The 144,179-nt window shown below is 40.4% G+C and overlaps 3 protein-coding genes across 7 annotated transcripts; all 3 read left to right on the top strand.

The window, feature by feature from the left end:
- Nucleotides 1–17,277: 17,277 nt before the first annotated feature.
- Nucleotides 17,278–17,473, top strand: LOC116889291 (60S ribosomal protein L39-like). The gene has a single exon (XM_032890422.1). The coding sequence runs from the start codon at nucleotides 17,308–17,310 to the stop codon at nucleotides 17,461–17,463; it is 156 nt and encodes a 51-aa protein (XP_032746313.1). The 5' UTR covers nucleotides 17,278–17,307; the 3' UTR covers nucleotides 17,464–17,473.
- Nucleotides 17,474–50,595: 33,122 nt separating this feature from the next.
- On the top strand, nucleotides 50,596–114,058 carry Acsl4 (acyl-CoA synthetase long chain family member 4). 5 transcript variants are annotated; one of them, XM_032890440.1, is made up of 17 exons: nucleotides 50,596–50,760; nucleotides 51,936–52,009; nucleotides 75,746–75,789; nucleotides 84,754–84,993; nucleotides 85,221–85,398; nucleotides 86,769–86,878; nucleotides 90,126–90,264; nucleotides 92,068–92,218; nucleotides 92,331–92,454; nucleotides 93,900–93,971; nucleotides 95,016–95,155; nucleotides 96,008–96,180; nucleotides 100,786–100,860; nucleotides 102,096–102,287; nucleotides 105,205–105,319; nucleotides 105,985–106,142; nucleotides 111,219–114,058. In XM_032890440.1, exons 4-17 carry the CDS (start codon nucleotides 84,766–84,768, stop codon nucleotides 111,374–111,376), a joined length of 2,013 nt encoding a protein of 670 aa, XP_032746331.1. In that variant the 5' UTR covers nucleotides 50,596–50,760; nucleotides 51,936–52,009; nucleotides 75,746–75,789; nucleotides 84,754–84,765; the 3' UTR covers nucleotides 111,377–114,058. The 5 variants fall into 5 exon arrangements, with proteins under 5 accessions (XP_032746331.1, XP_032746328.1, XP_032746330.1 ...); XM_032890437.1 differs by having other exon boundaries at nucleotides 84,464–84,993; XM_032890439.1 differs by lacking the exon at nucleotides 51,936–52,009.
- Nucleotides 114,059–125,377: 11,319 nt separating this feature from the next.
- Kcne5 (potassium voltage-gated channel subfamily E regulatory subunit 5) lies at nucleotides 125,378–126,823 on the top strand. Its single transcript, XM_032889757.1, has one exon. It carries the CDS (start codon nucleotides 125,555–125,557, stop codon nucleotides 125,984–125,986), a length of 432 nt encoding a protein of 143 aa, XP_032745648.1. The 5' UTR covers nucleotides 125,378–125,554; the 3' UTR covers nucleotides 125,987–126,823.
- Nucleotides 126,824–144,179: the final 17,356 nt, after the last annotated feature.

Raw genomic sequence — 144,179 nt, 5'->3', positions numbered from 1 at the left:
TGCCAGAGAAGGTTTGTAGCTAACAACTGACCAACAGTTCTACCAGCTACTAGGATAATCAGAAAAATAAAAGAAAACAAAACAAACAACAGCAAAAAATCCTGGACTCTGCCAGGCATTTTAGCTTTGTTTTGTATCATTTAAACTGATATGGCCATGACTTGCCTACTGTTCAAGATTTTCCACAGCAAACGCTCTCATGCGTGAATACTATCTTTATCAGTCAGAGTTCTATGATGATGATGATGACGGTGATGATGTACCTAAGAAAATCAAAGGCATCAGTCCATTGTCATTGGGTCCAGTTGTTTCTAGGACATCCTGTAAAGAGTATGTGACATAGCAGTGCTGTCCACTTAATGGTTGCCAGTGGGAAGCAGGAACGAAATATCCCTTTTAAGGGTATGTCCTGAATGACACACTTCTTCCAAACTGGCCTACCTACTAAAGTTTCTACAAGGTCCCAATATCCCTTTAAACTACAAATCCATTGATAATTAGAGCCTCCATGATCCAGTATCTCCTGAAAACCCCAACCCCGAACTCAGTGCACTGGCTTCATAATGCAAGATGAGTTATCTCTTGAAGATGAGCACAAGAAGTCTATGTAAAGATGAACATTGAGATTGGAGTCCTGCCAATGCAAGCCAACAAATGCCTAGGGCTACCTGAAGCCAGAAGGTGACAGAACAGACCTTTCCTTAAAAGAAAAGTGTGATGATATTGAAAGTTTCACCTCCAGCACCGTTCACTAAAGCCCTCTTGCCATGTGAGTCCTTGCTGTTGACAACTTTCAGCACTTAACAGTCAACATCTAAGCTCTCTGCCTATACTAATACTTCTGCTGAGTATTGACGGTCCATCACACAAGACATAAGGAAAACTAAGCAAAAAACAGGTGAATGTTCACAGTAGCTCAGTGGAATTTACCTTGATCCTTGATCCTAAGTTGTCAATGTTTGCTTTGGGAAAAGTCACAGCTTGCTTGGTAATTGGTACTTCAGGGCTGGAGAGATGACTCAGCATTTAAGAGCACTGACTGTTCTCAATCGAACCTGGGCTTAATTCCCATCACTCACATGGCAACTCACAACTGTCTGTAACTCCCGTTTCAGAGGATTCGACATCCTCACACAGACTTGTATGCAGTCAAATCACCAATGTACATAAAGTAAAAAATAAATTATAAAAAAATACCTTTAAAAAATAGTGATAATTCATTGTGATTAATGTGGAAAAATCAACGCCCCAGGGCTAAGATAGTGTACTGGCAGATAAGATACTGCTCCAGGTTTCATAAAATTAATGCCTTTAAAAATACACATCTGATCCAGAGAGGGCCTCAAAATACCTATATTCAGAAGAAAATGAAAGAGACAAGCAACACACATTTGGCAACTGTGAGAAGGTTGAAGTAAGACAGGAAGCAAGCAAAGAGAAAGCAGACAGCAGCTAGAAAGAGGAAACCAAAGGATTTGAGAGAATAGTCGTCTTGTTCTTGAAATCTTTGTGTAATTCCCCAAAAGAACAAATTCAGTGTTTGAAATAAGATAGAGCATAGAAAGCATATGGATATAAATAGGGAAAATAGATGAATACTTTTTTATTCTGGTTCATAATACCGGTTAATAATTATAATTATTTAGTTTTTATGAGACATAACCTGCCATGGTCTCTGAATATCCCTCCATACTTTTAATGAGTTTAGCAAGAGTACAAAGCCCTTACTTATCTTGAGCTGAGCCTTTTCTCCGAGATTCGTTACTTCAGGACTGGAGAGATGGCTCCGTAACTATCACTTGCTCCTTTTGCAAAGGACTTGGGTTTGCCTCTGTCCTAGTTGGGGTTTCTATTGCTATGACCAAAATGCAAGTTGGAGAGGAAAGAGTTTATGGAGCTTACACTTCCACATGACCAAAAGAAACCAAGACTGGAACTCACTATGTAGAGCAGGCTGGGCTTAAACCCACAAAGATCCATGTGTTCTGTCTTCTGAGTGCTGAAATTAAAAGTGTGTACCACAAGGCCCACAAACTTCTACTAAGAAGCTAAATGGATTTCCAAAGGTCACATACTCTCAAGGTGACCATTACTATCATGACTGTCTCAGTCACCTTTTGATTGCTGAGAAAAAAAACACTATAACCATAGCAACCCTTATAAGAGAAAGTGTTTAATTATGGGCTTGCTTACAGTTTTAGAGGCTTAGTCTATTATCACCATGGCAGGGAGCATGGCTGCATGGCCATGGTGCTAGAGAAGTACTTGAGAGCTTCATCCTGATCTGTAGAAAGGGAGGGAGGGAGGGAGGGGGAGCAAGGGGTTTTGAAACAAAGCACATCCAGTGATATACCTCCTACCTTCTAATGCTATCATAAAGTTCCATTCCCTGGCAAGTAAGCATTCAAATATCTTAGCATTCCACCTCCAGCTTCCATAAGCTAGTAGCCACATCATAATGCAAAAATGCCTTCAGTACCACCTCGAAAGTGCCCATAGTCAGTCTATCACTGTCACGAATACTGTTTAAAAGTCCAAGTCCAAAGTCTCTTCTGAGACTGTGGTAATCTCTTAATCTCAAGCCCCCAGAAAATATAAAAAAGCAGATGACATATTTCTAACATACAACAGCAGAAAATATACCATTTCGAAAAGATGGTAAGAGAATATAGTGAAGAAATATTGGACCAAAACAAAACCAAAATTCTGCAGGTGAAACTCCAAAATCCAGCAGGGCATCTCCATGTCTGATATCAAAGTGCTCTTCAGATCTCTAATTCCTTTAAGCTTTATTGACTGCTCTCTCTCTCTCTCTCTCTCTCTCTCTCTCTCTCTCTCTCTCTCTCTCTCTCTCTCTCTCTCTCTCTCTCTTAGGCTGGTTCTAGACCTAATGTGCATCTTTCCAAAGTATGTACCTATGATATCTCCAAAGTCTTGAAGTTTCCAAGGCAATTCATACTTCACCTTCACAGCTTCACAGAATGGGCTCTCTAGGTCTCTCTTTTTTTTTTTGGTTCTTTTTTTCGGAGCTGGGGACCAAACCCAGGCCTTGCACTTCCTAGGCAAGCGCCTACCACTGAGCTAAATCCCCAACCTCTCTGGGTCTCTTTGCAGGGACACCCTGGCACATGCCTGTCCTCGGTGGCTTTCTTTAGTCACCACAGAGAGATTCCACAGCCCCTTCCTTCTATTCTTGACTCTAAAGCCAGAACCACACGGCTGAAATTGCCAAGTTTTACTCCTTGATGTGGCTGGAGCTCAGTCTCGTCGTTCAGTTACATTTACATCAGCTTTCCGTTCTTGATGGTTTCCTTCATTGCCAAAGCTTTTTTTTTTTAATTCTTTTTTTCACAAGTTGGAAGCTTAGTTGGTAGGGTCTTGCCCTGAGGTCACCACTCTTTTTACTTCATTCAACTTCAGGTTTTCTTTAAACATTTTATCTCCTTGAGCACTGGCCTTGGTTCCATTACACTTCCTGATGTTCCTTTTCTCCTCAAACTGAACACTTCCTATTTTTCCTTGGTCAGCATAAGAGAGCATAAAAGTGAATACTAATAACCCTATGGCAGCATCAATTCTAGGCCACCTTGAAATCTCTTCTTCTAAAGCAATTAAGCCAAAATATAGCTTTAGGCATACTTTTTGGACAAGGGCAGAAAGCATCCACCTTCTTTGCCAAAATATCACAAGAATGGTTTGCAAGAGCCATTTATGTATCTATCTGTCTGTCTGTCTGTCTACCTATCTTTTTCTTAGGCTAGTTACTGATATTCTTTCCTCTGAAACTTCTTGAGATGGGCCTCTGCAGTTCAAATCACCCTCAGTACTTTCTTCCATGCTTCTACTAGAATGGGCCAGTAAGCATTGCTTAAAGTATCCAACTTCTTTTCTACGCCAAAGTTCTAAAGTCTTGCATATTCTTCCAACAAACAGCATTACCAGGCCTGTCATGACATTATCCCAGTCCCTGATACCAACTTCTGTCTTAGTCAGTGTTCTGTTGCTGTAAAGAGACACATGATCACAGCTACTCTTCTAAGAGAAAGCATTTATTTGGGGGCTGGCTTACAGTTTCCAAGGTTTTGTCCATTATCATCAGGGCAGGGAGCATGGCACCAGCATGGTGATGGAGAAGAGTCGAGAGCTACATCCTGATCCACAGGCAAAAAGACAGAGACAAGGCCTAGAATGGGCTCTTGAAACTTCAAAGACCTAACCCAGTGACATGCCTCCTTCAACAAGGCTGCACCTCCAAAGCCTTTGCGAATAGTGCCATTCCCTGAGGACTAAGCATTCAAATGTGTGGGCCTAGCGGGCCATCTTACTCCAACCACCACAATTGCTATTCCTTCTTCCTTGAGAAATCCTCCATTATGCTTTACTTATACCTTCTTAATGTCATTCCTCATTCTTACCATAAAAGGAGCACCATTTTAAAGATGTAAAACAAAAAGAAAAGGAAAACTGTAAAACTTACCTAATGCTCACATCTCATTTTTCCTTCCAGCATAAGTAGGTAATAGCCCATACTCTAGGGCCAGCCTCCACTCACTAGCTGAGTAACCTAAGGAAAAATTATCTAATCTCTCCTTGCCTCAATTTATATTTTTGTACAATCAGTTTTGATAACACTGGGCACCTCCTATGGTTGTTATGAGGCTCAAGTGGGTGAATAAAATACACAGAATTTACAACAGTGCCAAGCGCACAGCAAAAGTCCAATAAGAATTAGTTATTAATCTCATGTTTCTGAAAGCAGACTAATCCAGAAATTAGACTTTCTGTCATCTAATTTTCCATTTGATGATGATTGTGCTGACCATCCTCAATCTTATTATCATCATTGATTAAATACAGATCATTCAAAAAGCAGATATTGTGCTTTTAACAGAAGAATATTCCATTTCACTTCAAGAATCTATCCTATCAGAGTCCTATCATTGGTAGGTGTCACAAGGAGTCCAAAGAAAGTTTAACCAGTGAAAACATTACCATTGGAATACATTAATTAATGAATTGACTAATTAATTAATAAAAACATTACAGATGGAATTAAATAAAGCATTTAATAACTTCTTTATTTTTTCCAACCAACTTTTAATAACTTGGAAAGAAGATCTCATGAGACTACATGCTGAACTAACCACAAGGGAGGCTTATTATCAACCAACAACTCCAGCTAGGACTGGACAAACTTAACTGGCAAACCAAGCTCATTGAAATCTCTTCCCCTTCCACACCATGTGCTCCTGAGTAGATACCAATGTCGACGTGAATTAAATGTACATCTTGATGTGATAGACTCTACTTTAGGATTGCAGCTACTTTTGCCTGTGAAACACAGTTTGGCAAGTATATCTCCTTTTTCGCCACACTTTCGCATCAATGTTTTACTTAGGAAACCCTGTTCCTCTTTTTTGTAGTTTTCATCTCAGCAAAAATTGTCTGTTTATTCCCAACATCGCTTTAAAATAACTAAACTGTACTAATGCTCACAGGCTGAGGGTAAGGAAATGGAGGTCTCTATAGGTCACAAGTCCTTATCAGTGTATTGTCAGTTCAGAGAGGGGTGAGAGTAGTGGGACTATAGAAGCAAACATTTATATAGTAGAAGGAAGAATCAGGTCTTAAAGCATAAGCAACATTTTTTTAGGAAGAGGAGGAAAGATTGAAAACTATAGTTGCTTAACATCTCCTACTTTCTACAATTCTTTTCCATAGACTCGTTCTGTTTTGTGGCAAGCCTTTGAGCCAGAGAAAACAGAATTCTTATTATCTAATCCCATAGGTGGATCCTAATCGAGTGGTTCTAGAGCAGAAGCCATTAACTACTCCAATCCCGCTAAAAAAAAATCTCTTCCTGAAAGAAGCTTATACATGGTAATCATAACTTACGTGCAAGCATATTAAAAATGAGCAGGTGTTTAAATTTACTTTTAGGGGCTAAGAATATATTGGTGGGTGATAGAGAACTTACCTCACATGTGTGAGACTCTGAATTCAATGACCAGCAATGCAACAAGAAAGAATATATTTAATTCTCTATTAATGAAAGAACCAGTAAGATGCCATGGTCACTTCATATGAGTAGTAACAATGCTTATGTGTATATGGAGCAAAGGAAGTTTAAAGTGAATGTATAAATGGGAAAGTGTCTTTCTCCATGGGAGAGGAGAGGAAAGTCCCAGAAGACCATGTTCTTTGAACTTCAAGAGTGGTAAAGTTGCTCAAGTGAAACGAAAGACTAGAATTAGATAGCTAGGAAGTGTCTACTTTGATCAGCTCCTGTTTATTCTTTCTCAGTCTCTTTCTCCATATTATGCCCTTCACCATGTTATGATGCTGCAAGGACCACCCCCTCCCACCCTGGTGTGGCCCTTTGATCTTCAGCTTCCCATTCTCCACAGACATTAGTTCAAATAAATGCTAACTTACCCAGAATGCTTGCCTGAGGCATTTTGTAACAGTATAACAATATAAATGAAAAGAGTTCTGAGTGAAGCTATGGACATAATCATACAAAGTGACACAGCAAATGATACAGAGCCATAGCATTGATGGCTGGGTTAGACATAGCTGGCAGCATCTTTTGCATTCCCATACTACTCCTGAGCTCCTCAAGATCAGTTGCATGTAAGAAAGTCATTCAGAGCCATCCAATTAGACAAGATGGATGAAGCAAAGAAGTGCAGGCCAACAGGAGTCGGATGTAGATCTGTCCTGAGAGACACAGCCAGAATACAGCAAATACAGAGGCGAATGCCAGCAGCAAACCACTGAACTGAGAATAGGACCCCTGTTGAAGGAATCAGAGAAAGGACTGGAAGAGCTTGAAGGGGCCCAGATCCCATATGTACAACAATGCCAAGCAACCAGAGCTTCCAGGGACTAAGCCACTACCTAAAGACTATATGATGGACTGACCCTGGACTCCTGACCTCATAGGTAGCAATGAATATCCTAGTAAGAGCACCAGTGGAAGGGGAAGCCCTGGGTCCTGCTAAGACTGAACCCCAGTGAACTAGACTGTTGGGGGGGGGGAGGGGAACACCCATAAGGAAGGGAGGAGGAAGGATGTTTGCCCGGAAACCGGGAAAGGGAATAACACTTTGAAATGTATATAAGAAATACCAAGTTAATAAAAAAAAAAAAAGTCATTCAGGCAGGGTCATTCTAAGCCAGGGTAATTTTGAGTTTAAGAGGGATCAAATGTTGGGGTTTGGAAGTTGTTAAGTATTAGATGGTGGTAAGTACATTTCAGTCTGAGCAATTTCATGAGCCACAAAGATTTCAATCATTGTTCGTCTACACGTATACCTAACAGAGGTAAACTAAACAGGAAATAGTAATTCACAGTTCTGAGATCCACACGAATACTTTTTTCTTAGTCCCAGAAACTAGGGGTCCTGTGTGAGCAGACATGACATTTTATTGAGCTCCTGATGGAGGGTTTGTGCAGTCATGCATTTATGAGTGCCACATGTACGTCCAAATACATAAATATGCAGCTTGACCTTTAAACTATAATTAGTTACATGATGTGATACACACAATAATACATAAAATAGCCCCCTCACGGATGTAGCCACCTACACGGTGTGGTCTGAGAAGAGATCTAAAGCCTTCCTGCTTCCTGGCATGTTCTATTCTTTGTGACACCCCCATCATTAATACTGCTGCTCTTGGGAAAGAGCTGCAGAATATTCTCAAAATGCAGCAGACTCTTTGAAAGAGGACTAACAGGAACAGGATATAATGTCTAGAATGCAGAGATAAAAGACTCAAGAAGGATGCCCTGTAGGCAGTTCTGAAGAGTCCTGGAAATGCCATGGGAGGAAAAGCCACTGGAAAGGATGATTAGAAACAAGCAGGAAGGACGTTTAGAAGCACGAGGAGAAAAAGTTGACTACTGCCCAAATGCGTGCTGACTTCATGACAGTATGCAATGATACAAATACATTAAGAATTACCCAGAACAGATGGCTGTGCCACACACCCGTAGTCCATGTTACTTGGAAGGCTGAGGCAGGAGGATAACTTGAGCCTGGAACTTAAAGGCAAGTCTGGGCATAAGAGCAAGAGACTGTGTCAGGAAAACAAAAAAAAAAAAAAAAAAAACCCCAAAAAACAAAGAAAAAACATACATACTCTGTAGAAGAACTGAGGCTCAAAACGACAAGTCGCCTATTGCATAATCTCGGTATCTGGTGGAAGAGAATATGGTTGAGAATTGATACTCTGCAACCAGAGATACAAATCAGATGTCAGCTGTGGAAGAACTGGTTTATCATCCAAGATTGAATAACGCAAATGCAAATAACTAAGAGAGCCATCATAATGCCACTTGAGTCTTCATTGTTGGGATCAAGGTAGTCATTAAGTACCTCTTGGTGCACTGGGCTGGGGCAAATGAGTAGGCTTTGTCCACATACACTGTGTAATCTCAAGGTGGAAGGAGAGAAGGCAAAGGCAGAACTAGAAAAATGGACAACTTATGTTAATTCAGTAAGTTCCTTTTTTTTCATTGAGTGCATTTACCAGAGTTGAGGGAAGACCCTAGTGTGTGTAGTCATTCCCTTTTCAGGCCATATCTGGGGGTGGGGGGTGGGGGGTGACAGGCATTGTACAACTATGTAAGTGATAGGGAGGAGTTGATAGAATCAACTTTTAGCATAATATTCACAGGTAGGATTTAAGTGAAGGGAAAGGTGATTCGTCTTAGGCAAAGCTAAATAAATTCCAACTATACCACCAGATTCAGAAATTCTGATCATGTGTTAGTTAAGCATAATTAGCATATCTAGCATAACTTTTAAAAAAGAACCAGAAAGTCATAATTAATTTTTATGAGATCAACATGTATACCACATTCCTTCCTGGTAGAAACTGGAGCCACTCGAAGAGCAGATGAAATATTTTATTAAAGTCTTAATGAAGGGTTTGCACTGACATGCACTTCTGAAAGGTCCACTAATATTCCAATGTGCGAATATGCGGCTCATCCTTTAAAATGTAATTATATATGTATGGGACGGGATACAAATACTAATGCATAGACCTGGCCTTCCATGTAAGCAGCCTCCCACACACTGTCCCTCGCATTTCCTTGAAGAAGCCTATCCTGAAGCAGATACTAAAGATACACTGTATCTCTGTTGTCTTGCCCCTCTTCACAGCCTAATCAAGGAAAGAGAGACATCTGAATAATGGATTTGAGAGGAAGAGAAGGCTCTGCTCTGCCCTGCAGTTTGCAGCTGCTGTTGTTCCTAAGTCTTTATTGTGGTCGGCTCTTTGCTTGTTAGACAGGCTTCTGCTTGTTCCTTAGGTGGGTGGGACTTCTTAATTTGAGGGTGAGGCAAGGTATCAAAAACAAACTTGAGGTCATACTTCTCAGCGATGTCCTCCAGTCCTGATCTATTAACCGATGGTCTCCACTGCCTTATGGGACTGTGGAGTCTACATCTCAGGTGCTCTCATGTTAGAAAGAGGAAAAGACCACGTTACCGATTGTGTCCTTAAAACCCAGTCAATGAGAATTGATGGAGAGTAATGAGAAGGCTTTATCAGAAGTGGAGAGAGCTGAGAATAGGGATAGGCAGAAAATTCCCACAACCCTCCTGTAGAAGCTCCAACCTCATTGTTTCATTTTTGCTTGCTATACTGTTGATACCACTAGGATATGCTGCTTTGCCCACGGCTTCTCAAACTATGTGAAGGAACACCTTTTCACTTATTAAAAATTGAAGCTACTGAGAAGTGATGCTTTGTAAATTGGTATGTATAAATGTATTTATAAGTGGACCCATTACTGGGGTTCACTCCGACATTTCAAAGATAGCCACATTGTAGTCAGGTCGTATTCATCCTCCCTTTGACCTCTCTGTATCATCCTGGCTCTCCCTCTTCCTCCCGTATCTTTCCTCTTCCCTAGTACTTCCCCTATTAATTTCATGTAACTCTTTGGTTTTCATTCTACTTCCCACACATGAGAGAAAACATGGAGTACCCTTTCTATCTCTGGTTTGTTTTGTTTAACACACCTTTCCATCCATTTTCCTGCAAAACACACAAACAAGACAAAACAAATCAAAGCAATGATGTCCTCATTTTGTTCGTAGATACCACATTATTGGTCCAGGGGTTGGGTTTGGCCATTGTAAACAGTGCAGCAATAAACTTAAATAAAATGATCAGCCTTGATTGTCAACTGGTACGATTTACAGAGACTATGCTGTGTGTCTCTGAGGGCATTCTCAGAGAAATATTTTTGCCTATATTTGATTTCATTTTTTCATTAATTTATTTATTCACTCCAATCTCAATATCAGCTACCCCACCACCCCACTCTCCCCATCCTTCCTCTCTCCCCCCCTCCCCCCCACTCCTCTGAGAAGGGGGACCCTCCCCCCACTCTGGCATATCAAATCACTGCAGGACCAGGTGCACCCTCCCGCAGAGACCTTTAACTGAGGCGGGAAGGCTGATCCTGAATGTCAATAGTACTATTCCATGGATTAGGGGTCAGGACTTAATTAAAAGGAATACATGAAAGTGAGAGTGAAGCACCAGCATACATCTCCCTGCGCTCTCTGAGGACAAGTGCAATGTGACAAGACATCTTTCCCAACTGCTAAGTCTTCCAAGACATGATGGGATTACAGTTTCTCAGTCACTGAGTCAGGGAATCTTTCCTTCTGTAACTTGCGTTTTGGTCAGATATTTTAGCACAACAAAAGCAAAAACAATTACTACAGAGAAATTGGTGGCAGTGAGTGGGAATGTTGGTATGACTAACAGAACCTATTGTTTGTAGTCTTCGGAACTGATTTGTAAAAAGGATTGGCAGTTGTTTAGATGGGAAGCTCTAGAGCGCCATATGCAAAGCCTCCTGGTTCATTTGGGTGCTATTGTGGAACACCAGGATGCTGACAGAAAGTCAGACACTAAAGATTGTGCTTACAGGGTTCCCAGGAGAACAGGGACTCTAGTGGGAATTGAACTAGAGGCTTTAAAAAAAATAAAACATTTCAACTGCTTCCTGATTACATCCTGATAATTTGAGTGAGGTTGAATTCAAAAGTAAAGCATCAAGTAGTTGGTTGAAAGAAATTGCAAAACAGCACAGCATTCAGGCTTTGGTTGTGTTTTTTTTTTATTCTGTTGTATTCTGATAAGACACCACCAATGACTATTTTTGCTTTTATCGAGTCTTCATTTATGGATTAAAATAAGATCGCTTTTGGAAACTATTCCATATGCTGATGAAAATTATGCATTCTGCATCCTTTTGCCATTGGATAGGGTATTCTTTAGCTGTTGGGTCTATAGTCTTTGGTCTATGGTATAATTTCACTATAATACATCTTCATTATTTTTAACTTGGATTATCTCCTTTGTGTGTGTTTTCATGATCTACTCAGAATGGGATGTACACACCCATGCACACATGTCTAAAGGCCAGAGGTTGACACTGGATGTCTGCCTCTATTGCATTGTGCCTTTTGTTTGTTTTTTCAAGTCAGGGTCTCATTGTGTAGCCTAGGCTGTCCTGGAACTCTATGTAGAGGAGGGTGGCCTCAAATTTACAGAAATCTATCTGTCTCCCAATTCTGGGATTACAGAATTCCAGGACTACATCTGACTCCACCTTGTTTTTTTTTTTGAGACAAGGTCTCTACTAAACCTTGACTTCTTGATTTGCTGTATTACCTGGCTAGATTCGCCCCGGGATCCTTCTGCCACTGCTTCCCAGTGCTCAGAATTGCAGCTATAAACCACTGTGCTTTGCTTTTTATGTGGATAATGGGGGTCCACTTTCAGATCTGCATGGTTACGTGGTGAGGATACTAAACTCACCAAGCTCTTTCAGCTCTTCTTTAATTTAATTTTTTTTTTTCAGAGCTGGGGCCCGAACCCAGGGCCTTGCGCTTGCTAGGCAAGCGCTCTACCGCTGAGCTAAATCTCCAACCCCTCTTTCAGCTCTTCTGATCTACCCCTTGATGACTCAAGTTTTGAATGTCTATCCATAATATCACCCAATATTATCATATTAGTATCTATATGTTTCTTTAGTTCATGTTTATTTTATAAAATTAGACTAAAATATTCAGAGCACATTTTATACCTCTTTTATTGTCTCTTTCACCCTAATTATTATATCTTCTTGTTTTTTTTTCCTTTACCAATAAGTAAATAACTTCTCTTCTGCTGGTTGGTTTTTTTTTTTGGCTAAAAATCTGTTTTGTAACATCTCTGTTTAGTTACTCCAGATCGTTTTTGGATTTTGGATATCGTTTTCCACACTTTCACTTTCAATCTGGGATTGTCTCTGTGGTTGAGGTGGCTTTTTTTTTGCGTGCAGTAAATTGTTGAGTGTTATTTTTTATCTGATTATTCAGTCATCATTTTTGACATTTTAAAAATATTTATTTCAAGATTCCAAATAAAAGCAATGCCAAGTTTAGCAATAGTATAAGTCTAGTAGTGTTTTAGGAACCAAGTAATGTGTTTTTAGTGTTGCTTTGACTTTTTCTTCCCTCAATTTTTAGTATCAAATATTCTCAATCTGATCGGTAATTTGAATAAGTCAGACTTATCTTCTAGTAATTGGAATAATTGGGTATTCATGTTTTCTCTCATTTAGAGGCTGAAAAAAATCTATAGAAATAACAAAGGGCCTTGAAAACTTTGAACCTCCGGGTATCTTTGAGTCATCCTTGATAAACAGATCTGACTCTCCCAGTAAATTGTAGGGCGCACATGAGCTAAATAACCTTATCCAAAGGTCTAACCTCCGTTAATTAATGGGTAGTTCTCTGAGAACATCTGCAATGTTCCTTCATAAGGGAAGTCTTAGAATTCATTCAAAGTCCTAGATTAACTTGGAATTAAGGAGGTGGGGGGAAAAGTAGGAGATGCCCTGGGGCTAAGAGTGTACCTAAGACTGGGAAGTAAAGCATGCCAGATGGTCTTGCAACAGGGTTAAGCTAAGATTTCTAATTGTCAGGGAAATAGCTAACTGTTCCAGATTCTGCTCCTCTTGGCATTTCTTATTCTGTAATGTTCTGCTTCCAGCTAAATCCACGTCGTTTACTCATAAAAAGAAAAGGTCATATTAAAATGATTGAATGGTTCCTGAATGGCGTAGAACTTTAACTAATTGTTCCCCAGTGTTTAGTAAATCTGCAACGTTAATGAAAATGTTGCTCTCTCTTTTCTGGGCTGCTTTGTTTTTAAGATCAAAATGGAGGCAGTTTGGATCACAGGGGCAATTTACCCTTTGCCTCTGGCCTCACTGGGGCACCAGATTTCCATTCTGTTGTGAAGTGAACTGACATTATTTATTCCAGCTTGGTCTGTTAAAACTCCAAGACTCACATTCCATATTTACTCGAAGATACTACCAAGTTAGTGTTATTTATCAAGGGAAAACTATCTCTGGACATGGAGGAACCAAAATGCCTCAGATATGAAACTGGTTTCATTTCTCTTAAACATTTAAGATAATTTTTTTGAAATTGCAATTCCTCCCTTTAACTGTTCCCTACTCTCTCTCTATCACATGACCTTTATTTTCTAATCCTTGTTTATGTATATAAATATATAGTATATTTATCTAAATATATACATATAACCTGTTCAGTTTGTTTAGCATTAGTTGTATGTATTGTTTCAGAGCTGACCACTGGTATTGGATCAATAATTAAGGGATTTCCTGGGGGAAGACTATGTCTCTTGCTTTCAGTATTCCTTAATTACCTATAATTTTATGTTGGTTTTGATTGGGGGGTGTCTTTAATTTTCAGACAGGATCTCACTTTGTATACCAGGCTGGCCAACAAACTACACAGATTCCCCTGCCTCTGTCTCCCTAGTGCTGTGATTAACAGCATGCCACCATACCTGACTAAAATTAGTTTTATTAGGAGTGGGCTTGGTGACATTTAGGGGAAGAGGGAGGTGTCAATAATAGTCTATTTTGTTCACTTGTGATTTTAATAATTGTGAGATCCCAAGACTTTTCATCGATGGTGGATGGACGGGAGGGGAAGGGGGGACATAAGGAATAAGAAGAGGAGGAGATTTATTATATTGTTATAGCTGAGTGATGAATAAGGTATTTTCCACCCAAACTAAGGCCATCTGGCAGGTCTTTGGCAGAACTGAGCATGTAACAAAGAATATTAAGTATAAAGCTCTCCTTCTAAATTAAAAATCATTTTTGTTCTTCAATGATGAGGAAAACTCGTAGCTATTTTGCTATTATCAGCCGACTGTCCTTGAGTGTGCTGAAATGAGTAGAGAGGGTTTTTATTTTAACAATTGGAATAAAACAATTTTCTTGCTACTGTCAGCCTCTTGCTGTGTGCCTTATTGTGCATTTGCATTCAAATGATCCACTTCCTAGTAGGGAGCCTCACCTGGAAAATCTGGCTTTCCCTAGCCACATATTCAAATCGAATCCCAGAGATGGGAAATGTTAGAATAGTCAGTCATTCAAGGGTTTCCATCTGGAGGCATCATGTTGTCTTGTTTAGTTTCTAAAATGTAGAGCCTTAATTCTGCTTCAGCAGAGCCCTTCTACAGCTTTGGTCACAAGAAGAATGTGGGTAAAATACCTTTGAGACTTAGAGCCACCATGCATACTGTAGGAGCAGCTGAGGTTCTCTTGGCATTTATTCCCTACCTACATCCCTAATACTATATGCTACAGATGAATCATTTGACTTTCTTTTTTTTTTTTTTTCATTTGACTTTCTTATTTGAGCCTTTTCCCCCTTGGTATTGAATGTGTGTAAAGAGTTTGGTCACATATGCTTTCTACCAAGTGCGGTGTACTGGTTACTCAGCATGTCATTGTGACCAAATACCTAACACAAACAGCTTAAGGGACAAAAGATTTATTGTGTCCAGGGTTCCAGAGTTTTCATTCTGTTGTGAAGAGAAGTTTCGGTAGAGTGAAGAGGGAAGATGATGGTGCAATATTTAGCCTTGAAGGACTTGCCCTCACTGACTTATTAATTCCAATTACCACCCCCACATCTTACTGTTTAGCACCTCCCAATAATGCCATCATTTTTGGAAGCCATAAAGTTCAGAGCCCTCATGATCAAATCAGTTCTGGAAAGTTCTTCACAACCATAACCAGAGATTTGCTTTTCTAATAGTCCAGCCAAATTTGCCATTGCAGAACATTTGGTTGTGTGGGAGTCCTTTTTGCTTAATATGAGGTAGCTGCCTGAAATCTTGCTAACTTTTGCTTTCAGCTGAGTGAAATATCTAGTCTAGGAGAAGTCTGTGACTTAAAAAAAATCAATCAAAATTCTCTCTCTCTCTCTCTCTCTCTTCTTCTTCTTCTTCTTCTTCTTCTTCTTCTCCTTCTTCTTCTTCTTCTTCTTCTTCTTCTTCTTCTTCTTCTTCTTCTTCTTCTTCTTCTTCTCCTTCTCCTTCTCCTTCTCCTTCTCCTCCTCCTTCTTCTCCTTCTCCTCCTCTTCCTCCTCCTCCTTCTCCTCTTTCTTCTCCTTCTCCTTCTTCTCCTTCTCCTTTCCTTTCTCCTCTTCCTCCTCCTCTTTTTTTTTCTTCTTACTCTTCCTCTTCTTTCCTTCCTCCACATCTCTTTCACCTGTTTCAACTTGGACATTCTGAGTTTCTCTAAGTCTAATTCCACACATCCAAACACATTTTCTGAATAGTCACTGCTTTCCTGCATCCTCAAGATTGGCTCTATTGAAGGGTGAATCCTCTAGATAGAAAAGTCACTGTAGAAAGGCTCCCTAAACTTTGTCAGATTTCCAGAGGAAATTCAAAGTTGTCTTAAGTCATTTTTGTGTTCAACGATTTAGGATGCGAGCATTTAATTCTAAGCAATAGAGGTGATCTAGCTTGTTATTTGGGTATATAAAGAAAATATTGATTATATTCAATACTTTGTAATATATAATACCTTGTGTGTTGCAATGCATGATTTTCAAAATTTTTATTAGCATATATCGATGATACCTAGTGATGGATTTCGTTATGACATTTTAATACACGAACATGTACTTTGACTGCATTTCCCACACCCTTTACCCCCTGGTGCTCCTCTTGCTCCTGCCGATTACCTTCCTCTCCTCCACTAGTTCCATTCCTGCTTTGCTGTGTGTGTGTGTGTCTATGTGTGTGAATGTGTGTGTGTGTGTGTGTGTTTTGTGCATAAGTGTGAGTGTATGTGATTATATGTGTTTGAGCATATGTATGATTGTGTTTGTGTGTGTGTGTGTGTGTGTGTGTGTGTGCGTGTGCGTGATTGACTTTAATTAGGGTTGCTTGTATGAGCATGGGTGAAGGATTATTTATAGAAGTGTACATAAATCACCAGTAGTCATATCACTGAAGAAAATGTCTTTCCCTCACCCAGTAACCACTAAATGCCTTAGAGCCTCAGGGAGTGGTGTCCATTTGTAGCTAAGTATTTAGGTCTCTTAGTTTTGGCATTTTGACCAGTTAGGAGTCTCCCACCAACGCCTTCTACAAAAAGAAACTTCGTTGACTATAGGCATCCGTGCGTTTTAACTTGTCTTATTAAATCTTTCTAACCTGGGAGGTAAGGAAGTTATTAATATTAGCACAAGGAAACAAAAATCAAAAGAATAAACAATTTTCTTAGCTTAGTGTCCTAATCTTTTCCAACTGGAAAGGTAACTTTAGCACAAAGTAGATTTTATTGTTCATGTAACTGAGTGCTTCCTGGCAGAACTGAAAGAATTTCCAGGTAGTACAGCTTTAGAGGCTAGAATACAGACTAAATGCTGCCAGGATTTTCTTTATACGCAGTTATTTTTATTCCTTCTTGCCGTTTCTCAAATTCCTTCAGTATACAGGCTCTCTCTGGAATGGAGAATGTTCCCACTCTTATGTCGTTACAGTTCATGATCAAAGTGAGGGCTGTCTTTGCTTAAGATACTTTTGGTAAGAGCTCCAAGTTGCTTAGCTTTAAGCCAGGTGTGACATTCTCTGGGCTGATCGGCTTTTCTCAGAAAACGCAACATTTTGTTTGGAGCATAGGATCCTGTGCTCTCACCTTTGTAACCAGTCAGAACGATACAAACTAATTCTCAGCTTACTAAGAAAGCAATAAAAAGCAGTGATAGCCTTAAGAAAAGAACACTTGGAATATGGTAGGGGTATAGGAAAAAAAAATGCTCATTACATGTTACCAAACAAAAGTTGTGAAAATTCCAGTTTGTTATTTCAAAACATCGTGCTAGCTTTCTCTTCTCCTTTCTTCTGCCATCGTGCGCTCTGTGCCTGATTCAGATCCTCGCCATGTCTTCTCACATGACTTTCAGAATCAAGCTATTCCTGGCAAAGAAACAAAAGCAAAATCGTCCTATTCCTCAATGGATTCGGATGAAAACTGGTAACAAAATCAGCTTCAACTCTAAGAGAAGACACTGGAGGAGTACGAAGCTGGGTCTGTAAGGAGTCACACAATGGCAAGAACGAAGGTTTATACTGAAGTGCGACGGTTGATCAGTCGGGCCAGATGGATTTCAACATTTTTAACCTGGAGACTTGCTTGTGTCTGAATTAGAGTGTTTGTCAGTAATAAAATTTAGAACCTTAAAAAAAATCATACTAAGAGAACATGAGAAGAAACAAACTGGTTGATCATACAAAAGTATTTAAGTTCTTTTTTTTTAAGATTTATGAATTTTATTTGTATTTGTGTTTTACCTACATGTACTTCCTGGTACTCATGGATACTAGAAAAGGATAGCAGATTCCCTGGAACTAGAGTTATAGACAGTTTCACACAACAGCAGCAAATTCTCTTTAAATGCTGAGCCATCTCTCCAGCCCCTATTTTAAGGAACTTCAGAAGTATTTAGAAGAATTTAAAAATTCTTAGCTATTTTAGAAGCCACAAAAACATAGAGAACTGGAAAAATTTTAAAAATTACATATAATGCATGATTTTAAAATGTAAAATTGCTGGAGAGATGGCTCAGCAGTTAAGAGCACTGAGTGCTCTTCCAGAGGTCCTGAGTTCAATCACCGGCAACCACATGGTGACTCACAACCATCTATAATGGGATCTGATGCCTCTTCTGGTGTGTCTGAAGACAGCTACAGTGTAATCATATACATGAAATAATAAATAAATGAATAAATAAATAAATAAATGTATAATTTTTTGTTAAGAGTGATATTTAAGACCCTAAGAGAGCAGCATTTCTCTACCACTGTGTTCTGATGAATATTTTACACCCCTACAAATTATTTCCCTATGTGAGTTATAGAAAGTCATGAAGATAAGTGTTAACACTAAGATGCAAACATTTAGTGGTTTACTTAAAGATAAAAATAAGCCAGTGGGTGTTTAAATAACACTTTTGTGGAGGGGTAGATGTATGTGTACATATGTGTTGCATACATGCATGTGTAATCCAGAGATGGATGCTGGGTATCTTCTCTCACCCAAATCTCTCAATAGCGTGTATGTATGTATGTGTATATATGTACACACACACACACACACACACACACACACACACACACACACACACCCCTCCATCTTGCTTTGGTGATATCCACCCTTCCTACCACCATTTCTCAATCGTTCTTTTTCTACCTGGACCTCTTTCTCCTAATGCCCTTACCCTTCTGTAGTTATACATTTTATGTTCCTAAGCCCACATTTTTTTTGTTTCCACATGAGAGAAAGTGAAGAAAGAGATGCAATGTTTGTGTTTCCCAGTTGGGTTATTTGGTTTAGTATGATGACCTTCAGTTCTATTCAAATGATATAAATTTACCTTTTACATCACCAAATAAAACTCCATCTTGTGTGCATGTGTGTTTGTGTATGTGACACTTTATTTTTCATTTATTTGTTGATGGGCATATAGGCTAGTTCTATATTTTATCTATTGGGAATATTTGTGGTATGCTGACTTAGAACAAAATCAGCCCTGGGTTTCAATTGACATTTTTAGAGAAGCCACTTGTAGGAATTTGCATAAGAATAGATTTACGTTTGTTGCGTGATTATTTGACCAATGTTTGTTTCTATCCTTACCTGATGGGATTATAAATTAGATGAGGGGAACTAGATCTGTTTTCAGTAGACATTACAGATCACAGCCCAGCACCTGATCATAACTGTGGTATAATTATGTATTAAATGAGGAAGAAGCTAAAGGGTCCTCTTACAATATTCTCTCTTGTCATTGCAAGGATAAGACCCACTTATCCTCACATTTCTTTTTTAAAAAGTTTTACTGGAAGAAACTCTTCTTAGAAAATTGTTTGCTAATCCCTGCTTTCCACAAACAAACATATTTGTTGGGACAGCATTTTGTGTATTGCATGCCTGTCTTGAACTCACTAGGCAGCCAAGGATGACCTGGAACTATTGTTCCTCCATCCTCTACTTCTCAAGGGCTGGCTTTGTGACACAAGTCCTATCAGAAATTCATTTTTAAAGCCCCAGATCTATGTTCATCTTCCCACATATCCCTGGCCTTTCTAGTTACTTAAATAAATGAAATGGTCCTTGTGTCTGAAAGCTTGACACAAGAGTTAGGCAACTGACAATCTTTCCATGCCATCTTCACAAAAGGGTCTCTTTGGTTCGTAGTCAGACCCGACCCATACACAGCTGACTTTTTTTTTAACTCCTTTGCACAATAACAACTAACTGAATTTTTTTGTTGTTTTATGCTTTGTTTCTTTTTGTTCTCTCTCTTTCAGTCTGTCTTCTCTCTCCTTTCTCTTCCTTTCCTTTCACTTTTTTCTTTTCTTCCCTCACTTTTTTTTAACAGTTCTCGAATGTACTTCTTCCTCATACATGGTAGGTGTGGTGGGCATTCAGTCACTGAGCTATGACATCTACTCAACATTTCTTAGCACCTGCACAGATTACATCATTTATCCCTCATAACTCTGTATTGTGCAGAACATTATTATATTTTTTTTGCTTAAACAGATTAAGATAGAAAGACACAAAGGTTATGATATATACTGTTGTCACCTTGATTATGCAAGTTCTTGGGAAGGAATTTTAACTGAGATCTTGCTCAAGACAAAACCCTATGCTCTTAACCACTGTGCACTCTAATCTATTTGAGGCTTTTTCTCTAAAAGAGTCAGTCATCTTATTTATGATTTCTAAGTCAAAGGATACTTTACCATGGTATAGTTGTAAAACAGGACCACTCAATTTGAGGTTAAATATGGATGGGTTTTTCAAATCTAATGTTCTGTAGAGCATCCTACTCATACTATTCAATTAATGAATGTCTTTATTATTGTTGGAAATAAAAAGAAAGTGTGGGGGGAAGAGGAAGAAGACAAAGAAATCTTTACCAAGAGTGCAATTTCATCCCAGGCCATTGTCAGAGAAAGAAAATGCTTCTGGGTATTGGTTTCACAATCTGGGGATCTGTTTACCTCTTTTCAATTAAGCAAATGTATAAATATATTGAAACTTTGATCACTGCTAATTTAAAAGAGAATGGAAGCAAGCAGTATTGAATTAATGCTAAAAATAGGTCAATAAGCCATTTTTATAGCTAAAACCAAAGAAAACACATTTCATTGAATGAAGCATGACTACAGCATCCAACCTGTTTCATTCAATTTTCTGATAGGATTTAAGAGGTCTCTTCAGAGTAGTTCTATCACAACTTCAATTGAAACTAACAGTTGGCTTCTTTCTCCATTTTAATCACAGTAACTATGGGCTCTAGATAGTTCAATGGTATATTCTGACAGACCCTCTCTTCTTCCCATAAACTCTTTTTTTTTTTTTTTGGAGCTGAGGACCGAACCCAGGGCCTTGCGCTTGCTAGGCAAGCGCTCTACCACTGAGCTAAATCCCCAACCCCCCCCCATAAACTATTCTTATGATCTGAAGATACGGGAGTAGAAGCAAAAACGACCGAATTATCTAAATAACAAAAGCAAGATCTCTTCTCCTAACAGCTAAACCATCTTGTTTTATGGTCACACACAGTTCCCATTCGATTTTTTGTGTGTGTGTGTGTGATAATAACTGTACCATTTGGAGTCAATACTGACACCACTAAGTCCCCATGTTCTTTGTGCTCTGTGTTGTGTTGTAATGGACACACGTTGTTTTTATACTTGTAGCTTATTATGAGACTTGGTTCTTGGAAAATATACTCTAATGATAATAGCAGCTATCACCAAATACTTGATTCAGTGAGGTTCTTGGTTTAAGGAACGTGCAGATGATTTGTCCAATTCTCATCGACAGCCACATATTGTTTTAATGACAGAGAAACTTTTAAAACGACATCTGCTTTCAACACAGCTGCATTAACTCAAGAGTCCCATTGCTCTTTTGTCTTGATGGCATGAAGTGATTTTGCTATAAAAATGTATAAAAACTTCATTGTTGCTCTCTAGATTTTTTGCAAATTATTACGCATAGAAACATACCTTATTTAGTGACCATTCCATGACTTGCTTATTTAATTTATTGTCTATGTGTACTTTATGGGATCCTTTGTTTCCTTTTACAATATTGATCTTGGATATCAAATTCAGGTCAGCCTTGGGGGTAAGGTGCCTTTATGTACTGACCATTGTTAACTCCCTCAATGGCCTATTTAAAGTATTTTAGATTCCCGGTAGTCAGGTATTTTACAAAGGGTGACTTTTTTTCCAGGCAATGAAACAGTAGAAATAAGATTTATTCATTCAACAATTATTTATTGCATGTCTACTGTGTGCTGGCCTGTAGTCTACGTGCTAAGTTTACTGCAGGGGAAAAATTCAATGGGGGAAACCGCTCCTGTGGCATTTACTTTCTTTCCTTCTTTTTCTTCAATAGCTTTAAAAAAAAAAAAAGTTCACTTTACATCAAGATTGAAGTCCCCACCCCCAAGCCCCCAGTCCTGTCCTTATAAATCCCTTCCCAGGAGCTACCATTCTTGTTAGGGAGACTACAGAAAAATAAAGACAGGGACTGGGTCATGCTCAGTTGTAGAACGTTTGCCTAGGAGACACAGGCTACACACACACACACACACACATCTCTATATTTAGCATTGCAAAACAACAACAACCACAAAATGTTAGGTGGTACTAAGTACCAAGGATGGTATCTAGGGAAAGCCTCACAATAGTATGTAGAGTATAGCATTTGCTGAGATCTTAATGGAGAGAGAGATGTCAGGAACTTGAATTCGAAGTGAACAGCAGTAGTCACAACAGAGGTTTCGAAGGAAAAGCACAGAAGCTGAAAGGGGTGAAGCACACTGAAGGAAGAGGGAAGTGAGATGAGTCTACGACACAGCTGGCATCTAGAGACGCTGTGTCAATTTTTTTTTTTTTTGAGTTTAGAACATGATAAAAACTATTCTCGGTTTTATACTTTTTTGTTTTAGAGTTTCCGTTTGTGAACTGAATGATTAATTAGGAATGTTTTATTTAGATATCTTGATATTTAATTGTGGTCTTTGAAACAGCTTGCATGTATCTGAATTAGCTCAGAAGTCTTCACTTTCACAGAAAACATGATTCAGAAGTAAAAAATGAACCGGAATTGATGCATGGATGTACATCAGTTTTCATTGCAACAGGCTAGCTCTTAGAAGATGGCTTGGGTTTTGCATAATAATGACTGACATTTAAAAAAATGCTTTCAGATTCTGTCTCATCAGACTCTCATAACAAACCCCCCAGGAAGAACAGGTTTGCATGCTGATATATAAAATGGAAGGAATTTAGAAGTTTGTCCCACAATGTTTGCCCATGGTCATCCAAGGCTCAGACTCCTGACTCTAAACACACTCACCGCCCCCTCTCCAAATCATTGAGTAACTTTTTGATTCAGAGGGCAACATTGTGAATCAACCAGATCATTGACTTGTTTCTTTTCCATCCCAAGTGCATAAGCATGTAAGCTAACGAAGCAGGAAGAGCCCCTGTTCTTTTCCCCTTTAGTTTTTTTTTTTCCCCTCAGAGCAGAGTCATAGACAGGATGCCTACCAAGCACAGCTCTCGCTGCCTAGGTAAGACACTGGCCATCTTGAAAAATCACAAGAGTTGACTCTTCACTCTTGGCAAATACCACTCTGAAAAATGGTAGAAGCTCAGCTCACTTTGAATCCTAGTTTTGCTATGTTGGCTTTGCTCAATATTTTGACAAGTTAAGCGTGTGTCACCTTCAATCCTCACCCATTGTATGCTAGCATTTTCCTCACGGTGGTTGGTAATAAGTGAACGTAACCTTACGGCCACTGTCCCCTTCAACAAATGAAATGCTGATTTGCACTGGAGACAGTTGTTTTTGGGACACTGCCAAAAATTTTGACTAACCAAGGAGAACAAAGTATCCCAGATTTCTAGATTCCATAAATGAAGAAATACTCCGTGAGTCAGGAAACTCCTTTAATGACAACGCCTGAGGTCTAATTCTCAGCTATTTCCAATTTCATCTATACTTTCTGCTATTATCTACAGCTGAATTACGTGATGTACCCATATGTGCTCTCCAGCCTATATTTCCAAATCCAACATCTCAGATCTGGAGAACACTATATCTGATACTTGACCTCTGAACACTTGACCTCTGCTGTGGATTGTCACCAAGCACTGTCAGGCTCACATAGCTTTCTTCCCTGTCTCAGAAGCCTGTTCTAGCATCATGTGGTTTGTTAAAGCCTTTTGCTTGCTAAAAATACTTAGAATCCATTTATTTCTTTCCATCTCCATAGACACCACTGGACCATTACCTGTCACCTAGACTACTGCAACACTCCATAATCCTCCTACATCTATGTCCACTCCCTTTCAATCTGTCCTCACTCTGATGGATGCTAGAGTACCCTCCTCTTAAAACTGCCATAGCTTCCTTTTCCTTGTTCTGACCATAGACACAAAACTCTTGGAATGTGGCTTCCAGGTTCCCATGTTATCTGACATATGCTTGTTTTGCTGCCCTGTCTTGAGCTCTTTAATCTCCACACCATCTTTTTAATGAAAACAAAACTAGAGGTCGTGATTACATACCAAATCAGCCTCACCGTTAAATATATCCTGTCCACTCTTTGAGATGACAGGTGGGGGATCATCAGCCACTTGATCTTTTGCATTTAGGTCATTTTGCCCACTTTGGGTAGAGCTTTTGGTGTGTTTTAATGTCTCTATTAGAATTGAATTCTTTTCTTTATTTCCCAGCTCCCTCTTAATCATCTTCCAGATTGAAGTTTCAGAAACTTAAATAAGATAGTTAAGATAGCTTCCCTTGGTTCTCTGACTAGACCAGTTGACCTGTTATAAGGTGTCTGGTATGGCTACTTGATAACTTTTTTTTATATTTTTATTCAACAGGATTTATAAGATGGGTGGTGGTGGCACACATCTTTAATCCCAGCACTTTGGAGGCAGAGGCAGGTGAGTTAGAGGCCTGCCTGGTTTACAAGAGTATATTCCAGGGAAATCAGGGCTACATAGAGAAACCCTTTCTCTGGAAAACAACAACAACAATAGCAACAACAGCAATAAAACAAAACAAAGACATATATAGATCAGTATCGGGGAGTGGAAGTCAGCTGAAAAGAGCTGTAGTCCTTTTCTTCCTTGTCAAAGGCAACATCATTAACCCTTTAGCAAAGATTTTCCCACATTCCTCTTTCTTACCCTCCTCCTACCTACATTTTTTCTTCTCTTTCCTTCCTTACCTTTTCGTGTTTTCTAGTATGTTGTTGTAGTTTTTGAAACAGACTTACGCTCTGTACTGCAGGCAGGGCTGGAATTCACTACATAGTCCAGACTGTCCTTAACCTTGAGATCCTCCTGCCTTTACCTTCCAGGAGCTGAGATTACAGTCATACCCCAGCCTCAGCTTACTATGAGACTTTTTGTGGATCCTGTTTTCTAAAAAGCAGCCAAACCACTTCCACTCTGTCAAGTCACACAGTAAAGACATCTGAAAAAATAGCCCTTCAAATTGCTTTAAAACTCAGGGGCCTCGGCTTTGGCCGCCAGCCTTCCTTCAGGAAGGAGTAGATGACTCCACAGGCTGGTGTCCCGGGTCTTCATACGTTACTATATGTATGACGATACTCACAAGGGGCAAGTTCCTTAAAGTCAGGATTTACCATGAGTTTCCAGCACTTTAACATAAAGCACCACAGCATTCTCCTAATAAACACTTAAATGAATGACTGGATATATTCGGTAAAATGGGTTAATTACTTTTTTCCCACAGAGTACTAAGTGATGGATGTTTTCAGCTTTTTAATCCTTCAGACTGAATTGTACATCTATGTCCAAGTTCAGATAGCTTCCTAGGTTTTATAATGGTATCGTCTATGATTGAAGCAGAAGTCCCATGCCAAGTTAAATACCAGTGTAATGAGAGGAATAAACATGGTCGTGTAACTGGAATTTCTAATGTAAATAATTGAAAATATTGACATCTAATTGTGCCATTGGACTAATTAGTTGTTAACTTTTTCATTGTGTTTTCCCTCGTTATAGATAGATAATAGACATTTAACAAACACAAAGTACTTAGTTCTATATGCACCTCGACCTGAATATGCAGTTCTCCACCACCTAACGCCCATGTCTAAACTGGAGCTCGGCGACAATGCTGACTCTACACTGATCGCATTATTATAGTCCAAAGCCAACAGCTGACTTTAGGGCTCACTTTATTGTTCAACAGTCTCTTTACACAAAGGATGTTGCAAGTGTTTACTGCAAATGGAGTCATACTCACTGAGTTAATTTCTCTGTACCCATTGGTATGACTGATATGACTAAGTCATTTCCTCTCTTTAAAGCTTGTTGTGGGAATGTATTATATTCATTGATTTTCTAATATTGAACCAGGCTACAGTAGAAATGAAAGCGTCATCGTTCTTTGTTCTTCAGATAGTGTATCAAGACACATATCTAGCATCAATCTTCCCAAAGGCTTAGTTTTTGGTTTTGTTGATTTATCAGTTTTCCTGTTTAAATTTTCATTAATTAATGCTTATTATTTTATTTCTTCATTTCTCTTTGAATTTAATTTTAGCTTCCGATTTAGTTTTCCAAGGTGAGAGGTTAAAAACACTGTGATTGTTGTGGGGAGGGCAGTAATGGGGGGAGGATGGGGAGGGGAACACACATATAAAAGGGGAGGGGTAGGGGTTAGGGGGATAGCAATTGAAATGTAAATAAGAAATATACAACTTAATAAAGATGGAGAAAATAAAACACTGTTCTTCTCAAATATATACATTTATTGCTAAAAATGTCCATGTGAGGAACAAAGACTTTTTTTAATTCCGTCTCACAAACATAATAGCTACATTTTCACCTAATTCAAAGTACTCATAAATTTCTCTTCAGGTTTCTTCTATACTCTATGTATTGTTAGAAATGTGTTGTTTAATCTATGGATTTTTTGGATTTTCTGATTTTTCCTCAAATCCACTGGGGTCTGAGTTCATACATTTTGTTATTCTATTGTTTAATCTGTTCAGATGTATTTTTTTTTGTTCAGATGTATTTAATGGCTCAGAAAGTAGCCTGTTGTTTCAACTGGAGATTTTAAAGATGTTCAGTCCACTTTTGTTAGAAGTATATCGTCTAGTATTGCTGAGTGAGATGATTTTAGGCATCATTTTTTTCTGATATAGTCTTTCTATGAACCCCAGAATGGCCTTAAACTTATATCCTTTAGAGTTAACGTAAAGTTCTTAGGATTGCATTTTGTTTTCTGTGGGGTATTTTTCACTTCACATCTCAGTTTAGGATGTTTCTGTTGACATATCTTTAAGCACAGCAATTCTTTCCATAGCTGTGTCCATTCTACTAAGGCTGTGGTGGCTAAACTTGGTTGTCAATTTGACTATATATCTGGGATTAACTAAAATCCAAAAACTGGAGGGTGTACACCTCTGAAGGATTTTTGCTTAATTTGAAGTGGGAAGATCTACTTCTAATCTGGATCTTTGAGGTGAGAAGGCATACCTTTGATCTGAGTCTTAGAGATGGGAAGATACACTTTTAATCCAGATCTTTGGAAGCAGAAAACCTACCTCTAATCTGAGCCATATTTTCTGCTGGGAGCCTACATAAAAACATGGAAGAAGGAAGTTTTTCCTCTTTGCTTGCTTTTTCTCACCTTGCTGGCAAGTCCATTTCTTCATTGACATTAGAGCCTATTTCTATGATGTATACTGAAGACCAACTGAGACACCCAGTCTTGTAGACTATAAACAACTACTGGATTCTTACACAACCATTGATGGATTACTAGACCACAGCCTATGAATTGTTCTAATAATTCCCTTTGTGTGTGTGTGTGTGTGTGTGTGTGTGTGTGTGTGTGTGTGTTCATTCTATAAATTCTGTTACTCTAGGGAGCACTATCTCTTTTTCATATTGTCCATCTCTTCAAGTTTTCATTCGTTTAGCCATTTGTCTTGGTTCCAGAGATAGGACCTTGCTTCCCACATGACATCTATGACTATTACCGATAGCATATTTAGCCCCACTCATTTGTGGTGGTTTGAATAAGAATGGTCTCATGGGCTCATTTGAATGCATATTCACCAGAGAGTAGAACTATTTAATATGACTATATTGGAGTAGGTAAGTCCTTCATGGGGGAGGTGTGTTGTAGGCATAAATTTTTCACAGCCCACTTGACTAATGGTTCAGTCTCCTCTAGCTCACTGCTCACAGATGTAGTGGGAAAAGAAAAGGTTAGTAGGATATAGGGCAAGTAAACCTGTTTAGAAATAGTTCTTTGGGGAGATTCCAATCTTCGTTGATCTCAGTCCAGTCCACATGAGCAAACACCAAACACAAATAAGCAGCTGTAGTCCAGTCCACTTGGCAGACACCACACACAAACAAGCAGCTGCAGTGCGGTCCACTCAGCACACCTCACAGGAATCATCAAAAGCAGGTCAGTCCGGAAGAAACTGTGAGGCTTTCCAACTGGCCTGAGTCCGAGGAAGTGGCAAGAAGCTGCACTCTTTGGGCAATATTCTCTTTATGGAAGTTACCACAGGTGAAGCTCAGTGCAAACAATGTAAGGCAAAACCAATATATTCACATTGTCAGCAAAGAATAGAGAGGAAGAGCAAAGGGAACCAATGATCAAGCTCTCACTGTCTGTGGGGGTCATATTTGTAATCTTTCTAAACATCACAATCCTTTCACATGCCTGCTATAGCAAACTATTCTTTCGCCTGCGTCTGCTTCTGGAAGACATTCTTTCACCTGTGTGCCCAGCAAAACATCATTTGACATAACTGACTTTCCAAAGTAACCAGAAGTTTCCACTTCACAGTGTCAATAAGAGTGGGCTTTGAAGTTTCAAAAGCCCGAGACAGTCCCAGTGTTTCTCTTCCCTCACTGCTGTCTGCTTGCAGATCAGGATGTAAAGCTCTCAGTTACTGCTGCAGCACCGTGCCTGCCACAATAATCGGGGACCAACCCTCTAAAACTGTAAGCAAGCCTTCACTTGAATGCATTCTTTAATAAGAGTTGCCTTTATCCTGCTGTCTTTTCATAGCAATAGAACAGTAACTATGACACTGGATGTGTACTCTTTCTTCTAGATTCATTAACATGAATCATAGTTATTTTAAATTAACAATCTGAACACTCCAACTTCTCTGCCATATTCAAGGATACTTGTTCTGTTTCTCAAACTTTCCTTTTTGTCCTTTCCTATTCTTCGTAATTTTTTTTTTTTTTGCTAAAATCCAAACATAAAATAAACTGTGTTAGTGGGCATCTATGAATTTGATGGTGAGGTGGGGTGGGGCAGGGAAGCATCCTCTATTCTTTTTTTTTAAAGATTTATTTTATTAATGAGTGCTCTATATGCATGTACATTTGTATATCAGAAGAGGCCATCACATCCCATCACAGATGGTTGTGAGCCACCATGTGGTTGCTGGGAATTGAACTCAGGACCTCTGGAGGAGCAGTCAGTGCTCTTAACCACTGAGCCATCTCACCAGCCCCCACATCCTCTATTCTTTTCTTTTCATTTTCTTTTTTCGGAGCTGGGAACCGAACCCAGGGCCTTGCGCTTGCTAGGCAAGCGCTCTACCACTGAGCTAAACCCCCAACCCCCGCATCCTCTATTCTTATGATTAACTTTTAGTCTACCAGTGATTTCATCCCCCTGGGCTATAAATTTCACATTTCTCCCTCAATCTTGAGTGAGACAGATTGACTAGAGTTAAAGACATTCTGTATTTTTGTTTCCCAGATAATTCAACTGTAATAACAGTCTAATAGGCCATCCTCTGCTAATAGTTTCTCTTGAGGACAGTCCTTGTAAAGAGCAGAATAGTTTGGACCTTTTGAAAATGGCTGCTCTTCCCTTCCCCCTACAGTGTACTCAGGGTCCCCAAACCCCATCTTCACTGTGAGAACATAAGAATGCCTATGGAATCTTATCGAATACTCAGGACATACATATATTTCTCTCCATCAATTCCAATTTAGATTTTTTTTCTGTTCTATAACAATGCCTTTGGAGGTTTCTGGGCTAGTCTTTGCATAGGTAAATTGCAGTTCTCTGCATCCTCCAGTCCCTACAGTTTTGGAAACAATGGCTTTCTTTGGACTTTGCATCTCTGGTATCCAACAAGTGCTATTGATGTTTTTCCTCCTGTTTGTATAGAGTTCTACTTATTAGGATTGAGTGCTAACTTCCACACTCTTTGCTTGGCAGAGTAACAGAAAATATGTTGGACTTTGTGGTAAAATGAGTACAGACATCTTTGCAACTCTTAGTCAAAATTCAGGAAAGTAGTGATCTATATTGAAGAGTAAAATATAAATAGACTAGAAAAGTTGACTTTTCATTATGTGTTAATTGTACATCTGAACAAAGTTCTTATGTTTTCTTGGCAGTGTTAAAGTGGTCCCTAAGCAAAGAATATCAAAATCAGGGTGCGGCAACACTAATTGTTTGCTTTCAGAATACAGAAGCTACATCCCAAGCCACACTTCATTTATTTATACTTTGTTCAATTTATACATCATCATTTCTTCTCCTTGTGTTATTAAAAGGCAATATTATTTTTTTTCTTTTTTCTTTTTTTTTTTCCGGAGCTGGGGGCTGAATCCAGGGCCTTGAACTTATAGTGTGTACATTCTTGCTTGGTCCTCTAAGATGTCAATGAGTATGGAAATCTTTAGTGAGATAAAATATCCATGTCAGATACATAGAAAACGAGGACCTTGCCCTCTTCATTGTTTAAAATTTCAAGGTTCTGTTCTAAATTGTAAGCACTGGAAGTCTGAAAATATCTATCACTCTTATTCAGCATTATTTTGCCCTGGGAAGGCAACTTAAGTTTCCTTTCTCCACACACTCTGTTCACTCCCAGTATCTAGCTTTGTTCACACTGTTTCTTCTGCCAAATGATTGTCCTGTCATCCTTTCTAGAGTTCAGCTAAAATTCGGGTTTTTTTTTTTCTTTTTTTTTTCGGAGCTGGGGACTGAACCCAGGGCCTTGCGCTTGCTAAGCAAGCGCTCTACCACTGAGCTAATCCCCAACCCCTAAATTCGGGGTTTTTAATGAAGCTCCCCAACACTGTAGCCTTTAGGGGCCACATTCTGGTGTTTCTAGTCTGCTCCTCAGCACCTCCCCATCTCCTCTGCACATGTGCACACACATGCTTCCTTTGCATTATGTATTATGTAATGTAAGAGACACAAATACCATATGTATGTGACCCACACGAACTGGTACAGAAGAAGGTCCATGGCAGTTTTTGCATGTTCCCAGCACGCTTAATTGTTGTCCGTCATGCAGGAGAATTACTTGCTGTGAATGGGAAAGCCTGTCATCAGAGAGGAGTCTTAAGGTTTTACTTTACCTTAACTGTACTGCATTTCTCTAGATAGAGGTTACTTGCTTGGGCTTGCTATGAAGAAACCACTGGAACATAATCAGGTCTAGTATAAATTCACTTTCTTTTATTTAAGACTTCTTTTTAGAAGAATCCTGGATTCCATTTGATTTCATGAATTTCTTAGAGGCAATGGAAATTTAGTAAAGAAACTCAGGTCTCAACTCTGATGACCTGTACGTTTGTCTTAGTCAATGTTCTATTGATGTGAAGAGAAACCATGACCACAGCAACTCTTATAAAAGAAAACATTTAATTTGAGCTTATTTTTAGTTTCAGAGGTTTAGTACATTATCATCATGGCAGGAATCATGATCACATACAGGGGTAGGCATGTAGCTGAGAATTAAATATGCAGATCCACAGGCACAGAGAGAGACACAATCATGGTTATTTGAGGTTTTGAGTTCCGCCATACCCCGGCAACACACTTTCTTCCAACAAGGCTACACATCTACTCTAACAAGGCCACACCTCCAAACCCCTGTCCAATAGTGGCACTCCCTAAAGATCAAGCATTCAACTATATGAACCTGAGGGGGACATTCCTATTCAAACCACCACAGGATTAATGTTGCTTTAATACCATATCTGTTTACTCAAATCCCCCGAAACATCCTTTTTATGATACAGTTTTCTGCTTTATCACAATCAAAATTGGCACTAGTGTTCGTTCCCTTGCCCATGTCCACAAATATCTTAGAATGACGTGTTAAATTTCTATGGCATATACTGGTAACTCATCTTAGGATATAGTACATCTGCACAACGTAATACTAGTCAGCCATTAAAAAAAAGACATCATGAATTTTGCAAGCAAATGGATGGATCTTGAGAATATCAATTTGAGTGAATTAACCTATTCCCAAAAGGACATGCATATTAATTTGTAAGTGGATATTGGCCATAAATTACAGGTATCGTGCTACACTCCACAGACCCAAAGAAGCTAAACAAGGAGGAGGGCACAAGTGAGAAAGCTTTTAATCTTACTTGTGAATAAAATAGTCATGAAGCCAATGGAAGGAAGTAACTGGATGAGAGAGGGGATGGGGAGAGGAATGGAGGTTGTCTCTCTCTCTATTGCCTGTAGTTCAGGATCAAGTTTCGGGAGAGACAGGAGGGACAGCCAGATGGCCATGAGAATGAATGGCACTGATGGAGGTGGGGAGTTAGGGGGCATCTTCAGGAAGAGACAGAGACCTGGGACAAGGGAGGCACCCAAGAATGACTGGGGTGACCTCAGCTGTGACTCACAGCACTGGGGATATGAAACCTGATGAGACCAGCTCCTGTAGCCAGGCAGAAACCCCAATGGAACAATAGGGATACCAACCTACCCACAAAAACCTTCGACCCAAAATTTATCCTGTCTACAAGAAATGTAGGCACAGGGTATAGAGCAGAGACTGAGGGAATGGCCAACTAATAACCAGCCCAACTTTAGACCCATCCCATGGACAAGTACCATTCCCTAACACTATTAATGACACTCTGTTATGCTTGCAGACAGGAGCATGTTGTCCTCTGAGAGGCTCGACCCAGCAGCTGACTCCTCAGACAGATGCAGACACCCACAGTCACACAGTGGATGGAGCCTTATGGAAGAACAGGAGAAAGGATTGTGGTCTAAGCTAATTCTACAGGAAGACCAACAGAGTCAACTAATCTGTACCATTGCGGGTCTGACAGACTGAACCATCAACCAAAGAACATACATGGGCTGGACCTAGGCCTCCATACACATAAGGAGCAGATGTGCAGCTTGGTTTTCATGTGGGTCCCAAACAAGTGGGGTGGGGGCTGTCCCAAAAGCTGTTGCCTGTATGGTATGTTCTTCTAGCTGGATTGCCTTGTCTGGTGTCAGGAGGAGAGGAAGTGCCTAGCCTCACAGGCCCTCAAAGTGCCAGGGTTGGGGGATACCCAGTAGACCCTACACACTCAGAGGAGAAGGGGGTGGGGAAAGGATTGTGGGCAGGGATGACTGGGAGGGGACAGTGAGCAGAATATAAAGGGAATAGTAAAAATAAATAATAAATATATAATTTGAGTGCTTGGTTTTCTGCATTAGATAAACAAGCCAAAAAGTGAGATATAAAGCTATTGTTATCTAAAAGGAGTGAATGTCTGGGTTCTCAGATACCAACTCTCACAAAAGAAATACTATTAACTGAGAGGAGCAAAGGGGCTCACTGCACAATGTGTTTGTAGAAGAATAGTCAGCTTATGAAGAGGGACAAAGGGAATATAAGATAGAGGACTTTTCTGAAGGCAGAACATCCCTATTGATTTAGGAGACTATGTGGCAAACACTAATGGAGTGGTATTTACAGAGGATTAGAACAGTAGCCAGTTATTAGGCTGTTGGGCAAGATAGCGTGAAGGGCCTTTGAGAGATGGTAAATGGCTCAAGAGCCACATGGTATTTTCTTTCCTTTCTTTCTTCCACTCCTCCTCCTCCTTTCTTCCCTTTCTTCCTTTCTTTTTGAAGAAAGGGTTCCTACTTATATAACTTTTGGCTGGTTCAGAATTATGTAGTACTGGACTGCCTTGAACCTATAGGATCTACCTGCCTTTTTGTCCTCAAGTGCCACGATTATCAATGTGCACTACCATGCCTGGACCAGTATTTTTCTAAGCTCAAGCTAGATTGTAGAAGTCTCTGTTGTTTTTAAGGCCTAGAAAACAAGACTCATATGACGACCTAAATATCCCAGATTTTTCTACATGTCGAAATGGGATCATATGAAACCTAGATTATATCAGTTGCAAGCTTCCATCCAGTCACAAAAGAAATAGAGCATCATCCAAACAGACTCCAGTTGTACTTTTTGTCCTGGCTCTCTTCAGCTGGCTAGTTTATCCACATGTGTTGCAACAGGCTTACTTAGATGCTCAAGTAGAGTCTGCTAGCTGTCACTACTTCTGTTCCTGATGCCTTGGTGTAAACATTATTGTCCGTGTCCAGGGTATAACTGGCTTCCAAATTCCATTAATAGTTTCTAGCTTTAGTACCGTAATCTGGGGTTGCTATCCAACTGTATTTTTTTTTTTATTATGAACATGATTATTTGATCCCGGCATCATGGAAAGTTCCTCATAAAAATGGTTTGTAGTGAGAATTCTGGAATTTTGGTTTCTCTTAAAAACACAGAAATATTTTAAGAATATATTTTCATTTTAATCCCTGCGTGGGTATATGACACTGCTTCAGATTGTCTGTAGCAGCTGACTATGATTTGCCTCATGCTCTAGCAGAAGCATGGTTTTGTGCAGATAGTTTCTGTGATTGTGTGATCACTTAGAATTTTGAGTATTTTTCAGATGGTATAAAACGTTAGGGCCACAAGAGGTAGGATGGGTGGGTTGTTGGTCATTGCGGGTAGGTGTGGTGGTGGTAGGGGTGGTGGTGGGTGGTGGTGGTGGTGGTGGTGGTGGTATGGTTTCAGTTTGTTAGTAGTTGTTCTCAAAGAAGAACAATTAGTTTCCTAGATCTCTGTCTCTCTTCCCTCTATCCTTCTTCCTTTCCTATCTAGTGACAGGGGGTGAAACTGTGGGGATAAAGGGTAGGGAAAAAGAAAAACTCACAAAGAAGAAAAACCAGTTATAATGGTTCCCTCAGCATTTGGTTATATGAAGTTTTTTTGGGGACTCAAGATGAAAGAATCAGCCAAAATATCAACCTCTTGCTCCCCCAGTTTGCTTTCTAATTTCCTTTCATTTTTCATAGTCAGCAAAGAGAAACACTAAGCAAAATTCCTCTTATCAGTCTTTCTCTAGCCTAGGCCCCAAAGTCTTATTTTAGAGTCGTATGGGTAAAGAAAGGCATAGAGGAAGCTTCACTGATTTAAGACGAGCTTTCATTTCAGTACTGGCTTCAGCCAATAGATACTGCACCACCTAGAAGGAAGAATAGGCTTTTGTACTGAGAGAGGGAAGGGCAAACCAAAGAGGGAAACTGTAATATAAAGGAGAAATCACCCACAAAGATCACTAAACCTTTTAATTTAAAGCTTATCTACTAGTTAAGATGGCTTTCTCTGCACAAATACTATAGAAAAGGACTGAAAAATCGCTGGATTTGGCAGACATCATTAATTTGAAAGAATCCTATTTCATTCCTGTAGTTGAAGCCTTCTCATCCACAAATGAGTGGACTGTCTTTCTGCAACAAAGAAGCCTTAACAGAAAGACAGCATTATTCTTAAATTGCACTTATTGCAATGCCAACAAAATATAAAAAGTTCTTTGTAATCCGTAAAATAAGTATGTAGACTCCCCAAATTGAAAAAAAAAGTTGAACTATTAATTTACACTTTATAGTAGACAAATTTGCAAACTTGTTCTGTTAGTGTTCTGGTTAGTTTTTGTGAAATTGACACAAACTAGAGTCCCCTAGGAAGAAGTACATCAATTGAAGAATTGTCTCTATCGGACTGGTCTATGAGGCCTGTCTGTAGAACCATTCCCAGGCAAGTTGGCCTGGCCTTTAGAAGAATGGTAGCCGTGCAAGACACGGAGAGCAAGTGTTCCCCTCTGGTTTATGTTTCAGTTCTTGCCTCCAAGTTCCTGCCAGGAGTTTCTGTTTTAGCTTCCCTGATGATGGACTGTAACCTGTAAGGCTTTCCTCCTCACACTGCAACAGATAGTGAACTAAGACAGATACTATTACCCAGGAGGAAAATGACATTGAATCACTGACTTCAATTGTTGTGAAGGGCTAGACAAAATTGAAAACTGACGATGATCTTGAAGCTGTTGGTGAAGGAGTCACAGAAGGTTGGAAGAATAATCCTTGAACATTGACCATCAAGAGGTTTTTGGTTTTTTTTTTTTTTGACAACAGGGGAAAAGTTGAAGTTAGTAAAAATATTGTCAAGGTTACTATAATGAAAAAGACAATAACATAATGTAGCGAGTCTAAACAGAGTGGGATTTATTTTCACCCCAGGGAGGACATTTGCACAATTGAAGTTGTTTTTATTCAGTCTCTCTCTTGTTCTGTGTGTCTGTGTCTGTGCCTGTCTCTCTGTCTCTCTGTCTCTGTCTCTGTCTCTCTGTCTTCTGTTTCTGTCTCTGCTTTCTGTCAGTCTGTCTGGCTCGTCGTCTCTTTGTGTGTGTGTGTGTGTGTGTGTGTGTGTGGGGTTCATGTCAGGGGGTTTTGTGTTATCAAAGTGGCACCTGTAAAATTCAGTTCTCCTTCCATCATTTAAGCCCTGGGGGATCAATCAAACTCAGGTCATCAGGCTTGGTGACAATTAAAACAAAAGATTTGTAAGTAAATTTGATTATCTTTTTAAAAGTAATTTATGAGTGTTGAGGTAAATAATTTAAGAGAATAATATGTAATGTGCAATTTATGTCACATCTCAAAATACTCGTATTTGACATTATATGTGAGTGAAGAACTCACTGAAGTGTTTATAACTAGTACAGAGGGTTTGCAAACATGAATCAGTGGCTATGACCTGATTGCCGCCCCTCTGTTCCTGGGTCTCCACTTGCCGCAGCTATCGCTAACTGCATCATGTTCCCTTCAACATCACAACTGACAGACCCCTTTACGCTTGAGTCCCTATGAGCTGTTTGCAGACAAAATTCCAAAAGACAGCAGAAAACTTTTGGGCTCTGAGCACTGGGGAGAAAGGATTTGGTTAGAAGGGTTCCTCCTTTCATAGCATTATTCCAGGATTCATGGACCAGGGTGGTGATGTCACATACCATTACCACAATGGCACTGGCGAAGGTTTAGCTACAGAGAGAAATTTGAGGCTGAGGACTTCATCCTGATGTACACTGGTCCTGGCATCTTGTCCATGGCAAATGTTGAACCATTCCATGTTTTGTGTTGTGTGTTGTTGTTGTTGTTGTTGTTGTTGCTGCTGCTGTTGCTGTTGTTTTCCAAATCTGCACTGTGTAGTGGGTGGATGGCACATAGACTTTGGGAAGGCGAATGAAGGCGTGAGCATTGTGGAAGCATTTTTTGTTCAGGAATGACAAGATCAGTAAGAAGATCACATTTTCATCAGTGGACAACTCTAATTCCAATTCTTTTTATTAACTGGTATCTTACCTACTGGATCATTTTTTCTGTAGCTCAGGAGAGCACCCCCCCAACCCCATCTACTTAATATTCTATTCTCATTCATAGTGATATTCTTTAGGTTCCAATATTTTCCTTCATTCCAAGTCTAGTTAGATTGCAGAATTAAGTTTATGTATATAAATAAAAACAAAATAAATGATATACATGTGCATATCCACATTCACACACATCCACATCCACAAATGCATACATATACAGATGCAGATATAAGTGAAAAATAAGCCAAGGTCAATGAGCTAGACAATCATTCTAGATCTTATCGAGCACAATTTCATCCCAAGAAAGTTACTCTTCTAAGTTTTATTATCTGAAGGATTATTATCCATAATGTCTTCTTGGACATCTTTCATTAACTATTGGTTTTTGAGACAGGGGTTTCACTTTGTAGACAGCACTGGCTTGGAACTTTCTATGTAATCAGGCTGACCTTAAGCTCATGGCAGTGCTCCTGCCTGAGCCTCTTGTGTGCTGGGATTATAGGTCATGTGCTATATATTCAGATTTTTGAGAGCTAATAAAAGTTATAAATCCAATGCAATTCTTTTCGTAACTCATTATACAGGTGAAGTTCAAATAGTATAAAATTAAATATTTTCAGAGTAAACAGTATCATGACTTTGTAAGTCACCAGATCTCTCATTCTAAAACCTCTCCAAAAGCCCAAAGCAAAAGTCCTTGCTTATTATGCAATCTTGAATTTACGATTTCCCATTGTCATTATGAATGTATTTTAGATGTTCTACAAATGGAATCATACTACATGACCCTTTGTGCCTGGCTTCTTCCGCTTACTACAATACTTTCAAGGCTCATCTATTTCCTCGCATAGATCAGCATTTCATTTTATTTCATTTCTACGGATGAAAATATTCCATTGAATAGGTACAACACATCTGGCTGTTCACTCACCTGCTGATAGACTTTGAGTTAAAAAAATATTTGATTTAGTTTTGCATTTGTGCTCTTATAAATAGTGTTGCTATGAACATATGTGTACATTTGTTTTCATATTCATTTTCAGTTAGTTTGGGTAAACATTTGGAAATGAGGTTGTTCGGTTATTCAGTAATTCTAGGTTTAACTTTTTTGAGGAGTGGATGAACTACTTTCTCAAGCAGCTGCACCATTCTGCTTTCCTGGCAGCAATGTAGGAAGATTCCATTTTTAAAATAGTCTTGCCAATTCTTGTGTTATTTTTGAGGTAATATTTTCAATATTTTTTAGCCATCCATGTGTATATGAAATGATATTTTCCCCTGTTGTCCTTTTGATATATTTTTCTCTGATGGATAATGAAGTAGAATAATCCTTTTTGCATGATTCCTTTTCTTTTCCATTTCAATGTAGCTAACTCCCTATTTTGGAGTGTTGCTGAAACTTCACAAGTTCTTTTATATAGTTCAGGAGATGAAAAGATGAGAAGAAAACAAGAATGAGAAAGCCTGTGTGAGGAAATTATATTTACAGAAGCACAAATGTCCTCCTGTCCCTAACTCCCAAGAATTCTATTTTTTTTTTTTGAGCTGGGGACTGAACCCAAGGCCTTGCACTTGCTAGGCAAGCGCTCTACCACTTAGCTAAATCCCCAACCCAGAATTCTATTTTTTAATCAACATTAAAAAGTCTCTTCTTGATACTAAGCATACACCAAGAATACGATGACACATGAGAGATAATAGAAGCAGTAGCAGTTGGGACAAATTGACTATGGAAAAGATAAATCGATTGCACACAAAGGCTTCTGAAACATGGAATGAACATTTGTTGCACTTATGCAGATAGAACGAGAACAAACTGGGAAATTTCAGGACATTCCTAAAATTATTTGATTTCAGGTGGGTATGGTGGCCCAAGCCTTTAATCTCAGCACTCAAGACAGCGGCAATCAGTTCATTGTGAGTTCAAGGCTGGCTTGGTTTCAAAGAAAACCCTGGTTACAAAATAGAGACACTGTGTCAATGCAAACAAATAATTTATTTGCTTCCTTAGACGCATTTCACATAAGGCGAAGAGACTGTATTTTCCTTAGTTTTTACCCATTTAAAAAATCTAGGCAAGCTTAATATAGAAATGACCTTGTAGAGATTTTGCTCATGGTTAAATTGTGAAGGCTCTTGGACACTAGTAGGAGGTGGGCAATGTCGTCCAGTGGGTTGAACCTTGAGCCCAGAGTCCAGGGTGCTTCCTTTTCCTCTTCTGAAATAAGCACCGTGTAACCTTGCATATATTCCGTACTTTTGTGAACTCTCTTTCTAAAGGAATAAAGAACTTGAACTGTAAACAATATTTAAAAAAGTATTTCAGGGGTTGGGATTTAGCTCAGTAGAGCGCTTTGCCTAGCAAGTACAAGGCCCCGGGTTCAGTCCCCAGCTCCCAAAAAAAAAAAAAAAAAGTATTTCAGAAATTTCCACTTGAGAAGTGTACTGTTAGTTAGTTCACATAGCAAAGGCAAATGAGTATTGTTTCTTACTCATAATCGTAAGAAGTTAAAACTTGTTTAGGTCAAACCTGTATCAACAAAGCCCAAGCCTAGAAACACAGACTTGGAAGTGCCATGACCTTCTTTTGTTTCGTATCCTAGCAGAGTGACTCGATACAATTGTATTGGTGATGATCCGCCCTTTGTCCTGAGGTTCCTAATCTGTGTTTTGCAATGTGTCATATTTGTTGGTTTATCAAACATAAAGCAACTGGTTCTGACAGGACATACTTCTATATTCTAGTCAGTTGATAAAGTATTTTGCATCTTCTAGAACTTTCCCAGTCTTTGAATTCCATAACTTCTATGACATTAAGTGATGTCACATTGATTTTCATGTAATCTGAGGGTGTGCTTTTGTTCTTTACCGCGAGATACTGGGTTTTTTTTAATGCTTTCTTCCCTTCTTGCTTGTAGGAGAAAAAATAAAAAATGCTAATGTGGTTCCCCCCTACACACTAACAATCACCCCAATGAGGCCTCTCTATACACCTTCTAATGCCAGTCTCACAGATCAGGGTCATTACCATTAGCTCTCTGTTACAATCACGAAGACTATGCTTTTCCTCCTGTACCTGAATAACACAATCCTCCCTATGTAGTTCCTATGTAGTCTTCCAGACTGCTTGCTCACCAGAGGCTTGAATTGCCAATGGAAAAGACCATCTCAGTGGGATGTAATTGGCATGGTTGCCACATGAGGTAGAATGGTTTCCCAATTTTCTTAGGTTTCCATATCTTTGTTTTGAAATTAAACACATTTTCCATACAATATATTTTGATTGTGTCATTTCCCCTACCCCAACTCCCAGTGTATCAGATAAAGGAGCCATTAAAAGCCACAATCAGGTATGTGTACGGGGAAATTGATTTCCTTTAAGTTATTTGTAGACTGTATCAGTTCTCAATACTTTTATTACTTCTTGGCTATTCGTCTATGTTCATTTCCAGACATACTTTCTATCAGTACTTTTCTTGTGTTTCTACAAAGTCTTTCTTTCAGCCCTTGGTCAGTGTCTGCTTATGTCCCCAAACATAAGCTTTCTGAAGCCGATGAAAACCAGGGTGTAAGAGAGGAAAACATAATTGTAGCTGACCTGTCATTTGAGGACAGTGATTTCTGTATAAGATCTCCATCCTCACAGTTTCCTCCATATAATGCTAAAATATATTGTGCTCCTAGGAGGGAAAGCCAATACTCCCAAATTCAAATATAAACAAGAAAAACTACTTTTCTTTGCTCTGAAAACAAATACTATTTTTTGACTGATTTTCTTTTTTGAGACAAGGTTTCTCTATGCAGCCCTGTCTTGGAACTCACTGTGTTAGACCAGGCTGGCTTTGAATTGATAGAGATCTGCCTACCTCTGCCCCCTAAGTGCTGAGATTAAAGGCGTGCAGCACCAGGCTGGCTGATGGAATTTTTATTGTTTTTCGTTTTATTCTTTAGTCCTTACAGTCCAGACTTCATCCCTCTCTAGGTCTGCCCCACCCTCCCACCGCTCCTCATTCCCATACCCTACCCCCCAGTTCTCCACAAGGATGTCCCAACACCACCCACACCACCAGATCTCTAAACTCCCTGGGGGCTCAAGTCTCGAGGGTTAGGTGCATCTTTTCTGAGTCCAGACCAGGGAGTCCTCTGCTGTATATGTGTTGGGAGCTTCGTATCAGCTGGTGTATGCTGCCTGGTTGGTGGCTCAGTGTCTGAGAGATCTCCAGGGTCCAGGGCAGTTGAGACTGCTGGTCTTTTCATGGGCTGATAGAGTTTTTTAAAGTTGATGTTTAGTTTGAAAATTGCATATGAGGTGCTGGAGAGATGGCTCACTGATTAAGAAAATTGCATATGAAACTTTATAGCATCACAGTGTAAATCTGTTTTCTTATTGGCCATTTACTTATTAAGATTGGAATGAAGAGTATTGGTTCAGGATCCCCAAGAACAAGTTCTCAGCAAAATGGAGATTTATTTGCCCCAGAGAGACAATGGGCAGGGAATTAGAGACAAAGACAGGAGATAGAAGTGGAGGGAGAAGGGACAAGGGAGAAAAGGGGGAAGGAGGAGAGGGTAAGGACTATTTGTGTCAGAGTGAGACAAGAGATTGCCTCTGGATAGAGAGGAGACAACAGACAGACGTGGCACATAGGAAAATGGTAGTTTATAAATGTACAAGGGGAAATCCCTTGTTAGGATGAGAGGTTTAATTTTAATTGGGTACGTTAATTAGGTGATCAAAGGAGGCTTTTGATCGTGGGCTCCAATACTTTTGATAGTATTTGGTAGTTGGCCTCAGGAGGAAGAAATGGCCAAATATGGGACTGGACCTTGGAGGCTAGCTTCAGGAATGTAATCTAACATTTTTTTTAAAAAAAACAAGCCAGAGGGAATGGGGGAGAAGGGTAAGGCCTGCCAGGGCCATGCTTGCCACCTCGAGGTGGCCAGAGTCTTTTCGAAAACGATTCCGAATTATTTTTCAATTTCTTTTGAAAATTAGAGGAAAAATTTTTATTTTTGTTGTTCTTAAAGGCAGGGTGCACTGAAGCGCTAGGTGTCCTGGAATACTCTATAGATGAGGCTTTACCCCTGCCTCCCAGCACTGAGATTAAAAGCAGGCACCACTACACCCAAAACTGCGTCTGATAATGTCAATTATCTTAAAACCTCTTATTTTATTCAGTGAGTTTTAAATATTCCAAAAGTAAAGAGTCATAAATTTATGAACAAAGATAGACATAACTTACAGTTTATAAGTTGTGCACATTTTAGAGACAAACTCAAATATCCCACAAATGAAGCGGTATGGGAGTAAACAGATCATGTGACAATACGTGTTAGAGAATTATGAAATGCTAATGTTACATATGAAAATTTTAGCATTATTTAAAGAGCACCTGGAGCTGAGTCTAGTGAAGGGTGTAGTAGCACATGCCTTTAATCCCAGCACTCGGGAAGCAGAGGCAGGCAGATCTCTGTGAGTTTGTGTGGTTTAGTTTGGTCTACATACTTAATTCCAGAGTTGGGAATAAACAGAAGACACTTATTCTAAGTACTACCATTTTGTTTTCAGACTCCATTTAATCATAGGGAGAAGCTAAGTTCAAGGTCCCAGGGCCGCTGGGGACTTCCCTACACCTGAACAGCTTCTGTTGCAAACAGTTGTCTGAGTCCCGCTATCTCGAGGACAATGTCTACATCTTGCTGGCAGGGTCAAACAAGTTCATGTTCCCAGGCTTAGGAATGAACACCTACCCCACTTCTCCAAATGTTTTGTGATTGTCTGTTAACTGGTAAAGATTATGGAAATTGCTGTTATCTAAACCGAGGTGCATAAATTACAAAAAATAAATAACCAATTGCCTGCTATGCCCTAACTCACTACGCGTGCAGCTGACCTCCTCTGTCCCCTTATCACTCTGAGTTCCCACACCCCTTATCACTCGGCCAAAAGTCTAGGAGAACTAATTAAGGACCTTGACCCAGGGTCCCGGGATAAGGCTCAGCCTCCAACCTCCGCTTCCTTAGATAACGCAACTCTCCCATCGCTTTTTGTTACATCTTTTAAAAATGTTGCACAATCTCCTTTCTGTGACCAGGTTCAGATCCCGGGCTGGCTACCTCCCTGAGCACTCAGAAAATAAAGCTTTCCTTTTTAAGCTTCTGGATCAAAAGTGAGTTTTTTGTTTTTCTGGGTCAAGCTACCTTCTACCCAGAACCGTCCAACACCAGGATAGCCAGAGCTACACAGTGGGACTATGTCTCGAAACAAACAAAATAAACAAACAGGACAACTATTTGCAGGGCGGTGGTGCTCCCCCGTTTTTTTTGCATGCCCTTACTCCCAGCACTTGGGAGGCAGTGGCAAGTGGATCTCTGAGTTCGAGGCCAGCCTGGGCCTCCAGAACAGCCAGGGGCTACACAGAGAAACCTTGTCTTAAAAAATCAAAATAGAAAAGAAAAGAAAAATCCTTGTTCCTCTGTCTCTGGACTTCTAGTATCAGCATGTGAAAGCCCCTTAGACAACAAGGAACATTTTTCTGTCTATCAGAGGAGCAAACCTTTCTGATAGATATCTTTCAATTTTGTAAAGGATATGAAGAAATGGTCTCTCACACACTCTGGCTGAAGCTTTTTTCCCCAGACAGTCTGACAAGATCTTTAAAACGTAGCATGCACATCCTCTCTGACATCATTTCCACTTACTGAGGTCTCCTAACAAAGAAGTTTTGTTTTCTGATATTGCAGTGGTGGTGATTAAATCTTGGCGTTATTGTGTAGGCTGGACAAGCCTTACCATTAAGCTATATCCAAAGCATAAATAAAGAAGCCTAACCAGATACCAAAAAGATACTCGTGCAAGGATATTAATTGGAGCATTATTTCTAAGGGTGAAAAACTAAGCAAAAATATTTTATTGGTTTTTTTAAAATTTCAGTTTTTGGGTGACTGTTTTGGCTGCTGTACATGTGTACATGCGTGCCATATGTGTGCATGTGTACCACATGCGTGCTTGGTGCCTGCACAGGTAAGAAGGCAGCATCAGATCCCCCAGAACTGAAGTTGTGGATGGTTGTGTCTCACCCCTTGGACATTGGGGATTGAATCACGGTTCTCTGCAAGACCAACGTTATTATAAATGACTGGGCCATGTTTGCAAGCCTCAGACCAAACACTTAAATGTTTTTATTGAAATAAGCCTCTCAGGTTGAGGTTCTCTACAGAGTCTAAAGCTATCTCCCTAGCCAGCCTGGAATGGAAATGACTCTCTTACAATGTATAGGTTCACCTTCAAAATACTTGTTTTAAATGTCCTTTTCATGAAAAGGTCTAATATAGAAGTAGGATGGTAGGGGCTGGAGAGATGTCTTAGCCATTAAGATTGCTTCTGCTCCTGCATATGACCTAGGCTCAGTTCCTGGATGTAGGCTGTGTGTAAAGAGGCATTGCTTCTCTTTTAGGTGGGTTTATGTGATAATGATCTTTTAAAACATACTTATTCATTCCCATTCATGTTTTCTTAAATTGATGAGTATCCAAGATTTTTGTCCCATTTTTTTACTTTTAGAAATAGATATGTCCTAGTTTGCTTTTTGTTGCTATGATAAAACACTGAAAGCAGCTTAGGGGACGCAGGGGTTCCTTTCAACTTCACGTAATCACGGGAAGCCAAGGAGTGCACCTACAGACAGGGACTGAAGCAGAGGCCATGGAGGAGTATTATGTTCTGGCTTGTTCCCTATGGCTTGCTCGGCCTGCTTTCTTATACCACCCAGAACCATGTGCACATAGGTGCACCAGTGAGCTGGGCCCTCCCAAACCAGTCATGAGAATGGAGTTGAAAAGATAGTTCTGTGAGTAGAGGCTGTCAAGTTTGACAACCCAAATTCAAACCCTAGGCCCACATGATGGAAGGTTGTCCTCTGACTTGTACACCCACACAAACAAACAAACAAGTACTGAAGCCTCTGATGGAGGCATTTTTCTCAGTTAAGGTTCCATCTTCTCAGATGACCCTAGCTTGTGTCAAGTTTACAACAACAAGGAGCCATAAAACCTTACCGGAAGAACATGATCTACCTTATAGGCCTGTGTAAGCGTTACAGGAAGTAATGTGTGTAATGTGTTTGCTTTTGTGGCTGGCACATAGTAAATGGTCAATAAATGGCAGTTTTTACGATTTACACATATTGCTAAATGTTCTCTATTTGAATAGCAGACACTTTCGTTATGTCATGTGTCTTATAGGGCCAAGGTAAAGCAGACAGTTTTTTAATCATAGTATTTTAATTTGAAGAATTGTACAGTGACAGTTTAGACATACTTTATATAATTCATAAGCTAAGGGAATATTTGGACATTGTAGGAGATTGGGGCCTTTATGGTCAGACAAAATCTTGTGAAGAAAGTGGCTCAAGGATTTTAGACTTCAGATTTATCAAAAGGCCAGCAGGTAACTAAGAACCTGAAGAATGGCTGTTCTTGGTGTGGAGTCTTTCATTTGTTTCTTTTTAAGTTCTCCTGTGTAAATGAGGCAGTTGCATCTGATAATTGTCTCAGACTTTTCCTCACTGTGAAAAAGTACCTGACAAACAAGTTGGGAGGAACGACTTATTGTTGTTTCTGGATTCTGTTCATAGTCCTAGGCTTTGTTGATTCTATGTGGAGAAGGAGAACATCACTGAGGTGGGAGCATGTGGCAGCACCTCACAGCAGCCAGAAATCAGAGAAAGAAAGGAAAAGCTCAAGGAGCCAGGATGACCAATGGCAAGCCCCTCTGTGAGCTACTTCCTCTAGCTAGGTCCTATGGCCTAAAGTTCCTACTGCTTCCTTAAATAATGGCACCAACCAAGGGACACGGTTGGACACTTGACCCGGGTGGTACATTTCATATTAAAATCACACCAGTAATCCCTAGCTGCCATTTCTACACAAATGCTACAAGTAGATATTTCATTACATCTTTATTTTGTTTTCCTTCTGATGGGTCTTGTAAGTGAGGTACATTATTACCTCCACTTTGCACGTGAAGAGGTTGAGATTGAGAAACAGGTTGCATGACTTGCTGTAGGGTGGTTGGGTTGGCCCAAGTCCACATCCCAGGTGCTTTCCCCTCCTACTTTGTTGCCTCTATCATTGACCTACCAGCTGTAATAGTGGGTGATTCTGAAGAAAACACACTTAAAGGTCTTAATGTATTAGCCATTTAAGAATATGACTTATAGGACCTTCTTGTATGTTAGAGGGAAAGGATAGAGGTTTGAGTGAAGGGCAAGATTGGTGATCTTTCTATCTAATATGACCAGACTGGAAACACAAAATAACTTTGTTATATATTTGATGACTTCTAGCATCTGTCCCTCTCCCTCTCCCTCTCTCCCTCACCTCTCCCTCCTGGCTTTATGAACAATATATTTTTTCCTTCTTTGGAAAGTTGCTAAAGCATTTTTTTTTCAAGGAACACTGCCAATATTTATTTAGGGAACTTTGGAGTTAGCTTTAAAAAGGATTGGAAGAGGGGACAGGGAGTGGATGGCTAAATTCAGGAGGGTTTGTGGGTAAGTGTGTGTGTGTGTGTGTGTGTGTGTGTGTGTGTGTGGGCATGTGTATGTGTGCATGTGTGTGTGAATATGATCAAACTCTCTGTGTTTGAAATGCTCCAGAAATTAATTACAATGTTATATTTTTTTAAAACCTAGTGTCTTTATAGATTAACTTGGGAATACCCAAGTCATTATACAAATAAACATCAATAAAATTCCTAGTTTAAGGCATTAGATGGCTTTCCATTTGCTTAGATTTGTTCAATGAGTCTGAAGACTAATGAAGTATATCAGAATAAAAATAAATGACTACGGGCGGGGCTGGAGAGATGGCTCAGTGGTTAAGAGCACTGACTGCTCTTCCAGTGGTCCTGAGTTCAATTCCCAGCAACCACATGGTGGCTCACAACCATCTGTAATGAAATCCGACGCCCTCTTCTGGTGTGTCTGAAGACAGCTACAGTGTACTTATATATAATAAATAAGTAAATCTTTAGAAAAAATAAATGACTACGAGAAAAGATAAAACAATGTTCAAAATAACACATATCTAACCAATATACCTTTGGTCATTTTTTGTGTTTTTCATTTGATAGAGGGGACCAAACCCAGCAGCTTACACCTACTAGGCAAGTGCAGCATCACTGGACTGTGCCTTGAGCCCTGATTTTGACCGCTTTTGAAAAGTCACTTAGTTTATTATTTTGTTCACAGTGAGATCATCTCCTGAGGTTTCTGGTTTCACTCGTTGCATCATACACAGCACTAAAGAAAAATATTTTGCCTGGTTATCAGGTCTGTAAAATAAAGTTTGTTAATGGCAAAGTCTCACATAATTTGTATATTCAAATATTATTACAAAGTCCTGCTGCTTGTATTTGGGCTCCAGGAGGAAAATTATTATTCTAGTGACTCAAGAAGGAAGTTTAAGATGCAGACTTGGTTCATAGTCAGTGAAGAACAGTTGTTTTCTGTCTTTCCATAAATAACTAATGCCAAGAGCAGCCTGGCTATCTATTTCGGCTTCTTATTACACGAGACCAAAGCTAGCAGGCACTAAATAACCGTGTCTGCTAAGAGAACGGCCTTGTTCAATTTCATTTAGCTTCTAGAAGCTTTCTTTTTCTATATCTTTTTAAAAAGGGGCTTTGAAATGAACTTTTAACATCAGCATACTTAGGAAGTAGGTTTTTTAGACATTTTTATACATATCTGTATATGTATAAAATATGTAGCTGCATTTATTTGTCCTTCTACCCTACTCTCCTCACTCCTCCTCACTGGTGTCCCCTCCCTCCTAGTACTGCTTCTGGTTTTTTTTTTTATGTGTATGCCTTTTTTGTGTGTGTCGTATTTGAAATCTTGACAGTTGCACCTTATATTTTCCTCCCTTTTCCTTGGTCTCGAACTTGCTTTGGGTGGGATGTTACTGAGTGTACTTCACAGCAAGCCCCTGGGAGTGGCAGGGATTCCAAGCTCTATTCCTAGTTAGCTGTGTGACTGGACTCGTTGTTTCATTTGCATCTGTCTCTTCATCTTTCAAACACAGTAATCTTCCATCCTCAAAAGGCATACAAAAATCTGTAACCGCTCTAAAACGTCAGCCAGCTCCTTGGGGAAGGAGGACTGTTTTGCTCCAGGGTCAGAGGTCTTAGCTGACTTTTCTTACTTCCCTCCTTTGCTCCCTCCCTCCTGTCTTTCCTTCCTTCCTTTCATTGTTAAGAGACATAGTGTGATCTTGAGATAGGCTTTTATTTTGTAGCTCAGGCTGGCCTCAAACTTCGATCTACAAACTTAATCTACCGAGCTGGAATCATGGGCCTGCACCACTATTCCCTGCTCTTGGTTTCGCTCTTGAAAAAAAAAGAGCAGCTCCAGAAGTACAATGGAACATAGTCAGTGAGTGTTTTCAGCTTGGGATTTTTCTTTCCGTTTGTTGGTTTGTTTCTTTATTTAAGATGGTGTCCCCCCCTGCATTGGTTTTCAAGACAGGGTTTCTCTGTGTAGCCCTGGCTGTCCTGCATCTCACTTTATAAACCAGGTTTGGCCTCGAACTCATGGAGCTCCACCTGCCTCTGCCTCCCAAGGACCAGGATTAAAGGAGTCTGCTCCCACGTCTGGCTGTTTTTTCTCTTGTTGGAGTAGTTTTTTTTTTCTTCTTCTTTCTTCTGGGGGTGGTTAAGTGTGAAGGAAAAGATCTGGTAGATGATAAAGGTGACTAGAACCAGAACCGTGGGCACTAATTAATAGTTTAAGTGGTAAAGATTTTGAAAATATAAATAACTTCATATATTATGTGTGATGTACACACACACACACACACACACACACACACACGCAAACATTCAACCTGATAGCTTTTTCTCCTTTATGTCTTGTAAATTTTGAGGGACTTCTGTAAGCTGAGGACTATTGTGTTCAGAAGAGTTCATCAAAAATATCTGGGCTACGTGATGGATGATGAAGGAAAGTAGAAAAAGTATTTAGATTACAAGTTCTTTTTCTGCTTGGGTTACAGGTTGACTTCTATGGAATACTGGGTCTGTGTGGTACTTTTGTTTCAATTCCATAACTAAACTAAACTAAGTTTGTTGGAGAAGTGGATGGTTCATTCCTTCATTTTTTTTTTTTTGTATTAACTCTAGGATAAATGACAGGTCTCTGTACACTGTAGGTACCTAGTGGAATATATAGCCAACTAATAATTATGTTTCTGGCATTACTACAAGATCTCATAAAAATAAAGATGACAATTATGTTTGTTGTTTGAAGTCCTGAACTTTCTAGGTCAATCTTGAGAAAGGAAAAGTACACGAGTGTGTAAGCAATGTTTATATGCACATTATATACAAGTTGGTGGGCCTATTGGAAATAAAATGACCACTACAGCTTTAGAATAACATTAAAAAAACCCTGAAAGTCTCTGCTCTCAGCCAGGTACACTAACAGTGTTATTTGGGGGGCTTCTTAAAAATCCAAAACTAAAACATTTCACCAAATTAATATCAAAACATCTGAGGATTATTTCTCTGGGTGTTCACATTGGAACAAACATCCCAGATGATCAGGATACACAAAAGCTAAAGCATTACTGTAGCCAGCAATCTGAGGCGAGCAATTGTATGTGTGAACATCACATACAGTCATTCTATAAGGAAAATGAAAAGTAGCTAGTAAAACAGCCATAAATAGGCCGAAAAAAGCAGCCAATCCACTCTGATGTATCACGGAACTGGAAGAATAGATTACATTTCTTTTAGAAACTTCTTGGCAGTTTGTTGTGGCTTATTATTCGCAATTGCAGTCTTGTTTTGAAGTCCTGAGATAGCCTCTGGAATTTATTTACAACAATAATTTCTCAACTCTTGGGGGGTAAAAAGGGCCTTTATCAAGAAGTCTCAGAAGCAGTAGAATCTCTCAGTACTACCCTGACTTTTTGCTTATCAGTTGTGGGCTCTTTGGCTTAGACTGAGTGACACGCAAAACATTGCCTTCAGGAGACATTTCCAGAGCCTGAGGGAGCAGGGATCTTAATACAGCTCAAGGCAAGAGATAAAAGAATGCCTTTCAGGAGCTAGAAGCCAGCTGACTCGGCTAAGAGTTCTCCTATAGGAAGCACGAGGTAGTCCAAAGATAGGTATCTAACTAAGGGCAGCTGAAAGATGACCCCGGGGGAACTTTCATCCTGGGTGGAGTCCCGGGTAGCCCGCTAGGGCGTGGGCCTGTTCTGCAGCTCTGGGATACAAGGCGCCAAGCCCTCGCGGGCTGTTCTGCCCAGCACTGCGGGAGCAGCATGGTGGCTGTGGGCTCTAGGAGCCTTTAGCGACCTGCGACCCCTCGGGAGCAGCCCTCCTCCTTTCCAGCAGCTGCGAGCTCCGCTGGGCTCCGCCTCTTTGGCGGTGACGTCCTTAGTGAGCGGAGGCGGGCGTGTGGGTGGGCCGAGCCGGCGGCCGCCTGCGATTCGGCGGGCTCAGCCACACCACCGTGCTCCCCCTCTCCGCCCGCCCCTCCGGGCTCGTCTTTTCCGGGCTCGCGCTGGGCCCCGCCTCTTTCTGGCTGTCCCGGTTGCGCGCGCGTCGCTGCGGCTCTCTTTTTTCCACTGGTCGCCGAGGCTCGCCCCTCCTTGCAAGGCTGCTCCAGAGCTAGCGGGCACGCGAGCTCCTCTCCCGGAGCTTCCTTCCCCGAAAGGCCGGGACCCAGTGGCGGACTCGTGGTGAGCGAGGCAGCACCTTCGGTGAGTGATCCTAGGCTGGGGAGGATGCGGCTACTGCGCCCATACCCCGGAGAGACCCCGATTCCTGTCGGGAGCCGCGATCCTCACCTGAGCCGGTTGGAGGGAGGTGGGGGGGGGGCGCTCGGCTTTCTGGCCGCAGCCGTTGGCTCCTGGAGAGAACCACTGTCACTATGTCCTCTTTGGATGCTCTCTGGGATCCTCTAGAACCACACCTGGCTTTTCCCTGTATCCTGCTGTACCCTGAGAGCCCTGAGAACTCTTCCTCCCCGGGGTACCAGGCTTTGCCACGACTCAGTTGACTTAAGCACACCAAGTGCCTGCTAGACCTCCAAACGACCTTTAGGTCGCCCCTAGACCTCCACTCCATTTTGTCCCCTCCCCGTCACTCTGTTACAGGGTCGGGGCGCCCGCCGGTGGTGGTGGTGGTGGTGGTGGTGGTGGTGGTGGTGGTGGTGGCGGTGTCTGGCTCTAGAAACATCTGCCTTCTCGAATTTGAGGAGGGTGCCTTCGCTTTCGATAGATACCCTCGCAGCATCCATACCTTTACGTATGTTAGCAAACATCTGGATCGTAGCTGAAGCTTGTATCCAGTGTTCTTCCCGTCTTTATCTCCGCGATCAGTAGGTGCTGTATATTTAATATTGGGTTTATTCACTTCCTCTTCCTCTCATTCGAATACCAAAAAGAACTGTGGCTGATGTCTATAGACAGAAAAACCTAGGAGAATGTGATTCATTGCCTAACCGGTTACATATTTGAAATCAGACGTCATTTCTCCTTTTTACTCTAGCATCTCCTTCTAAGACATGTTTTTCCCCATCCTCTTGAAAATTAATTTGCTCATTCGTACTTTTCATCTTTAAAACAAAAGTCAATCCTCACTCAACAGAAACGACAGCAAGGATGGGAATAAGGGGAAATGAACCTTGCTGAAGAAGTCAGCAGTTTGCTTTACTGGTTCATGGTTTAATCAACCACTCAGTTTCCTCTTCTGTGGAAATATATGCCCGGCTGTCATGCAGTTGGATTCAAACATAACCGAGGTTCCTTCTCATGTTTTGTCTCTCGAACCTGTAAATTCATGCTTAGTAACATGTCGTTACAGATATTTAAGCCAAGAGAGCCGTTTCCTGTACTTACTTGTAACTTTAGGTTTTTCTTTTTTGTGCTTGCAGCAAGCAAGGCTTTCCGATATTCTCAATTCGTGAAGCAGCAAGTGGATAGCAGTTACAGTGGTGCTACTGAGCAGGTCAAGCAAAATTTGAAATGGAAGGCCTCTTCCCTTAAATCGCAAACATAGCTCATCTTTTCAGCCGAGCCCGCGAAAGCGGTAGATTCCTGTTCACATTTACGCTTTCCGTCATTTCCAATGGAGGAACCAGTATGATCTTGTCAATATGTGTGCAAATTGGGATATAAAGATTTTTACTGTATTGGGTACCGATGTGGGCAGAGGAAGAACAAAATCTTACCCATTTAGGTGGCAAGAGACCTGAATCCAGACTCCGGAGATGCTCCAACTCCAGTTCCAGCCACTCAGCTATACTAGCTGTGTACGCCTAGAACAAGGCACTTTTCTTAGTTTTCACATACATAAATTAAGTGGCTTTATGGTTGGCGGGATGATCCATAAACCCCCTCATTTTGGCTTCCGTTTTTTAAAAAAATACAGGTTTTTATGAATATATATGAATTTTAGTGCACTTTACATTGCTGACGAGCTGCATCAGTTTAAACATCTTCTCAACGTTTTATAAAGTAACTTTTTAACTAATAGAGTATTCTAGCCAGGGGTGGCCCAGGACTTTAATCCCAGCACTTGGGAGGCGTAGGTGTGGGTTTAGGCAAAGTTATAGGTGTAGGCAGAAGCAGAGGAGGAGGAGGCCAAGGAGGAAGAGGCCAAGGCCAAGGCCAAGGAGGCCAAGGAGGCCAAGGAGGCCAAGGCCAAGAAGGCCAAGGCTAAGGCTAAGGCAGAGGAGGCGGAGGACTGGGCCTAGGCCAAGGTGGTGGGGGACGCAGAAGTGGAGTCAGGCGGATATGGGGGGAGCAGAGGCAGGGAAATCTCTGAATTTGAGGCAAATAACTAGCCAGCCTGCTTTACACAGTGAGTTCCAGGAGAGCCAAACCTACACAGAGAACTATTGTCTCAAAAACAAAACAAAATAATAAAAACAACAAAAGCCAAAGCAAGATGATTCTTAAATTCATTCTGACTGTTCAAGTGCATACATTTAGAAGCAGTTTTACAAATGTTAGGTTAATTTACACTTGCAAATGAAAGGTGTGGGTACCACCCTGAGTTGTAGATATGACCAGAAGTGGTTAAGAGCAGTGACTGCTCTTCCAGAGGTCCTGAGTTCAATTCCCAGCAACTGCATAATGCCTGACAACCATCCGTAATAGGATCTGATGCCCTCTTCTGGTGTGTCTGAAGACAGCTACAGTGTACTGAATTGTAAGGGTGTGAACAAATTGCCTTGAACTTTAAAAGTGTCTACAGAGGGCCTGGAGCAAAGGCTGCTCTTCAGAGGAACCAGGTTCAATTCTCAGGACCCACATGGTGGCTCACTTCCCCCTGTCTCAAGGGATCCAGCACCCTCTTCTGGCCTCTGAGCCCTAGACATGCCTGTGATCCATAGGTAAACATGTAGACCAAACCCTATATACATAAAATAAAAATGTTGGTTATGGTGGTACATGCCAGCACTTTTTGGGAGGCAGAAGCAGGCAGATTTGTGCTGCAAAGCCAGGCCAGTCTATGTAGAGAGTGCCAGAATAGCCAGAACATAGACCCTGTGTCAAACAACCATAATAATTATGTAAAAATCATGCAGACATCTCAGTAATTCTATTTATAATTCATTCCACTCTCCTGTTCTTAATGGCTCACATATTTAGTGGTAAATATTCAGGATGTGATGGCTAAGAGGACAGCATTCTATGAAATTGTAGCCTGAGAGGATGGTGTGGTTCTAGTGAGACACATGGACATATAGTTTATTATATTAACATAGTAAGGCTCAAGGTCTCCTTGAAGTTGAGCCTCAATAGGGCAAGAGTGTTTGTGATGGAGTGTTTGGTTTCTCTGTGTAACAGCCTTGGGTGCCCAGGAGGTCCACCTGCCTTTGCCTCCTAAGTGCTGGGATTAAAGGTGTGTGCCACCACACCTGGGCTCTCCTGTTGGTCCTGGTCCTTTGTGGCTCGTGGCATTTCTTGTTCTCCTTCCCTCGACTTTCCTTAGGAATAATAATAAGCTTTCCCACTCCAACTGGTTGATGTCAGATATTTTATCCATTTTTCTTTTTTGATTATGGATTCTGGTATTGTTATAGGTTGTCATGCAGTTATAAGGCTTAGTAATACCCCACATCTGATTTCAACCAATGTTAATATCATAAATTAGTATATAACAGGACAACTAAGAAGTCGAAATGAATACAGTGTGTCCATGTTCACAGTCTACCATTTTTCTCTTATTTTTAAAATTTTATTTTTCTTGATTTCTATGCATGCGAGCATGCTCTAAGCCAGAAGAGGGCCTAGATACCTTGGAGTCAGGCATTGTGAGGTGCCCAATACAGGGGCAAGGAACTAACCTGTACTCTGCAGGAACAGCAAGCTCTCTTACCTACTAAGCCATCTTCTAGCCTCCCTATTTCAGCACTTGTAGCATGCACTTTGTGAGTGTTTAGTTCTGCACACTGGTAGCATGTGTAGGTCTCTGTAGGCAAAGTCATAGAACAATTCTATCTCCAAGGGCTTTCTATGTTGCCCTTTTATATTTACAGCCATCTATCTCTCACTGTCTCTTGTCATTTCAAGAATGCTAAGTAAATGGGGACAGAGACTGTAATCCTTTTAGACTACCTCCTACCACTAGCATAATTCTTGGAGGTTCGTGAGATTTATATCCTTAATCAATAACCTGTTTTTCTTCATTAGGGACTGGGATGGCATGTCATAGATGTATGCTTAACCATGTACCTATCAAAGAACCTCTGGTTCTTTCCATGTATGGGCATAACTTCTCACTAACAATGCAATTGCCAGGTTCTATAGTACTTGCATGTTTAGATTTCAAAGTAACTGATTTCCACAAGGGCTGCCATTTTACATTCCCATTAGGAACTATCTTTTCCCTTAGCTACTGATTCTTTGAGGTGATATATCTCCTCATAGTTTTAATTTGCAATACCTTAATGGTTCACAGTCTACATTTGCTTTTTTTGTTTATTCTCTATGCTTTTTTTCTTCCCCAAGTGCTGGGATCAAAAAGGCATGGTAAGGTTGTACTCTTTTTTAATTTAAATGAGTACACTGTTGCTGACTTCAGACTCACCAGAAGAGGGCATCGGATGCTCATTACAGATGGTTGTGAGCACCATGTGGTTGCTGGGATTTGAACTCAGGACCTCTGGAAGAGCAGTCAGTGCTCTTAACTGCTGAGCCATCTCTCCAGCCACCCCCACCTCCCAAACCACTCTTCTTTCTTTTAAAGATTATTTATTTATTTATTCATTTATTTATATGAGAACACTGTAGCTGTTTTCAGACACCAGAAGAGGGTATCAGATCCTATTACAGATGGTTGTGAGCCACCATGTGGTTTCTGGGACTTGAACTATTAGGACCTCTAGAAGAGCAGTCAGTGCTCTTAACCACTGAGCCATTTCTCTGGTCCCCAAGGTTGTACTTTTAATTACAATGTTTTTCCCTTCCCTTTTCTCTAAATGTGCTCATCTACTGACCTTATTCTCCTTAAAATATGTGGCCTCTTTTTTTCATTAATTGTTGTTTTATATTTCTATTTGTGCTTATGCACACACACATACACTTAACTATAATCTGTTGAGTCCATATGTTACTTGCTTATGTTTCTGTCCCAATACACAAAACACTCCCAAACAAAGACTCAGAGACTATTGCCAGAGGAGGCAGAAAGTTTGTATGAGCCAGAGGATCATGGACTTTGCTAAGTGATTGTGTCTCGTAGTAGCAACAGAAACTCTATCCATAAAGTCACCATCATGACCATCCGAATGTGAACTGAGTAAGGAGGACACTAATGAAAATACCAGCGTGGGCAGGGACTCAGTCCTGCACACAATTATAGGCCACTGAGCAGGAAAGGTAGTCAGTCCTTCCCCAGGAGGAACATACCAACTGGTTTTCTAGTACCTAATGGTCAGCCCTGAGAATACACTACTAAGTCTTTTAAAGTATAGCCACCCCACTTCCCCACTCCCTCCTCCTCTATCTCACCCGACAAACCATATAGCCCTCCCACTTTGTATCCTCTCCCCCCCTTTTTATAATCCACTGAGTGCCATGAATGTGTGTGTGGTGCCATCCACTGGTGCTCAGACAACCTACCAGGCTGCTGCTGGGTCTTGAGTATAATATCAGTTATCCTTTTGTCTGCTTTTGTGTTGGGTTCTTTGAAATTGTCAAGTTTTAAAAGTTCCTTGTACATTTCAAATACTGATGTTTGTCGTTATATGGCTTGCAACTATATTCTTTTGGTTTGTGGCTCGAATCTCCTCACAGGGAGTTTGTAGAACTTCACTTTTGACTGCTGAGACAGCGACTACATTGATTGCAGGAAAAATTAATTTAAATATATATATATACATATACATATACATATATATATATATATATATATATATATATATATATATATATATATATATATATATGACCTGTGCTTCTGCTGTCAATGGGTCTTATTTAATTGTACTCCTTTTGTGTTCTGCCTTGCATCCCTTATTTATATATTTTACTGTAAGGTGTGTTCACTGTTTCAGTTCTGGAGCTGGGAGGTGTTCTGTGGCAAGTGGCTTTGAATTTAGCATGTGACTCTGGTTACACATGGTCTTACCATACTAAGATGGCTGCTATCCTTAAAATAGAGTGCCTTATAACTTTACCAATTGTTGAATGCAACATCGAATTGACAGACACACAGTAGGTTTCCCTCTCTAAATTCAGATTGTTTTGTCAAAAGTATAGTTTCTCAGCAAAGATGTTTTTAATTGTACAAAGCATAGATGTTCTCATTTAAACAGTTTGAAAGTATATTTCTGCATTTTGAGTAGTGAAGTTATCTCAACTATATACTTAGTAGGCTTTTTAATTTACTCTTCGAGAGTAAAACATGATTAAATTTGTCTACACTATATTTTTCTTCTATAGTCACTACTTGTTATTTCTTTTAAATATTATTTATCTTGTATGCTGTGGGGACAGAGCTCAGAATACGGTACGTGCTGAGCAAGTGACCATTGAGCCAGCAGCCCCAACCCTTAACTCTTTTACAGCGAATATTAATTTTAGGTGATGCTTGCACTACCTCTATTTAAAAGTTGTGCGTGTCTGTATTATGATAAGAACTTGTTGGACTAGTGATTATTTTTAAGAATACTCATTTTTATGGTGGTGTGGCAGCGGTCACGTTTGTCTTTGCTACCATATTTGTGCCAGTAAGTGTGCAGTTAGGATATCAAATTCCTATGAGAAAAAAAAGAGCAAACTGGTATAAGTCAGGGGACAGAAAAACACTCCCTGTGGCCAAATCCTGTCCACCACCTGTTTCTGTAAATAAACTTGAGTTGGAACACAGCCATATGGCTCCATTTATGTATTGTCTGGCCGTATTCACGGAGACCCTGTGGTCTCCCGAGTCTGTTTACTCTCTGGACCATTAGAGAAAAAATTCTAATGAACTCCCAGATAAGGCGACCTCAACTAGGGGATCAATCTCTTTTATTTTGTAAAGGACATTTTACAGCCTTGGCTTGTATTTTGGTTCAGAAGACTGCATTGAGTTTCTTTACTGGCAGTAGAATTAAGGCGTAGTTAGAGAATGGTGAGGTTGGTTTTCGTTGTTGAAGTGTGGTTATTCCAGCATGAACGTCCACTTACAGGTATGGTTAACTAGTGTGGTTCCGATAGAGGCTTACACAGTTGGGTTATTCCTAGCCAGACTGGTAATGAGAGAGCTGGGCATGGCTGCTGTTTTGTACCAGAAACTGCTTTGTGATCTTTAAAGTACATACTAGGAGCCTACCAATTTGAACTTCTACTGGGGTTTATTATTTTGTTTGCACAACTTCCTTCTTTTGTTAGCTTGACACTTCAGTTCTTTTAAATGTCCTAAGCGTCAGACTGAAGATGGAAACGAAGTTGGGACAGACACTTGGCCGTACACTTAGAAGGAAGTGGATGTCATCATGCGCAGAAGCATATTCGATATATTTTAAAAACATAACTGCATATTTAAAAAAAAGTCTTGTGGAAAACATAAAAAGCATAACAAAGCCAAAAAGGAAAGTAGCAGAGTTTGGCAGGGGTAGCTTCTAAGTATGCTGTAGAAACGTAGGTTTGCCTGATTCAGTGTATTAGCTGATGGTCTTCGTTTCTTTGGTAGAAGACACTATAAACCAAAGAATTGCCCTTAGTCCAGTGTGCTTGCACTGCCACCTTTCCAGTAGTGTTTTTAAAATATATGGTGTATTACTATTTTAAATGGATAAAATACAGATGGGCAGATTTGGCAATTTTCCTGAAACAAGTGAAATGAAACAGGGTGTGGGATTTGCTTCGCATCATCCAGCCAGGAGGCAATGGAGGTGGGGCGTGGACATCAAAGCAAACAGTTCAACACCTAGGTAACGGGTTAAACCGGTGACGATCATATTGGGTTCGTTGTAGTGAATGTCAATGAGTTGTTTTTTTAAGAAGAGTCAATGAGTGAAAATTGCTAAAAATAATAGCTTAGTTAGGTGTGGGTTAGACATTTTATGTAAATACAGGAGTTTGGAAGTTGTCTACATGCTCATGGCTTTGCGGGTATCTTCAGTTCCTTGACATTTTTATCCTAGGACTTCAGGTTAAATTTGTTTGCAATCACGAGAAACATCTTGGCTTTTTGGCCCTATGTCAGGAGTTTGGCCAATGAGTGTACCTTTGCCTCTGATAAAATGGAATGAAGATAGCCCGAAATGTTTGCTCTGTGACTCGACACATTAAGAATAGTTTTTTAGTTGAATTACCCAATTATATTAGCTGTTGTAATTCAAATTAGATAAGAGGATTTCTGCATAAGAATCATAATATGTAGTGATCCATGAGAAAGGTGTGCAGGAAATGTATTTTTTTAAGTATGGATGTACATTTAAGAAAAGCAGTGGAGGGGCATGAATTGGAATTTTTCTGACAGATAAAAAAGTGATGAGCACAAAAAAGATCTTCGAGTTTATCTAATTAACTAGGGGAATACAAACCATTTTGCAAAAGATACATTGCTAGAAATTAAATATAATACTTTGAGCAAATGGACAGTACCTGAACCTCTCAGTTAAAAACGCACACACATTTTGCTAGGTGTAGTGGCGCATGCCTTTAATCCTAGCATTTGGCCGCAAGGTTGACAGATCTCAGTGAATGGAGTTGCAGGCGGATTGACTAACTACATAGTGAGCTTCAGGCCACTCAAGGTTATGGAGTGTTTCAGAAAACCAATAAAGAATTTGAACAAATATTTTTCTGTGCTATAGAGTACCATAGAACAAAGAGCGAAAGAAAAAGATTCCCATCAGAGAGACCTAGATGAACTGACAGTCATTCTAGAGTATTATAAAGGAGTCGTAGAGCATTTATACATCATCATTCCACTTATCTAAAGGCAAACAAAGCTTATCATGTGCAGATAATAAAAAAGGTACGATAACATGCTGCAGAACAGTTATCCCTAGAGGAAAAGGGAGTGGCATTAGAGGAAACATGTTATTCTGTATAAATCTATAGTGTATTTAACACTTTAAATTGCTGTTTTCTAGGTAGTTGTGTAAGTTAATAAGAAACATTTTCCCACTGGAGGATACTTATGACTATTGTATGGCAAATGCAATAGCTTGTACTGAGTAAATATTCATGTGTTTTGATAAAACATGACTTTTTCCCATGGAGATCTTCTGCATTTTTCTACTTTGAAAATATACATACAAGGATATAAAATACCATACTCAGAGCTGTTAACTTTCTAATGTAGATGCTTGCTTATACGTAATTGCATGCATATAGACATTTGGCATTCATAGATACAAGCAGGTATACTGTCTTTCTACAAAATTTCTTACTATACATACGTACTGATTTTATAACTTTCTTTTAATTTTACACCCTATTGTAGGAATCTTTGAGGGTCCTATGTTTTTGAAAAAGATGAGGAAAAAAGCCAGTGCTGTGTAAATATAGTATTTTTGTACAAAGAGCTGTTTTTTTTTTTTTTTTGACAAATTGTAATCTTGGGAAAAGCTATAGTCAACAAAAGGACATGGCCAGTGAAGTTTTATGTCTTCAACTTCAAAGCAGTTCAAGTGGTTTTTTATTAAAGTCTGAACAAGTGGCAGAAGTGTGGCACGTTTTTACATGTTCTGAGAAATTATGTCAGTTGGTTTTATCATTGTGTGAACATCACAAGTTGGATTTATGCAGAACTAGGTGGTCAAGCCTACTGTATACATAGTACCCATAATTCTTTGCATTTTGTCATTCAGATATGACTGGAGCACAATGGGCTTGCTTTTACACCAACATCCTCACAAATGTACTAACAGATTTTGCAGCAACCTTTCTAGGCAATAGGAATTTGTGAAATTCATTATAGCCGTATAAGACCACCATCATATATACATTCTTTTCATGTTTTTTTTTGTTTGTTCCTTTAATCATTTTCTACAAATTCAGTAGGACCTTTTACTTAAAAATTCTGTGTGGACAAGGTTCTTCATGTGAATATTTGTTATACTTACTCATATTTTTGGTTGTGATTGAAACAGCCCATTTTCCAAGGCTGTCTGCATCTTTGTCTTTTGGAGTTGGATTTCATATCAGGTGGATTTTCCACTCATAGGTGTGGTTAATAAGGTCACAGATTTAGGAGAATAAGAAGGTGACAGGTATAGGAGAATTAACGTAAAGGTTCTGTAGTTGTTACTTGACTAATGAGAAAAGGTGTTGAAAAGTTTCTGGTGACCTCCAGTGGTTGTGGATGAGGCTGATGCGGGGTGGAGGCATACTGAAGCACCCGCTTTCTTTTAGTTTTTCTTCTTTCCTTTACTGTATGGTTACATTATCGCAGTGCTATGAAATGGTCAGGACAGACTTCTGCAGGATCACTCATCTAAGGCAACCTGGAGAAGTGAACAGAGCTGTTACTGTGGAGAGGAGGGTGGGCATTACTTTTGCTTAGGCTATGGTAGTCATTGCTGCTTCAAGGTTGACCAGAAAGCTTTAACGATCTCTCAGAAACAGGAACTTGGTGAGTGAACTTAAAATCCTGTTATGGCTTAGAAGACAAGAAAGAAGGCACAGTAATGTAGCGCTGGGAAGAATCTAAATAAAAGGTAACTGGATTCCACCTGGCCACAGCAACTATGAAGTCAAGAAGGAAGTTAAAAGAGAAGTTGAAAAGCCAAAGCTTTACTGAAGGATAGACCTGAAGGGTAGTCATGGGCTGGTCAGGTAAAGATGTTTCAGAAAAGTAGAGAAAAGTAGGCCAAGCATAATGGTGTTCTTAGAGTTGGAACCAGAGACTTTCCAATTTGGCTAATTGAAAGTTCAGTCTAGGGCTGGAGAGGTGACTCAGTGGTTAAGAGCACTGACTGCTCTTCCAGAGGTCCTGAGTTCAATTCCCAGCAACCACATGGTGGCTCACAACATTTTATATAGGGATCTGATGCCCTCTTCTGATGTGTAAGAAGACAGCTACACTGTACTCATATAAATAAAAACAGAAGATTTTAAAAAAAAGTTCAGTCTAGGATGGTTTTAAAGTCTTTTGGTGGAATATTTGGGGTATGGAGAGTACAGGTACCAAAACAAGACCAAAAAGTTTTCAGAAATTATTTGGATTTGTTAGGCCCAGACAATTTTTTTTCTTTTTTTCGGAGCTGGGGACTGAACCCAGGGCCTTGCGCTTGCTAGGCAAGAGCTCTACCGCTGAGCTAAATCCCCAACCCCGACAATTTATTCTTTTTACAAGTTGTATTCGTTGCTTTTTCTGTTGCTGTGATAATGTGCCATGATCAAAAGCAACTTACTGAAAAGAAAGTTCCCCTCTAGAGGGGTAGGATCCCATCATGGAAGGCAGCAGGGAAGCAGACACGGCAGCAGGAGCAGGGAACTCAGATTCTTACATCTTCAACCTTGAACATGAAGCAGAAAGAGTGACTTGCCTCTCAGAGCCCACCCCAGTGCTATAATTCCAGTAGGGCTGTATCACTTTCCCAAACCAACTGGGGGGGCCAAGTGTTCAACTTTCTGACCCTCTCATTCAAAGCATCACACAAAGGTAGGTTAGAATTATTTTGGAGACAAGCTGTTTCCAGATTTGGAACATAGAAAAGGCAAGGCTCAGGTGCACCTTTTGTGAGTTATGCAACCCTTAATTGGGAAGCCATGTGGGGTTTATTTCTACAAATAGAAATGTCGATCGACACTAACATCTTCATTTAAACACAATTATACATTCTATACTTTTTATAAAAACAAAATGACTGATCTGAGGATGTTGTAGTTTTCATTTTTAGTGTCAAGTATATAAGGTCAGGATTTTCATAAGCAACTAACTTTTAAAAATTATATGGGTTAGGGTTAGGGTTATGTTATATAATCTATAAATAAATATATATAGCATATATGTATTACTTTTTTAACATTTTGTTGATTACCAAGAGATAACAATTTTTATATGGAGTATCTTTCTTTTCCAAAGAATTCCTCTTATCTGTAGTTTCACTTTTGAGTTTTCAGTTACCCACATCCAGCCAGAAAATCTTAAATGGAAACTTCCAGAAATGAACAATTCATGGGTTTTAAGTACATTTTACCGCAGTATTTTTTGTTATAATTACTTTACTAGTCCCTATTGCTGTTAATCTTTCTCTGCCAAAATTCCAAACTAAATTTTATTATAGGGATGTTCCACAAGGAAACACGAGCATGGATAAAGTGTGGTACTGTCCACAGCTGCAGGCATTTAAGGAATGTCTTATATTTTCCTCCCTGGATAACAGGGGTGGGCACTTTCCCTCCTTACAGGTGGTAACACCTTAAAAGTACAGGCTGTTTCAGAAGAGAGGACTGCAAAACGGACACCTTTGCAGTGACTTTCCGACATTCTTTTTAATCCCTGATTGAGCCATTTATGTTTTGAGACCGAGTCTCAATATGTACCTGAAGTTATCCTGGAGAGAACACTCGGCTTGTTATTTGTGTGCATGCGCCTTTGCACACATGGAGGTCTGAGGACAGTATTTGAGAACAGGCTCTCTCCTGCAGCCTTGTGGACTCCGGGGTTCAGACACTGTCAGGTCTGCACATGGTGCCTCTACCCAGCGAACTCTCCTGTTGGTCCTGTTGCTGTGTGTAAGCCACGTGACTTTTGTAGCTTAGCCATCTCTTTACAGTTTTTTGGGGGACTTGCCTAGGTAGAACTCAATGCCTAATAGTGGGATTAAAAAGATATTTGTCCCCAGCACAGTAGGGGTTTAATAGTGGGGGAGAAATAGAAAAAAGGCCCCACGGAGAGATGGCGCTAGCTGTTGTATTTCTGAGAAAAATTCTTTTGTTTCAGGATAGCTGCCCACTTCCTGTCTTCTGTGCCACCCTACATTTCTACCATGTACTTTGGCTATATGAACTCTTGTCTCTTTAGTGGGTAGCCTAGTGCTGAAATGATTAAAACATTTAGTAAAATGGGGGATTATTTGTAAGTAACAACTTTTGGGTACCTGGTACTTATCTCAAAGCAACATTAACTGTAAGGACCATATTATTTTGGTTTTATCTTTAGAGGGAGAAACTTTCCAACTATATGTCTTGAACATGGGTGGGGGGCTTGTGATTGTGCCTGTCTTTAATTGAAGGACCACATTGCTCAAGACACTTGCCACAGGAAGGGGGAGGTAGATGATGTACAAGGTCATTACCAAAGATAAGGGGGAAGTGACGGGGAAGGTCTGGACGCTGGGTGTACTTTGAATTGTGAAAAGCATCCATTTGCAATTCAGTTTGTTCTAAGATATTTAGAGAACAAGTTGAGTCAACCTAACACAAGCTGGAGTCATCTGGGAAAAAGGAAACTTAATTGAGAAAATGCCTTAGTTAGATTGCCCACTGGCAAGTTAGTTGGGTATTGTTTTGATTAATGATGGATGTGAGAGGGCCCAGCCCATTGGTAGGTGGTCCTGGATTGTTTCAAAAAGCAGGCTGTGCAAGCCATGAGGAACAAGCCAGTGAACAGCGTTCCTTTAATTTTATTATTGTACTTCAGTTCATTGAGTTCCTGCTCTGACTTCCTTGAGTGATAGACGAAACAAACCCTTTCCTCCTCTAGTTGCTTTTGGTCACGGTATTTATCAAGGCAATTGGAAGCAAAGTAGGACAGCTTTCTTATGCTAACTAGAATGTGAAGCTCTGCAGTGTTAAACTTGATGAACGTAGTCTCCAGCAAATATTCACTACTGTAACTATAAAATGAGTATTGTGTAACATTCATAATGGAACTGAGATGACTTGGACGTAGTGACTTTGATTACAGTTTTTTTTTCTCAGCTGACGTTTATTTCTCTAGTTTTGCATCATTCTTAGCTCAGCTCAGAAAACAAACCATTTAAAATATTTTCTGGATGACGTAACACATGATTACAAAAAATCATGGGAATTATTTGTTTTGTTTAGGAGGAGAGACTATAAATTTAAGATGGAAAGTTTTTAGGCTCGTCAGCTGATTTTAGGGAGAGGAGGTTGGAGAGATAGTTCAGCAGTTAAGAGCACTGGGCAGCTCTTCCAGAGAACCCAGGTTCAATTCCCAGCACCTACGTCAGTTCACAACTGTAACTCCACTTCCATGCGATCTGTCAGCCTTACACAGATGTACACACAGGCATAATTCTACTGCACATCAAAATAAACAGATCTTATAAAAAAAAAAGAAAAATGGCAGTTCAAAGTTGGTCTGTGTGTATGCAGATTCTCTACCCCCGCATGCCCACCTTTTGGACCATGGAACAAGATGTTGTCATTGACAGAGTTTATGTTTGAGAACTGGACAATTGAGAGTTGCAGTAACGAATTGTAAAATCGGTTCATAATGTGTATGACTTTATGTTGGACCAGATTTCCAACTCTGCTTGCCCACATCCAGCCCAGAGGCTGCAGGCTGTTACTCTGTTCAGAGTTTAGTTCTCAGTCAGGTCTGAGGGTACTCCGTCCCTGTGGTTTCACTGACACTGCCTCAGTGCTGAGGAAAGATGTGGATTAATACCTGGACTGGGCTCTTGGCTGTCAACCTCAGTTCTCCTTTCAGGCACGTTTGTCCTGGAAATTGTAAGACAATGGCATCAAAAAGTACCTTTCTCCTCTTTTAAAAGATCATCGGTCTGGAGAGAGAGCCTTGGTAGTTAGGAACCCTTGTTGCTCTTGCGTGGGACTCCTGTTTAGTTCCCAGAGGCCACATAGAAGCTCACAAAACTCCAGTTCTGGGGACCCAGTGCTCTCTTCTGTCCTTCATGGGTACTGGGCATGCATATGGCGTACAGCTATATGTGCAGGCAAAACACAAACATAAGAAAAATAGAAGTCTAAATAAATAATTATAACTGCAAGTCACTCTGACAGACAGCAGAGCTTAAGGGGTTAGTTACGTAGTTAAGAGGTAAGAGAACATTTCACAACATCCTATCATGCTGCTGACCTTGGCCTTGCTTTTGAAGAAGGGTAAGCAGCAGATTGCTCCACACACATGAAAAGGCAAAGTACTTTCCTTTGCTGCTGTTGACATTGGTTACAGATGCTGCAAGGAGGATTGGATTACTGCCTACTTTCAAGATGACATTTGACAGTAAATGATCATAGGCGTAAATGCAGAGGGGCATCTTAAAGGCATTTTGAATTTCCGATCCAGCAGAAGCTAAATGTATTTGGGTTTATGGACAGTATTTATCAGCACTGAATACCCCTTTTAAGTCTGGCAGGTTTTGTTTCTTAGCTGACCACTGTATGTGAATTCATAGATCACCTTCCTTTTTAAAAAGGTCATTCATTGAGATGGAAGAAGGCTGTGCCTCTGCTTGGTATCTTCTAGTACTCTGACACTTCATTTCTAACTGGTTCTTATTTAGTTTTTACTTTATTTTTTAATGCCTGAGAGCATGCTATGAAAATGCTATACCCCCAGCTGTGTACACCCAGCCCTAAGCTTTTATTTTAGCAGTCTGCATATGTGTCATATAGTAAATACCTAGGTAATAAAATCTCCCTTGGCCTATGTTCAACCATGGATCTAAACTATTCCAGATTTTGCACTTCCTAAAATAATATAACCAGGTGGGGGCGTTGTTTGTAATGGTTGACTGGTCGATATATGAGATGGGTCAGGACCTTTAAGTTTGTTTGTGTCTTTTTAAAAAAGATTTATTTATTTTATGTATGTGAGTATACTGGCACTGTCTTCAGACACACCCAGAAGAGGGCATCAGATCCCATTACAGATGGTTGTGAGCCACCATGTGGGTGCTGGGGATTGAACTCAGGACCTCTGGAAGAGCGGTCAGTGCTCTTAACTGCTGAGCCATCTCTCTGAGCTCCTTATTTGTGCTTTTTGGCATGGCATTTTTCATTCCTCTGTGCTCTTTTAGAGCCTCATTCATTCTTTATTGTGCACATGTTTTCATGGCCTGACATTTCAATGAACTTTTAAAATAAAACTGGTTTTAAGTAAGCAAGTCAGATAATCCTCCTTTTTTAACAGTAGCAGGTATAACTGGATATTCAGTAGCTGCTATTAATAACTTAAAAAGTCTGTAACCATCTAGTTGGCTGAGAGAATTGCCTTGTTTGTGACCTTCTCTTGGTGTACCTCTTTATCTATATCAGGCTGCTGTCCTAAAATGTTGTTTATTGAACACCAAGTTCCATTAGGGCAGAGTACAGTTTATGAAATATTTCTTGAACAAATGCTTGCACATGCATTTGTAACTACTAAGGATTTGGGAAACTAGATTTTTTTTTTAATGTGAAAGAAAAGAGTTTTCACTGACTGTATTTTAACTTTTCATTCCTCTCCCACTCAATTCTCCATGTTGTGGTAGTTACAAACCCATCAGGAGATCCTTAAGGATTTGTCTCCTGCTTCAGTACACTTGGTCCAGCAGAGTCACGTCATGTATATTTAAGGGAAACCCAACGATATCATCGTCTCTACAATTTTGTGTTGTAATGTTACAAGGTGTGATAGCTCAGTGATCAAGGGTTTGGTTTATGTGTTGTTAGCATCCTTAGGGATGGTTTGATCAAATGACTTCTTTCTTAACCACTGAGCCATCTCTCCAGCCCTGTAGTGAATTTTTAACTGTCCCTATTTTCTGTGGTTCACCTTGAATTTTGCAAATGCTCTCCAGGTTTTTCTGATCTCCCTTTCTCTACTGAGAATCTCCATATTTAGAAGAGTAGGCTGACAAATCTTTAGGCCGAAGTGCTAACTTCCACAAATCTCTGATAAAAATAACATACTTAAGACACATGATTAGAGAACCTGAACTTCAATGCCTGTCAGTATGGAAATTGACTGGGGCTTTCAGCTTAAGCCCTGTAAACCAACCTGATAGTTCTGTCTCTAGGGTTCCTTTTTGTGTTGTGTAGCTAGTGACAATGCTGCCACCCAGTGGCAGTTTATAGACACTGCTGTTACTGCTTCACTGTTTCCCACCATTTCAAATACTTTTTCTTGTAGGTTCTTCTGTGTTCATGGTTTCATGTTCTGCTTTTGTTCTCTGCTCATGCCACTGATACTGAAACTCAGGGTTTCAGCTGATACTCAGGGAGCTGAACACGAGCTGCATAATGTGGTTCTGATAGTTTAGTTAAATAAAGACTTTGGAATATGGGACACAATAATAATACGAAGTGTAAACATATCGGAGTGGATTCTTGTTTGCTGCGCTTTATGAAGTTATGGCCCTTTGCACAAAAGGGCATATGCTTGGTATTTGTAGGAACATGACACTTCCTCTTTTGATATTTAGTGAAAACTTATTATATAAGCAGAAACGCTCCTATAAATATATGAAGATGCTCACACTTCAGCGTAGCAGGAAAGATATAACTTAGAAATTCTTCTCCTCTATTTCCCTTGCTGTTGTCTGCCTGGTCACTGTGATTCAATATTCACTCCAAAGGCCTTACTAAGCAATCTACTTGGAGCCTGCCCTGCACCTGTATGATGCTCTCCAGTGTAGAGCGGTGATCAAGACAAGCAGGGGCTCCATCTTCAATGAGAGCGAAAGCAGAACACGAGCAGAAGCTTAAGTGCGGACAGAGCTCAAGGGCCAGTGTCAATTGCATGTGATGGAGATGGACAGTCAGGGAGGGCTTTCTACCAGTACTGCTTAAATGAAGACTCAAAGGAAGCCAGAAAAAAGAATAGAATGTTCATGGCAGAAGAAAAAAATATGTGGTAGGAAAGAAGGTAAAAGACAAAAGTTAATGCTTTTGAGAAAGTGTAAGTTCATCATGGCTAAAGTGATGGGCACTAGTTGTGTTCTCTCCGTTTTACAGTTGTGGTCATGAGCTAGGAGATCACCAACCTCCAGTAAGTGTCCTAGCCAGCAGTTGAAGATAGGCTGTCTAGTTGTGGCATACTGACCCGCTCGCTGTGCAGGCAGCCTTTCAGCTGGGCTGCAGTGTCATATTGGAGCCTTAGGCTTGGGTGAAACACTGCCTGCGAGCCGGTGCTCTCCGTCAAGCTTTGCGTGACATGCATCCTAAGGTTTCCAGGAAATTGTAGATGGGAAATTATAACCGGTCATGTATTTTTTTTTACCACTCCTCCTCCCTCACACAAGATGTTCATTATTTGCAAAGGTAGAAATTTTAAAGGTTGATTTCCGAAGTTAACTTGCCAACATTTTGTCATTGATTTTTTTAAAGTTAAATTGGAACTCGGTTTCAATATTTTGAACTATTGTCTTTTAAGCGTGTACGAATGTAAAAATCAAAACGACATGGAGACATTTCTTCCAGTGCACCTGGTTTTTTTTATTCCATCTTAAAATATAAACCTTTAAGATGAAGAATTTAATTTGGAATCAACAAGGCGTTATTCTAGGTTTTAGCTAGATTGTAAATGTTTACTTATTTTTTAAAAGATTTATTTATTTATTTATTTATTTATTTATTTATTTATTTATGTGTATGTGGGTACACTGCTGCTGTCTTCAGACACACCAGAAGAGGGCATCGGAGCCCATCACAGATGGTTGTGAGCCACCATGTGGTTGCTGGGATTTGAACTCAGGACCTCTGGAAGAACGGTCGGCGCTCTAACCACTGAGCCATCTCTCCAGCCCGTAAATGTTTACTTATATATAAACTAATATTGTAGATTTTGGGAGACGCGAGGGTATGTGCACACATGTGTGAAGGAGGAAGAGGTCGGGGTCGAGAGGCAGACGTGCCAGTGTGTGTAATGCTATATAGCTAGTGTTCTCACTATTTACATAGCATACATGGATTCAAAGAGGAGTTGGAACCTGTAAGTGGCTTTTGTATAGTGAAGGCTGGCTTTGGTTACTATGGCCATATATCTATATGTGCTGTATGTGGGATAACCAGAGACAAATTAATATTTTTCTAAAAGAGAAGGCGTTAGATTCTGCTCTAGAATGACAGATATGCTGCTCAGTTTCAGTCCTTGGGAAGCTCGGAGATGTGATCACGCCGATTCTAATCTATTATAGATAAATCCTGGTTTTGACAGAGCTTCTCAGGTGTTCCTTCCATGCAGTTGTATCTGAAAAGTGAGGCAGTTTCCTTTAATGTGGACACGAGATGTTGTTTTGAGTGAATCTCCTGTGTACTGCAATCGAATCATGTGCATAACACTTGGATTCCTTTCCTAATTGCCAGTGTTGTGAACTTCCGGCAGCTAGCCCTGTTGGGGTTATTGCAGGACACTTTCATAGACGCCTTGACCTTACAGGAAGTGAGATTACTTAATGGTATTTTACCGCTGCCTGAAACATTTTGAAATGAAAACTTTGAGGGAGTTGAAATGATTCAGCCTTTTCTGCATCCTACTTTGGGAAGTCAGCCAGGACACATTTGTAAGGTATCACATTTCCTTGCAAGGTCTAAAGCAAGACTGTTTGGTAAAGCGATAGGGTCCAAAGTTTTGAGTATCTGTTACCAGAGGCCGGAGATTAAGCACTAAGAAAGGGTTCACTACTGAAATCCCTTCAAAGACCCTCTGATTACTCTGTAGCAATACTCTGTATCCTACACACAGACATTAGAAGGGTTAGCCAGTATTATGGAGTCGTCTTCTATTTTTTGTATTCTTGTTTGGTTTAATAGGAAAGGTAAGTGGAGCTGTGAGGTCCACAGACATTGTTAACACTTTCGTTTGTGTGTGGAATGTTTCGTACTTGGTGGCTTTTTAATGCCGTTTATTTATTTAGTGGTAGTTGAAATATTTCTGGGGTGTCTCGTGGGACCGCAACAGTAATATTTTTTTCCTAGTATTTATTTATTTACTTGTGCTGAGGAATGAAAGTAAGGCACTTGGTCTACTAGGTAAGCACTCTTCCACTGACCTGCAGTAACACAGTGCTTCTGTTAGCCTCATTTTAACATAGGAAATGGCTAAGATACTTAGTTTTAGCAAAAAGCATTGTAGTTACAATAAGGAGAAAGGTTTCACTTTGAATCTGGTTTAAAAATGGAAATATCGGGTGCTGGTGGTGGTGGTGGTGGTGGTGGTGGTGGTGGTGCACAATTAACTTTAATCCCAGCACTCAGGAGGCAAAGGCAGGTGGATCTCTGAGTTTGAGACCAGCCTGGTCTACAGAGTTCTAGGACATTCAGAGCTACAGGGAGATATTCCATATTGAACCCCCCCCCAAAAAAAAAATAGAAAAAGAAAAAAAAGGAAATATTCAATATACTTGTATTAATATTTGAAATCGGTTTTGGCTTTTAAGTTTCACTTATTCTGAGTTGGTTCAGATAATTTGGGGACATAATAATTGTCACTTATCAACACACAGAAATCTATTAGCATACATTAGAAATAACTGAAAGACCTCCTTATTAGTGAAACGTGGAACATGTTCTCTGTGGAAAAATCTAGGACAAATTTAAGGATAAAATTTTAAAAAGCCACCTATCTATCATTCTACAATCTGGACATTTTGACATGTTGCATAGATGAGTTTCAGAAAGTTGCCTTTGTCCTTTCTATCTATAAACACCATTTTTTAACCATTCTGCATTTGGTGATTGTATAGTATTTGATACCACGAACACGTTATTTTACTAGTCTCCATTCAAAGTCTTTCCTAGTTTACCTCTTATCTCTGTCACAGTGGCTATATTTCACTTTCTTGTGTGTGTGTGTGTAAGTGTGTGTGTGTGTGTGTGTGTGTGTGCATACACACACACACACACACACACACACACACACACACACACACACTTATCATTTCCTAAAGACATTCCTATAGGAAGGTCATGAAATGAATTAATAACAGTGTGTGTGAAGACCTCTTAATACACATCGCCAAATTCTTTTTTATAAAACATATTTGAGTTTATACCTCACTCCTCTTTTTTGAGACAGGGTTTCTCTATAGCCCTGGTTGTCCTGGAACTCACTCTGCAGACCAGGCTGGCCTTGAGTGGAGAGCTCTGCCTCTTTGAGTGCTGGGATTAAAGCAGGTACCACCACACCTGGCCACTCTCTATTCTCTTTAACATCATATTTAACAAAAGCTCCTTTTCATCTGACTCGGATATCAATTTTCGTTGTCCTTATATTTGATGAAACTGTCTTACCTGTTTTATCAAATAAAAATTGTTCATGCAGAACTGGAAGTAGGTGCATGGGAATGGAAATACCAGACTGTAAAGAGCCGGTGACACTTTCAGGAATAGGCTGTGTTTTAAGACCTCGTTTCTAAAGATTTTCTTTAATAGTTTACACAGGAAGTCAGAAATATTTTCCTAAAATTCCAATCACTTATTGCTCATTCTATTAGTCATTTTTATGTGACTTTTTATAACTTCTGGATAAAAAAATTTTTTCTTTTACAAATTTCGTGGAAAAACATGACTGTAGTATTTTCTCACCAAGTAACAAGCATTTCCTGGAAGTATTAATCAGGTTTTTACTCTTTTAAGTGAAAGCTTGGGAAACCTGGACTCATCCACGGGGTTAGCACACTTCTTGAGTCACCTTACCAGGCAGCAACTTCATTCAGTGGCTGCCGTCCTGCAGTTTATTCTCTAGGATATTTGAGGCGGTGTGATGTAATAGCAGTGTTCATCTATGAAAAGCTTCTCCCACCTAGTGCCTGTTTCAAAACAGTCAAGCTGGATCTGCCACAGGTAGTAGAACAAGTCAGGCTCCTTCAAGTAAACTGACTTAAGAAATGTGTGCTCAAAAGCCTTCTGGTAAAAAAAGGAGTAGACTTGATTTGCATACTCATTGCTACACATACTCATTTTGATTCATTGTAAGTTGGAGAGCCATCATATCTACACACACAATTATTCTACAAATAGACAGGAATTAATATTCTATCTTTAAAGGTTTCTGAGGCATGATTGACATATATAAGTTGAATGTGTGTGTGTGTGTGTGTGTGTGTGTGTGTGCGCATTTGCACTTTTATGATATGTGTATGTGTTTTAAGACAGGGTTTCTTTGTATCTTGGCCATCCTAAAACTAGCTCTCTCTAGATCAGGCTGGCTTCAAACCCAGAGGTTCACCTGTCTTTGCCTTCCTGGCTGGGATTAAAAGCATGAACCACCACTGCCCAGCAGAAGTTAAATATATTTAATGTGCACAGCTTGATAAGTTTACTGATAAGTGTATACTACAAAATCATCAGCACAGTCTGTACAATAAACCAATCCATCACCCTCTGAATTTTCTAATCTAATTATTGCATATAGCTGACGTCAATACTTCTCAGCTCTCTCTTTTAAGTGTACAAGACAGTATTGTTATCTATAGTCACCATATTGCAGAATAGATCTTTAGGAAATATCTTGCATAACTGAAACTTTGTTCTTTGACGGCTGCAACCTTATTTTCCCCTCAGATCCTGGCAAACTACTGTTCTATCCTTTCTCTCTCTGTCTCTGTCTCTGTCTCTGTCTCTCTCTGTCTCTGTCTCTCTGTCTCTCTCTCTTTTTCTCTGAATTTCGCTCATTTTGATTCTGTGACACTTCTATGTCTGGCTTATTTCCGTTAGCGTAATGCCCCACTGGTGTATCTATTTCCTTTTAAACTGAGTTTACGTCTATCCTGGTATTTTTTTCTGGTGTTGTGTGGTCTGTAATCACAGCACTGAGGAGGATGGGTATTAGGATTGCCAAGTCTGAGGCCAGCCTGGGCTACACAGAAAGGTTATACTTAAAATACCCGCTTATTTGGTCTCTGAATTCGCTAATGTTGCTAATAAGGAGAGGAATTTGTCTACAATTTGTCTCAGTTGAAAACTGGAACTCACCTTGTAGCTTAGACACTAAAGCTGTATCGTGCTGTGTACTAATTGCCTGGGGGAGGAGTTACGTAAAATAATAGGTAGTAATTGGCTTACTAACTTGGATGAGTTTCTCTTGGCATTAAAACTAGATTGTCAGTAGAGCTTAGATAAATATATGGTTCTAGTATATAACCAAATATGGCTTCAAAAGTAAATAAATATAAATGTCATGAGTATACTACAAATTTAGCCCTGCAAAGAAATATTTACTGCTATGATATGCAATCCATATATAGTTTTACATAAAAAATAACATTTGTGAATCAACACTAAAGATCTAAAGATTGCTTAGCTAAAATGAATTTTCATCTTCCTAAACTATAGCAAACAGCTTTTGTCTTAAGTGTGTTTTCAAAATGTCCATTGAAAAGAATGGGAAAAGCACCTAAAAAATAGTTTCAAACAAATGAAGAATGATGTGAGCTGTAGGGAAAAAATAATGGCTCCTGCCAGGAGGTAGTTTCTGTTATCCATCTTATGAAATATTTGATGGCTTTTTACGAGACTGTCAGGTACAGACATAATTCAACCTGGTCCTTGCTCTTAAGATAACACCAGATAATATCATTCAACTTAAGAACTATTTGAGAACTTTAGGAGTTCAAAGAGGAGTAGGCATTTAGCCTAGTGACGCTTTGGGGACACAATTCTGTGTCGGGCATGAATTAAAAATCCCTCAAACAAGAGCACTTCCAAGAACCAGAATTTTTCAGGTAGTTAATGATAGATACTTTTGCTTTTAAAGTAGCAAAATATTACATCTCTAAATTGTTTGTTTGTTGGAAACAGGGTCTCACCACGTAACCCTGGCTGACTTGGACCTTGCCATATAGAATAGGCTTGTCTTGTACTCACAGAGATCTACCTGGCACCTCTTCTTTAAGGTGTATGCCACCATACCTGGCTTTTGTTTTACTATTTGTAATAAATATTAATATATTTTATCAATACATATTTGAGACCATGCAATATCCAATTTTTTTTAGACTTATTGTATGTATATGAGTACACTGTCACTCTCTTCAGACACACCAGAAGAGGGCATTAGATCCCATGAGCCACCATGTGCTTGCTGGGAATTGAACTCAGAACCTCTGGAAGAGCAGTCAGTGCTCTCAACTGCTGAGCCCGCAATAGCCAATTTCAACTCCCCTTCCCCGCCCCCTTGGTTCTGGCATTCACAGATTTGTGGGTTCAGGCAGTGTACATGGAGTCCAGAAGAGGACATTGTGAGACAGACCCCCACAACTATAGTTACAGGTAGTTGTAAGCCACCCAGTTTTGGTGCTGGGAACTGCACTCTGCAAGAGCAGTAAGAACTTTCAGCCACCCCTGGGCCTTCTATCCATGAAAATACGAAAATCATACAAATATTAAAACAGCTAGAGTTAATATTGTGGCATAAATGTTGTGAATATGTAAAACTCAATCATGCACGTATTTCATGATGGGAGATTTATTTTTAATTCACAAGCTTTTATCAACATAGGATTATCTATTTCCTTAGTAATATGTATAAAACACCACTATTGCTAAGGAACGTGTTTTGGATTGGCCTGGCATGAGTTTATCTTTAGGTTTGAACACAATGTGCTGCTTTCTGTAATATTTTCCCACTTGTCTCTGAAACATCTTATTTTCAACCTAACATTGATGCGTGAGATATGAAATCCAGGAGACCAGCTCATACCTGGACCATGTCCAGTAGATGCTATCACATGTTTAGTATTTACTTGACTTTTCAAAGAATGTTTTTAAATTATTGGTTAACAGACTGATTTACTTACAGAGAGGGTCCAAACCAAACACTGTAATGGTTTGTTTGTTAAGTCTGTTTCCAACTATGAGGTTATCTGAAGTTTAATAGCACTGCTGTGTGTTAGTAACACTTTGAGATCATGTTTGGAAAAAAAATCATTTGTTAACCTCTCTTGTTAGCTTTATGGATGTGGTTTTTCTCCCTTGTATTTGGTGGATTAAAATTTCTCAGTTTTTTTTCTTGTGTAATCGTACACGTTTGGCACGAAGTTTCCATACTGCCAAGCTATTATTCAGTAGAAACAAACCATATTCTATGTTTTCAGTGTGTGAAAATTTTGCTAGGCTAAGCCATTTCAACTTCCTTATTAAAAACACTTGTGTATTCATGAAAAATTCTGAGTAAGGTTTACTTCAGAATGCCCCTTGCTTGAACTCCTGTAATTACTCCTTTGAATCAGGCACTCATCTTAGTAGTTAGTAGTTTATCCTTGGTAACTGGCGTATCCTGAGCTAAGGGGAAAAGAAAGTGTGGGCTATCACCTGGTTTTGTTTGGCAAAGATGGATGTCCCATGTTACTGTACCAATAAATGTTGTCTCTCACTGCAGATCCCAGGAGATTGACCTGTTCTTAAAAGCGAAAGAAGAAATCTGTAAGTATGACACATACTCATTCTTCAGGACTTATAATTGTATCCACATTTTGAGGCTATTAAGGGAAGAACTTACCAATATCTATAATGTTAAAAAAGGCAATATTGGGGAAAGAAAAATGAGAAAATATACTTACTTTATGTAATTTCTAGAGTTTCACCCATATGTCACTCAAGGGGAACAGTAATTAAATCCTTTCTTTGAGTCTTATTCCAAAGTGGAGTTGTACATCAGAGTTTCAATTTTGAGTACTAATGTGGCCAAGCTAGTTTTGGCAGCCTGCATGGTTTTCTTGTCTGTAAAATGGGCTGAATAGAAAGCGCACAACTGCCGATGGATTGTAGCCATTTCTGCGCATCTCAGAGATTGACGCTTCTTGTATCTTAGTGGTTATTTGTCAAATGGATGTAAATATCTCTCTGGTGTACATACGCTTACATCTCAGCGTTGTCTTTAAGGTGTTTATTTCTGGACCATGATGTGGAGAGTCAGATGCAACAGAGCAGAGCACTGGAAGTCATACTGTTTGAGATTTAGAACTTGAGAATAACCTGGTTCAGTGGTTCCCAAATAATAGATTTTTAGGCTAGTGTTACCCAATGGAGAAGTTTTTACTAGTCTGCTCGGAAGCAGGGCCAAAAGGAACAGTAGGTGTGAATTCTCTTTTTAATACTGGCCATCTGCAGTGTAAAGGCTATACAGGTCTCAGTTCGAAGGGGTAAGCATTTACTTTTATAAAATGACGGTGAAAGTAAGTGGTAGGGGGTATTTTTAACACCCACACCTGACAACAAAAAAAACTCTGTCATTCATTGCCCTTCTCTTTAGAAGCAAAACTAGACTTTGTGTTGAAATCTCAACCCAACTTTCTAATTTTATAGATGAGAAATGACTGGCTCATTTGTTTCTGACAGCTCAGCAGCTCTGACGTTGCCTGTCTAGTATTTCTGGTCTTTTGAGAATCAGTTTCATTGTTCATAAGCTACGAACTTGAAACAGAAGATGAAGTAGTTCTTCTCTGCTAATGACTGATTTCCAAGCCCGAAGAAATTCAGCAGATTGAGGGTTCTTACATGTTTAAATCAATGGCCACTCGTTAGTTTGCTTTAGAAGGATCTTAAACATGGCCACAGAGGAGGAGGCTAGAACTAGCTAGCTGTATCCTAAGGTTCTGTGCTGCTGCTTGTTTGACAAAGTAGGTTAGCGTATCAGTAAGCTTAGCATTTCCCTTGGGAAAGAAGATGGCTGCCATTGGTTGGGGTAGGGGGTGGTCAGTATATCAAGCCTCTATAGTTATCTCTCAGAGAGGACTACCTTCTTTTTTCTTGTTGTACCCCTATCTAAGCACACAGGTGCACATTTATAGCAACCGACACACAGTGATTGATCTAGGCTGCGGGAGAAAGGCTCTCAGGGTGAGGAGTAGGAGTTATCAGCAAGTTGGCAGACCTCCTGACCAGTTAATGCTCAGACGTTTTCAGACCCTGCCCTGTAGCACTTTGGAGGCTGTCCATCATTCATCATAACTTTGCTCCAGCTATCTCAAAATAGGTTTCAAAATAAAAATAATTTCCTTATTGCCTTTGCCTCACTCACCTTGGTGAGACATGGGCCAGGTAAGCAACATGAATGTAAGAAGAAAGAACCGAGTTGTCTGGAGTCCTGACCTTAATGTGGACATGCTAGTAGTTTCTTTTCCCATGGCTATTTTTCTTTTTGTATGTGACTTTGTGTGATTTTTTTTTTCAGTCAAGAACTCATTTTTTTAATGTCCAAAGCACTTGTAATGAATAGTTAAAGTGGCATCCAGAGGTTATCTCTTGTACCCTTTTCTCCTTTACTCCCATTGACTGGCCATGTTTTTCTGGTTAATCAACTTGGATTGTAATAGCACGCTTTGCTAAGTCGGTGCCACCTTCTAGTACATTTCTCCTCCACGTTCTCCTCCTTAACTATGTCTTAAATTGTCCACAGTCAATTACCAACTGAAGAAATAGACATATTTAAAAATCAATTCTGTCTCATCACTTAAAATGAGTACCAGACATCTAGTCCCACACAGTATAGCTGTGAAGTGTGTAGGCAGTAACATTGTCTCCTAAATCTCCACGTTTCAACATACAGATAGGATCCCGATAATATCAACCTATGACCTAGATGAAACATCTGATGCCTGCTGGGGATCTTTTTAAGGCATTATGGGAGGGAGGGAGCTCACACTAGATCATGAGCAAGCATCTTCACCATGGCTGCTGGGTTGCTTTCTTTCCTGGGAAAAGCTGGGAAGAGACTGGCAGGATGGCGACTTCAGGAGTTAACGCTTCTCCAGGTGATAAAGGAAATAGGTTTGGTTAATCTTGTGAGGGATGTGCTCAAAGATCAGTTGTGATCATAAAGTACTTTAAAGCAAAACAATAACTAATTATCTGTATATGTTGGTGAAGGGCATTGTATGCTTGTGCACACACCCATTCTCCAAGGTTTTAATTTGTTGTGTTTTCTTCTGTTTTTCAAGAGTTTCAAATTTGATAAAAATTATTTTTGTTTTTTAATAATGGTCATCGCAGCATAGCAATTTGAGTTTGGCGAGACTGACCTGAGAGTCTGAAATAGATGTAGATAGATGATAGATATTTTTTCATAGAATGATTTGGGGCTGCAGATGATCCGATTGCAAGAGATCTTGCTAGCTAATCTCAATTCATTTATTGTCTTAAAGTATTAACATTTTCTAAGGTTTAATCTAAAGCTCTGAAGCAAGTTAGATTGTAATGTATCGCCATAAATCTGATGTTATTTGCCCAATGTCGGTAGGTATTCATTCTGTAAGGTAGTGTGTGAACATTCGCATGTCTCAAAGTTACAGGGTAATAGTGTATGAAATTTTCTATAAAGCACTCCACCCTTTTATAAAAATCTTGGTGATGCAACATCGTATTTAGAAATATGATCTTTTAAAGTACAGCAGGTGCTCTTATCTGTTTAATCTGTGTCGAATGTTGAGTCTGTTTAACACGATTTAGTGTTGAGTAGATGTAACTGTGGGCAAATTTTCTCTAGTTGATGTTTGACTTACTTATAAATATGTCACTTGAACATGTGAGCAAAGTAATATTTGTACAGTTGACTGTTGATTTTTCAAGTTGACTTATTTAACCATTTTATACAACCTCAGCGCAATGGTTTTCAACCTTCTGAATGCTGCAACGCTTTATACAGTTCCTCATGCCATGGTGACCTCAGCCATTAAATTGCTTTTATTCCTACTTTATAACTGTGATTTTTGCTACTGTTATGAATCAAAATATTAACATCTGTGTTCTCCAATGACCATTAGGCAACCGTTGTGAAAAGGTTGCTTGCGACCCACGGGTTGAAAACCACTGCTTTAGTGTAAACGGTCTACACCGTTAGTTTCTTTCTCTGGTGGCAGATGCATTCATTGATCCCTGCTTGGTCTGGTTCATTTTCTAAAACTTTTTTTTTTAAAAAGTATCTTGGCATTAATCATTGTAAGTTGGTATTGTGTGACATGCTTCTGGTGGAGAAATTTCTTCTTTTAAGTTCAGATTTTAATTAGTATGGAGTGTTTACTTTGGGCCCTGGAGCTGAATGTATGGCTAATGCTTTTTGCGTTTAACCTGTTTCGGGGTTTTTGAAGTAACTGGAATGAAATAACTAAATTTGACATGGAACAAAAGTAAATAAAAGTGTATTTGATTCTTCCCTAAATCTTCTGGGATTTGCTAGATATCTAAAGGGCTGTTTTTTTTTTTTTGTTTTTGTTTTTTTTTGTTGCTGTTGTTGTCTTGGTTTGGTTTTTGCTTCATACAATGCCTTTGGATGAAAGGACAAATCAGTGCTCAAAATGGCTGTCCAGTATTTCTTCCTATACAAGATTTGTCACTCTTAGCAGTATGAACAGATGATAGAGATACAGCATACAGACTTGGATTTTATAAACCTAGAGTTTAATCACTGCTCAGGACTGCTCAGGTGGGCTTGGCAAACTCTGTACTTAAAGTCTCTGAGTTTCTTTGTCTGTAAAGATACAACCTTAAAGAGCTTCTCAATAGCTATTTATGAAACAGCTTTTCACCTCAAACAGTAAAACTTCAAAAGCACAATTAATTGTCCCATAAGTGAATTTGCTATCCCGAAGCAGAAGTCCATTCATCACCTGACTTCAAGGAAATGCAACTCAGTTTGCACCCTAATAATATAGAGGTGCAGTATGCTTTTCATATGGGAAAGGACAGCGTACTTTTCTAAGAGTCATTTTAAATTACCAAGGCTTTTAAGAACACTGTGTTTCCTAGAACTTTGACCCATTTTTCTAAAAAGTTAAATATATTCAGGTTATTTTGTTTATGCATACTTTCAGTTTCTAATTCAGACCAGTTCCGTATACGTTCTTCAATACATTTATTAAACAGCTGAGGTGCTGTTCTGGTTGGTGAGTTTTCAGCACCAAGCCCCCTCACAAATCTTTTATTCTAATGGAGACACAGACAATAAACATGAAAAAAATACAACCCAATACTATATTAGTGAAAGGTGATAAAGAGAAAAGGGGGTATTGGAAGAGTAGTTTTAAAATAGCTGGCTGAGAAGGTCTGGCTAGAATGTTGTTGCTTGTTTAAAGATGGAAAATAGGCAAAGAAGTAACATATAGGGAGAATAATTGAGGCAGAAAGATTAATTGCGAGAACCCTGAGTCACTGTTTCATATGTCCCAGAGACAGTTATGAAGTTGTGGGAGTACTGCAGTGTGCCAGAGGAGGGCATAGTAGGATGTACGCTCAGAAATCCAAGGAGCAGGGCATATACCCAAAGAGGCAAGACTAGGTAAAATAGAGTTGCAGAAGGATCAGTGACTATGCTCTCAACATGCTAACCTTGAGCTATTTTAATTGGCTTCTATATATAACCATTGAGGAAGCCATTGATTATACAAATTTGAAGTTTCAGGTAGATATTGGGGAGTCAGCACCGTATGAGATATTTCAATCTGTGAGACACCATGAGATCAGCACAGGTGCAAGTGGAAGGAACTAGGGAAGCAACTAGAGGATTGGAAACTGTAGTACTGAGGGATCTGGGAAATGAGGACAAAAGAAGGAAGACTGACAGTGCCAGAGAATAGGAAGACAGTTTTAGTCTGGTGTCTTAGGAGTGAAGAGAGAAAACTGCTGTATTAAAGGAGCATGGCCACCGAGCTTTTCTGGTCCAATGGTGTGGGCTTCAGTGGGGGGCACTGATCAGAGCACTTTAGATGTGTAGTAGGGGACAAAGCCATTGAGTGTAGTGAGGACCTGAGCAAACAAGTGGTGGGAACTGGGTGACAGACTATACAGAGAGCTCTTTTTAAGGATTTCTCACGAGAAGAAGAAATGGGATAAGCCCAGAGTTAGGTACAAGAGAAGGAATGCTTTTTGGTTGGTTGGTTTTTGGCTTTTTGGCTTTTTGGGTTTTTTTTTTTTTTTTTTTTTTTTTGGGGGCAGGGTAGCACTGGCTGTCCTGGAACTTTTGTTTATAGACCAGACTGGCCTTAACTCAGAGATCCATCTGCCTCTGCCTCCCAGGTATTGGAATTAAAGGTGTGTGCCTTCAATTCCAGAATAAAGGAATGATTTTTAGGATGAAATGAATGCTAGACTGTTAGAGAAATGTGGATGGGAATGATTCAGTAGAGCAGCATAGCTTCAAGAATGGTCAGAAAAGCACACAGCCTACAAAGCCGTGATGTCCCTGGTAAAGAGGGAGGAACATTAATAGTTCATCCAGTCACAGAGGACACATGAGCATGTGGCCATAGATAGTTGTGGGGTCCTATGGAGCCGATTCTGCATCCTTCTTGATTTATCTACAAAGTAATAAGTAAGGACAGCACTCAGTAACCACCTAGCGGAGTGATGGGGTCTGAGGATGAGGCAGGAAACTTAGAAGAGTAACATAGTGGGCACACTAGTTCAGTATGGTGTGCGTGGGCACAGGGGCAGATTAGGTAGAGACTTGGGTTGACCCAGCATGTGATTGAGCTGGGTCAGTAAAGCAACAGGAGACTAGAGCAGAGGCTGATTCTGATTACCCATGGATTTTAGTAAGGAAGACAAAAGGTTGCTCTCTGAAAACTCTAAAGTAAGCAATTCAGATGGTATTTACGTTTTACAGGCGAAGCTGCCAATACAGAGTTTTTCAAGTCCACACTGAGGTTAGACCTGAGATCTCCTGACTCCCCCAGCTCATTGCCTGCGATGTGAGCTTTATAGAGGATAGTTCACTTTAGTACAGTTGCAGAGTATTTATCTGTATCTCTGAATCAAGCACTAGAGATTATGTCGAAGGTATTTTCTTCTACCAAGACTTATATCTGTATTTAGCATATGTAAGTATAGATCTGTATCTTGCGACTGCCACCCGGCTCAGACCTATACTCAGAAAGCACTATCACTTAGTGCGGTGAAATGAGTAAGAAACTTAAGTCCCTGGGTTTCAGTCTGTACCTCTGCCACTACCTCACTATGTAACCTTGAACAGTCTTGTGATCAGACTAAATCAGCAGGCCTTAGTTTCCTTTAAGGAATTAATCCTTTGAAAACCCAGTGAAACTTATGAACTCTACTCACAGATGATTTCAAGATAATCCCCAAACCATCTCAAGAACCCAAATGGATGACATCATCCTTTACCCACAAATCTTACATCTACATGATTGATTTGGGACTTTTCCAAGTTTAAATTCTGACTTACACTAAACAGAGAAATTCCCTTCTTGGCCTTCGGACAAGTCTGTCTAGTCACTTCTTCAAATAAGTTGTCAAGGGTCTTTTGCAAATCACAGCCTTCAAACATCCGAGATCACTTTTCCACCAGAAATTTAATTGCCTAAGTCTATAATAATCTTTCTTTTATCTACTTTCCTATATTACTAAAGATATCTACCCTTTACTCTATTTGGACACATCTCCCCCTCTCTCTCTCTCTCTCTCTCTCTCTCTCTCTCTCTCTCTCTCTCTCTCTCTCTCTCTCCTTTATTTGGACACATCTCCACCTCTCTCTCTCTCTCTCTCTCTCTCTCTCTCTCTCTCTCTCTCTCACTCACACACACACACACACACACACACACACACACACACACACACACACACACACACACATACATCCTGGCTAACCCAGAACTCACTATATAGACCATACACCAGGTTAGCTTTAATCTTGGAGATCTACATGCCTCTAGTGCTGGGACTATTAGGTATATGTCGCCAGCCGCCTTTCAACATTTCTTTCTTATAACAAAAGGTGCTTGGTTACTCCTTTATAAGCCAGTCACAGGCAAGCTATCCACATTCATAATTTTTAAAAATACATTCTTAATGTGTGGAGGTTTGAAAGAAAATGGCCCCATAGGCTCAGAGAGAGTAGCATTTTAGGAGGTGGGGTCTTGTTGGAGTAGGCTGTTTGGGGGAAATGTGGCACCGGGGAAGGCTTTTAGGTTTCAGATGCTCAAGCCAGGCCCAGTGTGACATTCCCTTAGAACTTTCGGGGACCTCTCCAGCACCATGTCTGCCTGTGTCCTGTTGCAATACTTCCCCTGCCATGATAACAATGGATTAAATCCCTGAACTGTAAGGCAACCCTAATTAATTTCTTTCCTTTATAAGAGTTTCTGTGGTTATGGTGTTTCTCCACAGCAGTGGAAACTCTAAAAACATAATGGACGTATTTTAAAAGTACGAATTGAAAAGAGAGATTTTTTTTTAAAAAAGATTTATTTATTCAGTGTATATGAACACACTGTCACTGTCTTCAGACACTCCAGAGGAGGGCACCAGATCTCATTACAGATGGCTGTGAGCCACCATGTGGTTGCTGGGAATTGAACCCAGGACCTCTGGAAGAGCAGTCAGTGCTCTTAACTGCTGAGCCATCTCTCCAGCCTGAAAAGAGAGATTTTTAAATAGTCCTTGAGTATGTCCCTTTCCTCGGGAAAATTGTTGAAGACAAAGCATGTCTTCACATGTATACAGTATCCCTAAAGAACAGTACCACCCCAGTCTCCAATTACACATTGTGGAACTTAGGCCAGCAAATACAAAGAAATAGAAAGTGACCTCTGGCAGGTTTTGGCCATGAATTGATTGTATGCTTTTAATCATTTATGGGATCTATTTCTATATAGATATATCTATAATATAATAGGCCAGGGCTAGGACTTAACGCTATTTCAGAGTGATAGTCCTTCCAGGCAGCTGACACATTTTTGAGCACGTGTAGTCACTAAGAAATACCTATAATTGTACTGTTTCCATTTAGAGAAGATGGTGATCAGTACTTTAGAAAGTTATCGTAACAACGATAATACTTAGGTATTTTTGCATCCTCATGCATTGATGAGAGCATGAAATTGCTATTACAGGCCTGTTACAACTCAACCCAGAACAAATGAAATTCAAAGTCTTTGCACTAAAAATTGTTGCTATTATCAATAATGACCAAACTTGAACATCTTAGCATTTCATGCCAGTTACTTCATCTTTCCATATTGAATCAATTATATAAACTAATAAAAAGGTCTGAGTATTTTAATTAATTGTGCTATCAACTTGCTAATATTCTTTTGTTTTTGTTTTTTTTCCTATTTTCTGCCTGGTTCATTGTCTTTATCTACAGGTGTACTTTATTGTCGGCTTCCAAAGATTACTAACTTTTATCTGTATCACTAAAATTAAATTACCTTGGCTATACTGCTACTCTTCTGCTGCTTCCATTACTGCCTTCTCCAGAAACCTAAGGCTTTAAGAAGCCAAAGAATAACAGCATATAAGCACCATAGTAGAAGCCTTGCCACTATGAAACTTAAGCTAAATGTGCTCACCATTGTATTGCTGCCTGTCCACTTGTTAATAACAATATACAGTGCCCTTATATTTATTCCATGGTATTTTCTTACCAATGCCAAGAAGAAAAACGCTATGGCAAAGAGAATAAAAGCTAAGCCCACTTCAGACAAACCCGGAAGTCCATATCGCTCTGTCACGCACTTCGACTCACTAGCTGTCATAGACATCCCTGGAGCAGATACTCTGGATAAATTATTTGACCATGCTGTAGCCAAGTTTGGGAAGAAGGACAGCCTGGGGACCCGGGAGATCCTGAGCGAAGAAAATGAAATGCAGCCAAATGGAAAGGTTTTTAAGAAGGTAAGGCCTTTGTGTCCTTTTTATTGTTTTAATGACAGAGGTGCCGTTTACTTAAATCAAATGCATTTTAAGAATGCTGGCACTATATCCTGGTGCTTGGTAACAGAATCTCAGAGGTCTCATAGCTGCACATCCTGCGATTTTTGAGAGTTCTATGTTTTGAATAGTATTTTAATTGCTTATTTGAATAAATATTCTGATAGTGGAAAACTTCTCCCTCTTAACAGTTAATTCTTGGGAATTATAAATGGATAAACTATCTTGAAGTGAACTGCCGAGTGAATAACTTTGGAAGTGGCCTCACTGCACTGGGACTGAAACCAAAGAACACCATTGCCATTTTCTGTGAGACCAGGGCGGAGTGGATGATTGCAGCGCAGACCTGCTTTAAGTACAACTTTCCGCGTAAGTACCTTGGGCTTTTTGCAGGGCAGAGGGAGTGTTTTGCTGATATGCAGAGTGTTAGCACACACATACACACACACACACACACACACACACACACACACACACACACACACACACACACACACACTATTAGCTCCAATTAAGTAAAGATGGCAACACCTTAGAGTTGGTTTAGGAGCTGAGACCTTAGTAGGTATAATTCATAGTTTTATTTTTTAATTAGAAATGAATTATACCGTAAAAATTTAGAAGAGGAAGGTTTAGTTTCTGGAGATTGTACAAGAAAAGGGATTGCTTACACTGTGAACTCTTATCTCGTTTGACTTCGTTTTCCGTATGAAATAAGCACGCGCCAGCTCCAATTGGCACCAGAGAGTCAGGAGTAAAGGTGGGTCTGTATGTTTGCAGTTGGCAAGCTTATGTTTTTGTCACTGTACAGAAATCATTTTTTTCAGATTTAAAAAAAATTAATTTTGGCGTCTGAGTATATGCCTGCATTTATGTAAATGCAATGCATGAGTGCTTGGTGAGCAGAAGCCTGCGACTAGAATTACTGGTGGATGTTAGCAGCCACGTGGATGCTGGGACCGAACCCTTATTCTCTGCAAGAGCACCAAGTCTGTAGCCACCGAGCCTCTACAACCCAGAGAACTAATTTGTGAAAATTGAGCACAGAAGGATGCCTTGTTGTACCCTAAGTATTTGGCTGTTTCAGGACATAAGAGTTGTGCAGGTGAAGCAAGCATGGGGAGCAATTTTTATTTCAAACAAAGATAGTTGCTACAAAAAATGTTCCCATAGGTCCTTGTCACCCGCCTTCACCAAGCAATAAGAAAACTGCTAGTTTCTGATGTGCAGGCTATTTCTATTTACCAGAGGAAGGCTGGTTTAGCAGAGGTCACTCAGTTCCAACTGATTTTACTGTTAGTGTATGTTAGTGTATGCTGTTGTCCGTTGGGTCCTCTAGAACATATCTACTAGCCTTGCTAGGTAAGGCAGGAAGACCACTTAGAAATTAGAATTAGAAATTGACCCACTGAAAAAACCATCTTAGAAGTGTTAAGGACATTATTTGAGGTTGATCTGACTTGAGATCCTGAAATTTATTAAAAAATCTGGCCTACCTAGTCTTTGGGACAATGACCAATGAAAGTATGTGTCACAGGCAAGTTGTTGCTGGGCTGCACCCTGACACAACCTTTTCCAGTTGGATTCCTGGGAATTTGTAAGGCCAAGTTTGAGGTACCCAGACAACTTTGAAATCAACTCATATCATAAAGTGATTTTGTGTCTGGAAAGCCTGCCTTAAATCACATATCCTCAAAAGGTTTAATTAAGTATACGGTTTTCATGTTTCCTTCTTGTAGTTGTGACTTTATATGCTACCCTTGGCAAAGAAGCTGTCGTTCATGGATTAAATGAGTCTGAGGCTTCCTATCTGATTACTAGTGTTGAACTTCTGGAAAGCAAACTGAAGGTAAATGCGAAACTTTTTAAGTGTAATGTTTAATTTTCAACCAATTTGTAAAAATATATGTGGTACCATGTGATATTTCAATGTCTGTTTATTGTTCAAATCAGCTTAAAACGTGTTTCCACAAAGTTTTATTTCATTACGAAAACATTGAGTATACTCAATTTTATCCAAGAAATAAGTATATGGTCTATTATCGATATAGCCCTCCTCCCGTGTAGTAACTCCATATCTGCCATATGCAGCTGTAGCTTAGAATCCATCAGTCAGCTTCCGTCTTCCCATTCCTCCTGCTTTACGTAGTCTCTGGTAGCTACAGTTCTACCCTTAACTTCAGTTTGATGAGGTTTTCTTACATTTCACATGAATGAGAGTGTGTGCTACTTTCCGTGCCTGGCTTATTTCACTTACAGAAATGACTGTTAGTTGCAGCCAAACTGCTGCAAATGGTAGGCTCTCCTTTTTATGGTCGAATAGTATTTCAGTGTATTATTTGTAGCACATCTTCTCTATCAGTTCGTAGCCCGTATCCATTCCTTGGCTATTGTGAATAGTATAGTATTGACTATAAATGTCATTGATATGACTTCATCTCTTTGGGATTTCCAATATTAAGATTGTTATGGTCAAATAGTAATTCTGTTTTGAAGTTGTGGGGGCTCTTCTGTGCTGTTTTTGTATGACTACATTGATAGAAATTTTCAAACACTGTGGTGCAAGGGTTCCCCATAGACTTACTGCCTTTTGCCAGTTAGATGATAGTCATGTTCTTGGGAATTAGACTTACACTTCCCTGATGATTAGCAATGCTGAGAGTTTTTTTCATTTATCTGTTGCTTATTTATTTCTGTCTCCTTTTGAGAAATGTTTATGTAGATCTATTGCCCATTTTCATTCGGGATCTTTTGACTTTCTTGCAGAGTCTCTGGATATGGATCGTGTCACATGTAGGCTTTGCAGGATTTTTATCCTGTCCCATAGGGCCTTCCTTCCTGTTCTGATGATTGTAACCTTTACTGTTCAGAAACTTTTTAGTTTCCCACAATGCCACTTGTCTGCCTTCGCTTTGTTTTTTATGCTTTTGGAGTTTATCCAAGAACAAAACAAAACAATTGAGAAAACCTGTTCCACTTCAATGCTCTGGAACATTTTCTCAGGCTGGCCCATCTCCCCAGGCCCTGTTTATCTTCTGAAGAACCAGTTCTGGGCCTCCTTCATCTTTTGTATTGATGTCTGTTTCATTTAGCCGTGATCTTTGTTATTTCTTTTCTTCCGCTCTAGTTTTCTTTCTGCTTTTAGTTTGGTTTTTTGATGCAGTGATGGTTTATTGAAGTCTGCCTTTTAAAATGTACACTTTGAGTGCTATAAACATCACCTTTGATACTACTTTGGTTGTATCCTGTATGGTTTAATATCTTGTGACTCCACTTTCATTTGTTTCAAGTTTCTTTTTTGGTTTCGCCCTTTATCCATTGTTGGGTTGTTTAACTTTCATATGTTTGTGTAATTTATTACAGTAATTTTCTAGTTTCATTGTACTGTGGTCAGAATAGCTATTGGCATGACTAAGTTTATTGGAACTTGTTCATGTCCTAGTCACTTGTCTGTCTGTCGTGTAGTACGTTCCATATATTGGTAAGAAGTGAGAAGCAGGTTGGTAGTGTCTGGGGGAGATATTGGGAGGAGAAGTGCAAAACCACATTCTGTTCAAAAATGTCATAATAGCATAAAATATTCATACACTGATTTAAAATAATTTAAGTAGAAAACTGGTAGCTGTTTGGAGTTTTGTAGCTACCTATTAAGTCTCTTGTTTTGGGGTACAATTTAAATTTTGGATTTTTGTTGTTGCTGTTGCAGACTGACTTCATGTATGGGCCATGTGCCCATTGTTCAAAGTGGCTTTTTCAGCTGTCACTATAGTGAAATCTGTCACTGTATTTATGAAGGCTTGTTTGATAAAGTATCTGGGTGCTCTGATACTTGTTGCACATATATTTAGATATTTTTCTTTTTGTACAGCTTATCCCTTTAGTTTGTTTGTTGGTTTATTGGGGTGGGACAGACACGCCCACATGCCACCATGTAAATATAGAAGTCAGAGAACAATTCGAGGGAGTTGGTTCTTCCCTTCCATGTAGGATCTGGAGGGTCATGGATCTCAGGTCACCAGGCTTGGAGGGAAGCACCATTACCCACAGAGTCATTTTGCTGACCCCAGTCATTTTACCATCATTATCGTGGCCTTCTTTTTTTTTTTTTTTTTTTTTTTTCGGAGCTGGGGACCGAACCCAGGGCCTTGCGCTTCCTAGGCAAGCGCTCTACCACTGAGCTAAATCCCCAACCCCTTGGCCTTCTTGATATTTTTTTTTTACTGCTTTTGATTTAAAGTCGATTTTACCCGATACTTGGTATAGGTGTGCCTTTAGAAATGTAGTAAGTTGATTGTATGCACCATATAGTTAGGCAGTCTTAATCCATTCAGCAACTCTATGAACATTTTGATCTGTGTACATTCCAGTTACCGATTGGAGTGTAGGGCCTCACTGCGACCAATTTTGTTGCTTGCTTTCTTGTTTGTTGAGGTCTTATCTACCCCGCTTATTGTCTCATGTTCGATTAAGTGGTTTATTCTAACAGGGGATTTTGATCCCTTGCTTTTTATTTTTGTTCGCCTATCATTGGTTTTTGCTTTATGGTTACCAAGAGGCTTCAAAAGTACATGTTAAGTGAGAAGCTTAACATGAAGATATTAAGAGACAGGCGTATGATTAGAAGGATAAGAAACAGAAATAGAAAGTACACTAGTAAGAAAACCAAACTTGCACTCCTTCCCTCTTCCATTTAAAGTATTTGTCAGGTTGGGGAGCTGCGATGGGGAGTGGGTGGGTGGGTGAGGGAGCACCCTCATAGAAGCAGAGGGTGTGGGATAGCAGGTTTCTGGACAGGAAATGGGATTAAAAAATGTAATTAAAACTATTTGTTATGTAAGTCTTTATATCGCCTGCCTCCTTAGCATCTTATTGCAATTGTTATTATTTTTAATTGTTTTGGTTTTAGTAGTTTTCATCTGAAAGATATGGGTGTTTTAGTTAATGTTTATGTTTACATTACTAGAGCACTGTGCATTTGTCTATAATTACCATTGACCGTGAAATTTACTTAGTGAACATTTTTCCAGTCCTTTCAGTTAATAACAGTTTCTATAGTGTGACAAATGGAATGGCTGACTTTGATTTCTGTTCACCAGGCGGCATTATTAGATATCAATTGTGTTAAACATATCATTTATGTGGATAACAAGACTATCAATAGAGCGGAGTACCCCGAGGGGCTTGAGATTCACAGCATGCAGTCAGTAGAGGAGCTGGGATCCAAGCCAGAAAACTGTAAGTAAAGCAGTTGAAACGAAGTTCTTTGTGGATTCATATTTGTTCTTCGACATGATGAGTAAATAATGCCGGAGCTGTTTGATTTAAAAGTAGTCAAGACTGCATAGGACAGAACATTTCTTTTTCCGAAAGAAGGCAGTCCTGCCTGGATTTCTTGAAGACAGCAAGCCAACTGTAGGTTAGAGATAAGGCAGATTTTTTCCCCCTAAGCAACAATGGTCAGAATTGTAGTGTCAGCTTTGGGTTTTAAAACACATATATATTATAAGAATGTGATTTCATTTTAAAACCCAGGTGGGGGATTTTGCACGGCAGCTGACTGTGATTTGCCTTGTGCTCTGGCAGGTTTCAGGTTTCGCCAGCTGCTAATCGTTTCTGAGAGTATGTGACATTGGAATTCTGGGGACTCTTTACACGATATATAAATGCTAAGGTCCTGAGAGATGTTGTTGTTGTTGGGTGGTGGGGTGTTGGTAGGTAGCTGTTGGTGCAGATTGTTAAGTAGTTCTGTGCAAAGAAGAAACGAGGAAAATAGATATCCTGATGGGGAGGATCAGACTTGCCCCAAGGAACTCACTGTCCCTAATCAGCAGGAAGTAGTCTAGCAATAGTGACACCCCCTTTCCGCTTTATCCTTTTTTTCTCCCTTATCTAGTGTTTAGTGGGGTGAAAGGGTAGGGGAACAAAGATCCCACAAAGTACCCAAAAGTCTGGCTCCAACAGAGTAGCATGTTAGCATTTGTATCATAGAAAAGAAGCCCCGGGGCCAAGTATGTTACTATTTTTACAGTTCTGGGCAGTAAGTGTGCCTTTTCACACAATCCAGAGCAAATCAGTATCTCTTGGCTTCATGCACAGAAATACAGAGACCCACGGAGAATTGCCTGTTATTGCCAGGTTGATACTGGGAGACTGGTGCTTGCCAGGGAAGTTGGGATCCACTGGCTCTATTATTGCCAGTTCTGATGATTCACCAGAATGTTTGACACACAATTTTAGAAAATACTTCTCAGTCCTTAAATTTTGATTTACCAACATGACATCTGTTTGTTTCCAGGATAAATAGGAGCCGTATATTTTTGTTATTATGAGTAAAGAGTCATTATCATGTGTCAGTAGATATTATACATAGAGAGCTATGGTATGTTCTAGTGATAGTTTACTTGAGTGGGTAAATACAATGAGGATACATTTTGCATGCTTATTAAAAAATAGGCAAAGATGAGAAATGTCATATTGTGTGTTTGGTCTGCTTCTTCAGTTGGTCCTTAGGTGAGACCTTTTCTTCCTTGGATCCTACCAATGACTCTGGAGATACTGAAGGAGGATTTGATATAGCCTGGTTGTCTCAGTGATATGCTTTCCCTTACCTTCATACAGGGTTTCTGTGTAGCCCGGGCTGTCCTGGAACTTGCAATGTAGATCAGTCTGGCCTCAAACTCCACATGACTCCGCTTCCAGAATTCTTGATTAAAGATGCATACTACTATCCCTGACCTGAACCATTATTTATTGTTCAGGAATCTACACAGGATGCTACCCTTCCCAGTTTTCAAAGCCTTAGGAATTCTCCCCAATTCTGTATATAACACTGTGAAGAGGTTTAGTCAGATGGGGCTAAAAATCGGCTGGATTGAGTTCAGAATCTTTATTTCAATCAACTGGAAGTTGATAACCATTCTTCATGATTGTTAAACCAGACTAGTTTTGAAATTTGTATGATTATGTGAAATGAAAATAACTTTCTTGTCAAGTAATTCAATGTGGAACTGAAGAAAATGTGTCTTTTCACTTATTTAGCAAGCATTCCTCCAAGTAGACCAACTCCTTCGGACATGGCCATTGTCATGTACACCAGTGGCTCTACTGGCCGCCCCAAGGGAGTGATGATGCACCATAGCAATCTGATAGCTGGGATGACAGGCCAGTGCGAACGCATACCTGGATTAGGGTAAGAGACTCAGTAGAACTCAACTTGGTCCGAACTACAGAGTTCATGGTTAAATTCTTCGTTTAAAAGTGCTTTTCCAAAGTGGTTAGCATGTTTCTCTTCTTTGTTTTAGACCAAAGGACACTTATATTGGCTACTTACCTTTGGCTCATGTGCTGGAACTGACGGCAGAGATCTCCTGCTTTACCTACGGCTGTAGGATTGGATATTCGTCACCACTCACACTGTCTGACCAGGTGACAAATCTCGTCTTGGCTCATGATTGTCTATTCAGTTAAAAGTTCTCTGTGGCACCCAATATAGCTCTCCATTAGTAATATGGGATTAGCCTTGATTTAGGCCCATGTTTTAGAGTTACTTTGAAATAACTACTTTTTGTACTAGATTTTATTTTGGAGAGTTATACTAGGAAGTATATTCACTGGATCTTTGACATACTCTTCTGGACCAGCTGGTTCTCTGGAAGACGTGTAGGTTCTTTTAGGCTTTGTTGTGCTTCTGAATTTATTCTGGACCCATGTCACAATAGCCATGCCTTTAGATAAAAATTGATTTAAAATGCAGATTATTTATTTATTTATTTTCAAGACAGGGTCTTTCTGTGTAGCCCCGGCTATCCAGGAACTTATTCTGTAGACCAGGCTGGTCTTGGATTTAGAGGCCTCTGCCTCCTGAGGTCTGGGATAAGAGCGTGGTTCCCTGTTTTATCTAGTCACATTTCAGGCCACATTACAGGTTCCCGATACCAACTGCTCTCGTGCCAGACAGCACAGATAATCAGATAATTACACCTTTGCAGAGACTTCTGTTGGGTTAGAAGTACAGCATCTCCAAGAGCAGCCCTCAGCTTTAGGCTGAACCAGGCGTCCTTTTTCTCTGTTGTGCATAGCTGAAAGCCCCACAACAGGCCGCACTAAGTCATAGTTGAAGCACATTTGAGGTCACACAAAGAAAACTGATTTAAGTAAGGGAAAAGAAAACAGTCGACTTCTCTCACTGTTTCTTGAGCTACTTTTCTTTCCTGTTCACATGATTCATCTAAATTCATAAATCACTTTGTAGGAGATTCTTATTTTATCTTTGTGTTTCCAGCAAATGCCCTTATCAATCTTCTACCTTTGATTAATTTAACATTTTTTTTATTCATGCAAGAAATTCTACACATTGATGTGTCTATATGCACTTGGCCACTAGCGTGGTCCTTATGTGGCTACCGACCAAATTGTCAAAATTATTTCCCTGTGATGCTAGTCAATGTTTTATTGTAGTCATTTTGACATATATCTTTCCCTATTGGTTAATCAAAGTTAAAAATTAACCTTTACTTTTGTTTTAGTGATAAGTATGCTTTAGTGGGGCATTGTTAAAAAAATGGGCATTTTCTTGAAAGTGCTGTCTGTTATATTTGGTGGTACATTATTGACACAAATCGTTAGTTCACCAACATGTCCAATTGTCTTGTTATCCTGGATCAGTTTCTCCGCTATGGAAGACTGAGATGTGCTAGAAGCTAAACCAAAAGGATAAAACCAAATCATGTACTCTGGACTTGGCAATAGAAGGAATAGAAGATTGTATCCCATATGCAAATTCTGTCTTCCTTATCGGTATTTGGATTAGACCTGCCCCATTTGGGCTAACATCTTCTTCCCTGATGAGTTTTGTTTTTTCATTAATGCAGTCCAGCAAAATCAAGAAGGGAAGCAAGGGTGATTGTACTGTACTGAAACCTACACTTATGGCGGCTGTTCCGGTGAGTACAGAGCAGTCATGCAAAGAGTAAAGGGTCACCTGTCCATGCTCTTGCTTACCCTTCTAAGTTTTAAAATGTAATACTTTTAGTATATGTGTTCACTTGAGAATAATTTTACTTTGAAATGTTGACATAGATGATCCTTAAAGAAGTCATTGTTTTGTTAAATCTTATTAAAAACAATTAAGGAAGTCCTACACCATCATACAGAAGGGAGGCAGTGTCTCTAATGTTATGGGACAGGTTGGTGACCGATCTGGGTGTAAAGGGCAATACTTCTCACTCACTACAGTACACAAAAGTACAATCTAACCTGAGGTTCTTCTGGAAAGAAATGTATCTATTAGCCATTAAACCATCAACTAAATCAGAGCCCTCCTGACCATGTGACATGGAAATAAACTCACACAAACATCTAGACTATTAAAGGGTCTCTCAATCCCCATGATTGTTTGTTTGGATTTGTACAGCTGAAGACCCTCTTCAAAGACTGATTTTTCTAGTTTACGTCCTGCCTCCCTAGAGTTCAGCGACTGGTCCAGGACTTGATGGCAATTCTTTCCTATGGGTGGAACCAGGTCTTTTCCACGACCTTGTATACATGCAATGAGTCTTTTTAAAATTAAAATTTTATTTTATTTTAGGTTGTGTATATTTATTGGGCGTGGTATGCTAATTAATATGTATTCTCCTTTAGCTCCTAGAAGTAGTGAATAAGTCAGTAAAATATTATCAATTACCCTGGAGACAGTAGTTCTCAACCTGTGGGTTGTAACATCCACAGGGGTCGCATATCAAATATCTTGCATATCAGGTATTTACATTATGCTTCAAAACAGTAGCAAAATTACAGTTATGAATTAGCAATGGAATAATCTTATAGTTGGGGGAGTCACAACAACATGAGGAACTATATTAAAGGGTCACAGCATTAGGAAGGTTGAGAACCACTGCTCTAAGAGGTTTTATCAAGTTATTGTCAATTTGAGACTTTTTAGTGTTATAATTCTTTTCTGATTATTTAGTATTTTGTTTGTCTTGTAGGAAATCATGGATAGAATTTACAAGAATGTTATGAGCAAGGTTCAAGAGATGAATTATATTCAGAAGACTCTATTTAAAATTGGGTATGATTATAAATTAGAGCAAATCAAGAAAGGATATGATGCCCCTCTTTGTAATCTGTAAGTACATTTCAGAGGCCCTGTATTTTAAGCCTGTTTTGTATTCTATTTGCTATATTATGGTATGGCATACAAATATTGATGTTTTCCAGTCTGGCTTTAAACTTTTTAACCCAAGTGACCCTCCTGCCTCAGCTTTTCAAAGTCTGGCACCATGAATATGTGTCTGTGCCTATGAATTTCTTTGTGTTTTTAAATCTGAAAGAAGACCAAACAAATGGCAAGTTCATCTAGTTGAATATTATCACCATGATTGAAACCTTGATTTATTCTTTATTTTCTATCCTATTGTTTATACAAGAATGAAAAGACAGTGGACTCTGAATTTGATAATTTAGTTTTAATGATGAGTAATAAGTATTAATTGCGTCTCTTAAAAACCTAGAATACAGTTTTAAAAGCTTGACTGTATACACACACACGGGGGGGGGGCGGAGATTCTTAAGACGTATTCTATACGACATCCTGTGTTTTATTGTGTTCATAAAGTTATGGTGAGGCTATGGGTATAGCAGTTAAAGTGTAGCAATGAAATTTGTCATTAGGAGATTTTTAAGTTGACCTAATATGCCATAGAAAGCTTATATTTTTCCCTCAATGCCATTTTCTATTGTTTAGCATGAGGCAGAGCGTGATCCCAGCATTGCACACTTGGGTTTGGGGGAAGGCTTGAAGTGCTGGCATAATTTATAGGTGTTATTTGCTGTTCTGCTCCCCTCCCCATTACTATCGTGATTTGGAAATGTCTGTGTTGGGCCACAATTTTGGGAATTTTATCACGGTTCATAAGTTGGTCAGGTATCAAGAAAAGTGTGTGACAGTATAAACACCATTGTCCCCCTTCCTTTCAAGGATACTGTTTAAGAAGGTGAAGGCTCTTCTAGGAGGGAATGTCCGCATGATGCTGTCCGGCGGTGCCCCACTGTCCCCCCAGACACACCGATTCATGAATGTCTGCTTCTGCTGCCCCATTGGTCAGGGCTATGGGCTGACAGAATCATGCGGTGCTGGAACAGTTACTGAAGGTAAGCATTGGTCATGTATTAGCATCACTGGGAAAAGCAAGGTTATTTTATACCTCATAATCTCAATAAAAATTCAAGAAAGGAGTTATAGTTACATAATTTCCCTCCATCTCTTTGTGTGCTTCAGACCCTGCCACATACCTCTCCTTGCTCACTTTCAAATTCATCCTTTTTAAAAAATTGTTGTAACATGTGTGTAGTATTCCCAATTAGAACCTGCTCTTTCTGTGTAGTGTTACTCATATGTATGTGTAGCCCTGGCTGTCCTGGAACTCACTTTGTAGACTAGACTGGCCTCAAACTGCCTCCCTTTACCTGCTAAGTGCTGGGATTAAAGGTGTAAACACTACCACCCCACACAGGGTGACCATTTGGTTTGGATATCCGAATAGTGTGCTTTCCTTGCGGAAGAAGACCTCTCTCTGACCCAGCATTGCCTTGGTCCTCTGTTGTGTAGGGTTGGGGCCTCCTTGTCTTTTCCCCATCCACTTCGGCATGCATGTTATTGTCCTTGTTCAGTCATATTGGTGAGATCTTAAGGATCTCACTGTAGCTTCCGACATTACCAGGAGATACAGACAGCAAATTCCCTCCTTGATCCTCTGGCTCCCTTCCTAGCCCCTCCCTGTTGCCTGAATGTTAGGCAATTTGGTTTCCAAGTGTTGGAAAGAGAAGTTTTGTTGATGAAGTTGAGAACTACACTTACCTGTGGGTATCTTCATTGTGCTTAGAAATGATGCTGGCTTAGAACATTACTGGTTGTGGATTGTCCTCCAAGATCCGTGACTTCGAGCCCTGGCTAGTTGGCTATGTTTCCAGAACAGGGAATGGGTACTTTCTTGTTGAGCAGGTTTTATATCCAATTAGAAAGCTGTCGGTTACCACCAAGACATGCATGCCAGTTTTGCACGCATAGAGTTATCTTGTCATGCTGGTCATACTTGTGGTTCATGGGTACCATAGTTGGGTAGGACTGTTGGTTTCTTCATACCTTTGGAAGCTAGTGTAGCAGCTTCTGGTACCAGGAAAGCTAGTCCTCAGGGAGAGAGACATTGAGGTTAGTTCCAGGTCCAGTGGTCTCTGGGCCTTGTCTCTGAAATGGCGTTTTCAGCAATAGCAACATATCTTATGATTTCATAAGCAAAAGAGTTTGTTATAAGCCTACCTTGTATTAGTTTTATAAACACTTAGTTGAAAGTATCATATGTATCCTTTAGTTTTAAGCCTCATAATCCTGTCATGATAGTTTAATTTTCTTTCTTTGATCGACTTTTAAAATACTATGTTTATTCTTTCAAGATGTCTTAATTAACGCAACAGATTTTGGTCACATCCATACACCAACTTCCCCTAGGACCCTTAATTCTATTTTCCTTCCATTACTTAGTATGTTAACCCTTAATCCAGTTACTGCTGCCCATGTGCATATGCATATGGAATGGAATTGTCTCCTGTGATGTAGGCAGTGGGCAATTTCTCATCTCAGCAGCCATCAGTTATCAGTAGCTCCTTTGCCAAGGTGGGGTCTTGGGGCCCCTTTGGGATTTGGACGGCTGGTCCAGGCAGGTCTTGTGTAGGAAGCATAGCTGCTGTGACTTGATCTGTATATCAGCCAAGTTGTGTTCAGAAGTTGGCATTTGACACATCGGATGTTCTTTCTACTCCTTCTGAGGTATTCCCTGTGCATTAGATGGAAGAAAGTTCTAGATCAGTGCTTCTATACCTTCCCAGTGCTGCGATCCCCTAATAATACAGTTCCTCATGGTGTGCTCATCCCCCAAACCATAAAATTATTTCTGTTGCTACTTCATAACTACAATTTTGCTACTGTTATGAATTGTAATGTAAATAGTTTTGGAGATAGGAAAATTGACCCACAGCTTGAGAGTCAGTATTATAATTCTGTGCATTAACCGTTAATTTTTCTAGCCAAAATTGAGAGCAACATACATCTATGGTTGTGTACACAGAGACAGTTTGGTGAGAGGCTCACCTCAGTACTCGCATCCCTATTTTTTGTTTTGACTTTTTGTCTTCTATTACCTTCAGTTCCTAAAGGCAACTCTTCACATTTTGAACCACATAATTCTTTGATTTTACATCTCTTTCATGTACTGAGTGGTATTATCAGCCACATTACTAATAGTAACTTGCTCACCCATGCTGTATAAATGAAACATATCTCCACATATCTTCTGAACACATGACAATCCTGCCATGTTGAGAAACACTAAGGATTATATGAGAATCATTTTTTACAAGTTGTTTTTCTGGTTTGAATGTGTATAGGTCCTGTGCATGCTGTCCCAGTTTCTGAGTTCATATCCGTATCAGCCCAGTTGATACCAACTGTTAAAGGGAAAATGTTTTCTTCAATGGACTATTTTACGTAAGGACAGGACCTACCCAGGAGTAGTTGGTCAACACAAAACAGACTGTCTTGTCTGTGTGTGTGTGTGTGTGTGCGTGTGTGTGTGTGTGTGTGTGTGTGTATGTGCATGCATGCTCACTTTTTGGGGGGGTTGTTTTGCTGTTTTTTATTTGTTTTGATTTTCTTTTTGGAGTTGGGTGGATAGGGAGGCAGGAAGTTGTTGGAAGAGGAAAGAATCTTTTTTAAGTCTTTTTTTGCACACGGACGCATACGTAGTACAAAAAGTTGCTTAGCATACACAACACTTTGAACTCAATTCCTAAGAAAAAACACACACACACACACACACACACACACACACACAACACAAAATAATGCAAGCATCCATAGAACCTAGAAGACGTTGGATCTCCTGTGGGTAGGCTTACAGATGATTTCAGCACTGGGTACTGAAATCTCGTCCTCTGGAAGAATAGCAGGATCTCTTAACCTCTCAGTTATCTCTGCAGCCTAGGAACTTTTGTGAATCAGATTATTATCGTGTATCACACTGGCTGTAAAGTAACCTATTTCAAACTGTCTATCTATTGCTAAATTATTTGTTGTGTCAGCGGTATCAAATCTTTGAAACCATTCCAGTCGTTAATCAACTTTGAAGTCCTCAAACTGTTTTCTATCTTTAATTTCAATCAGAAGTCTGCATTCTCTCACTGGGCTGCCCTTTCCCTCTGGGCCACAGTTGTCATCCCACCTTCTATTTCGCCCTTTAGCCCCTTCTCCCTAGCCCACCCACTGTGTGATGGATGTGTAAAGTCTAAACATGCTGTTACCTCGGTTTTTTTGAAGATATATTTGATCTAGTGTAATTGTACCTCTCTTATACACCTGTCCTTTCCTCCCTAGGCAAGCCATGTCTCTCTCTTGGTAGATTTGGGGGGCTTAACCTCACTGTGATTTCTCTTTTCTTCTTTTGAATACCCTTTCTGTTGACTAGTCATAGCCAGTCATCATTGCCTAACTTTTATAAGGCTCCTTCGTTTTCCGTGGGTCCTTCTGGTATCCAGAATACTATGGTACTTGTAGAAGTCTCCAGATGAAGGGCACAGGGAGTTAGGAAAGCAATTCAAGTACTCCACATAGAGATTGGAGTGTGGAGGTAGTAACCCAAGTCCTTGTGATTATTGACTAAGGTGAATAGCATACCTATGGGGGTAAGATATATGTCATTGTAGAGTGGATTTCTTTCTCTTTATTGTCATTTAATTAAAATCATCTATTTAATCATATCTTCTTGATGGCTTATTATAAACCGAGCACTATAAGTAAACGTTGCAAGCTAACTGGACACAGTGTATATGACACTGCTGCAGTTTTCTTATCTTGCATTTCTTGGTTCTCTCATATCTAACTCCTTTTTGAGAGGATTTAAGGACCAATTACTGATTTCATAACGCTGGGATAAGACAACCAGTAATCTTTGCAATTAAAGCTGTTTTCTGAAGGCTGCTTTCTGTGGGACTGACATCCTTCTAGCTACTCAGCTCATTTCTGTCATCATTTGTATGTGTGGATAAGGATTTAAGTGTTCTCTCTACTATTTCTCATACATATTTCCCTGGATCATCTGTTAGTAAGGCCTTTGAGGGCCAGGTCAAGTCATTGTTCGTTTGTTAGCTTGCAGTGTTTAATATAGTGCTGGGTTCATAATAAGCCATCTATGAAGATGTGATCATACTACAAGTAGTCATAGATCGCTAAGGAAGGGCTAATGACGATGATGAAGAAGAAGAAGATGATGCCTAAGAACAGTGGTCACAGTTCCTTGAACATTTTATTTGTGACAAGTAGCAAGATGCTTTCATCATCACATTTGTTCCTCACTGCATGTACTTATATGAAGTCGGTGTGTTTATAGGTGAAGAAATGGAGGTCAAAGACAATAATTTAATGCATACAGTAGGTGATAGAGCAGGAATTATTGTCACAGTCCGTCTTAGCAGAATCCTGGATAAGATATTGGTAGACCTCACCTTTTGCTTAGAGCAGATTTTTAAAAATGAAATTATCGAAAATGCAGACCTGAGGAGGAAAGCTATCCTGTGGAAACAGGAGTAGAAATGCTGAAAAATGAAGAGTTGTGTGGCCTCTTCTGTCATCACTCGGTATTTCTAGCGTCTTGCTGTGCACATTGGAACTACTGTATACTAATGGTTTGATTGCCGTTTCTTCTGTAGTTACCGACTACACTACTGGAAGAGTTGGCGCTCCTCTTATTTGCTGTGAAATTAAACTGAAGGACTGGCAGGAAGGTAAGAGTTTCATGTAGGCTTCCTTGACTCTAGACGCACTGCAAACTACCGGGAGCCTCGAGACTTGGATTGCATGGTAGCCAGAAGCTGCAAGTGCTTCTTGGTTTCTGCCTCTTCCCTATGATTTCCTCACGCGCAGCGGGGAAATGACTAAATTTGAGCCACTATCATTTTCAATTTAGGAAATACTTGATGGCAAGGGGAAAAAACAGTCTAATTGGAGCTTCCCTTGGGCGAGGCACCTTTTGAAGCTCACCTCTGCTAGTGATGATATTGGGGATGCGAAGGAGCAATCCTAGAGTTTCAGGTGACAGGGAGACAGTATACCCATTTATACAACAAGGTCTTGATTCCCATAGTCATTATTCATCTATGTAGTTATTTTGTGCAGTAGATACATACATACATATAGGGGCAAGACATTTAGAGGAAACCAGAACCATAAACACACTGTTGATAATTCTTTTCACAAAGATCTGAAGTCAGATATAAACCAATTTCCCTCCGATGGCCAGGCTAAAGGATGACACATACACATTAATCACAGTATGGTGGATTATTAAGTAAAATATTAAACAGCCTTGCCATGCTGAAAAGAATTAATGATAACTACCAGACTGTAATTGTCTGCCCACTGTTTAAGTTTGTAAAGTTTGTCTCCATTTCCCATGGCCTCCCCTACTCACTCCCTGAATGCTATGGCCTTTCTCAGTACTTCCTGTCTATTGTCTCTGCCTGAAACTTTCCTGAGCATAAAATTTTGAAGACTTACTTAAAACAGTTTTAAGTATTGCTCTTGTTTATGTTAAAGAGTCCTGTAAACTCCAAGTTTTAATTATGTCCTCTGTGTTTTGTGTCATGGGAAGGTCTGGGTAGAAGGTTTGCAGTGGTGGCTGTCATAGAGTTTTCCTTGGTTTCCCTCAAATTATTCCCTTATTATACTCACATAACTGATGAAATGTAAACCAAGATTTTCCCATAAACATGATATAAAATTTAGAATTACAAACTTGAAGAATTTACCAAGTTCAATGGTCTGAGTTTGTTCCTTGGGACCCACATAGTGGAAGGAAAGATTCAACTGTTGGAAGTTTTTCTCTGACTTATCTGTACTGTGGCATATGGGTGTGCACATGTATGTGCACACACACACACACACACAATTGTAATAAAGAATTTATGAAAGATGAATTTTGTTTTAGGATAATAACTGATTTTTTAAAAAATATTTATAGGTGGTTATACAGTTCATGATAAGCCAAACCCCAGAGGTGAAATTGTGATTGGAGGCCAGAATATCTCCATGGGATATTTTAAAAATGAAGAGAAAACAGCAGAAGATTATTCTGTGGATGAAAATGGACAAAGGTGGTTTTGCACTGGTGATATTGGAGAATTCCACCCTGATGGATGCTTACAGATTATCGGTCAGTGTGTTCCCTCTTTATAGCTTCTATCATTTTGTAACTTCTGTGAGCCTGAGAAATAACGTAGGTCAGGCTATCAGCAGGGTCCATAGATTGATTTGTCCCAGCTCTCTTGTGTGTTCCTTTACTTATGACCTCATGCCTGACCTCCATCTGTGAAACAGAGGTTACACCAACCTCCCAGAGCAGCTGCTAGCGTTAGATGACGTAAGAAACGAGAGATGCTCAGACAAGTAAGTGCCACTTCTTTCGAAGTAGCAATGGTAGGAGCAGTGTTGGAGGAGGGGAGGGGGAAAGTGCACAGGAAAATGAATAACACATTCAGCAATGAAAAAGCAAAAGTAATTCAGGAAGGAGCACTTTTGCTTAACTCCACTGTGTGACTATGCATATGTGATTTTTAGGCCTGCCTTTCCACTAGTTTCTCAGTGATCATCATGCACCCATGTTTTTCCTGGCTCTCTCTATAAGAGTTAGAAAAAGATCATTTCAATCTTCAGCACCAGTCTATTTTGAAAATGTGTATTGCTTTGGCATTTTTTAAAAACTGGACTTATGGAAGTAGACGTTTACATTCAAAACACAACTCTGAAAGTGACTCCAAAAGAAAGCCTGTGTTCACTTTAAATAGGCAAAGGTTTAATCATTAACTAGCTGTATGGGCTACTGTCCAGGGTCTGTTCTGTCTTCTAGTGATACTGTCACTTGGTCATAATTCTAGTGACACATTTAATCTGTGGCTTGACTTCACAGTATCTCAGCAGAATGTAATCAGTGATTTCCTGGCAAGTTTTGTCCTCATCTTTAACATTGATCTGCTGATTTACTAAAAAATTGATAAGCTTTTCTCCTAGGCAATCATACTCATAGTTTTCCCTATTCCCATCTATTGTGGAGCAAACTTAGGGCTTTATCTATGCTAGAGGAGCACTATGGGTCACATCCTAAGCCCTCACCTATCCTCTACTAGCACAGCTTGGATTTGAGACATGGCTGTATATGATAACAAAATCTTATAGCATCTCCCTGAACCTGGAACTCATCAACTTGTCTGGGCTTCCTGGCCAATGAGCTTCAGGAATCTACCTGTGTGTCCCCTTCTCCCAGCACTGGCCTCAAACACACATGCCACTACCAGCTTTTAGGTGGGTGCTGGAGATCTGCAGTCAGGCCATCACGCTCTCATGTGAGGCACTTCATAGACTATCTCTCTGCCCCCCCCCCCCAAATGTGTATTAGAGAATTATTTTTATCCCATTGCCTTGTAGGTAAGCTTGCATTTGTGCATTCTGGAAAAAACGAAACAATTGTGCTCCAAATGTATTAACATGTACATATACAGTGCATGTGCACACTGTTGCTGTAGGTTTAAAATGGAAAAGGAAGCTGTGAAGGTTCTCACAGTACCTAGCACAGTGTTTTTCAGAAAGCCTATTTTTCATCCACGAGTACAATGAGTTTTGATTGCAGCCCTCTTCCCTTGTCCTCCTCCTCGCCTGTCTCCCTACTCTTGCTGTTGGTAGGCAACACATCACATCATTCATGCAAAGGATTTTAAGCAGGCTAATAATTATTCAAGATGAGTCACCCTATGACAGTACTTTCTTATATAGCACTGTCACTTTACAAAGAAAATGTCAACTAGGGAATGTGGGAATTGGCATTTGTTGAGTGTGCTTTAGATGGAATAGACTATGACATGCTTCTGTGGGGTAGGCACCATTATCCCCAATATGAATGAGGTAGAGAGAGGTTAACAGAAATGCCAAGCATCCCAGCCTGTACCAGATGATGCTCCCATTCCTAATCTAATGCTCCAGAGTTCTGTTCCTTCTCTTAATGTCACTGGACTTCTGAGTATGATAAGATCATTGTAATAGTCAGGAGTACGATAAGGTGTTAGAACCTTATGTGTAGTGGGTAACTTTTAGCTAATACTTACTTAAGTACTTTCTTTAACTTTTTTCTAACAATATATTTTGATCCTGTTTTCACCTCCCAGATACTACTCACCTTCCTACCTAATTTTGTGCACTCTCAAACTTTCTCTCTCTCTCTCTCTCTCTCTCTCTCTCTCTCTCTCTCTCTCTCTCTCTCTCTCTCAAAGAAAATGTCAAAAACAAAAAAAAATTAATAAGACAAAGGAAAGCAAACAAATACCATGGTGTGTGTGCGTGCGTGTATATGTGCGTGCGTGTATATGTGCGTGTGTGCGTGCGTGCGAGCGTGAGAGCGTGCGAGCGTGCGTGCAGTGCGGTTGGCTAACTACTGCTAGAAATCAGGCCCACTCTGGTATGTGTTTTATATATCTGGTAACACTGCATTGGAGAAAACTGATTTGAGACCGAGTGTTGCATATACCTCAGATTGAACTTGAACCCACCAAGAGACCACATTGACCTAAAACTTATGATAACCTTGACTTACACACCTTAGTGCTGGAACTTTAATATTTGATGCATTTTTAGCAGTATGTATCAGAAAATTTTATATATGTAAATACTTATTACATACATTTACATGTTAAAATATGTTTATATATTAAAATATATTTATATATTAAACTTTATATATTAAATTTTATAATAAGATGTATGTATGCATATGCATATATGTCAAGATTTTAGAGGAAATATCTTTATAAATGAAAACTAAGGAAAGAAATTGATGAAATCAGAATTAAGCATGCCACAGTGCAACAAACTGAATTTGTATTTTTTAACTGAAAATAGATTCTTCTCTCATATAAGATATCCCAACCATAGTTTGCTCTCCCTCCACCCCTTGTAGCTGTCTCCTACCTTTCTTCTTCCCCAGACCCATTCCCCCTCCCCCTCCATCTAGGGAAGATCAGGCCTCCTAAGAGACAACCTCCAGTGTGTGATTTAGTTGAGGATCCATGTTTTTATGATTCTAGATCGTAAGAAAGATCTGGTGAAGCTGCAAGCCGGAGAGTACGTGTCTCTTGGGAAAGTCGAAGCCGCACTGAAGAATTGTCCACTGATCGACAACATTTGTGCTTTTGCCAAAAGGTGACTCTTTTATCTCTCTGTCCGTCTGTCTATCTGTGTGTCATTGCTTTTGTGTTTGTTGGGGGAAGCTCATGTGGGACAACTTGTGCTGCTTCTCTACTATCGCCATGTGGGTCCTGGAGATCAAATTCAGGTCATGAGACCTGATCGCTATCTTGTCAGACAAAGAGCAGTTCTGTTTTGTGTGTCATATGCTTACAGTAAAAGGAACAGTATACAATAAATTCGATTGTGGGTAAACAGATCCCATCAGACTTCTCTCAGAACTTCGGTTAGGGTTAGGAAGATGAACATGAAAGTTCTTGTTGAATTTATTTAACAGCATGAAGGTCTTTTCCAGAAATTCATTATTATAGTTCTTTATTAGACATCTACCATGCCCTGCTAAGTGTTTATTATCTAATCTAATTATCTAACCTACGCTACAAGTTCTTTAAAATTGAATCCAAAGTAATTGAGACTTAGCACCAATAATTTTTTTTTGACATACATAGTACTTGGTGAATTTTCACTCCAAGTTTTTCGAAGTCAAAGGCCTATGAGATTGAGCCACTTTCTTTTTTTATTAATATCATTTAATATGTATATTTAGAATCACTTCTACTGCACTGTTCCATTGAATACCGTGAATACTTGCTTATTTCTTACTATGTATAATTTTTCAGTGACCAGTCCTATGTGATCAGTTTTGTGGTTCCCAACCAGAAAAAGTTGACTCTTTTGGCACAACAGAAGGGGGTAGAAGGATCTTGGGTTGATATTTGCAATAATCCTGCCATGGAAGCTGAAATACTGAAAGAAATTCGAGAAGCTGCAAATGCCAGTAAGTAAAAAATTGCTAAGTGGTTGAAGTCCATAAAAGTCAACTAATAGATATTTAGATCATTACACTAAAAAATTCAAACACATACAATGCATCTTAAACTCCTTGCTACTTTATCTGACCCCTTTTAAAACATTTCTCACCAAAATCTTTATATCCTTTCTTTTTCTAAAAATTTCAACTCCAGTGTTATATGTGTGGATATAAAATCAGCTTACTAATTACATATATACCTACTAAGTCCCTCTAGTGCTGCCTACATGGACATGTGTGTAGGACCATCCACTGAAGCCTGGGCAATCTACCAGTGGCCACACCCCCCAAAGGGGTATCAGCTGCAGCCAGTAGCTCCTCGGCTAAGGGTGGGGCCTTATGAGATGCTCTGCCATCCATGTTTTGACTGGTATAGGCACTTGCAGGCGTAACCATAACTGCCGTGAATTCATTTGCCCAGTGGCTATTCCAAAAGGCAGCAGCATTTCACAGCACTCCTCACCACAGCCCCTATCTTTCCTCTTTTACATTCTTCCTAGGTTCTCTTCCCCAGTGCTCCTGGAGCCTTGGGCAGGGAGGATGGGGTTTTGAGAATCATGCTATTTAGGGCTGAATACTCATTGTCACTTATTCTCAATTTTTTTTTGACAATTATAAGTCTATACCTGTATTCCTGCCTATTACCAAAGGAACTTCTAAGCGAGGTTGAGAGCAGTGCAGGTCTAGAGAGATGAACATAACTATTTAGAAGGCAGTTGGTAAGCGTGCCTGTTTTACCAAAAAACAAGTAGGATACCCCTAGGGCCACGACAGGTCTAGGCATAGGTTTTTGAGCAGATTTACAATGCCGGGAATGATTTTTTTCTAATGAGCAGCCCTGAAATCCAGTTAGAAGGCAGTTACCGTTACCCCTCTTGTTGCTATTGCTCTGGTGGACACATCTTGCCTGTCAATTCAGTATTGAAGCATTTCTTTGAGTTTCTTCGTGTCCTTTTAATATTAAGGGATGTTGGATTTTTGTTTTGTTTTTTTGTTTTATTGGTTTTTAGACAGGGTTTCTCTGTGTAGCCCTGGGTACCCTGAAACATATTCTACCGACTAGAATGGCCTCAAACTCCCAGAGATCCACTTGTCTCTGTCTTCCAAGTGCTGGCATTAGAGTCCTGCGCCACCACACCCAGGTAGAATGTTGGATTTGGCCTAGAGTCTTTCTGCATCTGTCAGCAACAGAGCACAAAAGGTCAGGCATCAAAACACTTTTTAAGCATATAGTCAGCACATCAGGCGGGTTCACAGCAAACTAGGGAAATCTCTGTTTTGGCATTCTTAGCCTTTGGATTTGTGACAGCTACAGGTCTCTCTATATTTTCCAAGGGATTTACCTAATAGTTGTCAGGATGTCAGGGCACACAAAGAATTAGGCAATTAACGGCTGCTAGGACAGGGACATGCTGGGTTCTTAGTTTCTGATCTTTGTGCATTCATCCATATTTTAAAGGGGACTACTTCGAAACACTTGGACTCTTCCTAGGCTTTACTGAAAAGTTACTCAGTGCATCCATTCCCACTGTTGGCCAACTCCATTTCTCAAATGAAGCCTCATCGTCTTGTGTGTAGATTCTCTTAGTTTGACTGCCAGTATTCTGCTATAGCCGAAGAGAACAAGGTAGTGTCAGGGAGATGGAGTGAGTAAAACCCTTGTCCTCAGAGGCCTACAGTGCTCAGGGCTCCCTGGCCTATGCCTTTCATTGAGGGTGCTTGGCGTCCTTTCTGGTTTGAAGTTATTATTATAGCCTTCTCAGAGTCAGTTAGCAGTGAGTGGTTCTTTTGTTTTTCTTCTCTAGACATAATCGAACTTTCCTACCCAGTGCTTTTTCCTCATTACATTTATTTACTTCATTGTAGTTAATGAGTTTTTCATTAAAAGAATATTGAAACAGTATCTCTTTATGTATTCCTGACTAGCCTAGAGCATACCAATTAAATCAAGATATCCTGAGTGATCCTATTACCTCTGCCTCCTATGAAAAGTTAGTTTTGGCTATTTATTTCCTAGGAGCAGTCGAGAGGAACCTGGTACTCCCTTTGTAAACTTTCAAGCTATTTATCTGTTTTTTTCTTAATCTATTTTTCATTGTAACGATGAGAGCAATAATTTTCTTAATTACCAGTCAGCTGTAATCATGAAATATTGGACAATGCAGGAAATTAAAAGGAAGTCCCCTGGCCGGAGTTCCCTCTGCTTGCCTTCTTGTGTCAACGCCATTTGTCAATATATTTGTCAAGTTAGTTAGCTACATAATTTCATCATCACCTTTGACTTGCAAGTTTTTTTTTCCCTAGAAAATAAATATTTAATCCGTTCTATTTTTAGGTGAGTAGTACTTTCCCCTACTTAAACATCTTTTCTACAAGATTATATTCTTGGGTGATACCCTTTGGTTTGTATGCATGCATATTCCGCATGTGGAGGACAGAGCTCATTCCTTGGGGACCATCTATTTGCTTTGAGATAGGGTCTCTCAGCAAGACTTAGGGCTCTCTTAGGCAATTCCTGACTCTTGCTCCCAAACTCTGAGACTGCAAGGGGCACACCCCAAGCCCAGCATTTTATGTAGATGTTAGAGATCAGGCCCAGGCCTTCATACTCACGAGGTAAGCAGTTTTACAACTGAGCCATCTCCTCACCCCGTGTGTGATTGTCTTCTCGGTGTGAATTCTTAGACGTGGAATTTGGAGGTCAAAAGGAAAGAGCATTATATAGAAGGTTTCCCCTCTTCGTCACTGCGGTTCTTATTTCATCAGGAAAGCTCTGCTGGCTTTTATTTCTAATAATTTTTTCAACCTCAATATCTTATTTCCCTAAGAACTTTCTGAACCCTTAGCACCCCAAATATTTTAAATTTCAAAGTTCATTTTCCTATTAATCACATTGTAAAGTTGCTTGGGTTTGTAATGCTTTTGTCAAGGTTATTTTATTATTTATAAATAAGTCTTCTGTTACTGTCACATGGTTCCCAGAACCTTCTTTGATCCATACTCTGATTTTTCCTTGAATATGGTATCTCATAAACTATTTCAACCAATAGCCTGCCCAGTGTAGGGATCTCCCCAGTTATACTTAGTTATTGAGATGCTAATAAAGTAGAAGGTTACTTGACTATCTCTGCATTTAACTGTATGAAGGTAACTGGGGAATGTCAAGCCACATTAGAATTGCATCTAGAAAGCAGAAGAAAAGTCCCAGGACTCACTAGGCTCCCATAACTTTCCTGTTCTTGCAGTGAGACATGTAATTAAAATATATATTATTTGGACACAGAATAATAACCACGATACTAGAGCTCTAGATCCAGGAAGTCTGGTTCCTTCCTTCTGCTGTGGTGCACACTTTAAAGACAGCAACAGCAAAAGCATTGATATGCCGCCCCCTGCAGGCTTATTCAGAGAAAAACGCACTGGTTCTTCGGTCCTCTTCTTTCTCATTGGCTTAGGTTACTTCCTTCTTGTTTGAATCTGTCCGTTTCTCCCTTGAATGTGAAATAATGATGGGGAGTTCTCAGAATGACACCCCAACCATCCCTTTTTGTTATACCTTAAATGGTCATGTAGCTAAGGGTGATAGGACATTTTAAAACACGCTTTTATTATTCACTTGTGTGCATCTGAAATGGTGTACCAATACTGTAGTGTTTCTACAGTTAGACCTTTTTAAAGAATTTCCGTTTTAAGTAGGGGGAGTAAAAGGACGTGAAGCAGATCTATGGTTGAGATTTCCCTTGATCCAGATGAGCGCCAGGGGGCAGGTATCTCAGGTTCCTTTCTGTAATTGACCCATAATGTGCGAAAAGAGTAGATATTGTTAATTCAAGCAAGTTTTATGTTCTTTCACTACCTGTTTAGTCATTACTTGAAGTAACATGATATTACATAATATGTAAGGAATTTTTTTCATATTCAGCACCATATTCTGTCAAAGCATTTTCTAATGTCACAAAGGAGGTACCTTTGGAAGTATGCACAAGTTTTCTTTTTAAGTTATTCTATTAAAAAAAATCAAGCTCACATGCAGAGCAACATGTCTTAGCCTTCAGAATTTTTATAATGAGTTTATATTAATACATACCTTGGGGCATTGTAAGAAATAGGCTAATGTGATTGAATACCCCATTCTTTTTTTATGTTTATGACAGTCTCACTGTATAGACTTGGCTAGCCTGGAACTCACAGAAATCCACCTACTTCTGCCTCCTCTGTACTGGGATTAGAGGTATATGCCACCCTCATCTATTTCTATTTCTTTTTCTTTTTTTTCGGAACTGGGGACTGAACCCAGGGCCTTGCACTTGCTAGGCAAGCGCTCTACCACTGAGCTAAATCCCCAACCCCCTATTTCTATTTCTTATATTTGTCCCAACATATACTGAGTTGTGTTACTCCCACATAATACATACTGTATTTGCACTTATACTGTTTAAACTCTATTATTTAAATACTATTATTTTACTAAATCCCATGTTGCTTCACATTTGATCATATAATACAGCTTTTAAGAAATATTTTCTATTGGCTTATTTTTAATGGAATACTTAATAGATTTGTATGATTTTATTGAGGACTCTTGGTCTAGTCTGTAGGTGACAGTCAGCAAAACAAAGACCTTGCATGGAGCTTACATTATAGTGGTTGAGACAAACATATGTTTGGAAGGAGATACATGCATTGAATGAAGTGTGGTCATAAAATATGAAGGGGTGTGTGTGTGTGTGTGTGTGTGTGTGTGTGTGTGTGTGTTACAAAGAGAGGAATTCTGGATGTTAGTAGATATATTTGGAAAACTACTCTAGGCAGAGGAAGGAAGTATGGAGGGTCTAAGGGGAAGATGGGGTGTGTGAGTGAGTAAAGCTGCCTATACAGACCTTGAAAAAGATTTTTATATTATTAACATACTGTTAAATTTTGTTTTATTGTATCATCTAGGCCGTCAATTCTGAAAATTCTATGTTGGATTCATTGTTTTGTCTCTTTTTCCTCCTACTTCTTCCCTCCCTCTTTTGTCCTTCTCTTCCATTTTTCTTTCAGTGAAATTGGAACGATTTGAAATTCCAATCAAAGTTCGATTGAGCCCAGAGCCATGGACCCCTGAAACTGGTTTGGTAACAGATGCCTTCAAGCTGAAAAGGAAGGAACTGAAGAACCATTATCTTAAAGACATTGAGCGGATGTATGGGGGCAAATAAAAGGCAGCTGTCTGCTTCACATTTGCACAGGAGGTGGCCTGATGGTTTTTTTAGTTCTAGAGTTTAAGCCTTTGTTGATCTCTCTGTTAAAATGTAAGGTGAATCTTCTAAAGACATGAAACAAAAAAACAACCAAAAGTGGTTACCACAAATTGCATAGTCCTAGAGAAGCTGAAATTGAAGACATTTCCCTTTAGCTGTGTTATTAAGTTTAGAGCAAAAATTCTGTTTTAGAATATTAGCCTTAGCTACACTTGTTTTTCTAAAGATACTCCATGCTAAAGTAAACAAATTGGACTTGGAATAGGTGTAGTTGAAGAAATCTACAGCTTCCAGTGTCTATGTCTTCCTAGTTCAGAAGTTTCTATCCTAATCATTAGGACAAAATTACGTATTAACACTACTCAAAGCCGAAGTTCCACCAGGCTTTGAAATCCTCTTCCAACCATTTCTCTTGAAGGGAAAAAAAAATCAGTTGTAATAAATGGATTCAGTATCTTAGAAGGTATTATTTTAAGCTCATAATTGCCATGTAGGTGAGACATAGAGTCATTATAATATTGTGAATAGTTACAGTGCCTGAAGTTAAAACTAAAACAACACACACATACCAAAAATATCTCAATGTATTTGAAGGGAGGCTGAATTGCTCCTTTGGATGTACGAGAACTTAAATCAGCAACTGTAATTATTGAAATGTCTTCAGAAGAATGTCCACTTTGTAAAAGTGACCTTTCTGTGTGTGATCTAGTCAAAGGCTGAGACCAAGGGGAACATGTTAGAAAGTCAATCAGAATTCAATAAGATACATTGCTTTTCTGTTAGAAAGCTCATAGCATCCTAAGCATTCAGAATTAGGATCCTGGCATAGCACTGAACCTGGGAAAGAGATTTAGCCTCTTTAACTTTGATACCAGGGCTTGATTTTAAAATATGCTTGTATTAAATTACATTTGTAATTTATGGTCTGTTTGCTGTTGCTGATTGATTCTTGATCAGTAGTGTGCATTTCAGAGAGCCTTTCATTTTGCTTTAATTTCAGCAAAGCGGGTTATGATAAATGACTTCCTCGAATCTTGTTCAAACCTACGGGTGATTAAGTGTCTTGGATGAATGAGTCTGAGGAAGTTAAAGGGAAGAAAACACTGTTACCACTTTTCCTGTTTGTGAAGAGTTTAGAAACTGGAAATGCTAGATTTGGGAGAAGGGCAGAGTTACTTGATTAAGGACTGTCTGTGCAGTAACTTGGGAGTGTGAGTTTCTTTTTAAATCTTCAGCTAAAATCTGGAATTATATATTCTTGATAGATATTCGCACTTGAACCATAGTTACTGTAAAAAGCAAAAATTCTTAATACTGTTATTCTTTGCACTTTTTTCATAGTCATTTTATACACACACACACACACACACATGCATGTGTATGTGTGTGTGTATATATAATATATATATGTTGCTTACATTGTGTTGTACAGATGTGGGCCACCACTACAACAAAATGAATTCTTTGTGCTCTAAAATATTTATAAAGAAATTATTTAAATGTTATGTATATGGTGGTAATATTGAGAAAAAAATCATCTGGTATTCTGAGCAACAGCGAAGGTTTTTGTAAAAGTTTCTTTTCAGTGTTGTGCAAACTAAAATTTGAGGCAAGTTTTCCCTGAAGTTCTATGTGAGTAGTCTCGTGCTTCCCATCTTGCCTTTGAAGTGTGAAAAGACATCATCAAGTAGACTACTAGTCAGCTTCTACCTACTCCTAGTGCACTGTTTATCCGTTTTTTTTTTAAAGGCTTTTCCAATATATGTATCCCATTTGGAATGGTGATTTTAAAATGTGAGTGCATGCAGACTATCTTATTTAAGATACTTGCACCCCACCCACAGCAGTCTCCCAAAGCTGGAACACTGCCAACTAGGTCCTTAAGAATCACGCATTGAATACAAGGTCGGGTGCTGCTAATTCTTCGTGAAAATCCTAACACACACGATAAGGGACCAGGGAGATGCCACTGCCCCCTGACTTTTCATCAAAAAAAATTATATATATATACATGTTTATGTAAACAGAACTATTTTCCATATTCACAGTGACTTTTTAAGTATTTGAGCCTAAAGGTTTTGATCTCCATTTTATACCTATTTAAATCGTTCACAATTTCGTGTCAGCCATCAATTAAAGCTGTGCTTACTGTTGATTGTGTGTGCATTTCTAAGGTGAACGCTCATGAATTTTTGCTTTAATTACATGAAAGAGTCTTATTTCTTTGATATTTGTGCTCATTTTTTTAGTGTAGACTGAAGGTATGATTATGTGACTTTTAAGAAATGAAATACTGATGAATGATTCGTAGAGTCCAAAGTGAGGGAGAATGCTGTTTCTTTGTTCATAGAGACTGACTAGTAATCTTTGCCTATATTTTCCTGCTAGCAGATGACAAATGTTTCTACAGTGACAAGCTGAGAAGAGGTTAAAGGTTAAAGGTCGTGTGGCATTCGGGAACTGGAGAGATTTTGAATGTAGTTACAAATTTTATATTCATATTTGTACTTTCTGTTAATGCACGATTGTAGGATTGTTCTGTAGATTTTTTGTGTTTACTCTTGAAAGGCTTTGTTTGTTCTTCTTTTTAAGTTTGCACTTGAATCTTATAAAATAAATCCACCCATGTTATCAAGCCAATTTGTTTTTCTTATATGTCAGTATAAAAATCTATAAATTTGAATGTTAAGTAGTATGTTTGGGTATCTGGAATTAATTGATTAACTTAGCTTTTTAAAACCCTCTTCATTATGTTGATTTATTTTGAACCCAGAACTATTATTTTAATACACCGAGTTGAATACCTTGTAACATGGGAACTGTAGGACAATGCATCCTTAGGGTATATTGGTGAGGTCTAATAATCATTATTTTCAGGCTAATGTTTACATAGACATACCTAAAGTATATGAGGATACACAGACACACACACATTATGTTACTTGCCTCTGTTTCTTGGTTTTGTAAATTTCCTTTGTTCTGAATCACACCACTGAAGTATACCCAGCCGTTGGTCTAGTCCTGCTAGATGCTACAGGAGACAAAATGTCTTGTGCTGTTACATGTAACAGACACTGCTTGTGTAAGCAGTACTGTGAGCTCACAGTTCTGCCTATTGGAACTGGGAAAAAGCAGAGGACCCTTTGTGGTTCAGGATCTGGAAACACTTCTTGGAAAACCTCCAGTATTAAACTAACTCAAAAGAGGCAGGAGTGAATCTTATCAAATTTTACTGGAACAAGGAATATAGATTCATTCCCAACAGTCTTCTAGGACTGCGTGGAGTAAGATCATACCCCAGAAATCTCTGAGATTCCATGTGTGCCTGAGATGTTGATACCCTCTGCCTTCAGAATGGCCCAAACTCCTGGCAGCTATTCCCCCCCCCCAGAATCAATTTTTATTATCACATGTACCATGCAGTTAAAAACAGAACCCTGTTGAAAGCACTCCTTTAGATGGGCTCCTGTTCTCAGCCTGGCCTCAGCGATCCTAGGTAGGCTTTGTCATAGGCTCTTGGCAAATAGGCACTCTGCTAGTCTCATATACTGTCACATCTGTGCTGGCCACAGCACAAATGAGGACAAGTAGACTTAGGGTGAGGTCCATGTGGGTGCCCTGGCATGTTAAAAGATTTGCAGGGAAGGGGACCATTAGATTTGCCCATGCTATGTCCTAGGCAGCTTGGAGAGCAGCAGAGGCACCCAGAATTGTTCGTGTTTTGAGGCAATGGGGAACTATCAAGCGTCATCACACATGTAACATTGTTGGATGACTCAGTCACTGAAGCATCGCTGCTTAATAACCAAGTTAAAATTCAGGCAGATGGCAGTTGACAGAACTGGTCTCATTTTCTCTCAGTATTTCGTTTCAAGGTAGGCCCCGTCTACTCAATGTGGGAACAATTTCTTTCATGGTCTAGGGCCTGATTTCAATAATCCCTAAGTGTTCCTGGGTCATTTCCCAACTCTAAGGCACTCAGAGATCCCTGCTACTCTGGCGTGGAGACATTCCCTGCTGATGTAGGAGTGAGGGGGAAGTGATCTCTGCTTGTTCCTTGAATGTGCCAAATGTTGGCATGTTCTCTTCAATGTCTTTTGCCTTTCTCATCACCTGCTAAAGCAAGGGAAAGAGGACATACAGTGCATAGAACCTAGGCTATAATCCTACACTCTCCAGGGAAAACCTGTGGGCTGTCTTACTGGCCGGGTAACAGCAGGAAAGTTAATTAACTTTCTAAACCTCTTTTCAAATTTGTAAGGCAAATTTGTGTGTTAGCTAGTACCCACTTCCCCCAGGGGTCAGCACGAAGATTCAAGAGTTAGCATAATGCCTAGCTTTTGGTAAGGGTTGTAAGTGACTGTTCCAGACTGATAAAGTTTCAAGCTCATTTCATCAGGCATGCGTGATACCTTTGTGACATACTCCCAGTATTCTCCCAGGTTCAGTAAAAACACAGCAGCACAACCTTACTCTTGAGAATGAAGTGACCACAACGGCATACACAGCATTATGAGCCAGGCTTCGTGGGAAGTACATGCATTTTCATATTGGGCCTTTGCCTCCCGTGTGAGAAGGGGAATGTGTAGCCCTGTCCTGAAATTCCCTTTGTAGACCAGGCTGGCCTCAACGTCCATCTACCTCCCTCCAGAATGCTGGCATGCACCACCACCACGACTTGGCTGAATCTGTTAGTCAGAAGCCCTGCGCCTTGCTTTTATGTCTGTAGACCTCTACCAGCACTTTTCGCACCCCTTTGTTAAAATGGTCTGGCTGGCATCTGTCCTTTCCTTGCCCTTTTGGAAATTTTAGCTCCATCATATCAGGAACCATATCATAGTAGGGGCAGAGAAAGTCCTCTCTCTGGGCCCCAGTGACTAGAAAGATTGCTATTTTGTTATCTTTTTAATGATTTAAAACAAATTTTCATTTTTTTTCACTTTACATCCGGATTGCTGTCTCTCCTCCTGGTTCTTCCTCATACATCCCTTCCCCCATACCCACTTCTGCTCTGAGAAAGTGGAGGTTCCTCTGGATATCCTGTGACCTGAGGCTAGGCACATCCTCTCCTAATGCGGCCAGACAAGGCGTTCCAGTTAGGGGAGCAGCTTCCGCAGACAGGCAACAGCTTTAGAGAGAGTCCCCGCTCCAGTTGTTGGGGTACTCACATGAAGTCTGAGGTGCACATCAGCTACATACGTGTGGGGGGGCTATGCCTAGCTCATGTATGTTCTTTGGTTGGTAGTTCAGTCACTTGCGAGCTCTCTCTTCCTGAGGATGTCACATCCCCTTTGGGGCCCCTCAATTCTTTCTCCAAATCTTCTATAAGAGCTCCAGCAACCTTGGCTGTGGGTCTCTATCTGTTTCAATCAGCTGATGGGTGGAGCCTCTGAAAGGATAGGCTAGGTTCCTGTTACTACAAAAACATTCTGAAGAGAAATGAAAACTCCAGTTTGCCACCAGATGGCGCTGTGGGACTCCCAAGAGAAAAGTGCTTCTCACCCTCTCACTTCCCACTCTTACCACCGAATGCTCCAAGTAGCCACACACATTTTCTTCCCTTATTCAAAGAAGAATGGGTGGGTAGGTGAACCATTTTCCAGATAATGCCGAGGCAGGAATTGCCAGAAATCTAACAATTTCATTTATGACCTATGTCTTCCCCAAAGAGAAAGTTAGCCTTCATTCTTTTAGAGGCACGCACTTCTTTCAAATATCTCCAAGTGCTTTGTAGGTCCTCGGCACTAGTAACAAGCTATAAATAAAATCAAGAATTGCCCAAAGCGTGGAAGGAGGTTGAGCAGTGGAATGGAAATACTTCCTGCCTGGGAAATGATATATTTGGATTCCAGTGACTTCCCTGTTAACCGAAGTAAGTTCTTTTTCTCGCCCCCTTTGTTTTCTCAGCTATATGTAAAACAGGGAGGCAGATGAATCTTTATGCTTGGAAATGATTCCCCCAGCCCCGCTATCCTTTGTACACAGACAATATGTAGCAGTATTATAAAGCTATGGCAATGGAGATTTGGTTCAAATCTCAGATTGGCCACCTGTGTGATTTGGAGCACGTTAAATAATATCCCAGTTTCTTTATCCACTGGGCTGCAGATTCCTTACCTCTATAGTGGGAATGGTAGTGTTCGCACTGCACAGAGTTGTCATTAAGGACTCGCTGAGATTCTTCGTGTAAATTGCTCAATGCACCTTCAAGAAAAGCAAGTATTCCACAGAGCTGGTGCTGACATTTTAGCAACTTATGTGGATGTTCATTTAGCTGTCATCAAACTTGGGGGCAACTAAGAACTAAAACCAGGCTTCCTGTTAAAAGTACGAAGGCAAATCCATTTCCTAGATGCAAGACACGGTTGTGACTATGAAGGAAGCAGAGGGCTGTAAACGTAATCTCATGTGGTTGAATTCCTCATCCAATCCTTGTGGGAGCGTAAAACAATTTTCAAAACCAGTTTGGCATTTCCTGATAAAACTAAACCACATCTTTTCTACAACCTAGAATTTCTACCCCTAGGTATTTACCCAAGGAAAAGGGACACACGTACCCTGAAGAGGATTTCTCTAATACCACTCACAACACTGTGATCTCTAATAGAAAACAGAAACAGTTTATGTGTGCATCAGTAGGAACGCAAATAAACAAACATCATGGAGTCCTGCAAACAAGCACTGCTCAGCAATACTGAAAAACAGACTGCGGAAACTTGCAAGAATGGGGATGGTTTTTGAAAACATTGGGCTGAATAAAAGGAGTCTTATTTTTAAAGAGTGCTATACATTGTTGGTGGGAACTTAGAGCAGCCACTGTGCAAAATGAGTTTGGAGTACCTGGAAAAAACCCTATCTGTATAATGACCATGCATGCCTCCAACTATCCCATGCCTGCATATGTAACCAAAGGAACTGAAGCCGACATATAAAGAAGATACCCATTTTCCTTTGTTTATGCTATTCACAACAGCTAAGCTAGGACCCAGCCTAAATGCCTATGAACAAGTGGATGGATAAAGAAAACGTGCTATATGCCCACTGTCTTTGTTACTATTTTATCGTTTTGAAGAGACACCACGATGAAGGCAACTTATAAAATGCATTTAATTGAGGACTTGCTTACAGTTTCAGACGATGAGTCCATTATCATCATGGTGGGGAGCATAGTGGTAGGCAGGCAGTTATGACGATGGAGCAAAAGACTTGGTCTGGTCTGGGCTTTTGAAACCTCAAAGCCCACCTACAATGGCATACCTCCTCCAACAAGGCCACACATCTAAATCCTTCCTAATCAGTCCCCCAACTGGGAAACAAAGTTTCAAATATATGTGCCTATGGGGGCCATTCTTATTCAAACCACCACCATACACCATACTAAGCCATTCAGTACGGGCGTAATCGGGTCATTTCAGCAAGGTGACTGGAAACAGAGGACTGTGTATGAAGCCAAAGAAGGCAGACATAAAGACAAGTGCTGCTTTCCTTTGCTCACGAGGAACCCAAAAAGTGACCTCAAAGTAGAGTAACGTTTACTAGAGCAAGGTGGTAGGATTGAGATTGGAAGAAAGGAGGTATGGATATGATCAATGTACACTATCTACAGTGTGGAAACACCACACTAAATTCCTTCTATATGTACAAGTAGGATCATGGGATTAAAAAAAGATTTCTCAGCTAGGAAGAATACTCATTTAGTAAAATACCTGTCTTCCAAGTGTGAGGACCTGAGTTCAATCCCCAGGACTTACAAAAAAAAACTAGGTGTAGGAGTACACATACATATTTACATCTATACATATATATGCACACATGTACATGTGCATCTATACATATGATCGCACATATGTACGTGCATACACACAAAAGTCACCTCTTTATTTTATGGATGTAGAATATATAATGTATAATGTATGAACTGCAAGGTGGGGCATGCCTTTAATTCCAGCACTCAGGAGGCAGGCAGAAGGATCTCTGAGTTCAATGCCAGCCTGATCTTTAGAGCAAGTTTCGGGACAGCCAGGGCTGTTACGCAGGGAAATCCTGTGTTAAAAAACCAAATATATGTATATGTGTATACATATATGTGTGCATGTATAAAAATCATAGTATCTTCATTATTCTCTTCATCTGTTTATTGTTCTTCCTAGAATTTAACATCCCCTCTTATATAATCATTTGTAATGTGTCTCTTCTGGTGCTAACATATACAGAACAGGAATTTTGGCAACCATACTCCAGTCTTACTGGGTGCACTTATTAGCACCCAGTAAAATTTTTATTGAAAAACACGGGCATTTAGAGTGTTGTTATATTCTCCATCTCTTTTGCAAGATGATTGGTTTGTATTAGGAACCGCTAAACACCAAGTGAAACATGCAATTTGTTTTCACTCGTAGCGCCTGTGTTTTCCGTATCTATCAGGAGCAGTCAGAGACAGGTTTATAGAAGCTTCTGCTACAGAGCTAGAGAGAGCATACAACACACCAGGTAGGAACAGCCTGGTGGAAAATCTGGGGCTCTACCTGGTTGGGGAAGTCATACCAGGCAGATGTACATCTTGGGCCCATTCACAGTGTTTGTGTCTTTAAGGCAATGCTGTGTAGCTGTCTGAGAATAATAAGGCTTACCTAGAAGACTTCATGCTGTGTGAGTCTATTTATTTGAACCTCCATTAACAGGCAAGACTTTAACATCAACGGAAACACTTTACAAAATACTTGACTTGAATGATGCTCATGACATTTTAGCATTTGTCAATTTTTTGAAAATGCGCAATTAATATTTATAGAGTTAATAGTATGTGCATTTCAATTCAAAAAGGTGAAAAGAAATAATCAGTAAATATTGAGATGTGAGCGAAATGCTTAAGAGTGAAGTGCACTGATCTCGGATAATGGATACATTGGTGGAAGGATGGGTAAGTGAGGAGTGGATACTGGCAACACAGGATCTGACAAGCTGAAGGGCTTGTGCTAGGCCGGACCCTCCAAGTGGTACTGTTGGGAGCTGGTCGGGTAAGATACAGCATAGCAGACAAGTAGTTGAGAATGCCTGCAGGGTTCTTTAGTCAGGGCTCTGCAATCTAGTGCTGCTTAGAGCTTTGGTCCAGAGACACAGTTCTTTCTCATTCAGAGTTTTGTCTGCCTTCCTTGTCCAGTGCTCATTCAGCTCCATGTCCTGGCACTCACTGCTTGTTTCCAATTCACAAAAAAAAAAAAAAAAAAAAGGAGAAGTGTTATAAAGCCACAGACTGTTAATCTATGTGACTCGTTCACCAGTGTTTCCCTACCTTCCAAAACAGGGCATTGCATGGAGTGACATGCAAAAACTCTTAGGTGAATGCATGCTTGGAAGAAAGAAAGATGGAATGATGTGTTCACAATCTACAGTCGATGAAGTTTTCCCAGCCTTCTGGACTCCAGCAGTGTTTGCCATCTGTGCCTGTCCTTTGGCACGTAGCCAAACCCAACAAAGTTCCATTCAACCAACTTGCATGGAGCTGCTCTGTTAACAAGAAAGACCCAGTTTTAAGGAATGGGGGAAGCATTTCCTAGACCATGGTGCCTCGATTTTATTTTATTGAATTGTTTTATTTTTAAAATTACTTATTTACATTCCAATCATTGCCCTCTGCTCCAGGTTGCCACTCCCACAGTTCTGCATCCCATTCCTCCTCCCCCTTGCCTTCATGAGGGTGCTCCCCCTCACTAGGCATCCCCTTCCCTGGGGCCCCGAGACTTTTATTTTTAAGACAACTTGGACATGGATCAGAACGTTTCCTGTACAATTTTAATGCCCAAATATATGATTATAAATGACTTCCCTTACCAATACTTGTGATTACCACTCAAGAAAGAAATGACTCCCAGATGATGGATAAACAGAAGATTGTTTACCTGTTACGGGACTGGGGGAGGGGCGCTGTAAGGGTGGAGAGGATTAAGAAGGATTCCTGTCTGCTACAATCAGTTTCATTAAGTGTGGAAGGGAAGCCCATTTAGGGCTGTCCGGGGACTAGGATTTGAAGGGATGGATGCCCAGTAGTCCCTGATGTATAAGGAAATCAGACACCCTCCCCCATGTTTCTCTTTTTCTGAGGATTGACCTATTTAAACTTTATGACTATTCATTTCCATTTCCATTCTCTTATGCACATCCACCACACTCGGCACAGAACATTAGTAATTTGCTTTTGTTTTGGTAATTCTTTCTTTTAATAGAATTAGGCCTATCCTTGTACATCTTCAACACAGCACTCCTTCCAGGGTTTTAAGAATTATTAGTGTACTGAGTGACTTGTGGACATTTTCATTCAAGTACATAATGTACTTTGAGCATATTCCCCTATATGTGGCTGCTCCTCCTTTTCTCCCCTCTCCCCTGTTGGTTTGATTCTGTTAGTTCCCTTAGACCGTTTTCTTCTTCTTTCATATCATCTACACATACATGATATTATGAACCTATAAAGCCTAGGATCAAAGGTGAAGTTCTTGGTATAACAGAACTATTACAACAATGACTCATTCAAATACATGATAATAGCTCTGTTGTCGGGAAGGTTCTATAGATAATGAAATCAGGTTATAGGAAAAGAGAAAGTGGCATGGAGAAATGTCCACTATATTAAATGGGAAAGGTAGGTTACTGGGGCAGCGTGCGTGCAAACATGTCTATATACATATGCAGGTGGAAGAATATGCACAGTTGATTTTGGAGGTTCTTTGTGTTTTAAAGGATTTCTTCATTTTTTGAATTTGGACCTAGTCAGGAGGGATGCACTCTAAGGAACTGGATTGTATGAACAGGAATATGGAACAAGACTTCCTTCAGTCAGTAACATTAATTTTGTTTGCTTTTGAGACAGGTTCTCCCTATATAGCCCAGGTTAGCCTTAATCCTAGATGCTGAGATTAAAGGTGTGTGCCACAGAATCTCACTCTTTTTTCATTTTGCACACGGCATAATGCACAGAGTTTTAGAGAGAACCCCTGGGAACATGCCATTTTTCCAGTTCAAAGGGAGAAAGGCTTTTTATTGATGATGCAACCTTAAGGCCCACCAAAGAACATTGAGTTCCATGAAAGAAGCCACGAGGACCAACTCTGGCTTCAGATTTTAGAGTAAATTGATTTCAGTGATATTGGAGAATTATTCTAGCCAAAGCAGGGAGGGTTGGGTTGTAAGCAAGGAGATTTGCCAAGAGACTCTCAGTCTGCATTTGACCTGGGTAATGAGAGCATGGATTAAGCTCATGGCAATAAAACCAGAAAGGAAGAAGCGGTCGGATCTGAGAGATGCTATGCAGAAAGAATCAGAGCTGGAGATCCAGATTTGACTAAATACTTGCCAGGTAGCAGGTGAAGCTATGTAAGGAGACACTTTCCAAGGAAATGGGTATTAAGAGAGAATAGCTGAGGACTGGGTGTTTGCAGATTCCAACAGTTAATTGGAGGAGAGAAGAAGAGGAGCCAACAGAGAAGACAGAGAATGATGGGTCATGGAGATAAGAGACACTTGCCGAATGCAATGCCAGGAGTGCCAAGGCAAAGATGGTGACAGGAAGAAATGGGTGCGTGCAGCGTCAAATTTACCTTTGAGGTCAAAGAGGAAAACTGAGGGAGGATAGACCCCTGAATTTGACCAGGAGCTCATAGACCCTACCCAGGTAGGGGAGAGTAATTTATTAGAAGGGAGAATACACACACACACACACACACACACACACACACACACACACACACGCACGCACACGCACACGCACACGCACACGCACGCGCACACACATGCACACACGCAGGGTTTTCACTACATATCCCTGGCCTGGTTGGAATTCAGTATATAAACAGGCTGGCCCCAAACTCACAGAGTTCTGCTTGATTCTACCCCTCAAATTTAGGGATTAAAGACATGTGTCACCAATACTAGCCAAAGCTTACAGTTTCAGCATGTCTATTTGACTTTCTTAATTTGTTTCCTTTTTGGAAAAAATGGAAGTCATCTTACAACTTTCATAAGCCACTGAGAAGTCCAAGGTTAAGGGGTCATTCTTTACGTTATGCGGAGGAGCCTTTCTACCTGTAGTACTGTCCATACCTTGGGTTTTTTTTTTAAAGTAATGTTAAAAAGACAGGAGGAGTCTTTCAGTTGAACAGCTTTATCTCTGGAGAGTTACTGCATTGCCAAGTCCCTAGTGGTGTCTTGTGGCATTCATCACCCAAGTCGCATTAGCAGCCATTCCCTGATTGAAGCCCCCCCTGAGTTTAGAAGCCTGAGGCATCTGTCCAAGTCATGTAAAAGGTCTCTGAGACCTGTTACAAGTTGTGGAGCTAGGAGAGAGTGATATCAACCCCACCCAAACACCTATAAGGCTCTGGCCCCTGAGGAAAATGGGCTGAAGAGTGGCTGAAGCAAAGGCGCCAGCAAAGCTCTTTTAAACTCCATGGCAAGGCTGGAGAGATGGCTCGGCCGTTACGAGCACCTGCTGCTCTTCCAGAGGACCCAGGTTCTACCTCAGCTCAATAACCATCTGCAACTCAAGTTCCAGGGAATCTAGTACCCGCTTCAGGCCTCTGCAAGCACAAGTCATACACGCTGTGCACCGAAACACACATGGATAGACTACTCAGACACACAAAATAAAAATAAATATTAAGACCCCATGCCACTGACAGCTTGGCCTCTGGATCAAATGGTATTTATTGATCAGGCAGCTTAGTTCGAGGAGTGTCCAGAGGGCATGGGCTTTTCCTGCTGTTCTCTCAGTATTGTCTCCATGCAGCCAGACGTGACCGCCACTACCTCATTCTTTCTATTCCTCGTGTCTACAAACCCTTTTCTTAGTCTATATTCAATTGAAGACAGCCTAAAATTTTGAAACAAAACATGACCGTCATCTACAAAGTGCTTGACTGAGGTCATATTTATCTTGTGAAGCATGTGGCCCCGTCTTCAGCTTAGACATGCCTGGAATTGACCTTAGTCTGATTGCTTTATTTCCCTTACCAGAACATAAGTCCCCAAGAAAACATGGCTGCTTCAGAAGCCACCAGACACTAGAGCTATTATCATGCCTTGGACAGTCCCACACCTGTGCTCTGCCTTAACTCAGAATACCTATGTTTTCTAGAAAGGGCATTTTTCAGACTCAGAAGCATCTACAGAGTATAGTCATAGATTTTTTTTTCTTGTGGTCCCTGCTCCTCCTAATGGTAGAATTAGATGTCTTTTCTGGGAGATGGCTTAGTCAAAGGAAACAGGTCACGTTGTGCATAGAACACACACGTCTTAAGGTACACGGGTGACTGTCAAGGTATATCGGAGCAAGTCTACCTCCCTGCAGTCTGTTTTACCGTTAGCAAGCATTTTGAATAACCTAGGAGTCTTCCACTGTGTTGGCCTATCTGGTCAATGACTCTGGCACCAAATACACACTAAGTAAGATACTCTCTTTAGACCACAGGTGGGAGAGTGTGAGAAAAATGTGTGAGGACTAGAAAGGAAATAGGCCTTTACTAACGGGGGTAGGACACGAACGAGGGGTCTCAACTGCCATAATCCAGCTAGAGCCGATGGAAGACATATGAAGTCTTGTTTGGGTGTGCTCCAGGGCAGGTTCTGCCTCAGGGGAGGCAGGCGGCTGCTGTATCTGGGCCAAAGCCAGGCCTGCAGGGCTGGTAGCTAGAACTTGGAAGGAATTCTCTTCCGCAGCCCAGGGTCCAGGCTTGGCCCCAGCATGAGGCCTTGCCAACCTCTGCTGCCTGGAGCCTCGCGCATTCCGAGCCCCCACCCTCTCCGCCCCTCCTCTGGGCTTGCCCCAACCCTTGTCCCCTTCTCCTCCCCCTACCAGCTGTCCCCTTTCCCCTAAGTGGCCAGACAGTCTGAGCCTGGAAAGAGGCGGCGGCCGGCTGGAGGGGGCGTGGTGGGGAAGGGGAGGAGGAGCGGGGGTGAGGGGATAAGGAAGCCCCGGCCCGTGCCCCCAGTCACTGCGCGCCTGCTGGGGAGCTGGGTGCCACCTCGCTGTCGAAGTCTGTGCACCCTGCCTGCTCTGCTTACTCCCCTTGCTCGCTTGCTTCCCCTTGTCCAGGGGGAAAGGTCAACGGCGTCCTGGAGCCTCCGTGCCACTCTCCAACAGCCATGAACTGCAGCGAGAGCCAACGGCTGCAAACCCTCTTGAACCGCTTGCTGCTGGAGCTGCATCATCGTGGCAACGCCAGCGGCCTCGGTGTCGGATCCGGCCCGAGCATGGGCATGGGGATCGTCCCTGACCCTTTCGTGGGCCGTGAGGCGACCAGCGCCAAGGGTAACGATGCTTATCTCTACATCCTACTCATCATGATCTTCTATGCTTGCCTAGCCGGAGGCCTCATCCTGGCCTACACTCGTTCCCGCAAGCTCGTCGAGGCCAAGGATGAGCCACCCCTGGCCTGTGTTGCGGAGCAGGAATGGGTCCCCGCCGCCGTCGCATCTGCTGACCCGGAGAATGGCCAGGGCTTGCTGGGTGAGGGCAGCCACCAGCTCGCACCAGGGGCTCTGCCTGCATTGGCCCAGTGCGCTGAGAGGGTCTAGATTCGCTGCCCTCCTCATTTCGCTTATATCTGGGTCTGGCTCCCGCGTTTTTATTGCCTTTCCAGAGCTTGCTTTACCAGAGGCCCAGAAGATGATGAGAGGTCAGAACCCTTCAAGGCAAGGCCCTGGAAGGAGAAGCAGCGCCTTACTCACGCCCGACCACTTTCTCTCTCCCCTCCCTTCCACGCCAGCACCCCTACCCCGCACATCCAACTGAATTAAATTGCCTCTGCTCTCTTGTCTTCAGCCAGTCCCCATGCCATGCTCCAGCCTTCTGGGAACAGAATCCAGCACGTCCAACACTTGGCATTGAATCGAAGCAACGAAGTCTAGCAGAACTCCGGGCCGTTTAACTGGCAGCTGCTCTGGGGGCTGCCAAGGACTGCTCACTCTGCACAGCTAATGGGGTTAGCCATCACTGCCAGGCCGGCTGCAGCAGCCCCGGCTTTCTGTTGCCTTGGGGACAGAGACAAAGAGCACCAAGAGACCTCAGACATCTTTTCCTTCAGCAGGCTATTAGGGAGACACTATTGTTGTTAGGATGGACTGAAGGGAAGGAAGGTTCAATGGGAAAGGAAGATCTCTGGTCCCAGGGGTATGGTGTTCTTGTTTCCCTATCCCCTAATTGTCATCCCAAAGGTCTGAGTATTACTGATTTGGACATCTGGCTTGGATAATCATTACTAGATGCTTAGCCTTAGTGATTCCAAATGCTTCTCTTCTATTGGTTCAGTCATTACTACCATGTGTGCTTCATCCGCCATGAGGCTCAGTCTTCCCCAGCTCTGTAACCCTGGGGAATCTTATAGGCAGGTAATAAAGTCTGTTAAACAGTAACTCAAGATCTCAAAGTGTCTCAACTGGATACGCAGGGCACTGTATATTGTTCATTTGGAGAGGATGGTTGGGAATTGGGTGGTTGTGGTGATTTCTATATTGATTATAAACCAAATATGATAGCTGTGGGGTTGGGGGTGGAAAGGAGAGAACCTATCTAGAGTCCCAGCTACTGAGGAGCTTGAGGCAGGGAGATCATTTGAATTCATGAGTTCAAGGCCTGCCTGGGCAGCACAGTGAAGATGCTTCTGTGTCTGAATGCTTTTCTTGTTAAACGTGTTTCTGAAGTTCTGTTTTATCACCTCTTCCCTTTTTCTTCATTCTTCACCACTTTTAAAAATGCCAATGCTAATTTTCAAAAGCCTTCAGGACACAGAAGAAGTTGGAAGGAAGGGGTGCTGCAGATACGGTACACATATATAAAAATTTAAAATTAATGTAGTTAAAAAAAAAAGTCTCTGAGTCCCGTAAGTATTAACTGTATTGAAAGGGAATTTTAGAGTTACCTTTATAATGAGATGAGGCTTGCACAAGGTAAAATTGTAACAAAGAACTCAGAGGTCTGTGTTTTCCTATGAGAGATTAGAGACAGGGTTTCATTACACAGTTAAAGCACACCCTGAACTTATATGGAGCCCAGACTGGCTTTGACCTTCTCCTCCCTGCACCCTCATACCTAGCTCTAGAAGTAAATCCATCCTGACTCACTCCTCTTCTGTCCAGGTTATCAGAAACTTGCTTAGGGCTGAAATACTTACAGTTATAATGATAGTTTGGACTTCATCAAATATCCATGGATTAACTTCGTTAGAGTCAGCCAATTTGCTTCCGGGCAGCTGATTTCTCTGAAGTAGCATGATGAAGACATTATGGGTCAGTTCCACGCATTGATAGTCCAGAAGATTCATTCAAGTCATTGTCCTTGACCTTCCAGTTCACCTGGTGTTTTACGGGCTCTATTAATAAGTTAAACGAACTTACTTTCATTCCCAGACTTCATTCCTTGAAGCTATGCCGGCCTTGACTCATTGGTTCCTCTCCAGTTCCAGTTCCAGGCCTAAGGTTACGGCCTTCTCTTGAAGGTGGGGGATGAGAACTGGGCAGGTATCCAGGGCAACGATGGGAAGATAGAAGATGCTGGCAGAACCACTCCAGCAGTGTAGGGAGACCTGAGGATGCTGGGGAAGAAGGGTAGAGATACACGGCCATGTTGAAGGACATGGGACATAGTCCGTAGCGCTGTGTGTTAACTGCAATCGTTCCATTTACTTCTCTTGGATAAATGGACAAAAGGGGTGGTTTTGATAATGAAATGTAATGGCTTCTTTAGGTATTGAAACCTGGGAAGTGTATTTGTAACCATTACCACTATCCATAAGTATATATTGCTAAAAGTAAAAGAAATAAACTAGACAGATTGGAAACAATACCCACAGAAAAGCATTATAATTCTAGTAGTGGAAAACAGCATTAAATCAAGTCAGTCCTGGTTTTAGATAATGTTTTTAACCTTTTTAAAACTTAGGTACCCTTCAAGAATTACTACACACAGTAGCAATACAGAAGGCTCCTTTCTAGAAAAGTGAACTGGTTGGAGGGAGAGCAACCTGCTTTACTGTCCAGTGGGTTTTGTCAAATGCTTTCATAATTAAGAGCTTGTCCCAGTTAATGGAGTTCCCCACAAGTTTGGACACCCAGATATCTACCAAGCAACAGGGTGTCCATAGCATCAAAGTGATCATGTCACAGTGGACAAGAGGACAGCTAGAGGGCATGACTATCCAGCCCCAAATAGCATGAGGTTACTCTTTAAGTTTGGAAGGTTTAGACTTGCCCTTAAGTGATTTAGAAGGTGGCAAACTTATTTTTTTAAACAAGAGTGACCATCCCCTCCCCCACATTATCACATAGATCCTCTTTCCACTTAGGTTCAGATCTTTGCTCTGTAACAATAGAGAAGCAGAAGAACCAGGCTTCCCCATAACTTGAGGCTCTTAACAGAGGAGTACTAGGCAATGTTTTGAGTCACAGTATGCTGAAGTCTCATGACCAGTAAAGAAATGAGCAGAAGCTTTTCTTCCATTATAAACACACTTCCGTGTAGTACAGTTTAGTTTTTTACAGGGATATAAATGGAGCCTTTTATTTGTTTCTAGTTAGCATCTTCTTTTCAATTTACAGTTGCTTTTATAAACCCATGATCTGCACACGATTTGAATCCACAAAGAGGAAAGGACTTGGGCTGCTTTCCAAATAGTTTTGCCTGGTGGTTAAAGTAAATGTACTATGATGTCTTGAAGGGAGGCAGAGGACCAGGAAACCCAGGAACTGGAGTCTACCCATGACTTTGCCAATTACCCAGTATTCTTTACCAGAGCGAGTTACTCAGCCTCTCTGGGCTTAAGTGCCCATGCTTTGGTAAAAATGAGGCTGTAATGAGGTCATGGATGGGGAATAGTTAGAAACACAGCAGCCACAGATGTATAAGTGTTCACTTTATGCTTTCTTTACCCTTCTTTAGGAAGATAAACAGGGAAGGAAGTTAAAGGGAAGAGAAGATTCCCTACTCTGTAGAATTGCCCAAAGAACATTAGCAACACCTTTCTGAATTAGCAACTACCACAGTTCTTAGCTCATCTCCCCCATTCTCAAGAATCTCCGCTGAGTAGGAATCCATGTATAACGGTCTCACCACTCTCCTCTCCTTGGCTTGCAGTACCAGAATTCCCATTTAAAATGGCTATGATACCACAGGTACAGGGGCTGCACCAGGCACAAGGCCATAGGGAGTGGTAGAGCATAAGAAAGAAAACCAACAAAAAAAAAGGCAGGATCTGGGGGCTTCTATAGTTCTTCCCCCAAAGTGCCCTGTTGATTTGCCAAGCTTCCTCTGCCAAGGAAGGGAAATGAAAGCATAGACTAAACATCTCCCACATCTGTAGCTGCTGCATTCCTCCTAGCTCTTTCCCTGAAACGGCAGGATCTCATTAGAGCCTAAGTGACAGTCTCAAGTAATTGGCACTGTCCCTTGGAAGTATGGATCTGGGGAGACAGGTAAGAGGAAGAATAGTCTAGCATGCTCTGTGTAGGTAAGGGAGTATGACTGTGCGCAATCAAGGGTGAATAGATTGGATGAGTCAGCAACCAGCCTAGGGAACTTGAACTCTTTACTAAAAATGGCTGTGGTAGAAGAATTTAGATGGGAAGTCACTGTTCAGCCATTCTGTTATTTAACTTGAAGTGTGCCCAGTAAAACAATGTGGTCAAGGTAATGCTATTTTTTTTTCTATACTAAATCTCAGAACAAGATAGCACATGACTCAGTGTCCTGTCAACTGCATTTTGAGGGGTGACAGAGTCATAGTCAAAGCTGTGTCAAGTGTATTTTTCCTCTGAAGGAAACCCAGCCAGAGCAGATTAAAGGCAGCTTAAGATATGTTTTGTACAATTATGGTAAAGCGCATATCCTGAAAACTTTACCATTTTGTCAAAGAATACAACCATGTTGTGCCACACTGCTCTTTTAAGCCAGAGAAAAGGGAAGCAGTTGAGTTATACGAAATAATTGAACTTTGACATTGCTTCAGATGACCCCCCTGGGGGGAATTCACATCACCTGGAGTGGGGAATGAAGTTGGCATGAGATGAATTATGGGTAAGCAGAATATGACTGAAACCTTTGTCATGTTCTTTCTTTAATCCCAGTCCACTAAAAAGGACACAAAGGGAAAAACAGTCAGCAAAGAAATAAAAAGAACATGTCACAATGCACAGACCCAGAGAGGCTAAGTAACAAGGAGGGCTCAGGGAAAGATGCATAGATCACCCTGGGAAGGCAAAATAAAGTATATTTTGTGAGTGAACTGGGAGTAGGTGAGAATGGGAACAGAAGGGATCAGGTGGTTGGGGACAGAGGGAAAGAGTACTGGGGGAGATGACTGGAGTTGGGGACAGGCATTTCTGGTGCAATGTAGAAACCTAATGGAATGGAAACTCCCTAGAATCTACCAGGGTGACCCAAGTTAGGATTCCTGGTAATAACGTATACACATGGAGCCTGAACTGGCCATCTTCTATAACCATGCAAGGTTTCCAGTGATGGGGCTGGGACATCAATGCAGCTACAGAGCCTTCAACCTAAAATTAGTCCTGCCTGTAAGAAGTGCTAGAGAAACAGAGTAAAGCACAGAACTTGTGGAAGTGGCTGGTCCAACTTGAGGCCTATAATACAAAAGGGAGCCCATGCCTGACATTGGGTGGCAAAGACCCAGAGACTGGATAGCCCAGAGACCTAGGATAGGATCAAGAACAACTGGAAAAGGTCAATTAGATGGTTCCTAATTACATTCTACTATACTCAGAGAGTTAACCCTAGCTCCATACTCATCAGAGAGGCTTCATCCAGCAACTGATGGAAACAGATGCAGAAACCCATGGCCAAACACCAGGCAGAGCTCAGGGAATCCTTTGGAAGAGAGGCCAGAAGGATTGTAGAAGCCAGGGGATCAAGGACACTATAAGAACATGGTCCATAGATTCAACTAAGCAGGGCTCATAGGGGCTCACAGAGGCTGGAATGATAGTCATGGAGCCTGCATGTGTCTGAGCTAAGTCCTTTGCATGTAAGTTATGGTTGTGTACCTTGGTGTTCTTGTAGGACTTGTAACAGTGGAGTGGGAATTATCTCTGACTCTTTTGCCTGCTCTTGGGACCCTTCTCCTCTTACTGGTTTGCCCTGTCTGGCCTTGATATGAGGGTTTGCTTAGTCTTATTGTAACTTGTTATTCCATGTTTGGTTGATGTCCGTGAGAGGCTTGCTTTTTTTCTGAAGGGAAATGGAAAAGCAATGGGAAGAGAGGTAAGTGTGGAGGAACTTAGAGGAAGGGAGGGAGGGGAAACTGCAGTTGGGAGTAAATGATATGAGAGACTTTAAAAAGGAGGGGGATCAGGCGTGGTGGTGCGTGCCTTTGATTCCAGTACTTGGGAGGCAATGGTAGGCAGATCTCTGAGTTTGAGGCTAGCCTGGTTTACAAAGTGAGTCCAGGAGAGAGAGCCTGTCTTGAATAACCAACCCCCCTCCGAAAAGAAATAAACAAAAAGAAATATGAGATTGTCCTCCCAAGGTTGTGCGAATGAAAATTTTGACATCTTATAAGCCTATACTGAGTCAAGGCCACAGCCAAATAACAACCCATGCTTTGGGATAGACGCTCCAGAATCAGCTAGGTTACTCTGCTGTATCTCAAGTAACCGACACCATCTTTTGGGAGTTGGAGAGTTTCCATTAGCAAGCCTATTGGCTGGTCAGTTAGAGCGCCTATGTCTTTTGCCTTTCTCATCACCTGCTAAAGCAAGCGAAAGGGTACATACAGTGCACAGAGCCTAGGCTATAATCCTATACTACCAGGGGAAACTGGTGGCTGGGCAACACCAGGAAAGTTAATTCATTTTCTAAACTTCTGTTCAAGTTTGGAAAGCAGGTGTATTAACTAGCACTTGCCTCCCCAGGATCGTTATGAAGATTCAACAGTTAGCTAGCATTAATACCTAGCTAGCTTTTGGTAGGAGTTGAATAATAGTAAGTATGTTGCACGCATGCCTTTCATCTCAGTTTCCCATAGCTCTCTCACCACTTCAGAGCCACGAACCACAAGTCATCTCCTGCCTCCAGTTTCCTCATCCCTGTCAGTATAAAATGTTAGTTTCACCCACTTTGATGATAACTATCTTCCCCTCTTCCCTCCGCGTGCATTGCCCCATTCTTCTATCCACCCTTTGAGTAAAACTCCTCAAGTGAATGGTCTATCCTTGCTTTATTCCCTTCCAGTCATAGCTCAATTCATTACAGTAGGGTTTTTTTGTTTTGTTTTGTTTTTTGTTTTTATGGTCTAGGCTATTGCTTGCTGGCCTTTGTGTGGCTACTTCGTAGCATTTAAAGAAATTGTTTGGTTCTTCCTGGCATTGCCCTCCTGATTTCCATAATCTCCCCCCCCCCAGTTTCTTGGTAGATCTCTTTCTTCATCAGCTCTTTTCTTCTCAGTCTCTTTCGTTGATTCTTTAGTTACTCAGTGGCTTCGTTTTGTGAGTCCCAACACAATAGCATCTTCCCCCATTAATACCATATTTCCAACAATGACTCCCAAGTTTGTAATTCATCCTGATAATTCTTTCTCTGAACTCCATATTAACATATCTGTCTACTTGACATCTTTCTGTGGCTATTGTAGTCTATCTCAACCTTAACACATCCAATTTATTTACTTTTTTATTTTATTTTTCTTAGGTTTTTTTATGCATTGAACTTCAAATGTTATCCCCTTTTCTCTCTCCACTATACTCCTCCCTTATTTACTTTTTAAAGAATTATTTATTAATTTATTTATTTTATGTATATGAGTACACTATAACTGTCTTCAGACACACCAGAAGAAGGCATCAGATCCCGTTACAGATGGTTGTGAGCCACCATGTAGTTGCTGGATTTGAATTCAGGACCTATGGAAGAGCAGTCAGTGCTCTTAACCACTGAGCCACCTGCCAGCCCCCAATTTTTTTTTTTTTAGAATTCCTTCCATAATGTGTGATTGCATTTGAGAAAATAAAAGCAAGTAATAACACCTGGGCCCTGCCCTGGTATTTACATTTAAACCTCATACTGTCTAGAAGTTAGACTGGTGTTCACTGACAGTTCATGTTAGTATTCTCCTGTGAGGCATAACTGCATAGAACACTGATATTAGGCAGTCTAGGAATAACACTTGTCTCTGTGACCATGATGAAGCAAAACAAACCAAGATGGCTTTCTAAAGTTACATAAGCACATTCCAAACCAAGGGTATCATAAAACTAAGAAATACTACAGGTCTTGTATTTCCAGTTTATCAGAATAATCAATCCTTCTCTAAAATCAACAGATACTCTAGCTTCTCACTCTTAAATAAGATCTCTAATTAGATTCACTCTCACTTTCTGACAGTTTACAGTTTTGTAAATGGTCCTGCCATTTCCTCTTCACTTGCTTCTGTCACAGCAGTAGTCATACTGAATCTCCCCTTTCCTTTACCTTCCCAAATTCAACCTAACAGCCAGAGCCATTGAATCTTACCTCTACGGGGTTTGTACACATGACCATGTCTAATGAAAGAGCTCTACTTTGAGGACCTCAGTCTTTGCCTCCGTCATTTCCCCTGCACTACTGAAACACTACCTACCTGGTGCCCGAAGAATGGGACACCTAAAAGCATACCATCCCCTTCTACTCAAGGCTTTTTTACATTATTCACACGATTAGAATATAATCGCAGGCCACTGGGGTGATTGTAAAACCCTGCCCAATTTAACCCTTGCCAAGTTTCCTAAACATCATCTTCAGATACAGCAGTTCTTCTACACAGCTTTGCTTTCCATGGTTTCAGATGCCTGTGCTCTGAAAATTTTCAATGGGAAATTTTACAAAGAAACAGTAAGTGCAAAACTATCAGTCGGTCGTTCTGAGTAATGTAATGGAAAACTTTGTGCAGTCGCATGCAGACCCATCAGGATGTCAGTCATTCGTTTGTGCACATGTGTTATCTGCCCTTACTCCACTTACGCTCAGTTATCACATCAGCTATAAGATTGCATAATTATCACAGTGCATCTGCGGGCCTGGACAATGACTAGTGCTTGCTGGCTGAAGGTGGGCCACCAGCTTCTTCTTGTGCAATAAGGACCCAGGGCACAAGAATAGTGATGCTGGCCGTTTGAGTATGCTACAGACAAATAATAAGTTGCAAGGGAAAAATTTCAATGTATTAAATTCTCTCTCTCTCTCTCTCTCTCTCTCTCTCTCTCTCTCTCTTAAGGAAGCACTAGAGGTCAATAAGATCTATGTTAAGAATAAATCTATTATGAAGCTGTGAATAAGGAAGTAGAAATATGTGCTGGTTTTATTGTCATGCCTGGTCATGCCTGAGACTGCAAAAGTTACAGCCACTGTCCATGGTATGGCTGGTATATTTATACCCACAGATAAAGGTTACTGTCGGCTTCAGTCAGAGAAGCGTCTCTCTGCAGTAAATGGTGTTGAAAACAGAGACATGCGGCTGCTCGGGGAGCCGAGAATGGCAGAAGATTGAGTGCTCACGTCCTACACAGGGCATTTATGCCACTCCCTCTAAGGCATAAAGGACATGGTGGAAGACAGTACAGAAAGAATCTAACAACAAATAATGACAAACAGAAGCCACGCATTTGAAAGTGAGCAATGAGGGGTCTATGGAAGAGTTTGGGGAGGCAGGAGGAAAGGAAATGGGGGAAATGATGTGATTATATTATAATCTCAACGAGTGTAAGACTTGTGGAAAGCTGCCTTGTGGATACAACAAAGCCATTGCAGTCACAAACTCACAGTAGCCATGGTTATCTCACTATGCTTGTAGAAGTGTGGGCCTTGTAATTGATGCGGACTCAGGAGAGGCTCACGGGCCCTAATTCTCTTTGTAGTACTGTAAGATATTGGTGCATTCTGGGGGAGGAGGAGTCATTGTCTTCAGTTGTATACCCACTAGTAAACATAACATGGTCACACAGATGACCCTGGTTAAGCTCAGTGGGTCAGAAAACATGAATATGAGAAAGGGGCTTGTGGAGGGGGAGGGTCAACAGTTGGGAAAGGTAGATGAGAGATGTTGGGGAAAAGTAATCAGAAAGCATTACTCTTACACATGCATGAAATTGTTAAAGAGCAAATGCAATTAATAAAAATAAAAGATGGAAAAGGAGATCTGGCATAGATGCATGTAGTTCCAGCCAGTCAGCAAGCTGAGGCAGAAGTATCAACTTGAATCCAGCCTGTGCAGTATAGTGAAACCTTTCTCCAAAGGAAAGCATGAAGATCTAAAGTGCACTGTGTGTGTGTGTGTGTGTGTGTGTGTGTGTGTGTGTGTGTGTGTATCTGTATAGCTAGGAGATAAAGACTTGTGTAGGAAGTGCAAATGCATTCTTTTGTGATTTCAGGAAACCACTGAGTATATTAGAATATTTTTCTCACAGCAAAGGGCCACTCTGCTCTTGTCTTTCTGCCTTGCATCCATCTTGTTGCTGGTCTCTGAGGATATAAAGCATTCTTTCTGCCTCAAAGCCTTTGCATGTTTGGCTTCCTTTGCCTAGAACATCCTTTTAGCACATCTTTCCATGGTTGCGCCCCTGTCGTCATTGAGTCTCAGCTCGGATGTCTCGTCCTTGACCATCTTCTATATGCTATTCCTTCTGTTCCCATGTCACTCATCATCCTATTTCCCTATATATTCACTTTATAGCAGACATCGCTGTCTGAAATCATTGTTTATTTACTTTTTACTCTGTTGATAGTGCCACCTGGGCATGCTGCAATTTTCATGAGGGATATAGAAGGTGAATTCTTAAAACTGTTGCTTTTGTATAACTCTTGGAGGTAAGATTGATGCTAGAAAGTGCATACACAGTTTAAAATCCTCTGATGTGACACATTTTTACCCGCGTGTGGAATAATCACCAAAAAATCAAAACTATACCTCACCCTCACAGACCCTCACAGGTTTTTGTTCTTCCTCCCGTGTACCTCTCTTCATCTAGACAAATAGCCATAATCCACTTTCTGTTGCTATGGATTAATTTTCATTTCCTCCAAGAAGTATAACCATTCTGTATGCATTTCTTTCTCTCTGTACGAAGGTAAGGGTATTCATCTACATGTTGCGTGTCTCGGCAGTTCATTTCTTTTCTTATTGCTGAATAATTGCAGGGATGTGGCACAACATGCTTATCCAGTCACTTGTTAAGGGATTTCTAGGTTATTTCCAGTTTTTCACAATCATAGCTAGATTTGTATGTGATGGATATTTGTGTGAGAACTGCATGTGTAGACCCATGCAGACTGCAGACATTCTGTGTGTCTGCTTCTTTGCATCATCCCTTATGCCCAGCACGTAAAAAAGATTTATAAAATGTATAGTCACTAAATGTCTTCTAAAGGGATAGATCAGCTTTTCCCACCCCGATCCATGGAGAGTTCATCCTTAATGTGACTGCAGGGCCCTCCCTTTTCTCCCAGTCACCCCCACTGTCTAATCTGCAGCCCTGAGTGACTCCTTGGAGGTGCCTCTTTCCACTGTTGGCTCATCGAAGAGATCCTGCTCACCAGGTTCTCTGCCAATGCTGCTCTTTACCCTAAGCTGGCCCCTCTGGCTGTTCAGCAATCCGTTCATTCCTCGCTTGCTGACTCCCTATCACATTCCCGACAGCAGCTGCTCCTAACTTCCTGCCCTCTCCTCAAGCCCCCGACCCCAGTCCTCCCCCTCATTCTCAGGAGATGACTTCATCTCCTTCATCACTGGGAAGATTGAGGCCAACTGACAGGCGCTCCTTTGGCTTGCATCTGAGTTGTCTCCATACAGCTCTCTCTAATGCTTCCGGCTCGCTAGAAGAAGTGCCTCTTCACCTTGCCAAGGTTAAATTCTCCATTGGTATACGCTAATGATATAAAAAACAATAACGAAATGGAAAATATAAAAAGCCTCTTTGCTAGGTGCTGTGCACGGAACTAAGTGTGGAGAAAACAACTCTGATTTGTATTGAAAACTGTGCTCAAACCATATTTATTATTATTATCATCATCATCATCATCATCATCATCATCATCATCATCATCATTATTGTTATTATTATTGCCTATGCTAAAAGACTCTTTTGCTTGCTTGCTTGCTTGCTTGCTTGCTGGAGATATGTCTCTCTGTGTAGCCTGGCTGTCCTGGAACTCGATATGTAACACAGGCTGGCTTCAAACTGACGGTCTTTTGTCTCTGCCTCTCCAGTGCTGGGACTAAAACCACACACCACCATACCCGGCCTAAGACTCATGGTTTTTCAACAATGTTGCAAATGCATAAATAAATTTGGCCTTCCATATCTGTTGGCTCCAAATCTGTAGGTTCAACAAATCGAGGATCAAAAGTAACTGAAAAAAAAAAACCCGCATTTTTATTGAACATGTGTGGATCCCCCCCCCCTTTTTTTACACAGAATTTCACTATACGGCCTGGGCTGGACTCATGTGATTCTCTTATCTCAAGCTCCTGAGTAACTGTGACTGTAGGCACAGACAACCGTACTTGATTCCTGCCATTTTATTTATATAAGATATGGCAGCAAGTGCAGATTTTGGTACTCCAGGTTCCTGGAACTTCTATGGTGAGGACGCAGACGTTGGTGCAGGCTCAAGCTGTATTGATTACTCTTTCTTTGTCCAAGTGTCTGCCACCTCCTCAAAGAGCACTAGGCGCTTCTCAGGAGTTATTTAACCATCCAATAAGTTGGTATAGTAGTATATTTCTTTTAACGGATAAGGAGGCTGAGGATCAGAGAGGTCAAATAATTTTGGATCATCAGACTTGTAAGTAGTGTATAGTTAAGACTTGAGGTGAGGTATAATCTAGAGTATCCTCTCTCCATGCTTCTTCCTTGCCACTCAGGGGCTTATCTTAATCTCACTCCCCACTCTGTGGCAAATTATAGTCCTTGAATAAAACATGAAGGTTTTTTTTTTTAAGTAAAAGGGAAAAGAGACAAACTAGGGGAATCTATAAAGGATTTTCCCAGGCTAAAGAGTTCTATTCCCAAACTTTAATAAACACACCATAGAATGTTTGTTAAAAAGACAAATTCTCAGGCCTAAGTTCCCTCAGACTTACTATGGGTAGAAAGAAGTTGAAGCATAAAATTCTAGTTAGATTCTGTGACATTATTCACAAGAGAGCAAACATTGGCCTAGACTATTTCAGGGCAATGGAAGTTCAGAAACATGTTCATATTTTTCATTATGACAAAAATATATATAGAAAGATCTATAAAATCTATAAAGATCTATCTATCTATCTATCTATCTATCTATCTATCTATCTATCTAACATGAAACACTTTAAATTGGACAGTGCAGATGGAATTTAGTGCTCATTCTATTCACTAGTGTCAATTTAGCAACAGTTTTACTTCTAGGAGGTGGAAGTGGTAGCAGATCAATTAATGATGCGTGAGAGTCAAGTTCATGAGGTTCATCAGGTTATTGCTGTGTGTCTCGATGGGTATCGTAGTCTTGACTAATCAAGAGAGGTGAACTAGTAAGTGGGATCATTTGAAAGTAGAAGTGAAAGAGATATAAAGCTAGCAACATGAAAATGAAGGCAATTGATTATTGATTGATTTGTCTTTGATAGAAATTAGTCGAAGCCTTTTGAGTCATGCAGACAGGCCAGACCTCCTCCTCTTGTTTTGTAACTTTGCATGACTCAATGTTTTGTTATGTTTTCTTGTTGTCTGCTGTTTTGTTTCTGAGATGGAGGGGTTGTCATTTAGTAGTCCAGGCTAGGGGGTCCTCATTCAGTAGTCCAGGCTACCCTGGAGCTCACGATGTGGTCCACACTGGCCTCAAACAAGCTAAGCTGGCCTCAAACTCAGAGAAATTCTCTTGAAACTGTAACTACTAAGATTACAGGCATAAACTAACAAATCTAGCTTTGGTTCACTTCTTATTGTATAATCCAAGCAGATCTTGAAATTATAATCCTCCTGTCTCAGCCTCCCAAGTACTAAGATTACAGGCCTGTGTCACTGTATCTGGCCTGTGATTTAACCTATTGAAGTCTCAATATCCACAGAGTTTTACAGTGAAATTATATGTATAATATATAACCTAAGAAAGGTGGTACACGACAAACCATTATTTTATTTTATTTTATTTTTTTATGACAAGCCATTATTAATAGTTGTTTAATAAGTGGCAATGAAGATGCCCTTGAGTGTCAATAGATTCTTGAACTCAGTCTATATACTCTTTGAAATCAGTCATGACTAAACTGGAGTCACCAACTGCTCTCAGTGAAGAGCAGTACTCTCGGGTTTACCCCAAGTGGAGCCAAGGAAGCGTCAATTAAAACAGTTTAAAAGAGATGAAGTTCCAGATGTTACTCCTCTGTGGAGTGAAATGAACAAATCTACATAAACTCTACTTGTAGGTGACTAGGTAATGCATCAGTGGTTCCTTCTGAAGGAGAAACAGTCTATAATGGGCACACCTAAGTGTCTTTCTTTGCACACCTAGGGAAACGCAGTATTAGCAGTAGCAGTAGCAGCAGCAGCATAACAACAACAACAACAAACAACAAATGCTTATTTGGAGCCTTTGATGTTGGTGTACAGTGCTCACTGATAATACAGAAAATTCCCCATTTCCTTCCTCTTCTTTCTCTATCCACATGTGGTGCTTAGTTTTTGTTCTTTTTTTTTTTTTTTTTTTTTTTTTTTTTTTTGTCACCTCAACACTAGTATGGTCCTTCGGGGAGAAGAAAGCTCAGTTGAGAAGATGCCACCAGCAGACCAGCCTGTGGGAAAATCTCTGATGCATTTTCTTCATTGGTGATTGACATGCGAGTGCTCAGCTCACTATGCATAGTGCCACCCCTGGGCCGTTGGTCCTGGGTATTGTAAGACAGCAGATTGAGTCAGTCAGTCATGCAGAGCAAGTCAGTAAGCAACACTCCTCCATGTTCTCTCTGCATCAGTTTCTGCCTCCAGGTTTTGACCCTGAGTTCCTGCCCTGATAGTGATGGAGTTGACCTGAGAGTTATAAGCTGAAATAATCCCTTTCCTTCCAAAATAGTTTTTGCTCCTGGTGTTTTATCACAGAAACAGAAAATCTGATTCCCAATACTCCGAAATGCTTAATGTTTTCATTTTAAGGCATTCACTGCCAAAAGCTCTCCTAAATATTCCTGGATCTTTCAAGGTTGGGAGAGCATTTCAGAACGTTACAAAATCACAGAGGTCAGAAACTTATTGTTCAGGCCTGCATTTGACAAGCTGCAGGAAAATTTCCAGAATCTATATGGATACCAACTCATGCTTAGAAAGTTGCTTTTAGTTTACTTTAGGTCATTATTCATGTCAGTTGCTTCTCCTTAATGTTCATTGTTTGGTGACCTCAAGACAGATATGTGCTTATTTGAGAGTTCCAAGTATATGAACAATAGGTATTTCTCTGAAACAGAGGAAGATTCCACTAATGCTTAAACCAGTGCTTCTCAACCTTCCTAATGCTGTGACCCCAAGTACAGCTTCTAGTGTTGTTGTGACCGTCCCAAGCATAATTATTTTTGTCGCCACTTTGTAGCTGTAATTTTGCTACTGTTAGGAATCATAATCTAAATACTATTGGACACAGAGGTTTGCCTAAGGAATCAAGACTCACCGGTTGAGAATCTGGCTTAAACCATGCAGTACTGATGAAGAAGCCCCCAGTGCTAGAATGGCAGCTAACTATGATGCTCATCTTTCCAGAGAAAGTGTTGGCTGAGGGTTCCTTCGTCAATACAATGACTCTGGCTTTTGAAGGGTTCTGGAAACAGCAACACATACAGAAAGATTTTCTTCGTGTTTCCTCATGGTTCTCCTCTACTCTTCTAAGTTTCATGATATTTTTGGTCTTTGTTCCTACGTTTTTTCTCTTGAAGTTTTGGAGTTATCATTCCCAGTTCTATGCTTTCCTGTTTCTACACCTCAGTGTATCTTGGGCTGTCTGAAAGTTGGAAAAACTACCTCTCCTTAACTGGAATCGCTGTCTGGACATACGCTTGCCATTCCGAAATGGGAGTCCCTTTCAATGGGAGTCTCTTCCAGAAGAGAATTGGATGCAAGCTAATGACCACTAGAGACGAAACGGGGATATAGGGTTTGTGGAGCTGATTGAGAGACGCCTGCCATAGTGTCCTGCCGGGCAATCAAAATGGCATCCTTGGCTTCAACAAAAGAAGCCCGTTCTTATCCATCTAGAGAAAAAGCAACTTTTCTCCTTCAAGTCCAAGGCCAACTCCAGTACAGTCAGCTGTTTAAACTACAGGCTTAACACCCACAGATGGCATTACCAGTGGATCCATACATCTGGCAAAAATTGAACACATGCCGAGCATCCACAGACTTTTTTTCCATGTTCATTGTTTCTCACAGAATATGGCCCAGAACTCTTTATATTTATTCACACAGCACAACACAAGAAGTGTCATAAATTGTCTAGAGATGATTGAATTCACCTGGGAGGATGTGTGTGGGTTACGTGTGGATTCTGTGCCGTTATTCAAAAGGCATTTGAGCACCCACAGAACTGGGTTCCAATACCAATTTCCTGTGGATACTCACAGGATGACCCTACAACAGAACCTGTGATTCCCTTCCCCCTTCCCTTATACAAAAAGCAGGTTACTCCACAGGCTAATGAAGAATTGAAAAATGTGATTATCATTCTTTGGGATAGAAGAACAGGTGTTTCAGGGGCAATTTTTGCCCTTTCTGAATGACTCTGCATGGATGGGCCTATAACACAGAAAATCCTCTGAGCCCATCTAGCCTATGACACCAGGTCACAACATTCACAAGCATGTTCAATTTTTATACTTCCCTTTCTCTCAGCTGCTCTGGGTAGGAAGTTGGAGCTATCAGAGAATACCCTGCTTACATCCAGAAATTTCCCAAAGTGATGCCTCTTGTATGCTCTTGTATGTCTGTTAAGTTGACTTGTCTGTACAACTAGTTACTTTGTTCTTTTCTTTCTACTCCAGAAATGGTACACATTGGATGTTGTTGGTGAGGGTAGCCACGACGACCGTGCTGCTGTCCAGGCCTAGGCATCTATCTGTTTGGTAACACTTGTTTCAGCAGAGAGCTAAGGCACTTCATCTGAACTCTATGGGCCAGAGGGGAAACTGGAGCCATGGCGGTCTCTTAACTCAGTTTTTTCTCTCCTCAACTAGACCCCATTTTTTTCTTGGTGCAACCTTACCTCCTTGACACAAATACCCCCCATGCCATCGTCTATTTGAGACAGATTGGTCACAGTTTAATACCACGTGCATAAGAGTTCAGACATTTTTATGCCAAGGCACAGAATTTGACTTTACAGATGCATAATTAGAAGGGACACTTTGGAGTGGAAGTGATGGTGGTGAAGCTAGGTTTTGGATTTTTTGTTTTTGCTTCCGTTTCTTAAGAAAGGAGAGGCTTGGGCATGTTTAAGTGGTGATAGGAGGATCTGGGAGGAAGAAGACATTGATTGACATTACAGAAAATGCAAAGGAATAATAGTTGTAGCCATATCCTAACTTGGAGGCCTGTGAAGGAAGTTTTAATAAGTGATGTAAGACAAGATAAGCTGTGTTTAAGGTGGTTCAGTTGCACACAGGTAGCTACAAAGGAAACCATCAATATTATGTGGTGGCGGCACGGACTCAGGTGAGAAGATCCTTCATGAGTGGACAGTGAAAATATTTCCATAATCTTAAGTGGAAATAACTCTGCTCTTTCTGGTAATAGAAAAGGTATTGAAGTGATCTGTTCTTGAGGTCTAGCTTCACCGTGGCCTCTGTGAGCGCGATACTGCCAAGGTGCCCTTTTCACATTCGTGACTCCCACCTGAACAGGTTGCTATGCCAACCAAAAAGGGAAAGGATGGCAAGGCATGCTCAAGGCACGAAAACAGAAAGACCAAAGAAAAACAAAACTATTCGGCTATGTGCATTTTGATTTTGATTTTGCAGTATTGAAGATTGAACCTATATCTCATACATGGAGCCAAAAACCGCCACTGGGCTGCACACTCAGCCCCTTACCTTTAATCGCTTGGAAAGATGAACAAAGGAAAAGGAGGAAATGGAAACATTTGGGATGTGTAACTGAAATAGTTGAAGAGTTTAATTCTAGAATAGTTTTAAAGTTACAAAACAATTGTAAGATGGGGCTGGAGTGATTGCTCAATGGTTAAGACCATGGCCCACTGTTCCAGAGGACGCACGTTGTGAGCACACACATGGCAGCTCACAACCATCTGTAACTCCGGTTTCAGTGAATCTGACATTTTCTTCTGGCCTCCAAGGGCACTGTATACATGTGATGGACAGACAGACATGCAGATGAAATGCCCACAGCATAAAATAATAATAAATTATAAGAGAAATGGAGAGTTTCCATACATACTGTGCCTAGATTTCCTTATTACTGACATCTTTACCACTGGAGTACATTTATGACAACCCTCAGGCCACCACTGATATGCTATTGTTAACTGCAGTTAATACCTTAGTAAAATTTACCCCCCTCTGTCTCGATGCTTTCTTGTTCCTGGATGCCACTCAGAACACCACAGCACATTTGGTTGTCATGTCCCCTTAGGTTCCTTCGGGGTAGAGTTTCTCTGGCTTCTTTCATTTTTAGATGACCATGATGGCTTTGAGGAGCAGTCAAAGTATTTGTAGCATCTAGGCTTGTCTTCTAGTTTTCTCAAGGTTTGGTTGGTTTT

Source organism: Rattus rattus, chromosome X (assembly GCF_011064425.1).
Source record: "Rattus rattus isolate New Zealand chromosome X, Rrattus_CSIRO_v1, whole genome shotgun sequence".
In the NCBI taxonomy this organism is placed as follows: domain Eukaryota; kingdom Metazoa; phylum Chordata; class Mammalia; order Rodentia; family Muridae; genus Rattus; species Rattus rattus.
Note: the sequence above shows the minus strand (reverse complement) of the source record. Positions and strands in the feature narration are given on the sequence as shown.

Excerpts from the sequence above, each read along its gene's own strand:
- Kcne5 (XM_032889757.1), top strand. The coding sequence starts at position 125,555 with ATGAACTGCAGCGAGAGCCAACGGCTGCAAACCCTCTTGAACCGCTTG.
- Acsl4 (XM_032890436.1), top strand. The coding sequence starts at position 84,643 with ATGAAACTTAAGCTAAATGTGCTCACCATTGTATTGCTGCCTGTCCAC. Across the intron at positions 84,994-85,220 it reads ATGGAAAGGTTTTTAAGAAG|TTAATTCTTGGGAATTATAA; the intron begins GTAAGGCCTTTG and ends CCCTCTTAACAG. Across the intron at positions 106,143-111,218 it reads TCGAGAAGCTGCAAATGCCA|TGAAATTGGAACGATTTGAA; the intron begins GTAAGTAAAAAA and ends TTTTTCTTTCAG.
- LOC116889291 (XM_032890422.1), top strand. The coding sequence starts at position 17,308 with ATGTCTTCTCACATGACTTTCAGAATCAAGCTATTCCTGGCAAAGAAA.